The 121,896-nt window shown below is 43.2% G+C and overlaps 3 protein-coding genes across 8 annotated transcripts; 2 read left to right on the top strand and 1 right to left on the bottom strand.

Moving 5' to 3' along the window:
* The first annotated feature begins 16,263 nt into the window (after window positions 1-16,263).
* GPR155 (G protein-coupled receptor 155) lies at window positions 16,264-59,491 on the top strand. 4 transcript variants are annotated; one of them, XM_069982959.1, is made up of 16 exons: window positions 16,264-16,365; window positions 31,383-31,911; window positions 34,222-34,621; window positions 38,706-38,871; window positions 40,582-40,737; window positions 40,982-41,065; window positions 43,996-44,116; window positions 44,282-44,366; window positions 44,466-44,556; window positions 45,278-45,482; window positions 46,814-46,909; window positions 48,040-48,176; window positions 48,356-48,451; window positions 49,199-49,263; window positions 51,938-52,078; window positions 55,766-59,491. In XM_069982959.1, exons 2-16 carry the CDS (start codon window positions 31,458-31,460, stop codon window positions 55,986-55,988), a joined length of 2,520 nt encoding a protein of 839 aa, XP_069839060.1. In that variant the 5' UTR covers window positions 16,264-16,365; window positions 31,383-31,457; the 3' UTR covers window positions 55,989-59,491. The 4 variants fall into 4 exon arrangements, with proteins under 4 accessions (XP_069839060.1, XP_069839064.1, XP_069839063.1 ...); XM_069982963.1 differs by having other exon boundaries at window positions 55,713-55,858; XM_069982962.1 differs by lacking the exon at window positions 55,766-59,491 and adding an exon at window positions 54,287-54,363.
* Window positions 59,492-62,282: 2,791 nt separating this feature from the next.
* Window positions 62,283-75,844, bottom strand: SCRN3 (secernin 3). Of its 3 annotated transcripts, none has more exons than XM_069982967.1 (8): window positions 75,630-75,844; window positions 69,815-69,984; window positions 66,974-67,155; window positions 66,694-66,893; window positions 66,368-66,580; window positions 65,307-65,469; window positions 63,547-63,727; window positions 62,283-62,598 (listed from the first exon to the last, which is right to left on the bottom strand). In XM_069982967.1, the coding sequence occupies exons 2-8, from the start codon at window positions 69,968-69,970 to the stop codon at window positions 62,452-62,454; spliced, it is 1,242 nt and encodes a 413-aa protein (XP_069839068.1). In that variant the 5' UTR covers window positions 69,971-69,984; window positions 75,630-75,844; the 3' UTR covers window positions 62,283-62,451. The 3 variants fall into 3 exon arrangements, with proteins under 3 accessions (XP_069839068.1, XP_069839066.1, XP_069839067.1); XM_069982965.1 differs by lacking the exon at window positions 75,630-75,844 and adding an exon at window positions 75,474-75,576; XM_069982966.1 differs by lacking the exon at window positions 75,630-75,844 and adding an exon at window positions 75,505-75,573.
* On the top strand, window positions 75,647-105,723 carry CIR1 (corepressor interacting with RBPJ, CIR1). The gene is made up of 10 exons (XM_069982964.1): window positions 75,647-75,893; window positions 78,633-78,727; window positions 79,999-80,072; window positions 82,691-82,701; window positions 85,508-85,563; window positions 85,992-86,040; window positions 87,518-87,635; window positions 97,087-97,193; window positions 99,984-100,078; window positions 104,878-105,723. The coding sequence occupies exons 1-10, from the start codon at window positions 75,822-75,824 to the stop codon at window positions 105,488-105,490; spliced, it is 1,290 nt and encodes a 429-aa protein (XP_069839065.1). The 5' UTR covers window positions 75,647-75,821; the 3' UTR covers window positions 105,491-105,723.
* Window positions 105,724-121,896: the final 16,173 nt, after the last annotated feature.

The raw sequence follows: 121,896 nt of genomic DNA, 5'->3' as shown, positions 1-121,896 counted from the left end.
CTGTATATTACCACACACACCATGCTGGGAGATGTAGTCCTGTATATTACCACACAGCATGCTGGGAGATGTAGTCCTGTATATTACCACACAGCATGCTGGGAAATGTAGTCCTGTATATTACCACACACCATGCTGGGAGATGTAGTCCTGCATATTACCACACACCATGCTGGGAGATGTAGTCCTGTATATTACCACACACCATGCTGGGAGATGTAGTCCTGTATATTACCACACACACACACACCATGCTGGGAGATGTAGTCCTGTATATTACCACACACCATGCTGGGAGATGTAGTCCTGCATATTACCACACACCATGCTGGGAGATGTAGTCCTGTATATTACCACACACCATGCTGGGAGATGTAGCTGCTTGGGACATTGCATGGAAGGTGGGTGCCGCAGGGAATGCTTTACAGGGGTGGGGGCCACATGGGACGCCGTAGAGGAGGTGGGAGGCACTGTAGAGGAGGTGAAGGGCTGCAGGGCACGCTGTACGGGAGGTGGGGGGCTGCAGGGGACACACGGGAGGCCGCAGCAGATGCTGTACAGGGGGCGGGGACGCACGGGAGATGGGGGGGAGGGAGGGGACTCTGTACGGGAGCCGCTGGGGACACTAGATGATCGGCAGGGCCTGGAGACGTTGGCTCCTGACCCTGTCAATCACGGCCCTGCATTTAGCTGTGAGCGCTATACCAGGAGCGCTCACAGTGACAATCCCCCATGTTCGGCTGGGCATTTGCAGCACCCGGGAGGGCCCATCAGCTGGGTGCTGCAAGTGTCTGCTCAGGGGGCCTGGTCCATTTCAGGATCCAGCACCGGGCCCCCTGATGCGGAGGGGCCCATAGTAGCCGCTATGGCTGCTATGTCGGTAGTTCCACCACTGAAACGACCCGACGAGTTGATGGCCCAGTGCCTTTCAGTCATTAGTTGATTGCTGGGTCTAATGGTGTGTTTACACAGAGAGATGTATCCCACAGATTTTTGAAGACAAAGCCAGGAATGGATTTGAAAAAAAGGAGAAATCTCAGTCTTTCCTTTATGACCTGTTCTCTTTATATAGTCTGTTCCTGGCTTTGGCTTCAAAGATCTGTAAAATAAATCTCTCTGTGTAAACACACCATAATAGACTTTGTTTACACTTGCCATATGTGAACATGTGAGATTATTGCTTAAAAATTCGCTATAACAATTGAAAATGAGCCATTATCTGGCTGTGTAATAACACCCAGAGATCAAACGATCAACGAAAAATCGTTCATTTTTGTCTTACAATGCGTTAAAAAAATTATCGTTGGTAATTCACAAATCGTTCGCATATCTGTTCGTGAAATAAGTTATTCGCCGATGTTCGCCGTGTGGGTCGTCCTGAGCAACCAAAAGCGATTGTAATCAGTGAATGCAATAACCTCAGAATCGTTCACTACAAAGTCACTAGCTATTGATTGTTATAGCGAATGTTTAAACGATAATCACTATGGGCCACATGTATCATCCGGCGAACGGATGATTTTCGGCGGAAAGTGCCGATTTGCGTATTTTTTTATACGCAAATGGCCGATCTGCAAATAAAATATTCGCAAATCGGCACTTTCCGCCGAGTACGCCAGGGGGGCGGAAAGGGCGCGTGTAGTGGGCGGAACGGAGGGCGCGGACTCAGAGTCCGCGCGATTTACCATCCGTTCCGCACAAATGTACGCCGAAAACCTACTTCAGTCCTCAGCTGGCGTAGGTTTTCGGCGCTGCGCACCGGCGCGCACGGGATTTATGTAGAGGCAGTCCGCCTCTACATAAATCCCCGTAGCGCCGGAGCTGCGGGGGCATTTATAAGTCCGGCGTAAAAAACGCCGGACTTAATAAATGCCCCCCTATGTGTAATACGTCCTGTACTCAGGGCGCTGACTGCTTGTTTAGCCAATAATGGCTCCGTGAAATAGGGCCCTTAGGGTGCTCCTGCACTCCTAATAGAGATTTCAGTTGTACTGAATATGTTCCTAGTTGTTTGTTCAACTTCAGTAGTTGCTTCTCCCATATGCAGCTAGATGCTTCAGTAGTCTAATTCTGACATAGTAAAAGAAGGTATAGGTCCTCAAGACAAGTCAGAGAATGGTTGGAAATAATGTGGTATGGTAATTGTAATAGTAATTGGTAAACAAGAGATGGTCCGAGAGGAAAATGAAGTAAAAAACACTTTACTTGATAAGTAGAAAATAATGAGTTAAAAATTATGGTACCATAACCGGTCAGTTTAGATAATCAAACAATCAGATATAAAATCATATATAAAAAACATATATAAGAAAACAAGTCATTTGACCCTAATACTCCAAAATAAGAATTGACAGATGTTACCAGTATGAAATAACAAAAATATATACAGATATAAAATGTAAGTAAAATTGGGTAATAATATGCAAATCCGAGCAAGAAATGAACACTAATACGCAGTAATAGAAAATAATAAGTAATAATGAGCAAACGAGCAATATGCAAAGTCTGAGTTAATCATAGCTAGATGGCTTATGGTGCGTTTACACAGGCAGATTTATCTGACCAATTTTTGAAGCCAAAGTCAGGAATGGACTTAAAAAGACAGTGATTCTCAGTCTTTCCTTTACGACCTGCACCCTGTTCATAGTCTGTTCCTGGCTTTGGCTTCAAAAATCTGTCAGATAAATTTCTCTGTGTAAACGCACCATTAGCCGTAGCTGCTATGTATTGGTTAGATCGGCAATTATATATCAAAGTTCATCAATTTGTAGAAATGAGGTATATTATCGGACTGTATACACTGCAGCTGCCTGTATAAATTGTATCATGGCCAGATGGTTTAGACGTAGCTGCGGTGTATTTGTTCAATCAGCAAAGTTCATCCATATAAAAAATTTTTGGATATCGATGATCCGTGCTACTGTGGCTAGCTGTGGGAATTAGCCGACAATATGTATAATTCTTTGCGGCAAGTAGACAGGATCGGGTTTTAGCAGTTTAGCTGTCACGCTTGTGAAGTTAGCGTGCATGCAAGTGGTAGTGTGATATAAGTTTGTATGGTTTATGTGACACCTCTCACCCGTCCTGCGAGCTGGGGATTATCGGAGCGGTGGTCCCTTGTGCGGTATGATGCTCCTGCCGCTGGAAGCGTGTGCTGCGCTCAGCCCTGGTTCAAATGCAGATCGGAGCTCCGGTCATGCGCAATGGTTGATGTTGCCCGCGGGACCTCGTGTCAGAATTGGCGCCAAATCTGAGTTTGAATGGCTTGTAATATAGTTAGCCAATTTAAAAGTTTTTTTTAAAGTTTTTAAAAGTTGTAGCATGCTAAATATGAATGAATGAGAATATTCTTTACAGCTATAAAGAATATTCTCATTCATTCATATTTAGCATGCTACAACTTTTAAAAACTTTAAAAAAAACTTTTAAATTGGCTAACTATATTACAAGCCATTCAAACTCAGATTTGGCGCCAATTCTGACACAAGGTCCCGCGGGCAACATCAACCATTGCGCATGACCGGAGCTCCAATCTGTATTTGAACCAGGGCTGAGCGCAGCACACGCTTCCAGCGGCAGGAGCATCATACCGCACAAGGGACCACCGCTCCGATAATCCCCAGCTCGCAGGACGGGTGAGAGGTGTCACATACACCATACAAACTTATATCACACTACCACTTGCATGCACGCTAACTTCACAAGCGTGACAGCTAAACTGCTAAAACCCGATCCTGTCTACTTGCCGCAAAGAATTATACATATTGTCGGCTAATTCCCACAGCTAGCCACAGTAGCACGGATCATCGATATCCAAAAATTTTTTATATGGATGAACTTTGCTGATTGAACAAATACACCGCAGCTATGTCTAAACCATCTGGTCATGATACAATTTATACAGGCAGCTGCAGTGTATACAGTCCGATAATATACCTCATTTCTACAAATTGATGAACTTTGATATATAATTGCCGATCTAACCAATACATAGCAGCTACGGCTAAGCCATCTATCTATGATTAACTCAGACTTTGCATATTGCTCGTTTGCTCATTATTACTTATTATTTTCTATTACTGCGTATTAGTGTTCATTTCTTGCTCGGATTTGCATATTATTACCCAATTTTACTTACATTTGGGTATATCTGTATATATTTTTGTTATTTCATACTGGTAACATCTGTCAATTCTTATTTTGGAGTATTAGGGTCAAATGACTTGTTTTCTTATATATGTTTTTTATATATGATTTTATATCTGATTATTTGATTATCTAAACTGACCGGTTATGGTACCATAATTTTTAACTCATTATTTTCTACTTATCAAGTAAAGTGTTTTTTACTTCATTTTCCTCTCGGACCATCTCTTGTTTACCAATTACTATTACAATTACCATACCACATTATTTCCAACCATTCTCTGACTTGTCTTAAAGACCTATACCTTCTTTTACTTCTCATTTATATTTTAGTCTGTAGGGTACAGACACTCCATAGGTTAACCTCGGCAAGCCACTAGCAGTTGAACTCACACTTACCTCATCCTCTAATTCTGACATAGCATGTGATCCTGTCGTCTGTCAGGGACAACTTGTGACTCGAGTTCCCTGGGTGCAACATGATAGTCAACTGTGATGCCATTGGATTTGTGAGCTGCAAAAACGTGAGATGAGTGAACCTAATGCTGCGTTTACACCGAGCAATAATTCGCCCAATCGAACGATTAACAATTTCGAAATAACGATGTTTTTTTTTTTTAATAACGATCAGCGTTTAGACAAAACGATATATAGTTTGGAAAATTCGTTATTGCAATCGTTCTAAGATCGCTTAAACCCATCTCACACGTAGGGTAAATCGGTGAAAGACTGTTTACACGAAGCAATCTGGGAATTTTTTGCGAATGACCAACGACAATTTGAGAACTTGTTGAAAAATCGTGATGAACTATTTCTCGCTCGTCGCTTGATCGTTCGATGCATTTACACGAGCTGATTATTGCTCAAATGCGATCGTTACTGCGAAAATTTGAACGATAGTCGTTCCGTGTAAAGGCAGCATAAGCGTGCTCAAGGTTTTCTCATCTCTAATAGCTTCCTTCTCCCACCACACCTGTCCTTAGGCGGTGTTTGGAATTAAACCTTGGCTCCATGCACTTCAATGAGCTGCAATACCACACACAAACTGAGGGGCAAGAGTGGTGCTGTTTTTGGAAGAAAGCAGCTATGTTTTTCTAATCCTGAATACCCCCTTTAATGTTGTCTGATCTGCAGGTAGCATGTTATATAGCAGGGGAAGCTTAGCAGAATAATGAAAATGATTCTGGAGTGAATTGAAACGTTGTATCCTGCACCTTATTGATGGAATAAACCACTCTTCACTATTTGCTGGTGTGCTGCGGACTCTTGTTGCTATATATATATATATATATATATATATATATATATATATATATATTGCTTTGTGGGAAAAGTTCCAGCATAACTTGTCATTCATTCACATAAACATATGCTCATTTTGGGCCAAGAAGTGGGTGGTCCTTCTTAGTGATTGACATCTCTCTACAAACACACAGATAGCACAACCCACACAACTCACAAGAGTGAGCAGCAGTTTCCTATTCTAAACCACCAGGGCCAGACTGGTAATAAAATTCAGCCCTGGCATTGGAGAGCAGAGTCCCACTTGCTGTCTGGTTTATGTTAAACATGTTTAACCTCTTAAGGTCAAAGCTAGAGATGAGCGAACCGGGTTCGGGTTCGAGTCCATCCGAACCCGATCGTTCGGCATTTGATTAGCGGTGGCTGCTGAACTTGGATAAAGCTCTAAGGTTGTCTGGAAAACATGGATACAGCCAATGACTATATCCATGTTTTCCACATAGCCTTAGGGCTTTATCCAACTTCAGCAGCCACCGCTAATCAAATGCCGAAAGTTCGGGTTCGGATCGACTGGAGCATGCTCGAGGTTCGCTCATCTCTAGTCAAAGCCAATTTTCATTTTCACACTTTTGCTTTTTCCTCTTTATGTTTAAAAGACCATAGCGCTTGCATTTTTTCCACCTACAGACCTACATGAGCCCTTATTTTTTGGACACCAATTGTACTGTGCAAGGATAGACTTACTTTTCCCATAAAACAAGCTGTGAAACTGGAAAAAAAATCATTTGCACTGTTAATGTAAAAAAAAAAAAAATTTGTTTTTATTTCAGGGAGTTTCGTGTTTAATCAGTTCGTCCCATGGTAAAACTGACATATTTTCTATGTTCCTCACATCAGTACAATTACAACTTGTATGACTTTTATTTTATCTGTCAGCTTTTAAAAAACTAAAACCTTTTTAAAAAAAAAAACTAAAACTAAATGTGTTTAAAGTTGCTCTATGACCATGCTTATAAAGCTTTTATTTTTTGGGCTATGGGGCTGTGTGAGGTATAATTTTTTACGCCATAATCTGTACTTTCTATCGGTAACTATCAGTACATTTAGAAATACAAAGTGATCTTGCGCTGTATAGAGCAAGATCACTGTGTACTGATGGAAAAAAAATTTTTTTTTTTAAGAGACGACGCAAGGCACTAAAGAAAATGTAAATAAATAATAAAGGCAGCCACAAAATTAATTAGATTTAGAAATAGTAATTAAATATAAGTTCCAATTAAATGGATATTTTTTTTTTTAAATCATCCGTGATTGGTTCTGTTTAAAAAGAAAGAAAAAAAAAGTAGGGCCCTCCTCTTTTCCATAACCAGCCAGGTAGAAAGCAAACCGCAGCAACCTAGTAATAAAAAGTATTAAAAAAAAACTTCTGAAAAAACCCTCACAGTGACAAGCCACCCTCATACACACCACACCCACAATAAGCCACACCCCTCATTGTCGAAGCTGAAGTGTTCTTAAAAAAATGTAAAATCCTGGCTATATATTTAGAGTTGATCGAACCTCGGAAAATCCTAGGTTCGATCGAACTCGAACATTCACGAACCTTCTGCATTAGATTGCTGATGTCTTTACAGTCCATGGGGAAGGAGGAGCGTACACGGGAACCGCCTGGAATTCAGGGATTCACCCGTCATGGAGGAGCGTGGCCAACGGCGGTGCTGTGGGCGGGGCTAAGTGGCGATTTTGCCGTGAAGCCCTGTCACTTAGCACAATCTGCAGTTGACAAAAGATGACTTTTTACTGGAACAAGCACCTTCATACCTTAGGCCCCGTTCCCACTGAGGAAAGGTAGCGGAATTCCGCGTTGGAATTGTCCGCCGCGGAATGGCGTTAGCCTCCCGCTCATAATGGGAGTCTATGTTCATTCTTCAGCGCGGACAGGGCAGGAGCGCGCGCCTCCCATAGACTCCCATTATGAGCGGGAGGCTAACGGCATTCCGCGGCGGACAATTCCGTCGCGGAATTCCGCTACCTTTCCTCAGTGGGAACGGGGCCTAAGGTATGAAAAATGGTAAATTTACCCTTTACACCTGTGTAGAGAAGTCAGAATACAAAAAGGAGGTGACAGTGTCACTTTAAAGGCAATTTAGCTCTATTCAGGTCAATGGAACTAAGTTGGAAAAACCAACACCCAAACTGGACATTTGTTGTTATTTTTCTGGAAGAAAGCGTCCAGGTTTGTTTTTTGTTAGTTTTTTCCAAGCCGGGTTAACCCCTTTAATATGAGACATGTGGTTGGTGTGGATGTGCTGACTGCCTCGTATCTCGAGTGATTGAGATGACTGGGGCCATGCGGGCAGCACAAAGAACAGCTTGACAGAAGTCATCTGGGATTATGAATAGTAGGCCTCTTTTTTAAACTCATGAAAGAGATTTTAATGTTAAAAATATGGATTCAATGGCACTTTAGAAATAAATAATAATAAATAATGATTAAATAATACTGCAGAACTGCTGACAGCCCTAAGGTTAGAGCATACATAACTGTGTTCTCGGCCATGAACTTTACATAACTGAGAGAATAGTGTTTTAAAGGGGTTATCTGGCGCTACAAAAACATGGCCAACTACTGTTGTCTCCAGTTTGGGTGGGGTTTTCAAACTTTGAAGTAAATGGAGCTTAATTGCAGACCGCACCTGAATTGGAGACTACGGTAGGGGGAAAAGTGGCCATGTTTTTGTAGACTGACAGCTCTAACTTTTTATTTTTATTTTAAATCATGAGTGACAGGGCCAAGGACCATCCCAGTACAGATCCCACCTTTCTGACTCTTTAATAGCTATGGCCTGAACCTAAACATTTTCATGCAAAAAGTATGAGTGAGAGTAAAGATTATGTATGATCTAACCTTCCCGGTGGTTATCTAGGGATTTCAGCAGTTTTGTTACTACCCTTTAAACCAACATCAAGAACTGACATAATTAAGATAAATTCTTGCAACCTATCAGATAAGCTTTGTTGCTTTCACATTGCACTGTATAGTGGCAGCACATTGATTGGCTGAGGGGGACGTGCACCCAGGAACCCCCACAGCAAGCCAGATCATGAAGCAGGTAATGTATATGCTCTGGCCGGCTGGGGGTTAACAGGGCGGTCTCCCGACATACTGGCAGTGGGATGTCCATCCCGCTGTGAGTATGTCTGCCCATTGAAATTTTGGCATGTGTTCCGTAGTGGGAACATACCTTTATTCTACAGTTCTGTGTTGATGTTGATATATTTATCCTGTAGGTAGATAAGGGTGTCTTCTTTAGGTCCCTTATACATGATCAGGGTCCAGGTGCAACTACTACATCTGCACCCTCACACTCCTAAAGTAAATTTTAATTGTTGTTTTGAACAACTTCCATCCATGTTTTTGCCCATAAGATTATTTACATCTCTGTAGATTACCTACACCAAAAATGATTCTTCCCCCCCCCCCCCCCCCCCCAACACACACACAGAAAAAAAAAACTCTCAAGTCTTAGCCAGACAGTATCTCAGTTCTCTGCAATCTGCTGCCCACCACCTGTTGTTAGGGAAAATCTGTCTCTAGTAACAGCTAGATCTGACAAAAGACAAAATACAAGAATAAAAGGAGGCAGGGTTTACCAGGTTCTGTGTATAGGAGAGAGGGAGAGAAAGCATGCACTGTGTACCTGCATTTTTTGTACAACCCAACAGAATCCCTAAAATGGGATGTGAATGTGGCCTGTGAGTGAGCAGTGCAGGAGGCAGAGGAGATTAAAGAAAGGAGTAGGGATGGTCTGAATCTGCCGAGGTTCGGGTTCGTATGAACCCGAACGCTCGGCATCAGATTCACGATGTCTGCCCGCTCCGTGCAGCGGGTAGATACAGCGGGAGGACAGCCTGGAAAACTGGGATACAGCCTATGGTTATGGCTGTATCCCAGTTTTCCAGGCAGTCCTCCCACTGTATGCACCCTCTCCACGGAGAGAGGCCAGACAGCGGGAATAATTTCCGAGGGTTCGGGTTCGTACGAAGCCGACCTGAACCAGGTTCGGACCATCCCTGGAAAGGAGCATTGTTCTGTAAAATATAGTGCAGTTTCTTACGTTTGCTTGCACTATTGATAGTTACACCTCCGATCATACCATGGAATCCTTCCACTTCCTCCTCGATGCTGTTAATAAATATTCCCACTAAACCTGAATCATTTGTCACTTCCTTATCCTGTTTCTTAGTACCTAGGGGAGATTTATTTATTAACTCCCCAATAATGTAAATCAATGGGAAACTGATTCTGTATGGCATCCTTTAAAGTGTCACTGTCGTTTAAATTTTTTATTTTTTTTGCAGAAATCAATAGTCCAGGCGATTTTAAGAAACTTTGTAATTTGTGTTTATGAGGCAAATATGCCATTATCTGCATTCAAAAAGACTTTCCCCAGATCCACTCCCTCCTCTCTCTCATTCACTGCTCATTATCAGGGAATCTCAACTCTTTTAAATCAGTCGAGCCCTGTGTAATCTATGGAGAGGGGAGGAGGGAGGAGTGCGGAGGGAGATTAGTCACCAGCAGAGAGCAGAGAACAAAAGATTACACAGCGTTAAGCTATGTGAAAGATGCTATTTAGAGGTCAGAGAGGTAAGTGCTGAAAGAGGAGATAGCTCAGTGATGTAGCTGTAAATTAACTCTTTGTTGTCCTGTTTTGGTGCCTCATCTCCCTCCACCCCTCCCCTTTCCATAGAAAACCATGAAGACAGGGGGAGAGCTTCAAACTGCTTTTTCATTATAAAAATACATTTTTCGGCTAATAAACCCAATTACAAAATTTCTTAAAATTGCCTGTACTATTGATTTCTGCAAAAAAAAAATGTAAACGACAGTGACACTTTAATGTATTCGTTTTTTCATCTTAAAGGGACACTCGGCTCAAACATGAGTTTTAATATGTTGTTGCCCATTGTGAGACTAAGGCTAGGTTTACATATATAGGTTGCATGCAGTTCAGTTTTTTTGGAAGAAACTTACCACAACATCAGTTGTCATTTGGTTTTCTATCCTTTTTTTACAAAACCCATCGGTTACAATCAGTTGTGATCATTTTTTTCCTATACATACAGGGGCTATCTATTTTAGGGGGCAGCAGTACAGGTGTACATGGCCCCCGGTGAGGTATACCCTTAAATAGATGGACTTGAACAAGAACATAAGTATATATAGGTCTTTGAATAAAGAACAATAAGGCTATGTTTACACATGGTGGATACACTGCAGATTTGTTGCAGATTTTTCTGATTAACTTCAATAGGGAAGTCAAACTCTGCAGCAAATCCTACCCTTAGCATACCCTAACATAGAAAGATAGTGCATATGGTTACTTGCACATGGCTTAGGTCTACTGTAGGCATAAAAATTTGCATCAAAGTGAAAACACAAAATTGTGATTTCAATTTTTTTTTTCTTTTACTATGGCCCACTGATCTCACACTGGCAACAGAGAGGAATGCTCCACATCACACCCAAAAGAATCCAACCAAAGTGGCTCTGTTTGTAAAAACTGGCATCAAAGTGGGCTGACGGACAATTTTGCCTAATTTGAATAAGTAACTGTTAGTACCTGGTGTTTTCAAAGGGTTAAATAAGTTTGGGCCACTGATTTTACAAAGATAATACACAGAGAGGGATCACACACCCGCATCACAGTCAGTTGAGTCCAGCCTGGCCCAAAGTCATTCTGGGTATATAAACTGGCATCAAAGTGGGCATATAGAGCAGGTTGGAGGACGGCACTGTGTAGGCTGGAAGGCTCTGGTGGGTGCACGAACTCAGGTAGCCAGACCCAGGCTTCCAAATCCACAACACGTCGAAAGAGGCGGCACTCCAGTATAAAGTGAAGAAAAGTGACTTTATTCACCCATCAATGTGCAACATTTCCATCTCTCATTGAGATCTTTTTCAAGCAACAGTATCAGTGTAACAATGGCTGGTATTTAACATAGAAACCCCTCCCATCATACAAAACATCATTGGTGACGTCATCATGATTATAATAAATAAACAGTGCATAATTCCATATATTGCTGTGCATCAGTTGTATGTGAAACATCAATTCATATATATACATCATGATACAAGTGTACTATATGTGGCTATTGGAATAAAGTCCATCATACATAAAATATAATAAATGATCATTCCATGATACAGTTCAATCACATCCCGGTTAGGGGTTAAATATGGACTTTTCACTGAGAGCGTTTATGTAAGACCTTGCCCTATGCCTTCTAGACTGTTACCACATTATCCGTAGTAATAGGTTTCAGATTTTCCCTATTGGCTTGTATATAGTATGATTTATATTGTATGACACTTCACATATATCTCAACATTGCGACTATCCTCTGTGTATCTGTATCACTAATTACTAATTTTGCTTTGTTTATGTTATAGATATCGGTTGCGGAGGGAGGCCACTACACTCACTTTTAGTACTTTGATTCTGTTTTTTTATGGATGGTCCCGCAGACGTCTGGATGGAATAACGCATTGACACCGCACTACCCATATGGACGATCCCATGGAATCGGTACTAGCGGTCGTGATGTCTGAGGTGTGCACAATATGGTGGAGTTAATTACAGATGTTGGAAGACCCTAAGGGCCGGATGCAGGTGTCTGCGTCTACAACAGGACCAGGTGTCAACCAGTCCAACTGTACCCTGAGAGACACCGTGCAGGTGCTGGGATATACAGCAGGACACCTTTATCCATGTCTGCCACATTCAAGTGACAGTCGGAACATGTTGGTGATGCTTGCGATACCGGAGCGTTACCGGTGCAGCCTCTAATTCACTTCCGCAAGTAAGGGCATACTGTACCTGTTCCAAGATGGTGTCCGTGGGCTTCAACCTTCAGTGTGGGATTTCCTCTGCTGAAATGAATCTGATGACGTAGTCCGGACCGTCCCACAGTTACTGCGTTCACTTGACGCATGCGTGGTCATACTGTGTACAAACACTTACGTCATGAAGTGACCACGGGGTGAACAGCTGATATCATGGAATGATGTATGATGGACTTTATTATACAGATCAGGAGGATCGGCCACATACTGTATAGTACACTTGTATCATGATGTATATATATGAATTGATGTTTCACATACAACTGATGCACAGCAATATATGGAATTATGCACTGTTTATATATTATAATGATGATGACGTCACCAATGATGGGATGTATGATGGGAGGGGTTTCTATGTTAAATACCAGCCATTGTTACACTGATACTGTTGCTTGAAAAAGATCTCAATGAGAGATCAAAACATTGCACATTGATGGGTGAATAAAGTCACTTTTCTTCACTTTATACTGGAGTGCCGCCTCTTTCGAAGTAAAGTGGGCATATAGGTATTTTTTATTCTAATTTCAATAAGTTACTGGCTTTTTCAAAGGATTAAATGAGTTTGGGCAGTTGATCTCACACTGATAATACAGCCTGCCCAAAGTGGTTCCAGGTGTAAAAATTGGCATTAAAAAGGAAAGACCATAATTTTTTCCTGATTTCAATAAATGGGTTTTAGGCTATGTTCCCACACAGTATATTTGCTCAGTATTTTGCATTTAATGGCAAATAATGGCTGTTGTTTTGAAATAATGACTGATATTTGTCATTAAATGACGGCCATCCACTCACTTTCAACAGTGTGTGAACACAGCCTTTCTTTGTTTTTTTTTTTTTTTTAATCCACTCCTGGTTTTGGTTGCAAAATACAGAGCAAAAATACTGTGTGTGGGAACATAGCCTTAGGGTATGTTCACACGTACTAACTCGCAGCGGAAGCCTCGCTGCGAGTTCCGCTACGAGTCAAGGTCCTGGCAGGTGTCTGAAAGACTGCTGCGAGTATGTAATGCAGTCGCCCCCTTAACCCCTTTGGCTGCCACTCGGCTCCCCCGCTGTCTGTATACATTACCTGTCTCCTTGCTGCACGGGGTCCCGGCATCCTGCTCTCCCGCCCAGCCAATCAGTGGCTGCGGCTGGGCAGGAGAGCAGGACGCCGAGACCCCGTGCAGCAAGGAGAGAGTTACTGTATATACAGAGAGCGGGGGAGCCAAGCAGCAGCCGAAGGGGTTAAGGGGGCGGCTGCATTACATACTCGTATGTACTGACAGACACCTGCCAGGATCTTCACTCCTAGCGGATCTCGCTGCAAAACTTGCAGCGAGATTTCCGCTGCGAGTCGGTACGTGTGAACGCACCCCCCCCTTAGACTATGTAAAAATAAGTTCAAAACAACAGCGGTTATTAATGATTAATAAAGGCCTTTGGTTAAGCAACAGAACCAACAGATATTATTTGCCCTTTTTTTATATTGTGGGGAAAATAGCCTCAAACACATTTATTCAAATCAGGAAAAAATGCCCGTCTGCCCCTTTTAATGCCAGTCTTTAACCCAGAACCACTTTGGGTCAGGCTGGAGTCTTCTGGGAGTGACACGGGGCCCCTCTCTGTGTATTATCAGTGTGATACGGTGTATCCCTCTCTGTGTATTATCAGTATGACACGGGGTATCCCTCTCTGTGTATTATCAGTATGACACGGGGTATCTCTCTCTGTGTATTATCAGTATGACACGGGGCCCCTCTCTGTGTATTATCAGTATGACACGGGGTATCCCTCTCTGTGTATTATCAGTATGACACGGGGTATCCCTCTCTGTGTATTATCAGTATGACACGGGGTATCCCTCTCTGTGTATTATCAGTATGACACGGGGTATCCCTCTCTGTGTATTATCAGTATGACACGGGGCCCCTCTCTGTGTATTATCAGTATGACACGGGGTATCCCTCTCTGTGTATTATCAGTATGACACGGGGTGTCCCTCTCTGTGTATTATCAGTATGACACGGGGTATCCCTGTGTATTATCAGTATGACACGGGGTATCCCTCTCTGTGTATTATCAGTATGACACGGGGCCCCTCTCTGTGTATTATCAGTATGACACGGGGTATCCCTCTCTGTGTATTATCAGTATGACACGGGGTATCCCTCTCTGTGTATTATCAGTATGACACGGGGTATCCCTCTCTGTGTATTATCAGTATGACACGGGGTATCCCTCTCTGTGTATTATCAGTATGACACGGGGTGTCCCTCTCTGTGTATTATCAGTATGACACGGGGTATCCCTCTCTGTGTATTATCAGTATGACACGGGGTATCCCTGTGTATTATCAGTATGACACGGGGTATCCCTGTGTATTATCAGTGTGACACGGGGTATCCCTCTCTGTGTATTATCAGTATGACACGGGCCCCTCTCTGTGTATTATCAGTATGACACGGGGTATCCCTCTCTGTGTATTATCAGTATGACACGGGGTATCCCTCTCTGTGTATTATCAGTATGACACGGGGTATCCCTGTGTATTATCAGTATGACACGGGGTATCCCTGTGTATTATCAGTATGACACGGGGTGTCCCTCTCTGTGTATTATCAGTATGACACGGGCCCCTCTCTGTGTATTATCAGTATGACACGGGGTATCCCTCTCTGTGTATTATCAGTATGACACGGGGTATCCCTCTCTGTGTATTATCAGTATGACACGGGGTATCCCTGTGTATTATCAGTATGACACGGGGTATCCCTGTGTATTATCAGTATGACACGGGGTGTCCCTCTCTGTGTATTATCAGTGTGACACGGGGTATCCCTCTCTGTGTATTATCAGTATGACACGGGCCCCTCTCTGTGTATTATCAGTATGACACGGGGTATCCCTCTCTGTGTATTATCAGTATGACACGGGGTGTCCCTCTCTGTGTATTATCAGTGTGACACGGGGCCCCTCTCTATGTATTATCAGTATGACATGGGGTATCCCTCTCTGTGTATATCCCGCCTCTGTTACTGACAGGCTGAGTAGACTTGAAATGTCACGTCTCCAGCCTGCATCAGACACCAGGAAGCGGCCGGGCAGCGGGGACCGGAGCACCGCCATACGGGACCCGCCGCTGGAACCGGAGAGGTGAGTGGATGTTGTTGCCCTCAGCCACCTCCTCCCCGGCCATATAAAATAAGCCCCCAGGCCGGAGTACCCCTTTAACTCCATTCACCTCAGGGCTCCTCACTTAGGGTGGGTTCATACTGAGGAATTCTCGTGGATAATATCCGCGGAATTCCGTCGGCCGTGCGCCTTTCCGCTGGCTCCATAGACACCATTCTATGGGCCGGCATATTCCGCTATCCACCGAAGGAATTGACAAGTCAGTTCTTTCGGCGGATAGCGGAATACGCTGGCCCATAGAATGGTGTCTATGGAGCCAGCGGAAAGGCGCGCGGCAATGCGCGCGAACAGACAGCGGAATTCCGTGGATATTATCCACGGGAATTCCTCAGTATGAACCCACCCTTACGGGTAAATTATGAGTAATATAAATTTTCAGTAAGAAAAATGGTTAAAATTTTTTTTATTTAAATCCTGTGATTGAGAAATCAACTTCAGCATCCCTCTGCATATTACAGAGGTATATAGCTGCTGTGATATACACAGTACACATGCTGCCTGCTGTATGAATAGAGCTCTGCTGTGTGCAGGTTACATAGAGAGCCAGCATACACACTCAGCTCTGCTATGTGTATTGCACTATCCCGCAGTCCTGCCTGCACATTGTACACACACAGCTCTGCTGCCCCCACACACAGCAGTCCTCCGCGCCCCCGTATATCACAGCGCACACAGCACCGGATCTCTCCGCTCTTTTACAGTCTTCGTAACTAAACACTTTGAAGATCACGCGCCGCCCCCGTCTCCTCCCCCAGCCGTAACTGGTCACGTGCTCGTTACGTCACCCGCGCTGCTGTAGTCCAGTACAATCGGCATCTGCTGTGGCCTCTGGCTGCTGCAGATAGTAAGCGGCATGGAGCAGGTGACCGAGCCTCCGTGGTAGTCAGGTGAGAGGGGAGCTGCGGGTCCGGTACCGTGTGTGAGGGTCTCCTGATGCGGCAGGTGCGTCACAGGAGAGCAATGTGCGACAGGGGGTGTACACACAGGAGCGGAGCTGTTATCTGGGTATATGTGTTATATTCAGTGCCCATCTACCTACACCATGCAGTGCCCCTCCTGTGCCCCTCTACCTACACCATGCAGTGCCCCTCCTGTGCCCATCTACCTACACCATGCAGTGCCCCCTCCTGTGCCCCTCTACCTACACCATGCAGTGCCCCCTCCTGTGCCCCTCTACCTACACCATGCAGTGCCCATCTACCTACACCATGCAGTGCCCCCTCCTGTGCCCCTCTACCTACACCATGCAGTGCCCCCTCCTGTGCCCCTCTACCTACACCATGCAGTGCCCATCTACCTACACCATGCAGTGCCCCCTCCTGTGCCCATCTACCTACACCATGCAGTGCCCCTCCTGTGCCCCTCTACCTACACCATGCAGTGCCCCCTCCTGTGCCCCTCTACCTACACCATGCAGTGCCCCTCCTGTGCCCCTCTACCTACACCATGCAGTGCCCCTCCTGTGCCCCTCTACCTACACCATGCAGTGCCCCCTCCTGTGCCCATCTACTAATGACATGCAGTGCCCCCTCCTGTGCCCTTCTACCTACACCATGCAGTGCCCCTCCTGTGCCCATCTACTAATAACATGCAGTGCCCCCTCCTGTGCCCTTCTACCTACACCATGCAGTGCCCCTCCTGTGCCCATCTACTAATAACATGCAGTGCCCCCTCCTGAGCCCTTCTACCTACACCATGCAGTGCCCCCTCCTGTGCCCCTCTACCTACACCATGCAGTGCCCCCTCCTGTGCCCCTCTACCTACACCATGCAGTGCCCCCTCCTGTGCCCCTCTACCTACACCATGCAGTGCCCCTCCTGTGCCCCTCTACCTACACCATGCAGTGCCCCCTCCTGTGCCCCTCTACTAATAACATGCAGTGCCCCCTCCTGTGCCCCTCTACTAATAACATGCAGTGCCCCCTCCTGTGCCCCTCTACCTACACCATGCAGTGCCCCTCCTGTGCCCCTCTACCTACACCATGCAGTGCCCCTCCTGTGCCCCTCTACCTACACCATGCAGTGCCCCTCCTGTGCCCCTCTACCTACACCATGCAGTGCCCCTCTACCTACACCATGCAGTGCCCCCTCCTGTGCCCCTCTACAATAACATGCAGTGCCCCCTCCTGTGCCCCTCTACCTACACCATGCAGTGCCCCTCCTGTGCCCCTCTACCTACACCATGCAGTGCCCCTCCTGTGCCCCTCTACCTACACCATGCAGTGCCCCCTCCTGTGCCCCTCTACAATAACATGCAGTGCCCCCTCCTGTGCCCCTCTACCTACACCATGCAGTGCCCCTCCTGTGCCCCTCTACCTACACCATGCAGTGCCCCTCCTGTGCCCCTCTACCTACACCATGCAGTGCCCCTCCTGTGCCCATCTACTAATAACATGCAGTGCCCCCTCCTGTGCCCTTCTACCTACACCATGCAGTGCCCCCACCTGTGCCCCTCTACAATAACATGCATTGCCTCTCCTGTGCCCCTCTACTAATAACATGCAGTGCCCCTCCTGTGCCCCTCTACCTACACCATGCAGTGCCCTCACCTGTGCCCCTCTACCTACACCATGCAGTGCCCCTCCTGTGCCCCTCTACCTACACCATGCAGTGCCCCCACCTGTGCCCCTCTACAATAACATGCAGTGCCTCTCCTGTGCCCCTCTACTAATAACATGCAGTGCCCCTCCTGTGCCCCTCTACCTACACCATGCAGTGCCCTCAACTGTGCCCCTCTACCTACACCATGCAGTGCCCCTCCTGTGCCCCTCTACTAATAACATGCAGTGCCCCCTCCTGTGCCCCTCTACCTACACCATGCAGTGCCCCCTCCTGTGCCCCTCTACCTACACCATGCAGTGCCCCCTCCTGTGCCCCTCTACCTACACCATGCAGTGCCCCCTCCTGTGCCCCTCTACCTACACCATGCAGTGCCCCCTCCTGTGCCCCTCTACCTACACCATGCAGTGCCCCCTCCTGTGCCCCTCTACCTACACCATGCAGTGCCCCCTCCTGTGCCCCTCTACCTACACCATGCAGTGCCCCCTCCTGTGCCCCTCTACCTACACCATGCAGTGCCCCTCCTGTGCCCCTCTACCTACAATAACATGCAGTGCCCCCTCCTGTGCCCCTCTACTAATAACATGCAGTGCCCCCTCCTGTGCCCCTCTACCTACACCATGCAGTGCCCCCTCCTGTGCCCCTCTACTAACATGCTGTGCCCCCTCCTGTGCCCCTCTACTAATAACATGCAGTGCCTCCTCCTGTGCCCCTCTATATACACCATGCAGTGCCCCCTCCTGTGCCCCTCTATATACACCATGCAGTGCCCCTCCTGTGCCCCTCTACCTACACCATGCAGTGCCCCCTCCTGTGCCCATCTACAATAACATGCAGTGCCCCCTCCTGTGCCCCTCTACCTACACCATGCAGTGCCCCTCCTGTGCCCCTCTACCTACACCATGCAGTGCCCCCTCCTGTGCCCCTCTACCTACACCATGCAGTGCCCCCTCCTGTGCCCCTCTACCTACACCATGCTGTGCCCCTCTACCTACACCATGCAGTGCCCCCTCCTGTGCCTCTCTACCTACACCATGCAGTGCCCCCTCCTGTGCCCCTATACTAACATGCAGTGCCCCCTCCTGTGCCCCTCTACCTACACCATGCAGTGCCCCTCTACCTACACCATGCAGTGCCCCTCTACCTACACCATGCAGTGCCCCTCTACCTACACCATGCTGTGCCCCTCTACCTACACCATGCTGTGCCCCTCTACCTACACCATGCAGTGCCCCCTCCTGTGCCCCTCTACCTACAATAACATGCAGTGCCCCCTCCTGTGCCCCTCTACCTACAATAACATGCAGTGCCCCTCCTGTGCCCCTCTACCTACAATAACATGCAGTGCCCCTCCTGTGCCCCTCTACCTACAATAACATGCAGTGCCCCTCCTGTGCCCCTCTACCTACAATAACATGCAGTGCCCCTCTACCTACAATAACATGCAGTGCCCCTCCTGTGCCCCTCTACCTACAATAACATGCAGTGCCCCTCCTGTGCCCCTCTACCTACAATAACATGCAGTGCCCCTCCTGTGCCCCTCTACCTACAATAACATGCAGTGCCCCTCCTGTGCCCCTCTAGGCGGGCGGGCGGACGGCTGTCTTCCCTCTAGGCGGGCGGCTGTCTTCCCTCTAGGCGGGCGGGCGGGCAGCTGGCTGTCTTCCCTCTAGGCGGGCGGGCGGGCGGCTGGCTGTCTTCCCTCTAGGCGGGCGGGCGGGCGGCTGGCTGTCTTCCCTCTAGGCGGGCGGGCGGGCGGCTGTCTTCCCTCTAGGCGGCCGGATGGCTGTCTTCCCTCTAGGCGGCCGGATGGCTGTCTTCCCTCTAGGCGGCCGGATGCAGTTTAACAACTTTCAAAACTTTTGAAAAGTTGTAAACCAGCACCATGGATGTCCCAACAATTAGATACATATATACAAGACTAGTCAGTCCTACATGGCAGGGTCCTGGCAGTCTTGATTTATTTGTTTTCACACTGGAGTCTTGGTTACATTGTTATATTTTTCTTCTTGTTATTGATAAATATTGCATCCAGTATCAGATTCTCTTCTCCCCTATCTGTTGTATTATTATTTATATCCTATTCCCTTCTCCCGTATCTGTTGTATTATTATTTGTATCCTATTCCCTTCTCCCATATCTGTTGTATTCCAGTATTTGCAGGGTTCCTGCCACCTGTATTATCTAATTTGGTCTTCCTATGTGATGAGGAGAATTGTGGTGCGTTTACACAGGCAGATTTATCTGACAGATTTTGGAAGCCAAAACCAGGAATGGATTTGAAAAAAGGAGAAATATCAGTCTTTCCTTTATGACCCGTTCCCTGTTTATGGTCTGTGCCTGGCTTTGGCTTTAAAAATCTGTCAGATAAATCTGCCTGTGTAAACGCACCATTTGACTATATTAACACAAGTGTATTTACAGAGGAACTTGAGAAGTCACTTCTCTGAGCGGAGAGTGGCAGCAAAGGGGCGCGCGCTCTCCCATAGACAGGCTATGGGACACTGAGACAGGAAGGATTTATACCAACACCTTCTCCCTCCCCCTCCCATACCAGATCCCACTTGTGACTCAGCTTCCAGGTGTCAGTCAAGCAGGGAGGGGTTTCCTAAGAGATGCTATACTAATGTATGACAATAAAGATAAACCTATAATGCGATATCCACATGAGTTTATGATGAATCAGTCCTGTCGCTGCTAGAGCCACTGTCAGTGAGCAATGATGGTAATATTTTCTGATGTGTTAAACATATAACAGAAAAGAGTTAATAGCGGTCAGCTCACCTCTAAGCTGGGTCAATACGGATCCTTGTGTGTTGAAAGAGGGTGCACGGGTCCGGCTTCGGCCAACTGCCAATTCGTGGGAAGATATCAAAAGGTGATGGTCCCAGCACTCCCAAGTTAAAAATATGCAAAATCTTTATTTCATACCAAAAAGTAAAAACAGCTCATGCATGGTATACAGGAGGAACCTACGCGTTTCGCGCGCATGCGCGCTTAATCATGGTCTGATTAAGCGCGCATGATTAAGCGCGCATGCGCGCGAAACGCGTAGGTTCCTCCTGTATACCATGCATGAGCTGTTTTTACTTTTTGGTATGAAATAAAGATTTTGCATATTTTTAACTTGGAGTGCTGGGACCATCACCTTTTAATATTTTCTGATCACTGTGCTTCCTCCTGTGTATATTCTATACAGTACATATGGGGGGGGGGGGCAGGATCAGTGACGCTGTGCTGGATCCAGAGCAGGGGAGTCAGGACCAGGGCTTGGACAGCCCTGCACCTCCTGTCACGAACATTGGTGGCAGCAGGAAGCCGGCAACCATGATCAGTAGTGAAATCCATGTGGTAGCTAGAAGTTCGATTATCAATGAACAAGGCGGGAGTCGGTGACCCCCATTTTGCTCCTATTGTGCACACTACCATCTCTGTGTGCTCCAGAAAAAGACAAAATTTCTTTGGAGTACCCCTTTTAAAGGTTTCGATCATGTCCCCCACCCGTCAGCACAAGTCAGGTCCCCATCACTTAGTGACAGTAGCTTGTTCTGTCACTGAGTGCCTTAAATGCTGCACTCGCTATAGATCACAGCGTTTAAGGGGTTAATGGCAAGAAGCTGCAGGATCGCAGCTGCCTTTCATTACCTCTGGCCCCGGACACATTGATGTGTGCGGGACCGCTCTCACAGCAGCGATCCCGCACACATCTACAGCCCCTTCAGTCAGGGACGTATATATATAATTCTACTGCATGGGGTATGTGCAGAAGGAACATATACAGTGGTGCCTTGGATTACGAGCATAATTCGTTTCGGGGCCGTGCTTGTAATCCAAATCCACTCTTAGACCAAAGCAAATTTTCCCATAAGAAATCATAGAAATGCAGACAATTGGTTCCACACCCCAAAAATAATGATTTATTATTCTGAGTAGCATGTAAAACAGATGAAACAAACATTCAGAAACAGCAGAATATGTGATGATATAAGTTACTGTACAGTAATGGAGAAGATGGGAAACACAAGGGCTGACAGAGACTGCAGGGAGCATGAAGGAATGAGCAGGGCAGATGTGGGCACAGTATAGCAGCACTCTCTGTCCGGGGAGAGAGGGGTTACAGCTATGGAGAGATTACCTCCACAGTCCTGTCCCCTGATGTAAGCCCCAGCCTGACGTGGATCTGCTATGATTTGGAAGGTAAGGGAGACTTCTTGGGTCAGAGTACAGTGCTGTAGACCCTGCAATGCAGACCGTGCCCCTCCCCCATTCTCGCTCCCACCCAGTACAGGGAGCTCTTAAACCAAAGCAATGCTCTTAAACAAAGTCACAATTTTGAAAAACTGTGAGCTCTTAAACCAAAACGCTCTTAACCCTTTAAGGACCGGGCCAATTTTCGTTTTTGCGTTTTCGTTTTTTCCTCCTTGTGTTTAAAAGGCCATAGCACTTGCATATTTCCACGTAGAAACCCATATGAGCCCTTATTTTTTGCGTCACTAATTGTACTTTGCAATGACAGGCTGAATTTTGCATAAAGTACACTGCAAAACCAGAAAAAAATTCAAAGTGTGGTGAAATTGAAAATTTTATTTGGGGGGTATTTGGATTTACGTCATTCGCCCTGGGGTAAAACTGACTTGTTTTGCATGTTCCTCAAGTCGTTACGATTAAAACAATATATAACATGTATAACTTTTCTTTTATCTGATGACCTGTAAAAAATTCAAACCATTGTTTACAAATATACGTACCTTAAAATCGCTCTATTCCCATGCTTATAGCGCTTTTATCCTTTGGTCTATGGGGCTGTGTGATGTGTAATTTTTTGCGCCATGATGTGTTCTTTCTATCGGTACCTTGATTCCGGTAATCGGAGGCAGCTGTCAACTTTGGCAGCTGCCTCAGATTATCTAATTAGCGGGCACGACGATCGGACCGTGCCCGCTAATAGCCGCGGTCCTGGGCTACATGCGGCACCCGAGATCGCGGCAGCTCAGAGCGGGGTCGCCGCGCGGCCCCGCTCTGAACACCTCCTGGGGACATATTACGTACGGGGTACATCATATGTCCTTAAAAGGTTAAACCAAGTTACTCTTAAGCCAAGGTACCATTGTATATATGGATTGCTGACGTGAAGGGGTTAGAGGGGTAGTGTGGCGTTTTTCTTTTTCTGCTGTCTGGCCCGTGCTTTCTAAGGCTATATTCACACGTCCGTTGCTTTGTCCACAATTGTGGGCACGCATTTGCGGACAGAACATAAAACCAATGTTATTCAATGGCCCCATTCACACGTCTGTACATGTATAGTGGGCTGTGATTTGTCCCGCAAAAAAAAGACATGTTGTAATGCGGACCATTTTTTGTGGCACAGATCGCTAGTGAAATGATGTATTAATGTAGTGCTCCGTGGAGCACTACGGATGCACATTCATAGTCCGGGCCGGGGTCGCAGGCTGCACTACGGATGTGTGAATATTAGAGATGAGCAAATTTGCCGAAGTTTGGGTTCGTATGAACCTGAACTATCGGCTTTTGATTCCTGCTGTCTGCAGCCTCCGTGAACAGGGTGGATACAGCGTACGGACTGCCTGGAAAACTGGGATACAGCCTATGCCAATGTCTGTATCCCAGTTTTCCGGGCGGTCCGTAAGGCTGTATCCACCCTGTTCACGGAGGCTGCAGACAGCGGGAATCAGAAGCCGATAGTTCAGGTTCATACGAACCCGAACTTCGGCAAATAGTTTCAGAACATCACAGGTTCCTAGATTTTGGAGAAGGATCATTCATTGATCTGGAGAATTAATCTGAATGACGGATTTGGAGCCAGGATGGAATTTTTCTCCATAAAATGAAGAATATTGGCCCCTACCCCATGTCTTTGCTTTGGATCCACACTGCAGGGTAACAGACTGAACTGGATGGACCTGTCTCTGTGGCTTTTCGTTACTATGTGCAGGTCTTCAGCCTCTGTATGTTGAGGCTGATAGCTAACAGATCTGTGGAGGAATTGAAAGAAGACATTGCATAACTTTTATTACATAATGATGTAGTTGTGGACGTACGAGCAGAAAACCACACAAGTCTGAAGCCAACCAGGGGTAATGTTAGGATAACTTGTGGAATTTTTAAAATTTTTTACTGTTCCCTTTTTCTATTGTTCAGATTATATAGAGGTCATCCGAATTATTCAAGAAAGTGTTTACAGTCTTCTATAGCTTACTATGAAACTACCCTATACTTATCTGTGGTATTCTCTCTACATCCTGTCACTCTGGTCCTCTCTGCCACCAGCCATTCTGGAGAGACGCGGCCATATGCAACCATAGGACACGGTGGGTTCGGGCCACAATGTCCTGTTCAGTTCTCTGGGTGTTGTGTAGTTTCCGCTCTACCGCCAGCATGGACCTGCATCTCTCTGTGGCAGATTATTGTTACATGTGCAATTTAATGTGTTCCTACGGCTGTTAAACTGTCAAAAGTTTTAATCGGTTGGGGTCTCAGTGCTAAGTACTGGTAAGTAAATAGAGAAAAGCTGGTTCCATAAACCTCTAAGGCCTTATTAGACAGCCTGATATTTCCAAGTAAGTGAGTGCCGATCTGCTAGATTGGTACTTACTTAGCTCATACACGGCTCGATATTCAGGCAGCAAGTGGTGTGTAGAGATATATATATTATATATACACACACACACACATATCTCGTTAGCAATGCCAAGCAACCCTTGCCTTTTACATAAAAAAACCAAAAAACATTCATACATACTTACTATACATACTATTCTCCCCCGGTGTCTTGCTGCCTTTCCCCTGTGTTCTTTGATCACCGACGTTTCTGGCCCGGTCTCTACAGTGACTGGCCACTCAGCCGAGATGGCCAGTGATTGGCTTAGCGGCCTTTTACTGAAGAGACTGAGCCAGAAACGTTAGCGGAGAGCAGGGAACACAGGAGAAAGGCTGCAGGACACTGGGGGAGCATAAGTATAAACTTTATTATTTTTACACTATCACCTAGCATTGTGCAGCTAGTGGCGTTTTTTTTTTTTTTGCTAGTTTAAATGACAATGCTTAGCCAATGACCAGCTCTTTGGCTGATCTTTGCCTTTATTACATGGCGTGATAATCTCATGCGGCAGATTATGGCGCCGTATAATAGGGCCCTAAAGCCTGTCCTGTCTTGTATCTAACCATATGCACACGACCTGATCATTCCCATAGCATTTTACCACACAATAATTCCATTGCCGTCTATGGTGTATGTCAGGATAGAGGATAAAGGCCTGCTATTGTTTATATAAGCTGTGGCCGGGTGTGACATAGGGCTTTATTGACTTCATATTCCCCTAATGACTCTTTCCCTTTAGGTGTTGCTATTTTCTGCTGTGTCAGCTGGTGGGGTATGGTTTTATCTTGTCTCTGTAGATTGTTGCATTGTCTGTCGGAGGGTGATAGTCTCACTACAGATCATATCGACTTCCTACAGATCACAGACATTGTTGTGTCCATTGGCGGCAGCCCAGTACTTGTCCTCTATCACATGAGATTAGGAGATTCAGCACAAACGCTTTTCTGTGTAATAGATGTTCTGTCTTTAATTTGCAGGGGTTGGCCGGCTTGTATCAAAGAGCTGAAATACCCCATTAAATAACGTTATGAGGCCAGTGACACAGATAGCTATATGAGCTGCAGGACAGGGGGGCAGCAATGGGCCATGTCCATAGTATTTTTTATGCTTGCACATGGGCGAATATATAGAGGCTAATTCTATAGATCTTACAATATCATGCGATAAACACATTTGCTTAGAGGGTTTTCATTTTTTATTTTTTGGAATAGTGTTGAAGCTTAGCAATAAATGTGATATTATTGTGTGTGGACCCCAGCAAACAGCACTGTGCATCCGAGTTTAGGGTGATAAATGAATGGAAACGGACAGAAAATGTTTTTTTTTTCAGCCAAGGTGTTTTTGAGAGGACTCGTTTCCTCTGGTTAAAGCTTTGTGTATTTACCAACTTAGTACTTTTAGGGTATGTTCACACTGAGTAAAATAGGCCTATTTTACTCAGTTTAAACATACCCTCATCTTGCAAATAGGTTCCACCTTTATGGTAGGTTCACCCTACGGAACAAAAGCGGAGAATTTCCGATGGATTCCGTAGTTCGTATGCATTCACGGCCGCACGCCTTTCCGCAAGCTCTATAGACACCATTCTATGGGCGGCTCGATTCCACTGTCTGCCGAAAGAAATTGACTTGTTAATTCTTTCAGTGGAATGTGGAATTCGGCCGTGCATAGAATGGTGTCTATGGCATGGGTGGAAAGGCACGCGGACGTGAATGGGTACGAGCTACGGAATCCGTCGAAAATTCCCAGCTCTGGTTCCGTAGTGTAAACCTACTCTTTGGGTACAAACACACACAACTGATGCGCTGCAAATCCCTGGCTTGTAATCTCTATGGGCAGACATACTCGTAGCAGGATTGACACCCTGCTGCGAGTATGTTGGGAGACCTGTTAACCCCCAGCTGGCCTGAGCATATACATTACCTGCTCTGCAATCCGGCATGCTTCGGCCGTTCCCGGCTACACGTCCCGCTCAGCCAATCAGTAATCACCCGAACAATCTAGTGATCACCCGGGTAGCTCTCCGCGGCCCACCGGCCCTCACCCACTCGCTGGCTACATGTGTTATAGCGGCGGCAGCGTGTATGTATATCAATATATACTGTATTTATGGGGATGCATTAGTATATTGTATACATGGAGATTCATTAACTGTACAGATCAGGCCCTCTGCAGGGAAGCAAACTCCACAGTGGGGCCCGGCTGTCCAGAGCCCTCAATGCCCCTTAGTGTGAAATCTCCCGCTGCCATAGTCGCCCAAGACCCTGATAGCAAATTCCCCTAGCTGCATGGAGGTGGATCAGACGGACAGGAGCCGTATTTCCATAACATCCTGCGTCTCACTCCTGGGAAACTGGGGTAGAGATACGCGGAATTGGTAGTCAGAGCTGGTTAGAGAAGCCATGCTTTGTCTCCAAACCTTCTAGGGGCCCGGCCACATCCAGTGGTACCAGAACCACCTTCCTATGACCCAGTGTTGTAGAGTTATGACTCCTTTTTGGATTGTATGGGTTTTGGCTTTCAGCCTGGGGGAAGGGGGGCTCGGACCGTCCCACACATGGGAGTGGTGTGTGCCTGGCAGGGGTATATGTACTGGAGCCTTGGCATCGAGCAGTGTTTTTTGTCAAGGGGACGTCATGTCTACATGTTGGACGAGTTCCTGAAACCACTCAGCAGCACTCGCCTCCTATGTATTCACTTTACAACCAAGACCCACATCATATGGTAATGGACTTTTGCTAACCCTGTTTGTATCACTGCCTGTATTTTGCATCTGATCATTGTATATATCCTCTAACATGTATATAGTGTTTTGTTAGTGTGCCCTTAAGGCAATTCCATTCCATTTAATCTGGGGCTGTTTTTGTATCTCGATTCACAAATCCACACACCATGTTCTCAAGCTAACACTACATGCTACAGGGCTGGCTTCTGGCCCAATATAATATGATTATATCTAAACGAGAGATGGTGGCTGCCTTACCAGCCTTCCTGGGCCTGTGTAGAAAGGAGTTCTGGGGTGACTCTATACCCAGCTAACCTCCCCGTACTCTTGGTGGAGTGCGGGACGTCACACTCACCTTTATGGCAATGTGTTTAGCCATTACAACATTTACCTGCATATGGGAAATAGTCACTGTTGCAGTGCTTTCTTGTAGCTCCATCTTGGCTGGAGTTCCAGTTGTCGTGGACATTCGTTCAGGGCCGTATTTGCCACTAGGCACCCGTGGTCCGGTGCCTAGGGCGGCGCCCTGCAGGGGGCTGCACTTACAGGGATCAAAATATATTTTTTTTAATAAAAAAAATATTTTTAACCCCCGCCGCCCTAGTACCGGACCGCGGGTGCCTTGTCCGCGGCCGGGGGGGAGGGTGCGAAACGGGGCATCCGGGGTGAGCTCCTTCCGGCACACGCTGCTTCTATCTCAGGCCGGCAGCTCACCCCTGCAGCCCCGCGGTGCCCGAACTTCTTCCTGCTCGGCGCGATGACGTCACGAGCGCTGCAGCAGGAAGAAGTTCGGGCACTGCGGGGCTGCAGGGGTGAGCTGCCGGCCTGAGATAGAAGCAGCGTGTGCCGGAAGGAGCTCACCCCGGACGCCACGAAGCTGCTTTGGGGGGACCTGACCGGTCTGCCTCTGCCCCCGGCTGTTCCCTCTTCCCCCCCCACAGCTCCTCCCCCTGCCCCCATCTGCTCCCCCTGCCTGTGCCCCCCATCTGCCCCCTTTGCCTGTGCCCCCCCATCTGCTCCCCCTGCCCCCATCTGCTCCCCCTGCCTGTGCCCCCCATCTGCTCCCCCTGCCCCCATCTGCTCCCCCTGCCTGTGCCCCCCATCTGCCCCCCCTGCCCTCATCTGCCCCCTTTGCCTGTGCCCCCCATCTGCTCCCCCTGCCTGTGCCCCAGCTGCTCCTCTGCTTCCCAGTTGCTCCCTCTTCTCCCCTTGTCCCCCCAGCTTCTCCCCTGCCACCCCAGCTGCCCCCATCCTCTCCCTGCCACCCCAGATGCTCCCCCTGCCTCCCCAGATTCTCGCCCTGCCCCTGCCACCCCCAGCTGCTCCCCCCCTGTCACCCCAGCTCTTCCCCCCTGTCTCCCCCAGCTGCCTCCCTTCCCCAGTCCCCCCCAGCTGCCTCCCTTCCCCAGTCCCCCCCCCAGCTGCCTCCCTTCCTCAGCCCCCCCAGCTGCCTCCCTTCCTCAGCCCCCCCCAGCTGCCTCCCTTCCTCAGCCCCCCCCAGCTGCCTCCCTTCCCCTGTCACCCCCAGCTGCCTCCCTTCCTCAGCCCCCCCAGCTGCCTCCCTTCCTCAGCCCCCCCAGCTGCCTCCCTTCCCCAGTCCCCCCCCAGCTGCCTTCCTTCCTCAGCCCCCCCCCAGCTGCCTCCCTTCCCCTGTCACCCCCAGCTGCCTCCCTTCCTCAGCCCCCCCCCAGCTGCCTCCCTTCCCCTGTCACCCCCAGCTGCCTCCCTTCCCCAGTCACCCCCAGCTGCCTCCCTTCCCCTGTCACCCCCAGCTGCCTCCCTTCCCCAGTCACCCCCAGCTGCCTCCCTTCCCCAGTCACCCCCAGCTGCCTCCCTTCCCCAGTCACCCCCAGCTGCCTCCCTTCCCCAGTCACCCCCAGCTGCCTCCCTTCCCCAGTCACCCCCAGCTGCCTCCCTTCCCCAGTCACCCCCAGCTGCCTCCCTTCCCCAGTCACCCCCAGCTGCCTCCCTTCCCCAGTCACCCCCAGCTGCCTCCCTTCCCCAGTCACCCCCAGCTGCCTCCCTTCCCCAGTCACCCCCAGCTGCCTCCCTTCCCCAGTCACCCCCAGCTGCCTCCCTTCCCCAGTCACCCCCAGCTGCCTCCCTTCCCCAGTCACCCCCAGCTGCCCCCCTTCCCCAGTCACCCCCAGCTGCCCCCCTTCCCCAGTCACCCCCAGCTGCCCCCCTTCCCCAGTCACCCCCAGCTGCCCGCCTGCAGATGAGTTGTGGTCAGAGAAGTCTTCATGATGGTTGCGCCAGATGGAGAAGAAAGCAAAAAGTGAGCAACGGCAATGGGAGAAGACGTCACCTGTGAGTCATTAGTAACTGCACTGTAAACACTTCTATAGTGTGCAGAGCCTGTGTACTATTGGGGTCTAAATGGGTCAGTGTATGGTTTGCGGTAGTGTACTGACACAGCCCCGCGTACACTACAGTACACTAGCACAAACTTTTAAACTAGAATCAAACTACAACAGCTGCAGGCACTACAACTCCCAGCATATGCTGAGGGCTGCAGACTGTCGGTACATGCTGGGAGTTGTAGTGCCTGCAGCTGTTGTAGTTGGGCCCTAGGTGGCATATAAGAATATATAGATCAGTGGGGGCTCAGTGCAGGGAAGTGACCCCAGAACATCACTAATAGGGGATAGAACAAAAACATCTCCCCCTACCATATTAGTGATATTCTGGGGTCACTTCCCTGCACTGAGCCCCCACAGATCTCTGTATTATTATATGCCACACAGCATCCAGTGTATAATGCACCTAGGACCCAACTACAACAGCTGCAGGCACTACAACTCCCAGCATGTACCGACAGTCTGCAGCCCTCAGCATATGCTGGGAGTTGTAGTGCCTGCAGCTGTTGTAGTTGGGTCCTATACACTGGATGCTTTGTGGCATATAAGAATACATAGATCTGTGGGGGTTCAGTGCAGGGAAGTGACCCCAGAACATCACTAATAGGGGATAGAACAAAAACATCTCCCCCTACCATATTAGTGATATTCTGGGGTCACTTCCCTGCACTGAGCCCCCACAGATCTCTGTATTCTGATCTCCCACAAAGCTTCCAGTGTATGATGCACCTAGGACCCAACTACAACAGCTACAGGAACTAGAACTCCCAGCATGTACTGACAGTCTTCAGCCCTCAGGATATGCTGGGAGTTGTAGTACAGCGTAGACAGATGTATTGCTGGACCTTCAGGGCTGATGGTTGTCACCCACAGATTGCAGCCTCCAGGAGTCTCGGCACACAGTGATTTATTACAGGGTTGTCCTCTCAGAGACTACAACTCCCAGCCTAGCCGGAGAGCTGTATAAATGTAGGGATTTGTCACAGATACAGATGAATTCAGGAAAGGAGCGGGTCAGCATGTCGTGTCTCACTGGTTCTATATTGGTGGGCCCCAGGTGCCCCAGTCCCACACTGGACAGAAGCTGTCCCCAAACTAAGACGTCCCCGGCCTCCTTCCTTCCTCCATCACGTCTGTTTGATGAGAACAGCGGGCATCAAGCAGAGCGACACCCAAGTGCCAGGGTATATACCATGCATGTAACCAGCCAGTGCCGGGGGGGGGGGGCGCCTCAGCAAGCAAGGTGCCTAGGGCAGCATGAACTCTAAATACAGGCCTGCATTCGTTGGAGTATTCTTTGCAGGCAGAGATGATGGATTATCATCGCTTCATCAACTTGAGTGAATATTTTCCTTTGTTGGATAAAGTCCCAATAATACATTTTGGAATCATGTTATATGATGAAGGGGGATCATGAATTATTTTTGTACTCTTATTCACAAAAATAGGGAATATTCACTCAAGTTGCAGTACCACTGTATCCATAACATAGCTAATAATAATGTATTGTTGTAGTGTATTAGAAAGGAGGGGGGTCTCCGATATAGAAGGCTAAGTGTTGTAGTCTTCACAGGAACATAAAGCTTTCTTTTTTCACTACTTTAACACTTTCCTACTCATTTTTTGTCCATCTTCCCATTAGCACACCATGAATCCCCATGGAGAAATTTGGCATAAAGCTGAAACTTGCCTAAAGTCAGACAACTAGAGGAAGAACATGGCCAGCATCTCTGAGCATCTCTGGAAGAACCTGTCTGCCACTGTCAGTATGACGGAGTCACTAGGTGATCTAGCAAACGTCACTAATGGCAGCCCCACCATGTCTATAAACAGACTGTTCCCCGCACTATTGGAGTGTTTTGGTATCATCCTATGTGGCTACATCGCGGGTAGAGCCAATATTATAACGCCCACACAGGCAAAAGGACTTGGCAACTATGTTTCCCGTTTTGCACTTCCTGCACTTTTGTTCAAAAACATGGTTGTCCTGGACTTCTCTGGCGTCAGCTGGTCATTCCTGTACAGCATCCTCATCGCCAAAGCGTCCGTGTTCCTTGTCGTCTGCGTGCTGACTCTATTGGTGGCAAGCCCTGAAGGCCGCTTCAGCAAAGCTGGACTCTTCCCTATATTTGCAACTCAAAGCAATGACTTTGCACTTGGCTATCCCATAGGTAAGATCTTGTGTTTGACCAGAGAAGGGTTCACTCGTAAGCTTCACTGGATGGAACCCAATTTCAAGAAACCCTAAAAGTAAAATGGGAATAAAATGTGGCTTATGTTAGTGTTGTACAGTGCACATGGTCTTTTATTTAGTAAAATGTAATGACTAGAGATGAGCGAACCTGGTTCGAGTCGATCCGAACCCGAACGTTCGGTATTTGATTAGCTGGGGCTGCTGAACTTGGATAAAGCTCTAAGGTTGTCTGGAAAACATGGATACAGCCAATGACTATATCCATGATTTCCACATAGCCTTAGGGCTTTATCCAAGTTCAGCAGCGACCGCTAATCAAATGCCGAAAGTTTGGGTTCGGATGGACTTGAGCATGCTCGAGGTTCGCTCATCTCTAGTAATGACATCTGTTTCTGAGACCGTAGGATATACAATGTAACAAAAGCTAAAGATACTAAATATATGTACAGTATAGGAAAAGTATGGAGGGTTAGTCTGAAACAACGAGACATAGAAAAACTTGTAAAAGGAAGACATTGGGTCACTCAGTAAAGACTTCCAAGAAAAAAGGTGTAGATGCAGCGCCAAGCAGCCGCCTAGAAGTGTTACAGGAGACTCCAGGAACCAGGAATAAGGGTATGTCCACACTACGGAAACCACGTGGAGAACTTCCAGCGATTAGGTTCATTCTTCTGGTAGACAGCGGAATCCGCCTGACCATAGAATAAAGTCTATGGGACTTGCAGAATCTAAAACGGGAGTGGGGGGGGGGGGGTTGAGCGACAGAATCCAGGGGGAGTTCTCTGTTTGATTTCCGTAGTGTGGACATATACCCTAGAAGTAAAGATAGCTGACTCCTGAGAAGAGAGCCAGAGGGGACAGAATTGTATAGGAGGTATGGAATCCTGAAATGCTAAATATAAGGCCGCCATGTGTGACATTAAAGCGACTCTGTACCCACAATCTGTCCCCCCCCCCCAAACCACTTTTACCTTCGGATAGCTGCTTTTAATCCAAGATCTGTCCTGGGGTCCGTTCGGCAGGTGATGCAGTTATTCTCCTAAAAACAACTTTTAATCCCGTAGCGCTGTGTCTAACGGCCGGGGCTTACATTTGTATATGCATTAGGCTGGCACAACCTCTCCGTCCTTCCTCCCCACCCTCCTCATCATTAGGAAAAATCCAGGAACATTTATTGCTGTTTGAGCTTTGCACAGGTGTATTAACGATCCAGCCCATGTTCATTATACACACAGGTGGGGAATAGGAAGCAATCCGCCTGGAGCATTCCTAATGATGAGGAGGGACAGAGAGGTTGTGCCAGCCTAATGCATATACAAATGTAAGCCCCGGCCGTTAGACACAGCGCTGCAGGATTAAAAGTTGTTTTTAGGACAATAACTGCATCACCTGCCAAACGGACCCCAGGACAGATCTTGGCTTAAAAGCAGCTATATGAAGGTCCAAGTGGTTTGGGGAGGGGGGGGGGTCAGATTGTGGATACAGAGTCGCTTTAAAGGGTTTCTATTATACTCTTTGGCGGCAGGATACAGATTCAAACTCCATAGCCCACTGCTAAAGCGAGCGATATACAGAATTGCCAGAAGGCCCATAGGATTGCATAGCTATGTAAGTCTATGAGACTCTAAACATTCCCATATAAGGGTCACTTTAGCAGTGCGCTATGGAGTTCCTGGGAAATTTTAATGCATATCCTGCAGCCACAACAGGATGGTAGAAACCTTTTAAGTACCAAAATCCTACTGGAAATGGCAACAGGGTTACTAAGAGGGCATTTTAAGAAATATTTCTGAACACCAGTTATTTTCAGGTTTACATTCAGTTATTGTAGATTTACCAACCCCATCTGCTGGAAGTTTGTTCCAAGCATCTACTACTTTCTAGTAGATGCTTGGACCTGTATTTGGCCTTTTGACTATCCCCTCCCATCCCTAGATGGTAAATATACGGGAAAATGTGGATCGCTAATGGACGCCATATCCGTGTATATTATTGGTCTGATAGCTCTGCTTTTTTTTTTTTTTCTTCTTAAAGTTCTTTATTTAGGTGTAAATCAGGCACAAACGGTTGGGGCAACACCCCAGATAAAATAACAGCCGAAAATAATCAATCTGGCGTATAGAAAGAGAAACAAACAATCTATATCAGTACAGACAATAAAAGATATGACTTCTTGTATCATTTGAGCAGCACAGGCCACAGCCATTATTAAATATAGAGATCTTAGGTATAAAAACCAGTCTACATCTATTCTGCTATTCTAATCTTTCTTGTTATTATTCCCTAGTTGATGCCTTGTACCAATCCACCTATCCCAAATACCTCCAGTACATATACCTGGTGGCACCTGTATCGCTCATGATGTTAAACCCTCTGGGGTTTGTTCTCTGCGAGATCCAGAAATGGAGGGAAAATCCAAACGCTTCACAAGGCAAGATGAAGATCTTGGGACTCGCCCTTCTCCGTGTCTTCCAGAACCCCATAGTATTTATGGTATTTATAGGCATCGCCTTTAATTTTGCACTTGGTCAGAAGATTCCTGTCTACTTGGAGAATTTTCTGGATGGTCTGGCCAGATCCTTCTCTGGCTCAGCTTTATTTTATCTGGGTCTCACAATGGTCGGGCAGACCAGTAAGCTAAAGAAATCATCTTTTCTTGCCTTGCTGCTACTGATCACCGCAAAGCTGTAAGTATGGTTTATGGTTAAGCGAGGTGATAGAGAACTTTTATTACTATGTTGTAAAAGGTTGATCTGTTTGACAAGGTGATAAGCTGTGTTAGTGAAAGGCTTGTCCCTTCCCGTTCTGCTGATGGAAAACTCAGCACATTCCTTCTCATTTACACTTCAAGCAAAATGAGTTACTTGTCCATTACACGAGATCAGATTAAATGAAGGCTAAAGGTGGCCATACACCTTCAAGAACTAATGGCCGAATGATCATCAGTTATCTCCTGTCCTCTCTCCATACACAGCAACATTCAGCATGGCCTAGCATTCCTGTATTCTCTATGAGGAGGGTTAAGTCACAGCCAGAGAGCTCTGGCTGCAGCTTATCTTTTCCAGAACAAAGGGGTCAGGCAGTGATTTTCCATCACGCCCAATCCCTATCTCCACCAACATAATCTGTCTGATCACAACTTTTGGACATGTCTCCTTGATATGCTTGCTAAAGACCCATATGACTCAAAATGTAGCATGTACATACCTGTGCAGCCAATGACTATTTTAAGATTTTGCACTACCTTGGATGCTGAAGCACTCTTGTGTCTTGTGTTATTTAAAAGTGATAGTGAAGTTTTAGGATCAGAGCTTTGCATTGCTAAAGATTAGTTCTGTAGAGATAAAGGAGCAGGCAGGGACACAATTCAAAGCAAGACATCTCTTGTTCTTTATTTGCTCAAAACATAAAATAGAGCCTTATTCACACAGGCAAAATAAACTAACCCTGCTCATCGGAGCCCTAGTTAAACATCAGCGTTCCCTGACTACCAGCCTACTTACCGTTCTATAAAAAAAAACAGGACTAACTAAAGACCCGAGCGGTGAGATGTGCATTACTGGAGTCTCCTAGACATAGGGAGGAAGCTTGGGGAAACCGTGATCCATGACCACTATTTCTTTCACCGTCTTAGGCCATGTTTACACACTGTATGAGACCGGCTAGATGATCTCTAGCGCCGCAGAGTTCTGATGTTGGCGCATCCGTGTGTGCCCACATCAGAACTCCCCACTGCACACTATGGAGCGAGCGGCCGCGATTCCATAGAAGGCAAAGTAACATTTTCGTATTAAGCACGGCCATTGTTGCAATTGGCAACAACGGCCGTACTTCTACGAAAATATACGTGTGAGCATAGTCACACTGTATATGGAACCTGTGTGTGTTCATAAGATATTGTTAGGGAGTTGCAAAAGCAGATGAGAGAGACAAGTGTTGGGCTCAGAGACTACTTTCTTTGTCATATATTGGCCCAGTCTTACTAAACAGAAGGGTTTTTGTTTTGCTTTTTTTTTATTACACAGAGTGTATATGGGTAGATGTTCAATAGCATATTGTGAAGAATGGGTTAATGCTGCGTGCGTCAGTAAGTACCAGTTCTTACATGATGTGATGTGTTATGGTTTGTAATGTTGTTGTCTGGAATGCACATGTCCCTTTGGAGGAAACATTTACACGTCTTTTATACAAAATCTTTATTTTTTGGGTTCTGTGTGCCCAGTTTCATATCCTCTGTGCTTGGGGAAGCTCTAGTTTCTGCAGAATGCCTTCCCTATGTATAGACTTATACTTAACCTTGAATGCAGCCTTCTTTGTTTCGCTGGTCTCTTCGCTAGATGGGGTCTCTGGTATAAAAAAAAAAAAAAAAGAAAAGGTAAACAATCAGCAAGATTGTGCTGCTATAGTTCCCAGCAGCACAGTATATATCTACTGTGCAGCTCGAGGAGCAAAACCGCTGCGGCGGTAGCTTTACTAAAGGGGAAAAAAGAGGGGCGGCAACTAGTCGTGGCACTCTACCTCTCAGCATGTAGTGTGGTGATAATTGACAGACATTGTGGCTAATGGGTCTCTCTACCTGTCAATCATCTGCGCACTGACAGGCAGAGAGCATTGGCTAGTCACAGACGGCTCCCTGCCCAGATGACTAGTTGCCACCCCTCTCCCAGCCTTGTGTGGCGTAATAAAACGTATTTTACTCCTTTGTTAAGCTACTGCAGCAGCCACAGCTAGTATGCTCTGCATACTGCACAGTAGATCTATACTGTGCTGCTGTGAACCATATCAGCACAATCATGCTAGTTGGTTCCCTATAACTGTCGAGAGCAGTAGCGAATCCCCATAGAAAACTTCTCCTGCTATGGACAGTTCCTGTTATGGACAGAGGTGTCCGCAGAGAGCACTGTGTCAGACTGGAAAAAAAACACCACTTCCTGCATTACATAAAGCAGCTTATAAGTACTGGAAGACTTGAGTAAATTATAAATCCATATAACTTTGACACCAGTTGACTTGAAAGAAATAAAACATTTTGCTGGAGTTCCCCTTTAAATACCCTGTTTTTCTTGTTCCATTCTCTACTGATGAGAAAGTCATTTCGGAGGGCTGGGTACATCTATGCTTTACATCTGCAGCCCATTGATTTCAGTAGGACCTGTATAATTCAGTGCTCTTTGGTGTCTGTGTAGAGGATTCCAGCACTTGCTGCATTCCACAGAGTATTATAACCATATAACACTCCTCAGAATATTATAACTGTAGAACACTTCTCAGAATATTTTATATAACCCTATAACACTCCTCAGAATATTATAACTGTAGAACACTTCTCAGAATATTTTATATAACCCTATAACACTCCTCAGAATATTATAACTGTAGAACACTTCTCAGAATATTTTATATAACCCTATAACACTCCTCAGAATATTATAACTGTAGAACACTTCTCAGAATATTTTATATAACCCTATAATACTCCACAGAGTATTATAACCATTTAACACTCCTCAGAATATTATAACCGTATAACACTCCTCAGAATATTATATAACCGTATAACACTCCTCAGAATATTAAAATCGTATAACACTCTTCAGAATATTATATAACCGTATAACACTCCTCAGAATATTATAACCGTATAACACTCCTCAGAATATTATAACCGTATAACACTCCTCAGAATATTATAACCGTATAACACTCCTCAGAATATTATATAACCGTATAACACTCCTCAGAATATTATATAACCGTATAACATTCCTCAGAATATTATATAACTGTATAACACTTCTCAGAATATTTTATATAACCCTATAACACTCCACAGAGTATTATAACCATTTAACACTCCTCAGAATATTATATAACCGTATAACACTCCTCAGAATATTATATAACCGTATAACACTCCTCAGAATATTATAATTGTGTAACACTCCTCAGGATATTATATAACCGTATAACACTCCTCAGAATATTATATAACCGTATAACACTCCTCAGAATATTATAATTGTGTAACACTCCTCAGGATATTATATAACCGTATAACACTCCTCAGAATATTATATAACCGTATAACACTCCTCAGAATATTATATTACCGTATAACACTCCTCAGAATATTATAATCGTATAACACTCCTTAGAATATTATATAACCGTATAACACTCCTCAGAATATTATATAATCATATAACACTCCTCAGAATATTATATAACCGTATAACACTCCTCAGAATATTATATAACCGTATAACACTCCGCAGAATATTATATAACCGTATAACACTCCTCAGAATATTATATAACCGTATAACACTCCTCAGAATATTATATAACCTTATAACACTCCTCAGAATATTATATAACCGTATAACACTCCGCAGAATATTATATAACCGTATAACACTCCTCAGAATATTATATAACCGTATAACACTCCTCAGAATATTATATAACCGTATAACACTCCTCAGAATATTATATAACCGTATAACACTCCTCAGAATATTATATAACCGTATAACACTCCTCAGAATATTATGTAACCGTATAACACTCCTCAGAATATTATGTAACCGTATAACACTCCTCAGGATATTATATAACCGTATAACACTCCTCAGGATATTATATAACCGTATAACACTCCTCAGGATATTATATAACCGTATAACACTCCTCATGATGTAACTCTATAGTCACCCATGTTTGTAAGTTTTCTATCCACCTCCCTAATTCTCTATATTTCTTGTCTTCCAGGCTGGTCTTGCCGCTTATCTGCAGGGAAATGGTGGAGCTGTTGGATCAGAACGATTCTACAGTCAACCACACCAGTTTATCGAACTATGCATTTCTGTACGGAGTCTTCCCAGTCGCCCCAGGAGTTGCTATATTTGCAAACCAGTTCAACATGGAAGTGGAGATTGTATGTGTTAGAATTATGTTTCTATACAGCTAGAAGTGTGGTTCTTTGGATTCTATGTGTTAAGACAATTACTCCACCACCAAAGCGTACCTTTCTTGAAGTACGTTGACCCGATCAGCATGAAACCCATTCTGCAGCTAGAAGTTTAGATATTCGTGTATATGACCACGCCAAGTCGGAACTGGGGTGCAAGCCCCATTCTGATCCAATTGGGCTCATGCACGGAACTGACCATGTGTGTTTGATCCCACAAATACCCTAAATTCTGGCTGCAGAATGGATTTTATGCTGATCAGGTCGGCACACTTCAGGGTAGGTACTCGTTAACCGATTTAGGAAGAGACAGAACAACATCTGATGAGACCCATAAAACTTCTTGCCATATATGCTATATTATACACTGCCCAACTGTACTGCTGAGTGAGGTACACTGCTACTAGACTCAGTGTTAAAAAATAATAATAATGATGATTCTAATGAAAGAACAGGTCCAGACATGGAGGCTTACAGCAGATTTGCAATGCCTTACACGGTTCATCTTTTCCAATACTTTTGGTGATATTCTGTGATTCAACCAGATCTGTGATGTAATCCATATGCAAATCCTGCAGCAGGAATTATCTGCCACGTCTGGACTTCCCCTTTAAGGAATTATTTACCTTATAGAAAATATATCTAGAATAAAAGAGCATTAGCTGTAGTGTTACTACACAGACACTTTTTAGGCATAATACAGGCTGAAGGCTAGAAAACGGTATCAGCAGTTTGGGGTGGGTGGTGGCTGGTACAGATTCGCTTTAAACTATATCCGTGTCCCCTAAACTGTAGCTTTGTTAAAGCTGGAGAGCCATGATTCCCAGCATGCCCTGATGGCAAATAGTAAAGTGATGCAAGGATGAGGACAAATGAGCAATGAAGAGGCTGTGTCAGCGATTTGCAATGGTGAGATACCCACAATCTAACATTGACAGCCTATCCGGATAGCCCCTTTAAAGGCAACATGTCATTACTTTCATGCTGGTCCTGATTGATAAATCTGTCTAAAACATATTAGGGTAGCTTCACACGTACCGGATCCTCAGCGGATTTCACACTCCGAATTTGCATGGAAATCCGCTGTGGATCCTGATAGTGTAAAGGTCTATGGGGGGTTATATATCCGTAGCGGAATTCTCATTCCACTACGGATATGCAAGCCGACCCCTTTAGCCCCCCCCCACCCCCCCACCCCCGTAGCCCGCAGCCCTCGGCCCGGAGCATACATTACCTGCTTGACGCCGCAGCTGTGTGTGAGGCTCCCGACTCCCCTCGCTCCTCATCAGCCAATCAGTGCTCGGCGCTGCGGCTGTGTGTGAGGCTCCTCATCAGCCAATCAGTGCTGCCGTGCACTGATTGACTGATGGGTAGCCGGGAGCCTCACACACAGCCGCGGAGCCAAGCAGGTAATGTATGCTGCGGGGGATTAAAGGGGCCGGGTCACATACTGGCAGAGGAATGAAAATTCCGCTGCGGGTTATGTGACCCTTTCAACTTCACACCCATAACCCATGGAAGAACTGTCAACTCCTCCAGTTACTGCGAAGGTTGTTTGTGTGGCACAGCGGTGATCTATGTTATAGTGCAAACAGGATGGTATAATTATTTTATACGGCAATATGGTATAATGGTATAATTACGGTGTAATGTAATCCTTACTCTGTTTGCTTTCAGATCACGTCAGGAATGGTGATCAGCACCTTCGTGTCTGCTCCAATCATGTATGTCTCGGCCTGGCTGTTGACTATTCCTACAATGGATCCTAAGCCTCTAGTTTGGGCTCTGCAAAACGTCAGCTTTGACATCAGCATTGTGAGCCTGGTCTCCCTGGTGAGTGTACACATTGGATGTAGAGGAACGCTTCATATTGATTGGATTTCAGAAACCAATTTTCTGTTTACATTTTGCTCATTACTGAGCTTTGTTGTAGGTTGTTAACATGTCCGGGCCTTCAATTATATTGTAACATTGTCTCCAGTTGTACCCTGTAACTCATTGTACAGTTCTATGGGAAATGTAACACAATGCCTGTGTGTGTCTGAGGTGATCATTTTAAAATCTTTTATGTTCACAGATCTGGTCTCTGGCTGTTTTACTTCTGAGCAAAAAATATAGGAAGCTTCCTCATATGCTTACTGCAAATCTACTTCTTGCTCAGGTTAGTGTCTGTGTTGCATCTCAACTCTTTACTCCTAAAGAGACTCTATTCTTAAACTAACTTGCCCCCTATCCACAGGATAGGGGTCAAGTTTGAGATCTCGGGGGGACCGACCAACGTACCCCCTGGTGATCTTCAGATCTGCTGCAGATACAGCATGTGACCTGCGGCTTTATTGATTCTCTATGGAGCCAGCGGAGAGAACCAAGTACAGCACTCTGCTCTTTACGGCAGCTCCATAGAGAATTAATAGAGCCATGGATCACGTGCCGTACCTACAACTTTGTTCTAAATAAAGATGCCAAGAGGGCAATCTGGGGATTTCCAGGGGTATGTTGGTCGGACCCCCTGTGATCTCTTACTTGTCCCCTATCCTGTGGCTAGGGGGCAAATTCATTTAAGGTGGAGAACTACTTTAAAGGGTTTGTCCCCTAAAACAAAGAATCGCCCTTACTGCATCTCGATACGCAAAGTTAGTTTTCAAAGGTTGGTTCCCTAGCAGATTATATTTGATATTGGGGCTCCTCAGAATAAAAACCATGTGGTCAGAAATGGTATGGGGAACTAGAAAAGTTAAAGCACATAACCATGTTTTTTGTTTTTTTACATTTCCCGAAACGTTCATGTTTATTGAATATAAACATACAACCTACAATGCGATATACATTAGATGCAGAAAGGGAAGACACAATTACAAAGAGAAGAAATAAAGACTGGTCAAACAGAACAAAATCGTGTCATGTCCTAAATACGAAGGCAACAAACATAAGGCGCATACACTAGGGAAGTGGCAGGCACGTATTCACAGATGTCATTTCCAGAATTAGAAAGGAGGAAGTGTGAGTTCTAAGACAGCATATCCGTATGGATATAAGCAAGAATACCGCAATGCAAGACTGCAAAGCTAAGGCACAGTAGATATTGTCAGTATATCAGTATGTGACATTTAGAGAAACTACACCAACAAACATATGATAGCCATACAGCCTAGTATAATCACTAAAGGTCGGGTAGAGCCAGGACTTCAACCTCCCACAATGTTTGCTATCATATATTTTTTGGAGTCTGTTGTGGGCCTGTCATCTGTAAATAATACTTATTAAAGGCCATTTTTAAAATCCAGCCGGGGGGATTTGATAACAAGTACGAACCTACCTCTCTCCGTGCCGGCGGTGAGAGGTGGAATTGGCTTTGGGGCCCCAACTGGGCTTCAGGATCTCCGGCGCTCCACACGTCACAACCCAGCTGATGGATCGGCCGCTCAGCCAATCAGTGACTGGGGCAAGAAGTCATTTCAGTCACTCATTGGCTAAGCGGCCAGTCTATCATCCAGGTCGTGACATGTACACCGGGCTCCCGAGGCCGGTAAATTCGTACTCGTTATTAAATTTCCCTGCTGCCGGATTTTAAAAATGGCCAGACTTCTCCTTTAACATGGATCTGTCAGCTGCATATGTAGCAGTAATCAGGGATGTGGAGTCGAAAGCCGCAGCTCCGACTTCAACTCCGTTTCTTGAGTTTTATCAGGACCAACTCAGACTCCTGCTCGTTCATAAATGGCCGGTCATATACCAGGGGAGTTATTTATCACACTGGCTCAGCAGCCCTAATGTCCTACATGATTCCGGAGCGACTACTGAGGGAATGAGCAAAGATATAAAGCAGCTTCTCCTGTGTGTGCAGTGGATGCAGCCAGTCTCCAGCCCCAGCCTCCATGTCCTGAACTATTCACAACTAGACTAGATGGAGCAGGTGGTCTTTTCCTGCTGACAATCGTCTATGTTTCTAACTAAATATTCACCATGCACACAGAAACACTGCTAACAATGCCAGAACCCTGTAATATAAAGGTCAGCCATAGTGATATACAGGGGGTCACACATAGTGATATAGAGAAGTCACACATAGTGATATAGAGGGGTCACTGTGGGTGTTGGGGCATGCCATAGCACGCGCGCGCACACACACACACACACACACACACACACACACACACACACACACACACACACACAGCTGTAGCCATAGCGCGCACACACACACACACACACACACACACACACACTGCTGTAGCCATAGCGCGCACACACACACACACACACACACACACACACACACACACTGCTGTAGCCATAGCGCGCACACACACACACAGCTGCAGTCATAGAACACTGAAGAAAAACACCACATTGAGGACAGAGTTTACTGCTACACTACTTATGTCTTCTTCTCCTCCTCCTCTATATTACACAGGATATATCTATATTACACTGCTGCTCATATACAGTCATCCAGCATCCAGAAAGAGAACAGCACAGATCTCCCCCCCACACAATGGACTCTTCCAGCTCAGAAACAAACTGCCAAATAGTGGCCGACAACCTTTCCCCGACCATCCCCTTCTAATAGGGCCAGTGCTGTATTACCGATATATTCCCCGACCACCCTTATCTAATAGGGCCAGTGTCCTATTACTGATATATTCCCCGACCATCCTTATCTAATAGGGCCAGTGTCCTATTAGAATGTTGCTCATAATATATATTGATGAGCAAAACTTTTTTTTAAAGCTGGAGTGAGTACATTTTTTCCGACTCCAGCCAAAACTAGTTCCGGCTCCGACTCCACAGCCCTGGCAGTAATATCTGCTCCTTTATAGAGCAGCTGAAATATCATCTTAAAAAATATCCAGTGAATTTGAAGTTTGAAACTTGAAACGTTTCTTCAGCCAAGTAAAATCTCATTCTCCTATTTCCTTCTGGATCGGGGTAAAGTCTGTGATGTTGAATGAAAATTTCAGCTTGGTAAATACTCTGTGTAATATCTGTAGATCTGTCGTTCTTGTTATTTTCTGCTTTCTTCTACATGGAGGGGTTGTATATATCCAGCAAAAATCCTGCAGCACTCTCTGAAAGTTTCTCTCTCTTCAGCTCATTGTCTGCATTGGGATGGTGTTATGGTACTTCATCATAAAAGAGAGGAACATTGTGGGGCAGATCCTGGTGTTTGTCATCCTTTACAGCGCCCTCTACAGTACTTATCTGTGGACAGGTATGTTAATATGGATGTTCGAATAAAGCGCAGTTTTGATAAATAAGATTATTAGTATAGCTCTGATGGTTGAAAAGGAATATGTAAGGTTCATTTTGGGGAGAAAACACTAATAAACACTTATTATATTCTGATTTATAACCTCAAAATGTTCTTTACTCCTAGGTTTGATCTCTTTATGTTTGTTTTTACTGACAAAGAGAGAAGTTGGGAATATTCCGACGGTGGTAATAGCCCTGGCTGGATGGGGGTAAGTGAGTGACTTGCGGATGTCTATATCATTGATAATCTAGGATTATTCATGATAGACTAACGTCTGTATCATGTTATATTGTGTTTACCCCCATAGCATTCCTGTGATGATAGTGTGTGTTCTTGTCAGTGTCGGGGAACGCGATGTGGATAGCATTGACTCTGCTTTCTTCTATGGGAAGGCTCAGGTAAGTCTGGGATTTATCTATGGGCAGTATCAAGTACTAGACAGACATATTATGAATGCATTCTGCTTAGAATTATTTTTATTCAAAGAGGTTAGAAAAACATGAAAACAGCCTCATAGAGCGACTCTTGTTCAGGGAGGGCCACACTAATGATCACTGGATTGCTCTTCTTTCCTGCGTTCATCAGCCATACATCCCCTATTAGATAGAGTTGTGCACCATACAAACAGTGGCTTTTAAGCTATTGAAAAGGAAGCGAGCGGCTGACAAAAACATTAATTAGTCTGTCAGCGAATCTCTGGCTATTACGCAACCCCCGTTCGGATGATACTATGTGTAATAGGGCACTAGCTGCTAAACCTGGATGAGATTTCTCCATGCCTAACAAACTAGTTCACAGATTAGTTTATGTGATAGCCAAAATTTCTTAACCCCATTGATAAACTTCATCAGCAGGTAGTATATACCACAAAAGGCTGTATACATCATGGTGACTGTATAGACAGCTGTGATTAACCCCTTCATCATCTCAATCAATATTGATCGCTCTACTGACAGAGAGGACTCACTTTATCATGTCTCCAGCAGTTGCCACAACCGTCCTTTTTATATTGACAACCAGAGTCTTAATAGTACAATTCTATTGCAGCATGTGAATACAGTCTACTTGTGGTGACATCCTGCACATAAATCTGTATGTCTTTCTTCTACTTTACTATAGATTATCAGCACCACAATAGTGCTGTGTGTCACCATAATGCTATCAGGCATTTCTCTTATGTGCATGAGTCGAAATGGACAAGATGGCAACTACCAAGTACTGAACCAGTCTTCCCAGAGCAGTAGTACCCGGACTGCAGATACTACCACAGAATCCAAGCAGGAGAGTCCCATCAGAGCTAGTACACCATCAAATACTCCAGCAGGTAAGAATAAAGCTATGTGTGTTCGAAAGATATCTGCTGTTTTGTTGTAATACAACCATAAATCAGTGGTCCTTGAAGGAGTCCTATTAAAGTGATACTGTCACGTGTGACGTTCTTAGCAGCTGCTGAAACAGCAGTGCTATGTATTACAACACCGGACCGAGGTGGGGAGAGGAGACTCCACGGCAGAACCCCCCTCCGTCGCTAACACGGTCAATGGCACCAAGGATTAAAACCATTTTCCTTTAAAAAGACACATACTACACTAAGAAAAATGACTGGACAGCAGCCGCTGAGATAACATGAGTGACAGTACAACTTTAAAAATCAATGGAGAACCAGCAGCACTAGACGGTCCCTCTAAATAGGCACGATATGTGGATGCACGTTGCTGTTGGACTTTCTTGTTATTTCTGCTAGTACAACTTTAAAAGTCTGCATCTTGGTCTCTTGGATGATGCACTATAGCAAAGTCTCAGGACAGGTGAGAAAGTTCTTCAGCAAGGACTGCATTGAAGCAAATCCTCAGCTGTGAGAAACCTTTTGTAATGCTGCTGTATAATTCCTGACAGTGAGCCAGTATGGTGACTGATCAGTATAAACCTGCCTTGGCAGCGAGTGGTGAGACTTTGTAATGTGAATCTAATAATTCCCTGTAATCTTGCTTTGTTAAAGAGGACCTGTGGCCCCATAGTTTTAGTGCCCGATATACTAATGAGAGTAGGTAGCCAAGGGGCCGGTCACTACTGCTCTTCCGATGAGAAATAAGCAGCGGTGACTGCCCCCTTGGATACCTCTTTAATATATCTGGCACCAAAACTAATGGCATCAATAGCTAACAAACAGCAGGGCCTAGAAAAAGTAATAGGCGGTCAGAATGGTGCAAGGGTGTATATTTGATCACCGGTGGCTGCAAAAGTTGGATACGGTCCTAGGGAGTCCTGGGAAACATGGATATATCCTATTGCTGTATCCGTGTTTTCCAGGCAGCCTTCGGGCCGCATCCAACTACCTCCGCCACCGGTTATCAAATGCCGAGCATGCTCGAGTTTCACTCATCCCTAGTAAAAATGGGTTAAATAGGTTGTCCTATCTGGCTTTAAAAAAAAAAGTTAATATTGCCATGCACTAGATTATTACGATAAATTATTGCTAAATAAAAAAATTAAGGTGATAACATTGCCAAGAAGTTACATTTCCAAGAAGGAATATGAATAACTTATGTAATTCCCTGAAAAAATGTTCCTCAGACAGTTAGAAAACAAGTCGGCCGTCTTTCTAGCTCATTGGCGGCAGCACAGTAATAACATTGTGGTGTCTCCCACATACAGAGATCTGTGCGTGTGGACAGGAAAACGGAGACGTGTGTCAACCTGTGGACTCTCCAAATATGCTGAATATAAATGAGGCCCCCAGCATCGAGGACGGTACAGTATGCAGAGTGTTAGCATTATACTGGGATGCCTTGCTGACCTACATGAAGATTTCTGTGCACTGTATAGTCATGATGTCCTATATCAGGTCACTCATATGAAACAGTCTCATGTATATTAGACTACATATAATGAGTGTCATGTTCCCATAACTTGTCAGTGTTATAACTTTTTATATATATATATATATATATATATATATATATATATATATATATATATATATATATATATATATATATATATATATAATATACAGTTGTCCCTCAACTTACAATGGCCTCATGATACAATATTTTCAACCTACAATTTTCTTTTTTGGACCATGTTTTTTTTTCTCCCAGAAATTCTTACTATTTAACATAATTCTTTTTTTTTTTTAACATGTAATGCATTGTGAAACAAGCTATCGTTAAACAGAAAATAAACTCAATTTTATCGGGTTTTCCATTTTATGGCATTAAAAAAAAAACATGTTGACTTTATTCTGTTGGTCAGTAGGATGTGCTGTGTTGAGGGTTTAATTTTGGTATAATTTTTGGGTACATCTTTAAAATGCATGTCATTTTTGAGATGAGGTGCCCCAATAGCATTTCTGGCACCTGTGCATATACACATATATGTATTTTTTATCACTTTGTTAATCTTGTACAATAGACCATAACAATAATGTGTTGCAGCATTAGTACAAACATTGGCAGGGTGTATAGGGGCCTTTACCAGTCCCTTGGCTGCCAGCTTAACCATTTAATGAGAGGACACCTGCACCTGCTGTTTATGGGCCCTATTGCACATGGCCAAACAGGTATCCCCTTCCTGTAATAGGGCTGGCCATCAGTAAACAGATGAGGGGAACGATTAGGCAATGCTTACCTGCCGAGCCATGTGGAGGTTCCGTAAACGCCCATCGATCACCAAGATTGGTGCTCATGTGGGTGCTGCTGTTATACACAGTGTTCTTATAAACATGATTTTACAAGATAAAGGGCAGTAGAGATCAGGCACTATTATCTGTTGAAGCCAGTTTGCATGATATGAGAAAAGTAAGAGACTAGATCGATCACAGGAAAGTCTGTGGTGTAGTACTGGAGAATCTCACATTGTATTTTTTTTCCCTCTAAAAGCACATGAATGCCTAAGTCGCTGCAATTCCCAGAGATGCGCCCTGTCCCAGGAAGAACAGCATCATCTCCACATTGGGGACAGACAGATAGCGAGACACGTCCTGCTCTGCCTGCTGCTCGTCGTGGGGCTCTTTGCAGTAAGTGGATCTGAAGAGAGGAGTGATTGCTTCTGTATATATCATGTACACACAATGCAGTTCTTCCTAAAGAGTGAAAATTGTTCTCACCTCAGATCTATTCAACCCATTTTAATAATCTCACTTTAAAGCTGGTGTGGTCTGCTACTATAATATAAGTGTGCTCCTTCCTTTTCCAGAACGTGTCCAGTTGTTTCTGGTGGCTTTTTAATCCAGAACCCGGAAGACTTTATGTGGAACTTCAGTTTTTTTGCGCAGTCTTTAACTTTGGTCAGGTAGGTTAACTGCAATGTATATTATGGCCTAAAATCATGTGCAAGCCTATGAATTTTTTTCAGTCAACAATAGCTGCTTTTAATCCAAGATCTGCAGGTGATGCAGTTATTGTCCTAAAAAACAACTTTTAAACTTGCAGCCCTGTGTCAAACTGCCGTGGCCTAGAGTTTCTGTGCCCTAACTTTGCACCACCCCTCCATCCCTCCTCCCCACCCTCTTCATCATTAGGAACGCCACTGGCAGGATTTTTGCTATTCCTCTGCAGTGAACACTGCACAGGTGCGTAAATGATCCAGCCCATGTGCAGTATTCACACAGCTGATGAATAGGGGAATATCTGCCTGGGGCATTCCTAATGATGAAGAGGGCGGGTAGGAGGGACAGAGAGATGCAAGCCTAGGCCATAGTCACTCTAGGCCACGGCAGTTTGGCACACGGCTGCTTTAAGCCAACAAAGGGAGTGGAACCAATAAAGATAATGAAGCAGCTATTATACATAATGTAGTCACTCAGGCCTTGAGGGTGGACTGACCATAGTGTCATTCTGCTTGTTTTCTGAGCAGAAAGTTCTCCCAGTTCCCCCCCCCCCCTTCGCATTTGAGTTTTCGTATCCCCCACGATATTTTGCTTGTATATATTTATTTTTTTTACGGAATACTTTTTTTTTTTTTACTTTAAGTATATAGTAATAGGACAAGTCTGAGCATACTGTTAAAAGTAACCTCTGATTTTTAAAATTTTCACAGGGTTTTCTGTCATTTGCCATTTTTGGGTTAGACAAACACTTGATTATACTTCCATGTAAGAAAAGGTAAGTGTAACATTTCTAACATTTATTACAGAGCTCCAGATTCTCATCATACATGTAGATTTAATATATATATATATATATATATATATATAAATATATATATATATATATATATATATATATATATATATATATATATATATATATATATATATTATGTATGTATGTATGTATGTATGTGCTGACTATGCAGCTTCCACTAGAAAGGGCAATGGAGTCTTATTACACAGTTTATACTATTATGTTCCTTGCACCCTCTGGTGGTAGCTGCATGCAGTTACAATCTTATGTTTTACATTTATGTTAATCTCGCTGCATTTAAGAATGCATTTCTGCACAGATGGCACTATAAAAGATATGAAATAAATTAAGTCTTCTTAAAGGGGGTGGTCAACTTTTAACATTAAAAAATGCACTGCTGTGGGTATTACTTACTGGTATAATAGGTTTCCTTCTCTGCAGCCCTGTTCTGTCTAGCAGTGCCGCTCCACCCCTGATGGTTCCCCTTCCTTACATATAGGTGGATGGTTCATCTGTCCATACATGCCTTCCAGCAAAGCTGCATATGACTAAATACAAGTCAAGAAAGGATCACAGGCACAGTGACTGGTATTGTGATATGTATGGGCGGATTAACTGTCTGGTTGTGTGCAGGGACAAACCCCTAAAGTGTCACTGTCGTTTAAATTTATTTAGCAGAAATCAATTTTACAGGCGATTTTACGGAACTTTGTAATTGGGTTTATTAGTCAAAAAATGCATTTTTATAATAAAAAAGTTTGAAGCTCCTCCCCCCTGTCTTCATGGTTCCCTTATGGAGAGGGGAGAGGTTGAGGGAGATGAGGCACCAAAAATCAGGACAAAAAAAAGAGTTAATTTACAGCTACATCACAGGGCTATCTCCTCTGACAGTCAGCATTGACCTCTGAATACTGGCTTTTTCACAGCTCCCACTGTGTAATCCTTTGTTCTCTGCTGCCGACTAATTTCCCTCCTCTCCTCCCCCCTCCATAGGTTGCACAGGGCCCGAATGTGTAAAAGAGTCAAGATTTCCTGATAATGGGCAGTGGATGAGTGAGAGGAGGGGGGGGACCTGGGGAAAGTCTTTTTGAATGCAGATAATGGCATATTTGCCTAATAAACCCAATTACAAAGTTTCTTAAAATCACCTGGACTATTGATTTCTGCAAAAACAAAACAAACAAAAAAAAACAAAAGGACAGTGACACTTTAACCTCATTTGTCGGCATATGCCCGCAAGAGGAGTTCAAAGGGGGGCCGCGCCGCGACCCTGCTCTGAACTGCTGCGATCCCGACTGCTATCTGCAGCATGGGACCACGACTATTAGCGGGAGCAAGCCGATCGCCGTTCCCGCTAATTAACACTGTTAGATGCAGCCGTCAAACATGACAGCTGCATCTAACAGTGTTAAATGCAGCCCCTCCCTGGTGTCTAGTGGTGGGATCCCAGCCCCCCCGAGATGCGATGCAGAGGGGGATTCCTTGGTCTTACCGAGCCGGGCCTCAGCAACGTAAAGACGCTGATCCCGGCTCGGTATTCTATTGCAATGGTCTGCAGCAGACCATAGCAATAGAGCACCGATCTGATTATGGGAGATCAGTGTAGCTGTATTAGAAGTCCCCCAGAGTGAATAACCCTAACACCAGGAAGACTTCAAATTAATGTGAAAGTATAAAAAAAAGGTTTCTTATAAATACAAAACCACCTCCCCTAATAAAAGTCTGAATCACCCCCCTTTTCCCATTTTATAAATAAAAATATGTTTGGTATCGCCGCGTGTGTAATTGCGCAAACTATTAATTTATCACATTCCTGATCTCACACGGTAAACGGTGTAAGCGCAAATACCCGCCAAAGTGCAAAAATTGCGCATTTTTGGTCGCATCAAATCCAGAAACATTGTAATGAAAAGCGACCAAAAAGTCGCATATACGCAATCAAGGTACCAATAGAAAGAACACATCATGGCGCAAAAAATGACACCTCACACAGCCCCATAGACCAAAGGATAAAAGCGCTATAAGCCTGGGAATGGAGTGATTTTAGGGAACGTTTTTTTTGCTGTAGAAGGTTTTATTTTTTTTAAAAGCTATCAAATAATATAAAAGTTATGCAAATTGCATATCGTTTTAATCGTACCGACCTGAGGAACATATATAACATGTCAGTTTCAATTTCACCGCGCATATCATTTTTTTTCTGGTTTTGCAGCATATTTTATGCAAAAAAAAATAAGTCTCCTATTGCAAAGTACAATTAGTGGCGCCAAAAATAAGGGCTCATGTGGGTTTCTAGGTGAAAAAATGCAAGTGCCATTGCCTTTTAAACACAAGGAGGAAAAAACGAAAACGCAAAAACGAAAATTGGCCCGGTCCTTAAGAGGTTAAGCCTTCAGCATTTAGATCCTATTTTGCAGTACAGTTCCCGCCCACCTGACGACTAAGTGAAAAGTACAGACATTCAACCAAATAGTACAACCCTTCTATTTCAAGAGCAAAGGGCTCGTAGCAAGAAAGTAAAAAAACACCTTTGGAATCAGGACACCTGGGGCTATAAAATAGATATAAATGAAGAATACTAAATTCTTTTGCACTGACAATTGGTTCTCTTCAGGATCTTTTATTCAGCAGTTTGCTAATATATATTGCTTAGACTACAGTTCCTCTGGAGTGGCAGAGAACCCAATGTGGAGGCTGCGGAGACCCGGCTGCCTGAGGAGATCCGACTGACTTGCCATCAATTTGTCCACTACCACAGAGACCTGTGCATCAAGAACGTTGTCAGGGAAAGAAGGTATTGCCATATTACATTAGCCAGAATGGGGAGGAGACATTGTTGTGATCTACAAGGCCTTCTTAGTCATGTATGTTATTTACTGGCGATTAGCAATAGCACATAATGCAGAGATAAATGACATCATATATAATGTAGGCGTCCCCAGATCAACCCTCCATCTCACAGTGAGATAATTCTCAGAACAGTCTCCCGCTGTGTTAGAACCACATTTTTTCATTCCGTGTGATCATCATCATCTTCGTCAGTGTTTACACGTGTCGGTGTTGCATTATAAGTGTTTGTATCTGTATATAGTGCTTTAGGCTGCAACATGTTGCACATATACATACAAAGTAATTTTCACATATATTACTGACTGCACGCCCTATCCAGGGTCAGAGCATTACATTTGCAGTTGGTCAGAAGTGTTGCACTACTATAAAGACAGGAGATGTGTTAGCTCTATGAGAAAAGTATGTTAAAGGGGTATACCAGCGGGAAAAAAAAGGAAAATTGTGTGTGTATATAATTATTATTTATTTTTTTACACTTAGTGGCAGCAATAAGGAGTGACACAGCCCCTCTGCCAGTGGCTTTGTCGGGAACTGCAAGGCTGCTCAAGCCATGCAGTTTCCAAAACAGCCATGGGTGGCAACAGAGGGCCCATGTTCCCCTTTACTGCTGCCACTCAGTGTAAAAATGAATGGAATGTAAAATATATAGATAGATATAATTCCCCCCACTGGAGCACTCCTTTAAATTCTCGAGGGCTAACCTGACGTCCCGTTAATTTGTTAGGCTAGGTTCACACTACGTTTTTGCAATCTGCTTTTTGTAAAAAAATAAAAAAACGGATGAAAAAAAAAAAGGAATGCATTTGTGTGTATCTGTTTCAATCCATTTTCCACTGACTTCCATTATAAAAAAAAAATATATAGATCAAAACTGATCCCTTTTTTTTTTTTTTAAATGGAAACAAAAGATGAGGTCGACTTTTTTTTGTTCGTTAAAAAATCAGTTTTTATCTTTATAATGGAAGTCAGAAAAACGGATCAAAACAGATGCACACAAATGCATCCGTTTTTTTTTTTCCATCTGTTTTTTGTAAAAGAAACGGATTGCAAAAACGTAGTGTGAACCCAGCCTTAGCACTTAGATTAGGTTGTAATACAGTGGTATATACGCTCAGTTTTTTCACAGTGTCAGACTGAGCCAACACCTCCAGCAACACATAGGTCAATGACTGATCTGTTGGGGTCCTCTGCTCCATACATATCTCTAAAGGCCCTATTGCACGAAACTATTATCGGCCGTATTCGGCCAATATCAGTCGTTACGGATGATACTCTTCTCATGTAATAGGAGAGAAAGATCGGCTGATCATTTTCTTTTGTCTTTCAACATGTTGAAAGACAAACAACCTAGATAGCAGCCATATGCTGCCGTCACTCTGAGGAATAGGAGCGGGAGCAGCAGACTGCTGCTATCTTCTATGGACTGCCCAGAAGATCGATCAATCTCCCGGGCAGCCCCCTTGCAGCTTCCCGCGGCCCCCCCTGCACTCACCTGCTCGCTGCTGACGTGCGTAATAGCGGCGGCAGCAGCGATCGGGGAATGAGGAACAAGCAAGCACTGATGGCGCTCATTTGCTCCTCTTTATAGCCCGTGTAATAAGGGCTTAAGGCTCTGTTCACACCACTATTGGAGCCTTCCTGTCTAAGCAATAAACACCACAGTGAAGCCTGACGGACTCTGTTGTAAGTCAGGGAAGTCTTTCAGGCACAGTTGTTGTCTGTCACTTAAGGGGTCCACCACTGCTTTGCTCGGTTTCCATTGTAATAGAAGCAGTGATGGTGTGGCGGTGTGAACAGAGCTTATTGCCATCTCCTTTTGGCAGGTATTTATTAGGTGTTAGACTAGGAAATATTTGTCATAAAATATTTTCTCTTTAGCTAATTTCCAGCTCTAGGTATTACATGACAATAAACATTAACAGATTATCTGATTTATTAATAAATGTGATAGTGACCAGCTCTTTGTGTAACCACGTTGTGTGTTTTGCTTGCAATGCTCTCACCAGCCTCATTGATCTGCATAGAGGGGGTCCTCTTGTAGATGTTTGCCGATAGCGTCTGTCTTCTTCTGTCTTTCAGTCTATGCTTGCTTCATCCCTTTTCCTTTGCGTCACATTGTCACCATACATGATTTCATTTGCATTGTCCTTAGAAGCCCGTCTTGTCCTGTTTTTCCTCCCATCCATGTGAACCCCAAGAGTGCACGGCTTTAAGGGATAATAAAGAAGCAATCCAGCTGATGAGGTGACCCATAGCACCATTAGCTTGGGATTTGTAAGGAATGATGATGTATATTTGAATATAGTACAAAAACAAATACTTGAGACTTGATCCCTTATAGGAATCTAGAGCTGTTATAATAGACTCTATTTGTAAACTATATGGCACTGTAATTCTGGTGCATTTTTGCAATAGCACATCCACACCACTGCCCCATTTCAAAGGAGAAGTCCACCAGGAAGGGGTGGGGTGGGGGGACATAATAAAGTATGCTTACCGGACCTTGTACCTGTGCTGCGCCACATCACTGGTCTCCCGTACCCTGCCAGCTGTCATTTTCTCCCAAAGTATGTCACAAAAGGGTCAGATTTAGCCAACTCAGCCTATCGGGGACTGCAATGGTGTCCTGCCCCAGTCACTGACTGGCTGAGCAGGGCATCCATCTGCAGGGTCTTGACATAGCAGGAGGGGAGATATAAAGACTGTCAGAGAGGGTCCAGGAGCGGGATGCGGCGCTGCATGGGAACCAGGACAGGTAAATGTACGCCCTTTGTTATATTCCTCCACCCGCTTGACTTCTCCTGTAGGAACTGTGTAATAATCAGTTCTGGGACTAGTCACTTTAATGGATACAGTTGTAACCAGTTATTAAGTATTATTGGAGCATATCAAAAGTAGAGATGAGCAAATTTACAGTAGGAACAAAGCCAATCGCCTGGTTTCCCAGGACTGGATCCATCTTTTTCCAACACCTGGGGAGGAGTGGCAGGGAGCCGAGCAGACCTCAAAGCCCACAGCCTGATGAGCAGAATGCTGATAGGGACAGAGCGCTTCACTTTGTTCCTACAGTAAATCCACACAGATTTTAATTTTTTATTTTTTTGCAAAAAATGCTCCACCCCTGTCCTCAGGTTGTGTTAGGGCTTGCCTCCTTTCATTGCATTGGAACTGAGTTGCAGAACCATGCCCAAACTGTTTCTGTAAGAAAGAAGCCATGTTTTTCTAAGCCTGGATCACCCCTTTAAGTTCCATTGTGCACCTAGGTTCCTATTGATTGTATAGCCCAAGTCAGTCACTCGACACTACATAGTCGTCACTTCATGTTGTATCTCAGTGTAGTAGATCATTGGCCTCAATTGGTGACTGTTCAGCTGAAGAGCCACAAGTTGGAGGCCTCTGTCCTAAACACAGCTCCTACCAACAGTACATTTTGCTATTTCCACTTTGCTAGCATAGTATTTTGCTAGAATGACCCCCCATATAATAATCTCTAACCCAATGGTGAGCTCTCCTAACATGCTTATATCATGCTGTCCTGTTTCCTTCCTGTTTCCCTCTACCTGCTGACAAATACACAGCGCTGGTACAAGGCTTACAGAGCATATGGGTGAATCATTCCTTTGACATACAGGTGTGGTCCCAGGGCTTCAGGAGCCATCTTCTTGGGCTCAGATTTGGTGAGCTGGCTTGTTGAGGTTGGACTGACATCAGACCGCGGGGAAGCAGTAAGATACGGAGAGAGACTGCTGAAAGGAGGGGTCATCCAACATATCACTGATGAGTTTGAGTTTCGAGATGAAAACCTTTACTACCGCATGTTGAAGACAAAGCAACTTCCTTCCTACCACCGATGACCCATTCATGATTTTGCTCCCATCATCCTAAAGAAGATACCACCTTCCTTGCATCTATAAAGCCATATATATAAAACTCAGCAGCTTCTAAGAGTTGCCTATGCAATGCTGCAAAGTCTGGGTGGGCTACAGAATGGAAAGTTATCCCATGACCTCGAGTTAGTGAGTCGCTACCATCCCGCAGTAAGAAGCTATTCTATATTGAGTTGATATGCACAGACTTCATCTTGTTTTCTTGCTCAGGACCAAACCCAACATTTTACCATAATTTATTATTTTTATTTCTCACAGGCTGACATTTGTATTTTGCATGCTGATTTAAGACCTGGTATGTTGTCGAACATTGTATTATAACAAATCCTAATCTCTGCTAATGCCATCAGGGAAAGTGCAATGTAAAAGCTCATGTATTTTTTTTTCCCCATATGGCGTCATATGGATGTGCATCTATGTACAATATTTATTAACGTTTTGCTGTATTTAGTTTTTAAATGGGGCCTTGCGACTCTCAACCGAGGCAGGACTCCGCTACTGCCACTGACTGGCTGAGCGAGGCTTTGGTTCCCTGCACAGAATAGGAAGGGGCCGGTTTCGGAGCAGAGGATAGGGGCCGGGGAGGTAGGTGCATGTTATGTTCAACCACCCCCTCTCCGTCCCTTTTGAAAAAAAAAAGAAAAAAAGTCTGAGCCCAGACTTCTCTCACAAACCTCACATACAGCATGAACTCTCACTCGGTGAAGGGGGCTAAATCTGTTCTTTGTGGAAGTATTTTGCAAGAAGCTAGCCATAGAATGATCTCTATGGAGACTGCCCAAAATATGTTATAGATACCTTGATATCAGTATTAAAAAATATGGCTTACAATAAAGCAACATGACATCTACAGTATTTAGGTGTTAGTGCCAATTCCCTGATGAAAGGAGTATAGGTCTGTAGTTTTCTCTGCATTGGATGTATTCTACCCAGGATGCAACACTGCTGTTGGTAAAATGAGATGTGTACCACATGCGTATATGTAAAGGAGGGCACGTGGTATTTTAAGTAAAGTAATTTACATCACTGTACTTTCTGCTCCATGGATCTAATCCCTTCCTTGTTACTTTAATATATTTAATTTAACTTAATGCATCAATTTAAACCAAGTTTTCTAAATGGCACAACTCTTTGTGTCAAGTTTAATTTCTGTCAAATAGCAAGCGGATCAGAATCAATGTGTACTGAAATCTTTTTGAGAAAGTCGCCCCCATCTAAACCTGTTCTGTTACAAAACGAAGTGCATACTTAATAAGTGCCATTCTTTATTTATGACAATGTCTGGAGGTTACACAGAGTTCCATTGTAACTTACCAGTACATGACCCATAGCCCTAATATCTGTATATATAGAAATAGAAGATAATGAAATATTTATTGTAATGCAATTCTCAGAAGGAAGTAGAGATACAACCCCTGGATATCCTTATATTTATTACACTGGGAATATAAACTGTTGTTAAATGAAGAAAAAAGAAAAAACCTTTTTAGTTTGCTAGGGTCTGATTGTTCAGACCGCGAACGATCAGAAGAGCGAGGTGGCAAAAAGTCCATGCGACGCATGTTCACTCCCAACTCTGTCCTTTTCCAGCTTGGTTAGTTCCATAGATTTACATTATGTGGCCATCCAGCTCACATAAAACAAAGCCAGGAGAGAACATGCTGAGGACGCAAGAGTCAATGGGAGGAAAATAAACTTTTTTTTTTTATTATTATTTGTTGTGTTTTCCCCTAGATGAATGCACAGCTTATATTTTTGATTATTTGTTGCAGTTCTTCTTTGTGTTTTAAAGCTTCAATGCCTTTACTAATCAGTTTACACGCTGTCATGATGTGACAAGAGGCCCAAGCCAGCATTCTGATGTCACATTAAAACATCATTTAAAAAAAAAAAACCTTCAGTATGTTACGCATCTATGTCAAAAGTTCAGAGGGCTGAGTTCTCAGTGCCGAGACCCCCCCCTCCCCCCCCCCCCCAGTGATCTCTAGATGTAGTCAGGATACATATGTTTTACTTCTCAGCCCTCTATATGTCTTATTATAGGAGCCTGGCTCTTATAATGTGACAGATTGATCACTAAGCTGGGACCCAACACACTCTGTGCTTCTCGTGGCTATGGCTAGAGATCGGGGGGGGGGGGGTGTCTCAGATAATCCTTCATATACATGCTCTATAGAGGTATATAAAGGTCCTAAAGCTGGTCTATTACCTTGGAACTCACCTTTTCCTGACAAGCCAAAATAAAGCTAAATTGTAATCCTATTGATGGATCATTACTTTATAGCAGTGCTTCTCAAACTTTTTCTACTGGAGCCTCACCCAACAGACCTAGGCAATGCCTGGGCCTCACCAGACTGACCAAGAGGGTGCCTGGGCCTCACTATCTGTAGTGAAAGTTTATTTAAAAGCTGAAAATAATGCTAGGGCTACCTTTCCCAAGTTCTAGATTCTAATAAAGCAAGTAATAATGTTGCTAAAATGTAGATAGTTGCAAACAGCAAAAGGACTGTGCAGATCACAGTAACTTTTGTGAAAACTGCCTCCCCAGCTGGGCCTCACCAACAACTAGGCCCGCCTCACAGTTTGAGAAGCACTGCTTTATAGGATAGAAGTATACCTTTAAAATTGTCACAACGAACAGAAAAGTCATCGATTGGACACCATTCCACTAGACACACATGAGATGATGGTGCTGTGCCACCAATCCTATAGTGACTTTGAAAACCAACTTATAGATTAGTTACAAATACCATTTCACAGCTGGTCAGAGTGGCGTATACTGCAACTTATACCTAGTAACTATACTAAACAGCCATTAAATTGACTTTGTGTGCATCACAATCTACTTAGATGTTGTCAAATGAAGCTACACCTCCACGGCCAAAGGTCAATATACAAAAACTGACATTTTTTTTCTGTCCATAATGCTGTCATCTCCGCTCAGTCACTTTTATTTGCATAAGTACCTGGAAAAGACTATGCTCTGTGTTTATTAGAGCAGACAATGTATAGTACACATCATAACAATGATTCCATTTACCGATCCTTTAAAAATAACTTGTGTTTTGGTATAGCATGTCAGAGGTTCGGGTCAGTCCAGGTTGTGGGAGTCACCACCTTGTAGTATCCATCATATGTAGATTCCTATAGACTCTGCTCAGTCACTTTTGACTCCCATGTTTTAAAAAAATATTTATATTCATGTAACATACATTACTATATTTTCATCACAGAGCGGGAACCTACCGATAAATGATACTAATGCTATGAGTCTCAAATTGTAAACACTGGGATTATTTAGCAGAGTGTACAATGTTACTATGACTTCTGTAACTGGGATAACAACTGGCCCCAGTGACATGGGACAAATTCATGTGTTCATTAATCTGGCTTGTGATTCATGTTAACATGGAGTAATTCATTGGATTTTATTTGCATTTTCTAGTAAATAAAATTCATGTGTCACATAATTGTCTGGTTTTGATTCAACTATTTGCTATGGGTTTTTACTGCCAGAATGAATCCGCTTTGGTAACTAAAAAACCAATACACTTAGAAAGGTTTGGGAGAAAAGCAACATTTCACCAAGATTTGGGGCATTAAAAAAAAAAAGTCAATGTAAATATTTTGCAGTGTGTAATGAGTGGATCTATAGTAAAATTCACCTTTCCAAAATCTAATGAATCAGCTGTCCATTCTTTTATTTAAAGGGAACCTGTCAGCCTGGCTGCCGCCCTGGTATTAACCCCTTCCTGGAAGTCCCGCTCCCAGCGCTGAGTAATTGCCAACCAAAGCAGTGCGCGGACATTATGCTAATCACTAGAGTTGAGTCCGACGTCCATAGAAAATGACTGCTCCAGTCATTTTCTATGGACATTAGACTCCTCTCTAGTGATTAGCATAACGCCCACGGGTGGCAATTTCTCCGCGACGGGAGCAGGTCCAGGAGCAGGATTCCAGGAAGGGAAGTATCCGGGGCTCCACCGGGGGGATAAGTCCTCTTTAAGTCCAGAATGAGACTGTTGTACTGTCTCGCAGTAGATTTCTCAGGGGGAACAGAAAACTGAGGCTATATTCACGTGTCTTTTTTTAGGTAAAATACCAGTCATTGTTTGATAATAACTGCCGTAAATGTACCTTACCGACGGTCGTCATTGTAAAATAATGGCTATCATATTTCATAAAAAGACTGTGTGAACATAGCCTTAGACTATAAACAAATGAATAGTAGAAACTGCTGCTAAGTGACAGCAAAAGGCAAACAAGTATATTGTTGGTTTAATACCTTCTGCTTTAAAGGGGAACTCCAGGTAGAGGTTTAAAAAAATGAAACTTCTGCAGAAGCATAACGCATTATTTATCTATTGCAGTTTTGAAACTACCAAAAATCCATTTGTTTTGTTTTTTTTTGGGGGGGGGGGGAGGGGGGGTTGTTTTGTTTTGTGTTTCTGCACTTCCTGGTTGAGCAGTTGTACACAGGACTACAGGTTCCAGAATGCAAAGCTTTCCCTCAGCTGTTCATCACAGTCCCCCACCCTGCACATTCCCCACCAAAAATCTATTGCAGAACATCTAGGTTGTGTTCACACATTGCAGTTTTATTGCGTTACTGAATTATTTGCAGTACTTTATCATTTCATTGTTGTCCCACCCACACAGCACCCTGTATTCTCTACCTGTAACCCCACACTGTATTCTCTACATGTAACACTACATAGCACGCTGTATTCTCTACCTGTAATGCTAATATTGGAATAAAGTAAAGAAGTTTTTTTTTCACGCACATATTAAGATCAAGCATCTTTTATCTTTGAAGTTGAGCCCCACAATAAGGCTTTGATTTTCTCTGCTGTTTAGCATCATTTACTTGTGTTACTACATCATTTGTGAATACGCTGCAGTACTGCAATGACACTCCAACATGTGTGAACATAGCCCTAATTTCACAGCACAATCAGGGAAATCAGTGCAACACCTGCTTCTGGCCGGTCAGAGATGGTGAATCGCTCAGGGGATTGGGGGATCCAGCCAAGCCTCCTGGGACATCACGCCCTGCCCCGTCTGCATCATCAGCCTGTCCTCAGCAAACACACACAATGTGAGGCGGAGGCCTGGAATATTTGTCTCCTAAGGGGGGAGAGCAGTGGGAGCAGGAGACAATGTGAATTGGCACAGAGGCCATTTTTCTTCACTTCCTGGATTTCTATCAGCTACCAGTGTGCCAGAACCGTACAGATACGGTAATACATTGTATAGACACATCTGTATAACTTTTAATGTACTTTTAAAAAAAAACAAGTTTTCCTTATCCGGAGTTTCCCTTTAACATAGACAAAATCCTGAGTGATTCTGGGACATGTAGTTGGATGATCACAATTCAGGTTATTAGTTTAGTAATCAAGTATAAATATATAAGGGGGCAAAACAGCGATCTCCACCATGATTTATGCTCAGCAAAGCATCTGTAATACGGCGCCGTCCAAATAGTTGTCTACATTATCCATGTGACATTATAGAACTCTGCCAGAGCAAACTGGCATGGTGTATTACAAGAGTTCATAAGGAGTTTGGGTGCATTGTTACTGTACACTGCAAGTAATGATCATAACTGGTATGGTGCCCAACTTACTGGGATTGCTGTTCATAGAAGGCGAACACTTAAAGGCCCATTTGATGTCTATGAGCAGCAGCTATATTGGCTAGGCTAGTAATCCATCAGAAGTTATCTACCAAAATCCTAAAAGTATAATATTTGACTAAGTCTGCTGTATCAATATTAAAAAAAAAAAAAAAGTATTTTGTTTAAGTCTGTCATTTGCACCCTTATAACCAGGTACTAAAGAGTTTTAGTCCTTAGGGCTCAATACAGTTTTCTGGAAGTGTCCCTTAAATCTGATGAAAATCTTTGCAAAATAAAGGTTTTCGAGTCGTCTTTCCAGGATTTAGATATCTTTTAATCACAACAAACATTTGGTAGAAGGTTTGATTATTGTAACACTGAAAAAAACTGGACTAAGGGGGTCACCAATAGAGATGATTGGTCAGAAAATCTTAGGTTCTATAGAACTCGAACCTTGTTGGGCCTGCATTTGATTCCTGATGCCTTCCCGATCCATGGGGAAGGAGGAGACAGCCCAGGTACCGCCTGGAATTCTGGGATTCAGCCTATTACCTAGGCTGAATCTCAGAATTCCAGGTGGTACCCGGGCTGTCTCCTCCTTCCCCACGGACCGGGAAGGCATCAGGAATCAAATGCTGCAGGTTCAACAAGGTTTGAGTTCTATAGAATCTAAGATTTTCCACTGTTCAATCATCTCTAGTCACCAATGACATCTCCAAAAGTTCATTACGGAAACATTTTTCCTGGCCAAGCAAAAACTGGAAGGTGGATGTTAGTGAAATGCCACAATACAACACTGGCTTATAAATTCTACTCATAAAGGTTCAGTTCCTCCTCAACGCAGCTGGAAAAGAGCATGGCCAGTCCTGAGCGGTCAATACTGCCATCTTTTAGGAAATGTTCTACCTCCTCAAGTTTCTTCTTTTCCAAATTCTTCATCTTTTTAAGAATTTCATTCTATAAAAAAAAAACAAAAAAAAACACACCCTCAGATTTCAAATGCATTGTACAATTTTGCTGCCCCCCCCCAAAAAAAATAAATAAAAAGTTTCAAGGTCAATTCACTAATTTTATTTTTTTTTTCCTTCAAATCAACTGGTGCCAAAGATTTGTAATTTACTTCAATTAAAAATATCTTAAGTTTTCTGGTACTTATCAGCTGCTGTATATCCTGCAGGAAGTGCTGTATTCTCTCCAGTCTGACACATTGCTCTCTGCTGCCGCCTCTGTACATGTCAGGAACTGTTCATAGCAGCAGCAAATTCCATGCTGAATGTATATTACCACAATTTTATATCTATATAATATACCGAATGTTATTCCTGTTGTTTCTAAACGTTATACTGTTGGCACTAAAGTCAGTGCTTATAGATTTTCTCTTTTGTAATTTGTTCTTAAAAAACCTAATAAAAACATTGAACCAGAAATCCTCTCCTGCTCTGGACAGTTCCTGACATGGACAGAGGTGGCAGCAGAGAGCACTGTGTCAGACTGGAAAGAATACTTCCTGCTGGACAGCTGATAAGTACTGAAAATAAGTATTGAAATCTATATAACTTTCTGACACCAGTTGGGTTTTAAAAACAATAAATGCCTTTAAGAAAATCTCTCCTGATCTCCAGACTGGAAAGAATACACCACCTCCTTCAGGACATAAAGCAGCTGATAAGTACTGAAAGACTGGAGATTTTTTAATAGAAGTGTCTCCGGCACTTTTTGCCACCAGTTTTATTTGAAGGAAAAAAAAAAGTGAACAACCCGTTTAAGCTTATTTCTGTAGGCTAAATTAAGATAAATGAGATAGTTGCTAAAATGTTTGCAACAAATCTGCCATGAGAATTCACCCTTGCAACACATCAATGTACCTACGTTTTTACTCGACCTAGATGTAATATTACTTTGTACCTGTGATGTCTCCATAGACATTAGGGCGTCTTCATGTTTCTTATATAGCTCATGTCTCCTGTCAGGCTTCGTTTGGAATCTTGGCTTCAATCTGACGGGATCTTCAGCACCAAGTGAGGGCGAAGCTGTTCTTACAAAGGGTTCAATCTCAGGCACAAAGATGAACGGCTTGAAAACAGATCTAGGAAAAATAAAATAGTTATATTGTAAGTAAAGATTGAGAAGTTTAGCTAAGTATATTTAAGTTGAGGGATCTGGTAAAGGGATATTCCCATCCCATAAAGTGAAGTCATATGATCCCCACCCTTTTAGAGAACTGAGGGGGGCACAGAGATGGTATAGCACTGTGCTGTCTTCTGCATTTTTTTCCTGCACAGCAGCATTGTCTGGCCACCCAACTGTGCGGATTACTACAGCCAGATCCATTCACTTTCCTATTCCTAGCTAGCGCAGCTAGGAAAAGGAGAGTTAATGGAGCTGGCTGTATTTCCCTGTAGTTGGGCACCACCGAACAGGGGACGTTGGTTAAGAAGGCCCAGTTCTAAACCATATTTATTCTCACAATCAGTAGCCAGTGATGATATATGCCATAACTTTCCTAAATGGAAACACTTCTATAAACATATAGATAGGAATTTTTACTGTAAAAGCAGTACCATTAAATGTTGTAGTTATTTTCAAAAAGGTTTTCCAAAGGTTTTATAAAGATGCAGAGTACTGATGTTATAATGAAAAGTAATGTTGGGCAAACGTGATGAAATTTCAGGTTCAGCAATATTCATCTGAACCCAAACACAGCATTTGACTCCCAGGGTCTGGAGAAGCTGGATATAGCTTATGGCTGTATTCATGTTTTCTAGGACTCCCTAGGGGGCATCCAACGTCTTCAGTTTGGGTTCAGATGAACGTTGCTGAACCTGAACTTTCAGCAAGTTTCTTCAACACTAATAAGTTTTACAAGTTACTTATATGTCTTACCTTCAAGAACTCTGCTTGGAGGCAGCGAGTTGATATAATTTACATGTAAAAACTAAAAAGTATATGAAGAAAAATGTATAAAGCATTTAGGCATAAATCAGTTTATTGGACCCTTACTGAAAGTATAGGATATTTTAGTGTGTTATTCTTGAGACCGTTTTACACAGATAGTTGCACTTGTATTCGTCTTTTTTACATTGTACTGCATCAAAAAAGTAAATGACTGACTGTTATTATTGGACAAGATTTTCCACTTTTTTTTCTTATAGAAGGAAAAGTCACACACATCATTTAAAGGAAATCTGTCAGCTGCAATTTACATTTCAAACTGCTAACTCTGTTAGATATAAGAAAAGGTATGGAGATTTATCAAATATGGTATAAAGTGAAACTGTCTCAGTTTCCCCTAACAACCAATCAGATTCCAGCTTTTATTTTCCAAAGAGTCTGTGAGGAATGAAAGGTGGAATCTGATTGGTTGCTAGGGGCAACTGAGCCAGTTTCACTTTACACCATCATGTTTGATAAATATCCCCCTATGTGTCTTCCTGATCTGTCTGTGGTTCTAGGATATAGTAAAATCAAACAGAGGAGGTATTCCAGGTTGCAGCTATTCTGTGCTTGGAAAAGCCTCTTTGACTCCTTGGAAAAAAAAAAAAAAAGAAATTGCTACATCATGGAAGCACAGCTGATGTAACAGCTATCTAACAGGGTCTGCAGATTGGAACATGAACTGCAGCTGACAGATTACTTTTAATTTCAGCTACCTACCGATGGCCTACCTGGCAGGGTCTGGAGTACCGGTGAAGAAGTGGCAGCATGGCTGGTTTGGATCCTGTGGAAGAATAGAGACCATGCTTCCAGTTGTCATAAATCCACCCTCCATGTTAATCCCACTTGGCTTGTCTGAGAGAATGTCCATCATAGTTTCAGCTGTCATGTTTCCTAAAAGATAAATCTGCTGAAGCTGCGAGTTCTCTCTTAGGGTCCATTTACACAGAAAGATTATCTGTCAAAAATTTGAAGCCAAAGCCAGAAAGAGACTATAAACAGTTCAGGTCATAAAGGAAAGCCTGAGATTTCTCCGTTCAAATTCATTCCTGGCTTTGGCTTCAAATCTATGGCAAATCTTTCTGTAAACGCACCCTTACACTCATCTCCAGTCTCCTGTATGCATACTGTTATACCAGAATTTACATCTGTAATGATATCAGCCTGTATAACATCAGTGCTGCACATAACATACCATTAAAGGAGAAGTCTAGCAAAATTTTTTATTAAAGTATTGTCCCCCGAAAGTTATACAAATCCACAATATGCACTTATTACGGGAAATGCTTATTAACTGCTTTTTCCCTGCACTTACTACTGCATCAAGGCTTCACTTCCTGAATAGAATGGTGATGTCACGACCCGACTCCCAGAGCTGTGCAGGCTGTGGCTGCGGGAGAGGATGATGGCAGAGGGATGCTCAGTGTCCCTCCAGTGCCCTATGTCCCTTAGTGTCCTCCTGCCATCATCCTCTCCAGCAGCCACAGCCCGCACAGCTCTGGGAGTCGGGTCACACCATCACCATTTTATCCAGGAAGTGAAGCCTTGATGCAGTAAGTGAAGGGGGAAAAAAGCACTTTATAAGCATTTCCTGTAATAAGTGTATATTGGCGATTTGTATAACTTTTGGGGGGCAATACAATACTTTAATAAAAACTTTAAATCAGACTTTTCCTTTAAGAACAGCTCTACATTGAGTAAGATGGAAAATGTATACACATTTTACCTACCAGAAATAGTAGCGTAACACACTGCTAAAAGTATCCCGACAAGACACTAGCCTGTAACTTGCCTTTATGTTTCCGGAGCAGTTTGTATCCTTCACAGAACCTGTCCCCGGATGATGAAGATCTCGATGGGTTGAAGTAGGAATACACAGCTGCAAAATTAAATTCTTTTCTTCCGTCCCACCAGCCTTTAGTCTTGGCATATTCTCTCATGGCAGGGTGTTCTCGATCAATCTTGGTGGTGATGGATAGGTTGTTGGATATATTCTTCATACCTTCTATTTAAAAAAAAATTAAAAAGGAAAAAAAAAAAAAAAAGTGTGTCAGGAAGAGTTCAACCTGACCTTGTATAGGTGGTTCACATACAGTCACCCATTAAATATAAGATTACCATCTACTTTCTCTGCAGCCCAGTACTGTCCAGCTGTCTCCAGTATCCAGGCTTCTTTCCTGTCCGCTATAAGGAAGCTGTTGTGATACGTAAAGGACATCGGACTCTCCATGCAGTTGCCCCCTTGACCATATTTTTCTAACAAACCAATGATCACATCCATTGCGCCTTCAGCTGTGTCTGCCCTCTCCAATCCTAACCTAGAGGGAACACAGATTCTTCAATAAAATCTTTATCCAGTCACGTAGTTATCAGCAGTAAGTTATTTTCTTTCCCCAACCTGACAAGATCCATGCCCAGAAGTGCCTCTCTATCATCGATTTCTTCTTTCCCCCAAACGGCTTCATTTCCGATACATACACCAAATTCATTGGCTCCCATTTCGGCTCCCCATAGCCAAGACGGGCGACTTAGAACTACTGCGTGGGTCTTCTCTGCTTGTTCAATTTCAATGTAAGTGCACTAGAAGAAAAATGAGTGAGAGGTGTAAATAATAGCTATTGCACAGAATGAATACAGCGGCAACCCTCTTCTATTCCAGGGGTAGGGAACCTTGGCTCTCCAGCTTTACTGGCAAGTAGTGAGGAGTAAACTTGCCCAAAGTTCGGCAGTGTTCACCCAAAAGCTTTTCATTTCACTCCCATGTCTGGAAAAGTTTGGAAACAGGCTGCTCCCATGTTTTCCTGGCAACCCTAGGACTGCATCCAACTTCTCCAGCTGCCAGGCATCAAATGCCCAGCCTTTGGGTGAACACTGACAAATTTTTGGCAAGTTTGCTCATAACTACTGGCTGCTGAATTCATTCTCTGCAATAGCTATACTCGAATGGACTTGAGCACCATCGTATTATATCAGATGCACCACAGTCATTTGTTGGTCACTGTTCACCCCATCAGGACCATCCAGAGTGCCCCTTTCAGAACATAATAATTGCTTAAGGGCCCTATTCCACAGGAACGATAATCGCTCGGTGGAATAGAATAGTGTCATCGGCTGATTGTTCATTTAGGGCCAGACCTAAAATCCTCGTTCCCCCATCGCGCATCGCTACGGTGGAATAGCGGTGTGCGGCGGGCGAGCGACGATTTGAGAAGCACAATACATTACCTGCAGGGCTTCTCCTCCGCTCTGTCTTCCTCCCCGGGTCCCACGCGCTCTAGCTTCAGAATGGCCCTCAATCATCGGGCCGTGGAATAGGCCCAGTAAACGAGCGGCGATCTAGCAGATCTGCGCTAGTTTACATCGTTGATCGGGCCCTGCTCGGCCCGTGGAATAGGGCCCTATGGCTGGGTTCACACTGCATTTTTGCAGTTTGTTTAATCCGTGTGTGTACACTAAAGAAAAAAAAATAATCAGTTTTTATCCATTTTTATATAATGGAGGTCAAGGGAAAAACAGATCCAAACGCGTGCACTCAATTGCATCTATTTTTTCTTCCCAATAAACAAACTGCAAAAATACAGTGTGAACCCAGCCTAAGGGCCCTATTCCACCGGGCGATTATCGTTAGCATAATCTTTAACGATCTCAAACGACCGCTATTGCGAAAGACCTGAAAATGTTCACTCATTTCCATGGAACGATAATCGTTACTTATGATCGTATTTCCGATCGTTTTTTCTTCGCTATTGCGTTCGTATCTACTGCGAACGACGTCTTATTCAATGCGAACAATTTGCGAACAAGCAACAATAAAAATAGGTCCAGGTCTTATAAAGCAATCAACGATTTCTCATTCGGTCGTTAATCATAGAGATGAGCGAACCAGGTTTGGGTTAGAGTCGATCCGAACACGAACGTTCGGTATTTGATTAGCGGGGGCTGCTGAACTTGGATAAAGCTCTAAGGTTGTCTGGAAAACATGGATACAGCCAATGACTATATCCATGATTTCCACATAGCCTTAGGGCTTTATCCAACTTCAGCAGCCACCGCTAATCAAATGCCGAAAGTTCAGGTTCGGATGGACTCGAGCATGCTCCAGGTTCGCTCATCTCTAGTTAATCGTTAACTGCATTTCAACCAAACGATTATCGTTTAGATTCGAACGATTTAACGACAATCGTCTGGTGGAATAGGGCCCTAAGGCTAGAGATGGCAACAGATCGCAATTATATCACACAAACAAAATATTTGTGCAGTCGGAGCCATGACAAGCACACACTATATACATTGAGGTAAGTTGTGAGCAACTTGCAACTAAAAGTCTGATTTTGGGCAACTATGACAAAGCTTGAAAGTCAGCACGCATAAGCTTAGTTTCCCCAACATGTACTGATGGGACAATGCCTGCCCACACATATTAGGCCGTTAGCTTTTCATCCAAAACATTTATGCTTAAAGGGAATCTGTACCGGCATGTAGCCGCCCCCAAACCGCTGGTACCACGTTGTAGAGGTCTTCAAACTTTGTCTGCTTCAGGGGTCAGCCTTTCTCCCGGTGCCCATATTTTGAAGAAAGACTACTTTAATTGCTGGAGCTGGGCGGGGAGTCAATCTACAGCACCTCTCTCCCCGCCTCTATCCAACCCAGGGGAGATTGAATCCCTGCACCGCAGCAATAAAAGTAGTTTTTCTTTAAAATACCAGCACCAGGAGAAAGGCTGACCCCCGAACCAGACACAGCGTTAGGACCTCTACAATGTGGTACTGACAGTTTGGGGGCAGCTACATGCCGGTACAGATTCACTTTAAAGCTTTCTTGCCTGTGTATCTGCATTATCTCCTTATAGCACTTGCATTTAAAAATCTGAACTCATTCAGTACTTATCAGCTGCTGTATGTCCTGCAAGAATTGGTGTATTCTTTCCTGTCTGACACAGTGCTCTCTGCTGCCGCCTCTGGACAGTTCCTGACATGGACAGAGCAGTAGAGTTTTTCTAGGGATTTGTTACTACTCTGGACAATTCCTGTCATGAACTGAGGTGGCAGCCGGGACCATTGTGTCAAACAGGAGAGAATACACCGCTTCCTGCAGGACATACGGCAGCTGATAAGTACTGGAAAAGTGGAGGTTTTTAAACAGAAGTAAATTACAGATCTATATAACTTTCTGACACCTGTTGATCTAAAAGAAAAAAAAGAATGTCCCTTTAAAACGAATAGGCAAAGTTTTGCTCTACCTCTAGTTTTTCTCCTGGTTCATAAGATCGGCCTTGAAAATACACAACCTCCTGGACTTCATCACTTGGTCTGTCTGAGTTTTTCCCAAAAATAATTCTGTTGCCAACAGTTGCAGGTGGAAGAGCAACAAAGGTGTCGCAGGAGCAGGGTTCCATGCCGGAGCTGAGGTCTGAGGGTAGAAATACTATATATCAGTACTGTATTGCTTAAGATCCTGCTCCTAGAGTCTGTTCACAGTTTTTTTTTTCATGCTGTTTTTGAATAGATGCCATGAATAAAGACTGACTGTTCTCTCTCTTAAAGTGTCACTGTCGTGTATACATATATATTATTATTTTTTTTACAGAAATCAATAGTACAGGTGATTTTAAGAAACTTTGTAATTGGGTTTATTAGGCAAAAAGACTTTCCCCAGCCCCCCCCCCTCTCTCTCTCTCTCTCTCTCTCTCTCTCTCTCTCTCTCATCCACTGCTCATTATCAGGAAATGTCGACTCTTTTACATCAGACACGTCCTGTGTAATCTATGGAGAGGGGAGATAAGTCGCCAGCAGAGAGCAGAGAACAAAGGATTACACAGCGGGAACTGTGTGAAAACCTGTATTCAGAGGTCAGATAGGTCAGTGCTGACTGCAGGAGGAGACACCCCGGTGATGTAGCTGTAAATTAACTCTTTGTTGTCCTGTTTTTGTGCCTCATCTCCCTCAACCCCTCCCCTCTCCATAAGAGAACCATGAAGACCGGGGGGAGAGCTTCAAACTGCTTTTTCACGATAAAAAAAACCCCAAACCCTAATAAACCCAATTACAAAGTTTCTTTAAATCTCCTGTACTTTTGATTTCTGCAAAAAAAAATATATATATATATATTAAATGAAAGTGACACTTTAAACCCAGTTTGGGATAGAAACCTTAACACGTGAACACACCCCTATTCATGTTCCTTTTTTTTTTTTTTTTTTTTTTTTTTACAGCCAACCCGCAGTCCATCAAAGCTCAGCATATATATATTTCAGCATCAGTCTTCTGCATTGTTTTCCAGAATCATAAAGCTTAGGCTCCCATGACTTTTTGTAAATACATTAATGCTAATGAGACAAGATGAAAGGCCTAATAGTATACAAGTCTACACTAGCTGTAAGCAGCAAATAGGTGGCACATTGTAGCAGGGTAGGCTTTGTAAAGATTGAATTAAACTTTCATTGGTCTCTCCTGCCATCTGCTGGTGAATTGTAACACTGCAGTTTCACTAAATAGAAGTCTGTACTAACCTTTTTTTTATTTAATGCCCCCCCCCCCCCCTCCACACACACACAAACAATGCTATATACATTGAGGCTGGGTTCACACTACGTATAGTTCAGTCAGTATTGTGGTCCTCATATTGCAACCAAAACCAGGAGTGGATAAAAACACAGAAAGGATCTGTTCACACAATGATGAAATTGAGTGGATGGCCGCCATTTAATTCCAAATATTTGCTGTTATTTTAAAACAACGGCTGTTATATTGAAATAATGGCCGTTATTTACTGTTATATGGCGGCCATCCACTCAATTTCAACATTGTGTGAACAGATCCTTTCTGTGTTTTTAATCCACTCCTGGTTTTGGTTGCAATATGAGGACCACAATACTAACTGAAATATAGGTAGTGTGAACCCAGCCTCAAAATGTATAGTTCTCCTATATGCACATGTTACATTCTCTAGTACAGTGTACCCAAACCTGTGGCTGTTTCAGAAATACAGGTTGGAGAGCACTGCACTGCTGCATGAGTGATACAGCTGTATACATGCACAGCTCTGCTGCTTAATAGAAATATACACCGCTCTTTGGTATGAAGTACAGGCAGCATTACTCTCCTAAACACATTATATACTCTTCTATATACACATACACACACACACACACACACAATTCCACCACAGACATTACATACTCTGCTGTGTAAATATTACATACACAGCTCTGCTACATACACTAATACTCTGCTGTATACACACATTACATACACATCTTATATACTCTGCTGTATACACATAACATACACAGCCCTGCTGCACACATTACATACACAGCCCTGCTGCACAGTATATACTCTGCTATATACACACACATTACATACACAGCCCTGCTGCACACATTACATACACAGCCCTGCTGCACACATTACATACACAGCCCTGCTGCACACATTACATACACAGCCCTGCTGCACACATTACATACACAGCCCTGCTGCACACATTACATACACAGCCCTGCTGCACACATTACATACACAGCCCTGCTGCACACATTACATACACAGCCCTGCTGCACACATTACATACACAGCCCTGCTGCACACATTACATACACAGCCCTGCTGCACACATTACATACACAGCCCTGCTGCACACATTACATACACAGCCCTGCTGCACATTATATACACAGCCCTGCTGCACATTATATACTCTGCAGCAGGGCTGTGTCTGTAATGTGTATATAGCAGAGTATATACTGTGCAGCAGGGCTGTGTCTGTAATGTGTATATAGCAGAGTATATACTGTGCAGCAGGGCTGTGTCTGTAATGTGTATATAGCAGAGTATATACTGTGCAGCAGGGCTGTGTCTGTAATGTGTATATAGCAGAGTATATAATGTGCAGCAGGGCTGTGTATGTAATGTGTGTATATAGCAGAGTATATACTGTGCAGCAGGGCTGTGTCTGTAATGTGTATATAGCAGAGTATATAATGTGCAGCAGGGCTGTGTATGTAATGTGTGCAGCAGGGCTGTGTATGTAATGTGTGTGTATATAGCAGAGTATATACTGTGCAGCAAGGCTGTGTATGTAATGTGTATATAGCAGAGTATATAGTGTGCAGCAGGGCTGTGTATGTAATGTGTGCAGCAGGGCTGTGTATGTAATGTGTGTATATAGCAGAGTATATACTGTGCAGCAGGGCTGTGTCTGTAATGTGTATATAGCACAGTATATACTCTGCTATATACACACATTACATACACAGCCCTGCTGCACACATTACATACACAGCCCTGCTGCACACATTACATACACAGCCCTGCTGCACAGTATATACTGTGCTATATACACACATTACATACACAGCCCTGATACACACATTACATACACAGCCCTGCTGCACATTATATACTCTGCTATATACACACATTACATACACAGTCCTGCTGCACACAATATATACTCTGCTATATACACACATTACATACACAGCCCTGCTGCACACATTACATACACAGCCCTGCTGCACACATTACACACACAGCCCTGCTGCACAGTATATACTCTGCTATATACACACACATTACATACACAGCCCTACTGCACACATTACATACACAGCCCTGCTGCACACATTACATACACAGCCCTGCTGCACACATTACATACACAGCCCTGCTGCACACATTACATACACAGCCCTGCTGCACACATTACATACACAGCCCTGCTACACACATTACATACACAGCCCTGCTACACACATTACATACACAGCCCTGCTACACACATTACATACACAGCCCTGCTACACACATTACATACACAGCCCTGCTACACACATTACATACACAGCCCTGCTACACACATTACATACACAGCCCTGCTACACACATTACATAAACAGCCCTGCTGCACACATTACACACACAGCCCTGCTGCACATTATATACTCTGCTATATACACACATTACATACACAGTCCTGCTGCACACAATATATACTCTGCTATATACACACACATTACATACACAGCCCTGCTGCACACATTACATACACAGCCCTGCTGCACACATTACATACACAGCCCTGCTACACACATTACATACACAGCCCTGCTACACACATTACATACACAGCCCTGCTACACACATTACATACACAGCCCTGCTGCACACATTACATACACAGCCCTGCTGCACACATTACATAAACAGCCCTGCTACACACATTACATACACAGCCCTGCTACACACATTACATACACAGCCCTGCTGCACACATTACATACACAGCCCTGCTACACACATTACATACACAGCCCTGCTACACACATTATATACACAGCCCTGCTGCACACATTACATAAACAGCCCTGCTACACACATTACATACACAGCCCTGCTACACAGTATATACTCTGCTATATACACACACATTACATACACAGCCCTGCTGCACATTACATAAACAGCCCTGCTGCACATTATATACTCTGCTATATACACACATTACATACACAGCCCTGCTGCACACATTACATACACAGCCCTGCTGCACACATTACATACACAGCCCTGCTGCACACATTACATACACAGCCCTGCTGCACACATTACATACACAGCCCTGCTGCACACATTACATACACAGCCCTGCTGCACACATTACATACACAGCCCTGCTGCACACATTACATACACAGCCCTGCTACACACATTACATACACAGCCCTGCTACACACATTACATACACAGCCCTGCTACACACATTACATACACAGCCCTGCTACACACATTACATACACAGCCCTGCTACACACATTACATACACAGCCCTGCTACACACATTATATACACAGCCCTGCTGCACACATTACATAAACAGCCCTGCTACACACATTACATACACAGCCCTGCTACACACATTATATACACAGCCCTGCTGCACACATTACATACACAGCCCTGCTGCACATTATATACTCTGCTATATACACATTACATACACAGCCCTGCTGCACATTATATACTCTGCTATATACACATTACATACACAGCCCTGCTGCACATTATATACTCTGCTATATACACATTACATACACAGCCCTGCTGCACATTATATACTCTGCTATATACACATTACATACACAGCCCTGCTGCACATTACATAAACAGCCCTGCTGCACATTATATACTCTGCTATATACACACATTACATACACAGCCCTGCTGCACACATTACATACACAGCCCTGCTGCACACATTACATACACAGCCCTGCTGCACACATTACATACACAGCCCTGCTGCACACATTACATACACAGCCCTGCTGCACACATTACATACACAGCCCTGCTGCACACATTACATACACAGCCCTGCTGCACACATTACATACACAGCCCTGCTACACACATTACATACACAGCCCTGCTACACACATTACATACACAGCCCTGCTACACACATTATATACACAGCCCTGCTGCACACATTACATAAACAGCCCTGCTACACACATTACATACACAGCCCTGCTACACACATTATATACACAGCCCTGCTGCACACATTACATACACAGCCCTGCTGCACATTATATACTCTGCTATATACACATTACATACACAGCCCTGCTGCACATTATATACTCTGCTATATACACATTACATACACAGCCCTGCTGCACACATTACATACACAGCCCTGCTGCACAGTATATACTCTGCTATATACACATTACATACACAGCCCTGCTACACATTATCTTTGCAGCTTTTGGCAAACTACAAGGCGCAGCATATCAGAACATTCTGCAGCGTGCTGGGGCTTGTAGTTTCACAACAATAGTGCTCTCCAGCCTGGCCCCCCTGCCCATCCCTGCTGTCAGCCATTCCTACGCATCATGAAGTACAGGACTCCTCCGCTCACGCTCTGACACTTCACATAATCAAGGAGAGCCCAGGACTCGTCTCCTCCCTCGCATGTGACCAGTCACGTGATCTGGACCATCAAAGGTCCTTCAGAAGCTCGCAGTAACTAAAATAAAAAAAAACCTGACTCCGCCTCCTCCCCTGATCACGTGGCCGCGACGTCAACAAAGGTCCTTCAGCGGATTAGACTCTGGCTGTTCCCTCGAAGTGATGGAGTTGGTGTGTTATTAGCGCAGGTAGCGAGGCCAGAAGAGATCGTGCTCGTCCCATCTGTGTGTGCTGTGGACTGTCCTCCTCCGGGGAGAGCGTCTAACCATGGGGAAGTCATTTGCTAACTTCATGTGTAAGAAGGATTTCCATCCTGCCTCCAAATCCAACATAAAGAAGGTGAGAGTATGTGGGAGTCACACACTGCGGGTGTCAGGACTGTGGTGGGTGCGAACTGTAGCGTTATTTGTCATATGGAATACTCCTCTAATAAACAGACCCCGAGGCTGAAAACTAAGCACTTCCGGGTTATGTGGGATCACGTGACCTTTTTTTCCCGTCAGCTTCGAAATGGGTCATGTGATGTCTACATTCTATGACCACACAAACCAAGTGGCTGAGAGGGGGTCATGTGATACATCATGTGACTCATCTGGGCTCTTGGACATGGAAGGCTTGGGTATTGTCATTGTATTCCTAGATACATTGACCCCCCCCACCTGTGACTCTTCAGCTGCTGCAAAACTACAACTCCTGGGCATGATTGGAGTTGTAGTTTTGCAGCAGTTGTAGCCTATTCAGAACCAAAGAACCTATGCGCACTTGGTTGCATGTATATAGGGAGGCCCGGAGGAATAGCGGTCTAATCAAGGAGCTTGGAAGAGGTTTTAGAACCTTAAATTGCCACTGTTGTGTAATTTATTTTTATATTTTTTTTGCAGAAATCAATAGTACAGGCGATTTTAAGAAACTTTGTAATTGGGTTTATTAGGCGAAAAATTAGTTTTTATCATGAAAAAGCAGCTTGAAGCTCTCCCCCCTGTCTTCATGATTTTCTATGGAGAGGGGAGGGACTAACACAGGACAACAAAGAGTTAATCTACAGCTACATCGCCGGGCTATCTCCTCTGAAGTCAGCACTGAGCGCTCTGACCTATGAATACCAGCTTTCACACAGGTCCCGCTGTGTAATCCTTTGTTCTCTGCTCTGTGCTGGTGACTAATCTCCCTCCTCCCCCCTCCCCTCTCAATAGGTTAGACAGGGCTGGACTGATGTAAAAGAGTCTAGATTTCCTGATAATGAGCAGTGAAGGAGAGGGGAGGGGGAACCTGGGGAAAGTCTTTTTGAATGCAGATAATGGCATATTTGCCTAATAAACCAAGTACAAAGTTTCTTAAAATCCTGTGTACTATTTATTTCTGCAAAAAATAAAATATATATAAAAAATAAAACCAACAGTGACACTTTAAAAGGGGTTTTCCAGGTTTCCAACTATATATCTCAACTTTGACCCTAGTGCTGCAGCTGTCATATCTTTAGGTTGTCACTCCTGTGCTGTCCTGCTCAGCCAATCACCCAGGACGTCATTAGAAGAAAAAAGCAGCTGCATTGGTTAACACAAAGAAGGTGTGGACCATGCACAGCAAATACATTGTCCAGCCAATGACATAAGAGACTACATTGCACATGGAAAAAGACAACAAGATATGTCCCATGTAGTAACCGGCACACCATAGTAAATGCCTCATTGTAATGAATTGAAAATACACACAGACTCCTAAAATCAGTGAGAAATGCATAACAGTCCATGGGGGCCATTAAAAGGAGAAGTCTGGCAAAATTTTTATTAAAGTATTGTATTGCCCCCCAAAAGTTATCCAAATCACCAATATACACTTATTATGGGAAATGCTTAAGTGCTTTTTTCCCTGCACTTACTACTGCATCAAGGCTTCACTTCCTGGATAACATGGTGATGTCACTTCCTGCATAACATGGTGATGTCACTTTCTGGATAACTTGGTGATGTCACAACCCGACAACAAAGGAAGATGCTCAGTGTTCCCCCAGTGCCCTGTGTCCCTCAGTGTCCCTCTGCTATCATCCTCTCTAGCAGCCACAGCCCACACAGCTCTGGGAGTCGGGTCGGGACATCCCTGTGTTATCCAGGAGGTGACATCACCATGTTATCCAGGAAGTGAAGCCTTGATGCAGTATAAGTGCAGGGAAAAAACACTTTATAAGCATTTCCCGTAATAAGTGTCTACTACTCTTCTGGCCGGCCCGGGCCTCAGCGTCGCAATAGCGCTGATCCCGTCTCAGCAGGCCAAAGCAATCTATAACCGATCTAATGGATCTTTGCTGTGTATATACAAGTTCCCCAGGGGGGCTTCTGGTTCATGTAAAAAAGTGTCTTTATTAATAAAAAATCCCCTCCCCTAATAAAAGTCCAAATCACCCCCCTTTTCCCATTTTATAAATATAAATTAATAAATAAATAAACATATTTGGTATCGCCGCGTGCGTAATCGCCCGAACTATTAAGTTATCACATTCCCGATCTCGCACGGTAAACGGCATTAGCGCCAAAAAATTCCCAAGTGCAAAATTGCGCATTTTTGGTCGCATCAAATCCAGAAAAATTTTTATAAAAAGTGATCAAAAAGTCACATATGCGCAATCAATGTACCGATAAAAAGAACACATCATGGCGCAAAAAATGACACCTCACACAGCCCCATAGACCAAAGGATAAAAGCGCTATAAGCCTGGGAATGGAGCGATTTTAAGGAACATATATTTGTTAACAATGGTTTGAATTTTTTAAAAGCCTTCAGATACAAGAAAAGTCATACATGTTATATATCATTGTAATCATAACGACTTGAACATGCATAGCATAACATAACAATTTCGAGCAGAATTTAAGCCCCATTGACTTCTATAGGACTCCTCTAGCGTAATCCGCCCAAAGAATTTACATGTCAATTATTTGGGTGGAACGCGGATTCTGCACGGAAACTTTCGCTGTAGTCCATATTGCTCAGTATTAAATACGGATATGCAGCACAGTAGACAGAATAACGAATGCTTTTCCTCTTTTACAATGCTAAGTAACGTCCATGTGTCATCTCCAGGTATGGATGGCCGAGCAGAAAATATCATATGATAAGAAGAAACAGGAAGATTTAATGCAACAGTACTTAAAAGAACAAGAGTCATATGACAACCGGTGAGTGGTGGTCTCGGAGAAGATGGACAGTTCACATAATCTGTAGTGGAACCAAAAATTGGGCATGGGGAATTTGGTCTGGACAAAGGGTGGTCTATCTATCTATCTATCTATCTATCTATCTATCTATCTATCTATCTATCTATCTATCTATCTATCTATCTTATACAATTTCTTCTTCATCCTGAGATGGTGCCCAGGGGCCTTATATTACTGTTGCTGCTCTCAGTGGTATTTCTTTTTGGTTACCAAGACAATATTACAGTTTCGTCACTTACAGTACCTGCATGAAGCAACCTAACAAGTGGGCAGAAGTGCTGTAAAGGGGGTTGTCCACAGACGACGATCATTCTTTTTCCTCTGTACTTGATTATCTTAACTAAGGCCATAGAGTTGAATGGAGTGACAGTACCCATGTCTGACCACAGCTCTATTTAAAGGACAATTTAGGGATCTGAGTTCTTTTTCCAAAGAGCCGGTGACTGCCTGGGTGCCTGGGTGAAAAGGGGATATTTCCTGTAACTGCTGTAACATGTTATACTAATAGATCCACATTATATCCTTATCAGTTGTATTTATATATTTATAAATTTAAAAAATACATGACCTCCCTCTTGATTTGTGTATGTGTGGGGTTTTTTTTGTTTGTTTGTTTAGTATATAATTGTGTTTCCCATCATACACCAATTCTGGAGAAACTTTTCCCATAATTCTGCAGCTCTCCTATAATTCCTCATGAGTGTTTTTAAATAAATTATCAACTGGTATTTACCACCCCCTTTTAAAGTATACCTGTCATTTGGGAAAACTTTTGACTTTCAAAACCTCTGATCGGTCCAGGGTCTTGGTGTTCAGACCCATACCGATCGGCGCATTCTCTCCCTGCTCTGTGTTAGAAAAAAAGAGTCTGTCTCATGACGTAAGTCTATGGAGCGCGACTTTTTGTTTTTGTGGGTTTTTTTACACAAAGCGTGGAGAGGATGTGTTCCAGCGCGGTCTGCTCCCGGCTCGTTCTCCTGATCGGTAGGGGTCTGAACATTCGGACCCAGACCAATCGGAGGTTTTGACATGTCTCTATGTTCCAAACAACAGTGACACTTTAAAAGGCGTGTCCCCTACACAGCCTGACTGTGTTATTACTGAAGGGACAGTGTGAAATTTTAAAGGGAAATAACTCAAATACTGTAGAATTTTTTAGGCCTTCATGTATTGTGCTATTTCATAGGAATTCTTATACCATAACTTTCCTCCTTCTTTGTTCATATTATCAGATTACTACTGGGTGATGAAAAAGTGAAAAATGGCCTCAACTTCATGTATGAAGCACCACCGGGGGCCGAGAAAGGTACGCCGTCTGCTCACTGTTTTCTTGTCTCTGTTTTGTTGTAGCTTTTCTGATGCTGAATGGGGGGAATAAATGGATCTATTTTCGGTACATTTCCCAGGTCTTGTACCATTTTTGTTAGGCCGCTTAACTTTGCGCTAAAGTTTGCACCAAAAAAAAAAAAAACTGAAAACCAGGGGACCCAACAAAATTGCCTTATCTGGGGATTTTTAAAATTAGTGCTGGAGTTTCTTTGCGCAAAAGTGACGCACGCATAAGTGACTTCGAATAACAAAAGCATTCTCACGGGCCGATTCACGGGAATCTTGGAAGTGCCAATCTTGGCCTGTTTTTTTATTTTTGCCTGAAAACCCATTTGGTGGCAGATACAATGCAGAAGTTGCATGGGATGCGGCTTTGCAAAATCCTGTCATATCAGTTTGCCGCTATAGATAAAAGGATTAAATGAAGCTGTATAGACAAACTTACACAATTTCCGAAATGTGAACCTAATGACCGCTACCCATATGGCCTAGCCAGTGTTTTCATTGACTTAAAGCGACTTTGTACCCACAATCTGTCCCCCCCAAACCGCTTGTACCGTCAGATAGCTGCTTTTAATCCAAGATCTGTCCTGGGGTCCGTTCGACAGGGGATGCAGTTATTGTCCTAAAAACAACTTTTAATCTGGCAGCGCTGTATCTAACGGACGGGGCTTACATTTGTATATGCATTAGGCTGGCACACCCTCTCTGTCCCTCCTTTCCACCCTCCTCAACATTTACTGCTGTTTGAGCTTTGCACAGGTGTATTAACGATCCAGCCCATGTTCATTATACAAACAGGTGAGGAATAGGGAGCAATCTGCCTGGAGCATTCCTAATGGTGGTTTTACACGGAGCGATAATTTGCCCGATCGCACAATTAACGTTTTGGAAAGAACGATTTTTTTTTAATAACGATCAGCGTTTAGACGGAATGATACATCGTACGGAAAAATCGTTTTGCGATCAAGCCTATCTCATACATAGGTGAAATCGTTGAAAGACTGTTTACATGGAACGATCTGCGAGTTTTTTGCAAACGATCAACAACGATTTGAGAAGTTTTTGAAAGATCAAAATGACCGATTTCTCGCTCGTCGCTTAATCGTTCGCTGCGTTTACACGTACGATTATCGTTCGAATTCGACCGTTATCGTGCAAATTCGAACTATAAATCATTCCGTGTAAAACACCATAATACTGAGGAGGGTGGGGAGGAGGGACAGAGAGAGTGTGCCAGCCTAATGCATATACAAATGTAAGCTCTGCCGTTAGACACAGCACTGCTGGATTAAAAGTTATTTTTATGACAATAACTGCATCCCCTGCTGAACTGACCCCAGGACAGATCTTGGATTAAAAGCAGCTATCCGAAGGTACAAGTGGTTTGGGGGGGTCAGATTGTGGGTACAGAGTCGCTTTAAAGGGGTAGTCTAGTCGGGACACCTTTATTGGCAATGCCTGGGGAGAGAGAAAACAATGACATCCACCTTCCTCCCTGACTACAGTGCTCCCGCCTGCGTTCCATCGCTCTTGTCCCCCAGTGTCCTGCCGCTTTCCTGGTCTTAAAGTGTCACTGTCATTGTATTTTTATTTTTTTGCAGAAATCAATAGTCCAGGCGATTTTAGGAAACTTTGTAATTGGGTTTATTAGGCAAATATGCCATTATCTGCATTCAAAAAGACTTTCCCTAGTCCCCCCCCCCTCCTCTCTCTCATTCACTGCTCATTATCAGGAAATCTCGACTTTTACATCAGTCGGGCCCTATAACCTATGGAGAGGGGAGAGGGGAGGAGGGAGATTAGTCACCAGCAGAGAGTAGAGAACAAAGGATTACACAGCGGGGAGCTCTGTTAGGGTACAAACCCACACACCGTATACACAGCAGATACGCAACAAATACGCAGCAAATACGCAGCAGATTTGTTGGTACAGATTTGATGCTGTGTTCAGTTATTTAGATATAATCTGCTGCGTTTTTGCTGCGTGTTTGCTGCGTATTTGCTGCGTATCGCAGCAGTAAATACGCTGCTTATACGGTGTGTGGGTTTATACCCTTAAAGCCGGTATTCAGAGGTCAGAGAGGTCAGTGCTTTCCTCAGAGGAGATAGCCCTGTGATGTAGCTGTAAATTAACTCTTTTTTTTGTCCTGTTTTGGTGCCTCATCTCCCTCAACCCCTCCCCTCTTCATAGACAATCATGAAGACAGGGGGGAGAGCTTTAAACTGCTTTTTCATAATAAAAATGCATTTTTTGGCTAATAAACCCAATTACAAAGTTTCTTAAAATCGACAGTACTATTGATTTCTGCAAAAAAATTTAAAGGACAGGCAGCTGGAAGCCGAGCATGAAGCAGAGACAGGTATGGGAGGGGAAGCGAGGAGGCATTACAGCTCTCAGTATGTAAGGAGCTTGGGAACATCTCTTTGACATTATAAACTAGAAAATAAATGGTACAGTGTGTCTCCCTGACAGCTACCTAACAGTATGCAGTTGCAATTCCGATTCCATTTAAATGTTACTACTGGCTTCTGTCTGTACTATTAATTTTATACTTTTTTTTTTTTTCTTCCACACGTGACTTCTCAATCAAGAAACAAAAGAGGTAAATATTATAAAAAGTGTCAACCTGCTCCCCATATTCGTTTACACTGATGTGATCTACCCCCCCATTGCAAAATTGTTGGATTTAATTCCGTTATTTACACCCTCCGTGATCCACCCTCCTCCCGCTTTATAGACCATGTCTGTTTTCTTCTGTAACTACACTGTGATGCTATACAACCTGTGTGATCTGACCTTCCTGATGACTTGGGTACTTTCTTCCTGACAAAACATACTGATCTACTGTCTACAACCCCTTCCCTCTTCTGATGGTACTTACACTAGGCTACTGTGAGAGGTGGGAGGGAAATACCAGAAACAACCAACCAGGCCTGGAGCAGTGTTCTGTCCTATCGGTCACAAGCTTCAGCACATCTTACTATGTACAGGAGTTGCACAGACTCTACAGCAAGCAATAAAAAATATTTAGAACATTTTGCAATGAATGAAATGAACCAAAAAAGGGGTTGTCCAGAATTAGATAAACATGTCCGCTTTCTTCCACAAACATCGCTCTCCTGTCCTCAGTTTGGTTGTGGTTTTACAGCTCAGTGTCATTGAAGTGAATGGAGCTACATTGTAATACCACACACAGCCTGTGGACAGGGATGGTGCTGTTTTTGCAAGAAAGTAGCTGTGCTTTTTCTAATTCTGGATAACCCCTTTAAGCCCCTATAATAAATAACAAGGTTTATGGGCTACAATTGGTATCATCTGATGTTGTATCCCTGTATAGTGGATTATATACTGTATAATAACTTGTACCACCTGTTACCTCTTGATGTCACTGTTGTATTACTGTGTATATGGCTTCTTCTAAGGCAAAGGGGGAAACAAAACATATATTTTTATTTTATAAAGCAATTATAATGGCATTTCTGATAAATTTAATGTTATGCAGTGGGATCCTATGCATGGCAAAGACTGCAGCTTGTAGTATGGAGGGATATAGTCGATCCCTTGTGGATGCATTTTTGTATGCATCTTGCTTTCTTAGAACATTTTGCATTATCTATATTATGGATGTACATGTACATGAATCCAATAGATGAATAGATCTGGATTATCAGATTATATAAAGCTGCGTTCACACTACGTTTTTGCAATCCGTTTTTCATTTTTTTTTTTTTTTTTTTTTTTTTTTTTGAAAAAACGAATGCATGTTTGTGCATCCGTTTTGATCCATTTTTCCATTGAATTCATTAAAAAAAAAAAGCATCCTTTTTTTTTTTTTTTTTTTTTAGGACACAAAAATAAGGTCGACTACGTTTTTGTGTACGTTAAAAAAACTGATCCGTTTTGATCCCTTTTTTTTGTAATGGATTTCAATGGAAAAACGGATGCACACACATGCATCCGTTTTTTATCCTTTTTTTTTTTTTGCAAAAAATGGATGAAAAAAACGGATTGCAAAAACGTAGTGTGAACCTAGCCTAAGAGAACGAAACGCAGAAATTTCACTATGACTAGCTTTCTTTCACTACCTACCCTTTTAATGTATGTATAAAAGACACTGATATCACACTCCTCATTTATTGTGTTATAAAAGGAAGCTTTCCTCAGTGGCCTCCATCCTGTCACTCTCCAGCCCGCTGTCAGGGCATACTAGAAGCTGTTGTTGTACAATAGATAGACAGCCACAGGTTGTAGACTATTGTCCTGTATTGTTTCTTATATATGTACGTGCCCATCAGGAAACCTACTGTAACTCATTCTCATGTCTGCCTGCTGAAACCCCTGACAGTGTGCTCTGTACTATTGCAGGGAAATGTAGTATTACACAACGGATAACAGGGTGACCAGGCCAGGCCAAATCCTGCAGAGCAGCAGCACAGCGCACTCTCTAAAATAATAGAGAAGGGACACTGCAGGGGTGTCATACCTGCATACCTGCAGCCCTCCAGCTGTATGAAAACTACAACTCCCATAATGCCGGAACAGTCAGAGCATTGGCTTTTGCTTTTTGGGCATGATGGAAATGATAGTTTTAGAGCCCCAGGTTTGACACCTGTGAGATATGGGGTCCCTCATTTACAATGTCCATATGCTCTGTGGAATGGACAAAGGTTTATCCCATGGCACTGCCCCTTTAAGTCGTTCTTGGGTGCATCTTTTCCCTCTAATTTCAGTAGACGTTAGTTAGACACTGATGGATTATTTCCATTGGACATTATTTTACCAGTTTGCAGAACTTGAGTTGTCTCATCAGGTAGCCCCCTTTAAAAGCGTAATCTGGCAAAAAGAATCTTTAAAATCATCTAATTTCAGAAAGTAATATAAATTTGTAGTTTACTTCTCAAAAGTATTCCAGTACTTATCAGTTGCTGTAAGTCCTGCAGGCAGTGGTGTTTTCTTTCGAATCTGACACAGTGCTCTCTGCTGCCACCTCTGTCTGTTTTCTATTTCTATGGGACTTTGTTCCTGCTTTGGACTTTTCCTGACATGGACAGAGGTGGCAGCAGAGAGCACTGTGTCAGGTTGGAAAGAATACACCACTTCCTCCAGGACATACAGCAGCTGATAAGTACTGGAAGACTTAAATAAAGGTAAATCACAAATCTATATAACTTTCTGAAACCAGTTGATTTGAAAGGAAAAAAATGCTGCCGGCATACCCCTTAAATCTCAAAACTGTCTCAGGTTCACTATACCTAATAGGACATATGGACATCATAGATGTTGGGATCACTCTAATGGCATCTTTCATGTCTAGTTCCTTCTTTAGCTTCTATATCCACAAATATTGTTTTATCAGTGTTAACGAAAGAAAAAAATCATGGTGCCTAATTTTTTTTTTTCCCTTTTAGACTGAGGGGGAGACTGATTACAAATTTGAGTGGCAGAAGATGGCTCCTCGAGAAAAGTAAGGAAATGTTCTGGTAACCTTGAGGCTTCTCAGCATGTAACACATGTCATATGCAACTTCATAGCCTTTTCACATAAATGGCTGTAATAACGTCCTTTGTGGAAAAGGTTGACATTCACAAATCGCAGGAAGCCAGAGCTGTAGCCTTAGAATCTGAAATTACAGCACAGTTACAGCTTCTGGTACTGTTCTAGTGTTACTCTGTTGTATATAGTGGGCTCTGTGCCCAGCACAAGTAAGCAGGAGTGCTGCTGAAAGGAACATATGCTGTAAATGCATGCAAATCCAAATATTAATGGTAGAATGTACCCTCTGGGCATGGTCACAAGGCTTTTAACCTGGAGGAAGGGGGGGGGGGGTCCCGATTTCAGGACTATCACTCATGTGGGGTCATTAACATTTTGTCTTTACTTGATACTTTACAGATATGCTAAGGATGACATGAATATCCGAGATCAGCCCTTTGGTATTCAGGTATTTGGATTTTTGTTTTCCTCCGCCAGATTATTTAAATGAAACATATCTATTTTAAGAATTTTTGTTCATTTTCATTTCCACTTTGCCTCCTATTTTTCCTGAAATGTTGCTGTTGCCATTCTGGCCACTAAGCCTAATAATAAGCTGACACTTCTCCGGAGTCTCCTTACTATTATCATAGCCAGGATTACAATGATAGCAAATGCCAGTATATAGGTAACAAATAATGATGGCCACAGCTCCCCTCTTCCCCCTCCCTGCACACTAACTCCTTCACTGGTCACAGAGCATGCCTAGAAAACTCTACCAAAGAAGACAATAGGGGAATTTACTTAGACTGTGCGACCCTAGATGGACAGAGCTCAAATGCACCAGATTTATCATGAGGATTAGGCACTATGTCCTGTTGCATCTGTATACTGTGTCATCTTAAGTTTGTGTTTCAGTTTACAGCAACTATTTGTTGGCCTCCTTCAGCCTCAGTAGTAATGCGCAACATTTTGGCATGATATTTTTACATGTAGCGCTAAATTATAAGTCACGCCCTTTCAACCTAATAAATGTGTCTCCACAAGGCATAGCAGATGTGGGCCCAATGGGTCATAGACACTGTAAGCCAGGGAGACTGCATTGCCGTAAAGCATACATCTTGAGGCTGGGTTCACACTACGTATATTTCAGTCAGTATTGTGGTCCTCGTATTGCAACCAAAACCAGGAGTGGATTAAAAACACAGGATCTGTTCACACAATGTTGAAATTGAGTGAATGGCCGTCATTTAATGGCAACTATTTGCTGTTATTTTAAAACAACGGCTGTTATATTGAAATAATGGCCGTTATTTACTGTTATATGGCGGCCATCCACTCAATTTCAACATTGTGTGAACAGAGCCTTTCTGTGTTATTAATCCACTCCTGGTTTTGGTTGCAATATGAGGACCACAATACTCACTGAAATATACGTAGTGTGAACCCAGCTTAAAGCTGTTGAAAAGCATCTTAAGTTAGAAGGCTGCCCTCCATAATCGTGTGCAGGGAATAGAATATAGGAATTAAAAACAAGAAGAAGAAAAGAACATGATCTTAATTACTAAAAAAAAATACATGATACATCCCTTTATATGTGAACGTGTGACTTGCAACTGGGACACAAACAAATAACATGGCTGAACACCTTACAGTGTATCTGTAATTGTGATCTCTGGCCTCCTCTTCAGATGAGGTGGGGGGAGACGCATGAGCACACCAGGTGATACACAGGATCTGTTTATTTGCAATGGACCTGTGCACGCACTCGCTGGCCACTATATGGCTACCTTGGCTAGTGTATCATCTAGCGTGGACCTGCGTCCAGTTAGTGAGAGAGCAGCGGTACAGGTGCACTGTAATATACGTGGCTTGTAGTATGTCCTGGTGTATTTCACAGGCTTTATTTTACTGACCATACTTAATTAATATTTTTTTTTTTAAAGGTTCGCAATGTGAGATGCATAAAATGTCACAAGTGGGGTCATGTGAACACAGACAGAGAATGCCCATTATTTGGCCTTTCCGGGATCAACGCCAGCTCAGTCACTGCTGAGGGATCAGGTAAAGCCTGATTTATTGGATCTGTGTGGTAGACCTGTTGTATTACTGCTATGGACCACACTTCTGAGGCATCTTACCACTGTAAGGTTAAACATTGCTGCCCCTTCACCTTGGATACTGGATTCCAGTGTATATAAGTTGGTGCAATCTAGGGCAGTGCATTTCACTGTTAAATGTAATTTTCAAGTTATTGTTTGGTTGTGTAACCCTTTAAAATCGCTGTGTGACCAACTACACACTTTACGGCAAGGATGGGGAACCTTTGGCCCTCCAGCTGTTGCAAAACTACAATTCCCATCATGCCTGGAAGCTAAAGCTTCGGCTGTCCAGGCATGATGGGAATTGTAGTTTTGCAACAGCTGTAGGGCCAGAGCTTTAGGGCTATGTTCACAAAATGTACTTTTTATAATAAGTACTTTTTATATTGCAGTGATGTGCACTCAAGTCAATGCAACAACGGCCATTGTTTTCACACAGTGCATTGAACAACGGCTGTTGTTTGGCACTTAAAACAACGGTCGTTGTTCAATACATTGTGTGAAACAAACGTCCGTTGTTGCATTGTCTGTTTAATGGAAAAATGAAAAGAACAGCCGTTTTTTTCCAAAAAAAGTATGTTGTGTGAACGTAGCCTAGTAGATACTAAATATCATTAAGGGTCACTGCATCTATTATCTCTAACCTATTCTGTAGCACTGCACACAGCGATGTCAGCTTAGCCCGTTCCTCAGTGGGACTCTCATCTGAACTATATGTTGTTTTTTTAAAAAAAAAAATATATAAAATATAAAGGCAGGAACGTGGCTTTATACAAAAGGCAGCTTAAAGAGGTACTCCAGAGAAAAAAATCTTTTAAATCAACTGATGTCAGATATTATGGCGTACCCCTTATACCAAAATATATTGTATGCAGCCCTGTATGTGTTTTTCTGTTACAATCCTCTTTGATGTCTCCAGCTGACTCCACTACACTATTCCCAGTTAGAAACCATTCCTTATAATCGCTATAATAAAGCAAGACATAATATATCATACTTTATTAGTCTATGTTCCCACTCAGTATTTTGGTCAGTATTTTGCAACCAAAACCAGAAGAGAGAGTTAAAAAAAAACACAGAAAGGCTAGGTCCACGCACTCTTTAATTTACTGGATGGCCACCATTTAATGGCTAATAACGGCCGTTGTTTTCAAATTAACTGCAATTATTTGCCAGTAAATGGCGGCCACCCAATATTTCAACAGTGAGTGAACATAGCCTTTCTGTGTTTTCAATCCTCTCCTGGTTTTGGTTGCAAAATACTGAGCAAAAATACTGTGTGGGAACATAGCCTTAGTTGCATTAGGGCAATAAAGCTATTTGCAAAGGTGGACATAGTAGCTATTAATAAATTAACGTATACAATTTCAGGGTCAACAACGGTATAGATGTTCATGTAGCCTTTTACATAACAGATCTCAGAATGATGCCTATGGGGGACCTATCCTCCCAGAAGGGAAGGCTGCAATGCAGATGTTATTACATAATGCCAGTGTTTGCACTTACAAAACTGTATGCTGATGTTCCCCTGCCGTGTCCAAGTGGATCAAACAGAGTCTACTAGTTGGTGCGTTCAGTTAATTTTCAAGTGCATAAAGTGTATGGTATATACAGTGGTTTGCAATAAATACGAATATCAACAAAAATATTTAGTTTTTTTTTGTTTTTTGTTTCAGTAATTCATTTCAAAAAGTGACCTCATATATTCTATAGTGTCATTACATACAGAGTGAACTTTTTCAAGCGTTTATTTCTGTTAAAGATTATGGATGACAGCCAAGAAAAACCCAAAAGTCAGTAATTTAGAAAATTAGAATATTATATGGAACCAACAAAATGTTTTTAACACAGAAATGTCGACCCAATGAAAAATCTGTACAGTAAATGCCTTGGTCGGGGCACCTTTTGCATGAATGACGGCATCAATGTGGCATGGAGGCGATCAGCTGATGGCACTGCAGAGGTGTTATTGAAACCCAGGTTCCTTTGATGGCGGCCTTCAGCTCGTCTGCATTGTTGGCTCTGGTGTCTTTCATCTTCCTCTTGACAATACCCCATAAATTCTATATGGGGTTAAGGTCTGGCGAGTTTGCTGGCCAATCAAGCCCAGTGATGCTGTGGTTAGTCAACCAGGTATTGTAAAAATCTTTTAAGCACAGGGAAGCATGAAGTGCTCTAAAATGTCCTGGTAGACGGCAGTGTTGACTTTGGTATTGATGAAACACAGTAAACCTACACCAGCAGATGACATGACTCCCCAAACCATCACTGATTGTGGAAACTTCACACTAGACCTCAAGCAGCTTGGATTGTGTACAGCATCTCCCCTCTTCCTCCAGATTCTGGGACCTTGATTTCCAAATGAAATGCAAAATTTACTTTCATCTGAAATCAGCACCTTGGACCACTGATCAACAGTCCAGTTCTTTTTTTACTTGGCCCAGATAAGACGCTTCTGGCGTTGTTTATTGGTCAGGAGTGGCTTGACACATGGGATGCAACACTTGTAGCCCATGTCCTGCAGACGTCTGGATGTGGTGGCTTTTGAAGCAATGACTCCAGCAGCAGTCCACTTATTGTGAATCTGTCCCAAATTTTCGAATGGCATTTTCGTTCCAATCCTGTTAAGACTGCGTTTCTCCCGGTTGCTTGTGCACCTTTTTCTACCACACTTTTTCCTTCCACTCAACTTTCCATTAATATGCTTTGGTACAGCACTCTGAGAACAGCCCGCTTCTTTAGCAATGAACTTTTGTGGCTTACCTTCCTTGTGGAGTGTGTAAATGACTGCCTTCTGGACATCTGTCAAGTCACCAGTCTTCCCCATGATTGTGTTGCATACTGAACCAGACTAAGGGACCTTTTATAACACTTAGGAAGCCACTGCAGGTGTTTTGGGTTAATTATTCTAATTTTCTGAAATACTGAACTTTTGGGTTTTTCTTGGCTGTAATCCATAATCATCAAGTTCACTCTGTATGTAATGACTCTATAGAATTTATGAGGTCACTTTTTGAATTGAATTACTGGGGAAAAAAATTGTTAATATTCAAATTTATTGCAAACCACTGTAATGTACTGTTCCACCACTGTGCCACCATGTGGCTAGAACATGCGATAGTGACCAGATGTGACCATAGCCTTAATTGTAGGACATGAGGAGAATAGGAAGGTAATGTTATGTGGCAATATATTTTACCTATAATTTCCTTCTGCTACACCTGGCAAATACCTAACTAAAGCAAATGCGGATCTTGGGAAGAAAGGATATACATTGAGAGATCTTGGTTCCCAATTCCTACATAATGTTGAATACTTTTTCTGTAGCCATTTGCGTTTTTTATTCTTCTAATTGTAGCAGCCAGGTGATAATGTTATGTGCATGCCATGTAAAGCCTTTGTTCACACTCAGACATTTGAATGGGATATTTCTTTCTTTCTGACCATCTGAAACCTCACACCTCTCCCGAATGGTTCTTTTTGATAACACATAATAGCACAAAAAAAAGCAAAGTTAGGAAAACACTAGGGTAGGTCTAAAAATACACCTGGTTATGGTGAAGGTCGCAACCCGACAGCATGAGAAGCCAGAGGAGAGTCCCTCTTGATGAAACCCAATGTGATGTCTACAAGACTCAGAAATCAGAGGTTTCCAATGATGAAAAAGATGTGTGAGGCATCGCTACATGGTGGCTTGGTCTTGGAAAAAAAAGTTCAAAAACATCAGACAGGACCTGGCTTCCAATCTTCTTGAAGGGCAGGATCATTTATTGGTTTTCTGTTCTCCTTCATGCATTATAGATGTCTGGTGATCCTATTGAGAAAGGCACAACGTGGATATAAAGAGAGGGCAACAGCCGGCAGCAAGCTCCAGGCAACTCTTGTAGGCTTTTCAAATAAGTGCTGGCCCTTCACCTGACCGGCGCTGTCTGCTCATCACGGATCATCCTAATGGGCAAAATTGTCTTTTTGCTATGGAATAACTATAGCGTGTGCCCGGCTGGAGTTATACCAAAATCATGCTATTTATTTAATTGGTGTGTTCTAGTAATGAAGGCTTTATACCCATCTCTTGTACGTATTTTGAATTTAAGGGGATTGTCTCGTGGATTTAACCTGGCAATCAACATATCCGACTTCAGAAGCCCCTAGTGATCCTACAGGAGGCTATAGGGTCGGGAATGGATAACCATGGACAATATGGATAAGTCCACATTAGCCACACTAGATCATACGTAGTTCGTAATCTTGGTACATTTACACAACTTAATTTGATTTATGTGTCCAGAAAACAATCCATTCGTTTTTAATGTTAACCATATTTAACCTCTTCAGGACCAAAGGTGCACCTATGTCCAGGTCACACTGAAGCTGTGCTCTGCTCCTCACCTTCTAAGAGACATTCAGGGCATATTTTTTTGCAACATGATCTATAGTTTTTTATTGGTGTAGATGGGAATTGTTGATTGGGTTTTATACATTTTTTCTGATATATTACGTGACAAGAAATTGGCAATCCTGGAGGTTGTTTTTTTCCCTCTATTCCTTTACGTTGTTCACCCTGCGTAAACCATATGATTGTAGGTTGATCATTTTGACTGATTCTGTATGCTATGATACCAAATATATATGTTTTTTATTTTTCTACAATTTTATATGTAAGTGGGAACAAGGGTGTGATTTCAACTTTTATTGTTGGAGGTGCTTTGTAGTAATTTTATATACATTTATAAGCAATTATTAGATTTAAATTGGCCAATGCTGTGCTATTGCATAGCAGTGATCAGTTTGATTAATGCTTTGCTACTAGAGTCTGCCTGAGGCAGAGTGTAGAAGCAGATCACCAATTGGACACCACAGTCAGTCAGTGATAGGAGACGCTGCTGCTGTTGCTGCTGTTGTGGTGAGGAGAGCAGCAGCTCAGTCAATATGGTTGCCCTCTTAGGGCGGATTCAGACTACGGAACCACACAGAAAATATCCTGTAGATTCCACTGCTCGCTCCCGCTCGCATCTCCGCCCATCCCATAGGCTCCATTTTATGGTTAGCACGGTGGCTCAGTGGTTAGCACTGTAGCCTTGCAGCTCTGGGGTCCTGGGTTCAAATCCCACCAAGGGCAACATCTGCAAAGCGTTTGTATGTTCTCTCTGTGTTTGCGTGGGTTTCCTCCCACATTCAAAACATTGTGAGCCCTATTGGGGACAGGGAGCAATAATTGGCAAAACTATGTAAAGTCCTGCGGAATCTGTGTGCGCTATACAATTAAAAGCATTATTATTATTATTTATGGTCAGGGGAATTCTACCCTCTGCCCAAAGAACTGACCTGTCAAGTCTTTGGGTAGACAGCGGAATTCGCCTGACCATAGAATAGAGTCTATGGGACAGATGTAGATGCGCGCGGGGTCGAGCTGTGGAATCCGCAGGCTATGTTCACGCAATGTAAGTTCCGTGGGAATCCCGGCCGTTGTTACTTGCGTAGTGCTGCCTTCTAAAGGGAATCCCAGCTGAAGTGTATACACATGGTATACACTCTGGCCAGGATCCCTAGCGGTGCCGTAGAAAACTGACATGCCAATTTTCTGCCACCGCTAAAAACCCTGTCAGTGCACACTATGGAGCGAACGGCTCCGGCCGCACGCCTCTTTGTGTGCTGTGGGGAGTTCTGATGCGGGCGCGCACTGATGCGGCTGCATCAGAACTAAACGGCGCTAAAGATCATCCGGCTGCGATGATCTTTTCAGAGACCAGCCGTTCCTGGCCGGGTCACTGAACAGCCGGTCTATTACACGGTGTCAACATAGCCTTAATGTAGAAAAAGAAAAACATGCTTTACTCTGTAGGTGTATTAGGTGTTTTTTTTTTTTTTTTTAATGCAAGTGACTCATTCCCTTTAAGACCTACGTCTCTGTGTCTGCTACCTGTTGCACCCTCCTTCAGTTGCTATAATAATATTTTCTACCTTCTTGGCTTCCCAGAGACTTCTTGAAATCGACACAAAAGAAAATAACTTTTCGTTTCCCTCACAACCTGTGGAGCTTACAGCGGGGTAGTATTCAGCATTGACATTAGTAAAAGCCTGGCGGTAGTAACTCAGACAGCAGCGCAGCATTCACATACAGCATGAGTGAAGGTGCTGACAAAATGTTCCCGATTTACCTCTGGAAGTCCTCTCCCCCTGCACGACCGGCTACGATATGTAATGTTCATTGCTGTGGAACAGAGATCTCCGTCCTAAACCGCAGCCGGGATTAGAAATTACTATATTACCTTTGTACTTGAGCACTTGGACCTCTTTTCTTTTATGCATATAAAGGAAGTAAAAGATAAAAAAAATTAGCTCCTACAGTGATTTAACTAGTTCCCACGCTCTGCAGTGCTTCCCCAATCCCTGCTGTTCATATGCATGTAAAAGTAGAGCTATAAAGGAAGCACTTTATTATAAAGCCCTGTGGAGTCTGGTGTGCACGCACATTGTGGCTGCTACATGCACATAGAGCTCTACCCTGATGTTGCCCGTATTACCTAGAAAATTGTGCAACCATTGGCCGTGTTAGCATGGCTTCATCCGCGGGCATTGATTCTAGTCTAATTGATTAACGATTTATTTCCTTTCCCATCTGTTTTATCAGCGTCAATATTTCCTATTGCTTAAACTACATAGCGCTGACATATTCTGCTGCATTGTATTGTCCCCACTTTCAGTATGCAAAGTAGCTCATTTCCAGAAGGAAGAGAACTTTCTTTACAGTGCCACCTACAGGAGGTAGCATCCCCTCAATTAGGAAAAGCACCATCAAATTTTTTTTTTTTTTTTGCAAAAACAGCAACACACCTGTCCCCAGGGTGTATGTGGTTCTTAATTAAAGGGGTTGTCCAGCGAAAAATGTTTTTTCTTTCAAATCAACTGGTATCAGAAAGTTAAATAGATTTGTCATTTACTTCTATTAATCTAAAAATCTCAAGTCTTCCCATACTTATCAGCTACTATATGTCATGCAGGAAGTGCTGTTTTATTTACGTTCAGACACAGTGCTCTCTGCTGACATCTCTGTCCGAGACAGGAATGGTCCTGAGCAGGAGAAGTTTTCTATGGCAATTTGCTGCTGCCCTGGACAGTTTCCGTCTCTGCCAAAGATGGCAGCAGAGAGCACTGTTTCTGAATGTATATAAAACAACATTCACTGCAGGACGAACAGCAGCTTATAAGTATGGGAAGATTTAAGATTTTGAAATAGAAGTAAATTAGAAATCTATTTAACTTTCTGACACCAGTTCATTTGAAAGAAAAAAGTTTTCGCTGGACAACCCCTTTAAGCTCCAATCACTTTAGTGAAAACCTCATTCAAACTAAAGACAAGAATCATGCAGTTTCTGGAAGAAAATTGCTGTGTTTTTCTAAGCCTGGATAACCCCTTTTAAAGCTATGTTCCCACACTATTTTTGCTCAGTATTTTACAACGAAAACCAGGAGTGGAAACACAGGCTATGGTTACACACTGATAAAATTGAGTGGATGGCCATGATTTAATGGCAAATAACTGCCGTTGTTTTAAAACAATGGTCGTTGTCTTGAAATAATGGCCAATATTTGCCATTAAGTAACATCCATCCACTCAATTTCAACAGTGGGTGAACATAGCCTATCTGTGTTTTTGGTTTTGGTTGCAAAATACTGTGGGAACATAGTCTTAAGCCGCACTTGACTCCATCCATCTGGTCTAACCACAATGCAGCAGGAGCTGATAAACTTCCCCCAGTTTCCCAGGACCAGATCCATCTTTTCCCAGCACCTGGGGAGGAGTGGCACAGAGTGGAGCAGACTTCAAAGCCCACAGCCTGATAAGCAGAATGCAGATAGGAAGAAAGGGATTTGCTTCCTTCCTACTGTAAATGTGCTTTTCTCTAGTTTTCACACTTGTTAAAAGGAACCTATCACTCCGGAGAGCCAAACAACCCATCCCACCCCTGGACAACGCCCCGCATACATACCGGCCCTCCTGTGTGTCCCGCTTCCGGTCCTGCTGCCGTCAGGTCATCTACGCACTCAATATGCAAATGAACGGAGATGAGTCCGATGGCCATAGGAAATGACTATAGCAGTTATTTCCTGTGGCCATTGGACTCGTCTCCACTCACTTGCATATTGAGCGCACAGATGAGCCGACGGCTAGATCTCCGCAGCAGGACCGGAAGCAGGACACACAGGAGCAGGGGTATGGATGCGGGGCCCTGTCCGGGGGGGGGGGGGCTGTCCGGGGTCACAGGTTCATACAGCTTGTGCTGCCCTAGGGGCTTTCACTTGACATACCTGAATGCTACCCCCTCAACATTGCCACCTTAGGCACATGCCCTCTGGTGCCTACTTGTAAATACATGTAAATGCCCCTTGATGGCTTCCAGTTATTTAGGCATGATGGGAGTTGTAGTTTTGCAACAGCTAAAGAGCCACGGTTTCTTACTTCTGCTCTACATAAAATAAATTCCCTAAAGCAGCAGCAGCAAAAAAAAAAAAAATTCCTTCATTTTTCTCTTGAAATCCTGGCATATTAATGACGGAAAGGCAAAAAAAACAGCGACCGATCAGTATAAGAGGTTGACTATCCCCATTAATGTATCAATCAGAGGTCTATTTGTGCCTCTGTGTTTGACTATTCTTATTCCGCGTGTTATTTTACAACTCCTTCGGTCTGATACTGAAGCCAAGCTGCCAGGGTCCTTGCCTTTTTAAACCTATTGTAATTATTTCAATAAGCAGAAAATGTTTCCCGTTCGCCTCATAATGGCTGTCTCCGCAGGAATAACAAGTATGAAATGAGCGTTTTTAAAGGCCATTTTTGTGTGCCACAAATTTACATCTCCGCAAACGTGAAGCGAGCTGTAGGTGCCTGCCTTTAAGTGGAATAATGATCGCTCACATAAGCTGGATTTTTAAGTACAAGTAACACTTCACCACTGTATTACACTGTGATATTTTTTGTGTGTTTTTTTTTGTTGTTTTTTTTTTTTGTATAGCTTTTAGATAGCGTCACATATTTGCCTTGTAGGGGAGTCTGTACTAGGTGGTAGACTACAAGAGGTCCTCGCCTTAATCTAGGTAACCCCTGGATAGCTGTATAATAAGAGACGCCCTGACTAACCACGTCCACCCGGTGTTTAGTTTTAAGTATTACATAAGAGGAGAATCCGGCTCTTCGCTTAAACACAAATGCAATTATTCTGTATCCCGAATCCCCCCCCCCCCCCAGTCGCTGTTTTTAGAAAATCATATCCAATGCTCTTCCCAGCAGAAGATTATTGAGTTGATTTAGCACCGATTTTACTTAACAAAGCTTCAAACGCATTCCTACGGCGGAGTCAGAATAAAGGTAGGGAGATATCAATGATGCATTCACACCAAATTCCTCCTTTCAGGGCCATCAATGCACCCCTCGGAGTTAATGGCGGAGATGAGAAACAGTGGGTTCGCACTGAAACAAAATGTACTGGGAAGAAACCTGACCGTAAATGATCTATCACAGGTAATGATTTGATTTTATTATTATTTTTTTTTTTCTATCCGTAAGCTGAAAATATCTGTAAATTTTCTAAAATTGACTACTTATCATTTGCCAATATGCATATCCATAGGGTAGAGAGAGTGGCACTTAAATGGATCATGATTGCATTTATGTTTACTATTTACAGTACAAGAAGAAGAAAAAAATCACTTTTTTTAATTTTTTATTTTGTTCTATGTTGTTTTTTTACATAAACCTCCCCCCCCCCCTTCCTGAGTGTGAACCTGAGTAATAACCATTATATCCTACCACATTGTCTGCTCAGTGCTACCTGCTGGCTGATCCCGGGGAGCTTTGAAAAAGGAAGAATAGAGAGGAATTTGTCTCTAGATGGACATAGTCGCAGATGGCAGCACTCCGCATTGCTGGGATAAAAACTGGGTGCATTAGATTGTATCATCCCGGCACGCAGAGATTGCTGTAATTGAATATTCATAATAAAAGGCCGACATCTCCACAGCAACAACACACCTAAGTGTAACGCCGCTGCCTGATGGCCACTCCATAAAGCCGCTTTTTTTTTTTTTTTTTTTCCTACCAGCAATCTGTTCCCGGGCACTTTCAGTGATGGATTTGTCAAGAGCTTTTGAATCCAGACAAAGCTGCGTATAGGTGCAAACGGCAACACATTAGAACAGTTTGTAAAGGACATGGATATTAAACTTGGCACAGTGTATTACTGTCTCTCATAGTCCTGCTTTGTGCCTTGTCCCTTTTTATTGTATGTGTTCTCCCTGCACATTACATTGTCTGCACAACGTATACTACTGCTTTTATAGCAGTCACCAGAAATACAGCTTATACGCACAACTGAGTTGTTAATAGCCCATAAACAAAGAGCTATTTTTTTTTTTTTTTACATTTCTTAGAATAGAACACAAAATTACTATAAATTTATTCACGCTGACACATGGCACATTTGTCTGTATAGCAATAGTGGCTTTATATGGTAGTATAAAGACCTATATGATTTGTACTGTAATTACATTATAAGCTTTGATACACTAACCTTTTTATACCTATAGATACTTTTATAGATTTTTTTTTTTTTTTTAATGATTATTGACCTGTCAATAATACTAAATTGGTGTTCTTGGTGGTCTTCTACCTCTTCTTGATGATGGTGTTTTTCTCCTTTTATTATTAATCCTTTCTTTTTTTTACATGGATAAACGAGACAGGGCCTCACAAGGAGCCATATCAACATAATAATAGTTAGGATATTGTTAGAAAAAAAAGTAATCCTGCCAACCATAAAATTAAAGGAGAACTCTGAGGAAATGTAAAAATCGAGGGCCAGCAGAGGTTGGGGGTAAAATATTAAAGAAGCTTTAGTTACCCGTCCCCATGGCCCCACCGCAACGTCACCAGCTCACTCTGACAGCTGCCAGTCTCTTGTTTCTCCTGGCTTCCTGCATCACATCCGGCAGGGAATACCCACTTAGCCAGATGCTGAAAACGCAGTGTGAACCTAGCCTAAGTAGGCATTTTTGAGCCGAAGGGGAAAGTATGAGTGGTGACACTGCGCTGCAGGGGGAGTGGAAAGTATAGCTTCTTTATTATGCCCTCACCACCACCCCCTGCTGAACAAATTATTTTTACATTTCCCCAGAGTTTGCATTTAAGGCTGTGTTTACACTGTCTATATGCAACACTACCAGCGACATGTCTGCTTAGTTGGGCAAAGTCAGTATCAAGCACTCTAGGAAACTATCGCTATCTACATGTTTCAGAGCTCAGAAACATGTACACCGCCATCATTGCATCCATTACAACAGAAACCATGACTGCAAGGCCTGTTGAATGATAAACATTTGTTCCTGAAGCACCCCACTGATCTATAATGGGATCCATGAGGTTTAGTCATGGTGTCCCTCATTTCGACAGGAAGAATAGGTCAGTAATTTTGCTTTTGATTCCTTCTAACCCTGACTGCACTCCAGCTTCCTCTAAACTTGATATGAACAGGACCTAAGTGGGAACCTGAACAAAAATATGATCCTGTGTTCAGTGACCTCTCTCTAGTGGCAGCTGTAGTCAGCCAAATTATCAAGGACCTGTCTACTTTTTTTTTTTTTTTTTTTTCTTTGGTGCATGAATAGTAATGGCATTACAGCTGTTTTCAAGTCTGTTATACAACCCACATCAATCTTCTGGGCCACGTTCATATGTAGTTCATATACGTTCATATTTTAAGCCAAAACCAGAAGTACAACCGTGTCCATAATTTAAAATGTTGCTGTCATGACTTTGGACTTGTCTGACCCCTCAAACCCACTGCAATCCGGAGATACAGTTGTGGAGAGAGTGCGGCACTGTGCTTCAACTCCCTGGCTGGCTAAACAACCACTCTTTTGCTTCATAGACTATAATAAAGCAAAAGAGTTGGATCTGATTGACAGTCGGGGAGAGATGCTTTTTCTGTGTTTTGGACCCACTCCTAGTTTTGGTTAAAAATACTGACAGATCCGAACCCAGCACTTTATTTGGGTTAGGCTGAGTTCACACTACATTGCATCTGTTTTTCATTTGGCTTTTGCAAAAACAGATGAAAAAGAACAGTGTGTACTCAGCACTACTGATGACTAGACCGCTATCCTTTTATGGAGATAAAGAACAGAATTAATTTGCCCCAAATTTTTAGCTTTTTCTTTAAAGTGAATTTGTGTAAGTTTTCATAAGAATGCAGGAGGTATATTGTTTTCACGTTTACAGGGTACACAATCTGACTTTTTTTCCTCTCTTCCCCAGGGATATGTTGTCAGTGAACCCGAGGAGGAAGACGATGATCCAGAAGTTGAATTTTTAAAATCCCTATCTACAAAGCAAAAGCAGAAACTTTTGAGGTAATTCACAATTCGACCTTGAACTACATACGTGGGTGGGGCTTAGGACTATGGTTGAAGGGGTTGTGCACTGACCAGAAGACAACTCAAGTCTTCTGCTCCCTGGTGCCTGTGTCCTGCACTTCCACGTCTCAGAAGGTATAGATGTGAGGGCGGTTGTATTCCATTTATCACCAGATTTGATGACCAATAGTTGCACAATGTCGCCTCTTATGCTCCCTGCACAACCCCTTTAAAGCGACTCTGTACCCACAATCTGACCCCCCAAACCACTTGTACCTTCGGATAGCTGCTTTTAATCCAAGATCTGTCCTAGGGTCCGTTCGGCAGGTGATGCAGTTATTGTCATAAAAACAACTTTTAATCCGGCAGTGCTGTGTCTAACGGCCGGGGCTTACATTTGTATATGCATTAGGCTGGCACAACCTCTCTGTCCCTCCTCCCCACCCTCCTCATCATTAGGAATGCTCCAGGCAGATTGTCTCCTATTCCCCACCTGTGTGTATAATAAACATGGGCTGGATCGTTAATACACCTGTGCAAAGCTCAAACAGCAGTAAATGTTCCTGGATCATTCCTAATGATGAGGAGGGTGGGGAGGAAGGACTGAGAGGTGGTGCCATCCTAATGCATATACAAATGTAAGCCCTGGATTAAAAGCAGCTATCCGAAGGTACAAGTGGTTTGGGGGGACAAATTGTGGGTACAGAGTTGCTTTAAAGTGCAGGAGCTGATCTGAACATGGTGCACATGAGTGTGGCCAAATCTGCAGCTGTCAGGGCATGTTGTGAGTTGTACTTTTACCTCAGGCTAGAGAGTCAGCTGTAGATTATCTTCTAGTCAGTGTCAGCAGCATACAGTGTCCTTATATACAAGTTCTCAGTAAGCCACCATTGGCAAAAGGCCAAGAGAGTTAGTTTATTTTATTTTTGCAACCAAAGTAGAGTGATCGCCACTACAGGTTGCAGGGAGGGCAGAATGTCCGTACAATACGGGGTATCCTGTGGTGCTCACTAAATCTGTATTTCCATAGAGGTGATAATGAAATGATAAAGAAAAAGCAGTGGCACTCACCAATGTGAATATTTGTGCAGATTCCTTTAGTCAAAAATGCATGGACATGATCAGGACGGATGAAAGACAGGTGCAGGTACCTGCACCTTTCTGGTGTCTGCCATGGTCATGTCCATGCGGTTTTGAATAAAGGAATCTGCACAAATATTCACAATGGTGAGTGCCACTGCTTTTTCTTTACAGTTTTTTCTTTTTGCTATTACAAGTGCTGCTTTATTTATTTATTTTACTCTTTCTCTCTTCCTTAATAGTGAAGTCCTAGGAAAACTTGTGGAACATAATCTGTTTTTGAGTACCTATGATTTACTAACCAGTATACTAGTACTAACGCCATTGTCATCTGGTCATGCCCAAGGAGCACTATGCCGGTAGACCACCAAGCTTAATTCATTCAAGCAATTGATAACCAATACCTATCTAAATTCATTATTTGAGTAGGTAATATCTGTGCTACCTATATGATAAGAATTTCTTCCATAGTACAAGTCAGAGGGGGGTAGATTTTACAGTTTACTGTTCTCATGCATCACTTGCCTTGGGACCATAAAACACCATGCATTCATTCTTCTGTTGTGTAAAACTATACCAACCTCTTACGGAATGTGACCCCGTTCCACGTAGGGTGTTCTTATTAAGTCAATTCATGTCCCGGTTCTTTATTGTTGTGGACAAGTATAAAGTCTGATTTCACAGCAGGATCCAGTTGTTTGTAAAGTGGCAATGTATACTGTAATTGGTGCGTCCATTGAGAGAAAATATTCAACCGTGCATAGAGTAAGGAGAATTATAGGATTTAGAGCTTAGAGTTGTTGAATAGTCTGTCTATTGGTTGGCATTGCTTTGACAGCAGGGATGCCTGGATTACACAAAACAATAGTGGGTGTTGCATAAATTACACATACGTACACTTAGTAGCATGTAAAGCTATTGCAAATAGCACAACATTGGTTATGTGTGACAATTCCCCCCCCCCCCCCCTTTTCTCCAGTGTTGTGGGAGAATATTAATAATGTGGAGAACATTTCAAATGTAGAGAACACATTAACACATTCCAGTTATAACAAATGGATTTATTGATTAGGTGATTACACATGAGGACAATTCCTTATGTGCCCCCGTAGAGCACATTTGTGCATCTGATGGCAAAAATCCAAGACGAACCCTTGTGTTTTGGCTTCAGATGTGTAGTTTACATCACTGGAAATCAACATAACTATCTCCCCATTTTGCAAGCCAGTCCTTGCAAAAATGGCAAACATTTGCAGGTGGATTGTCATGTGATTTGATGAAAGCTAATCCACTGGGAAATAAAAAGTTTTGATGGCAACCATGGCATGTTAAAAAAAAAAAAAAAAAAAAAGTGAAGCAAACCCCTGTTTCCCCATAACAGCCATTTGCCCTAAGGCTGTTAGATGTTTTTTGTCGGTTTATGTTTCTTAGAGCAAATAATAGGGGTCTACATTAAAGTTACAGGGTACCGTTAATGGTGCGCACCACCTCTCCTAGCAAATATTTAAAGAAGCAGCAGGAGAGCAGGGATGTGGTTAATACTGGAAGACTTTAATATAAAGGAGCTTTGCAGAAAAGATTTTCAACACTGTATGGATAACTAGGCAGTCGCCTGCCCCACTGGTTGCCTCTTGTGCAGTCATCACTTTAAATCTGTCAGCACTAGAGATGAGCGAACCTGGAGCATGCTCGAGTCGATCCGAACTTTCGGCATTTGGTTAGCGGTGGCTGCTGAACTTTGATAAAGCCCTAAGGCTATGTGGAAAACATGGATATAGTCATTGGCTGTATCCGTGTTTTCCAGACAACCTTAGAGCTTTATCCAAGTTCTGCAGCCTCACTAATCAAATATCGAACGTTCGGGTTCGGATCGACTCAAGCCCGAACCTGGTTCGCTCATCTCTAGTCAGCACCTATGCTGATGTCAGCAGATGGTATGCTGATGTTTGTATTCCCCTAGTGGTAATTTGTTTGTAGTGGGGAATTATGCACAATTTTAGGTCTCCTACTATAATGACGAGTCAAAGAGGAATTGTGGCTCGGTGTTTGTGCCACACTCTGACACACCTCACCCCTCCTTCCTTCTCCCTCTTCTTTATGAATAATCTCTACTGCCTGACCTCCTGCTCGCTCACACGCAGCCAGTGTCTCTGATTGTTTGTTGCACACAATAACTGCCTTTGACACTTCATTACAGTAGGATTGTGTGCAATATCCACTGCACTGACAAATTGACAAAAGGTTACATGCTTACTAGGGGACTGACTGCTACAGAGCACCTCGGATAGGGCCCAGGTGCTGACAGATTCCCATTAAAACTTTTCCAAACCACAAATCATTGAGTTGGTCCCAGATTTCTTCTCCCTGCCCCATCAGCCTTAAAGGGGTTATTCAGCGTGGGGGCTATTTTTAGATGTGGCCGGGGAGGAGGTGGCTGAAAGAAAAGACGTCCACTCACCTCCCCGGCCACATCTAAAAATAGCCCCCACGCTGGATAACCCCTTTAATTGGCTATAGGGTTTGGGTCCATTTACACAGAAAGATTATGTGCCAAAGATTTGAAGCCAAAGCCAGGAGCAAACTATAAACAGATCCGGTCATTAAGGAAAACCTGAGATTATTCCTCTTTTCAAATCCATTCCTGGCTTTGGCTTCAAATCTTTGGCAAATAATCTGTCAGATAATTTTTCTGTGTGAATGGACACTAAGATCTATCATTCAAGGCTGGTGTGGCAGGGAGATACTTCTGGGGACCACCCTGATGACTCTTGGCTACATCATTGGAGGTAGCCTTTATAAGCCTCTGTCATGTTGATATGTGATGAAATCTCTGAACAGACACCTTACAGAAAGCCTTTGAATCCTACTGCAAAACCGTGGTATCTGTTGTACACTGAATGAGTGGAAGTCAAATGTGAATATAACCTTTAATGAAAGATTTCCTTTCGTTTCTGTTTGACTGAAGTGTCACTTTTAACCTCCTAGGGAAAGGTGGGTCACTTCTATCATAGTAATGCTTCATGGATTACTTCTTTTTATCACATCTTGTGGCCTTTAAATGTTCATGTTAAAAATATCTTTATTTTAAATTATGTATTACCCCTCCTCCCCCATTTACTCTTCTATATTTACATTTTACTCATTGACATAGGAGAAAATAAAACATTTGCTCCACAGCACTAGAAAAGTTAACTATAGACCTCGCTTTAAAGCAACTCTGTACCCACAATCTGATCAGAGGGGTCCAACTGCTGAAAGTCTATTCATGATTTTCAGAATGGGGTCTCAAGTCTCCTGTTGGAATTGAGTGGTGGTTACCCATTCATACCACCTCTATTTATTGTCTTTAGGAGCTGTTGGAGATATCCTAGCGCTGTACCCAACAGGGAGACTAAGGACTCTAGTCTGGAGATCAAAGGGCATCTTAGCACTGTTAGCATTTTGACCTCCTGTGATCTTACACTCCTCCCTTATCGTGTTGTTTAAGTATTAGGGCCCGTTCACACTATGGAATGGGTGCAGAAATTCCGCTTGGAACCACTGCCTGTGGACTGTGCACCGAATCCCGGGTTTCGAGTGGAATTTCTGCGCTGATTCCGTAGTGTGAACAGACCTTTAATGTGGCCATCCAGCATGTGTCTTCTGTAGACGTAAGACCTACAGGAATCACTGTTCTGACTTACATGCCTTATTTTCTCTTCTATTTTAAATTTTAGGAAGCTGGATCGTCTTGAAAAGAAAAAGAAGAAGAAAGAGAAGAAAAAGAAGGCACAGAAGAAAAAAAGCAAAACAAAGCACAAGAAACGCAAAAGCAGCAGTTCCTCCAGTGGCTCCTCTTCTGATAGCGATAGTGACTCTAGCAGCGAAGAGGAGGAGAGGAAACGTAAGAAGAAGTCCAAGAATAAGAAGTCAGCTAAAGACTCTGGAGATAGTAGCAGTGACAGTGAAGAGCAGTCTCGGTCAAGGAAAGGCAAATCTTTAGATGAGCCTTCCACAAGCCGCAAAAAGGGTGAAGGTGGACAGGAAGATTGTAGGAGCAGTAGAGATCTCCAGAGGGAACATCGCAGAACACAGGAAGACAACAGTCATCAGAGGGAGGAGAGAGCAGACAAGAGTAATAGGCCTGAGAAATCCAGATCTCACAGAAGCCCAAGCAATGAACGATCCAGAAGCCACCGGCATAGAAGCAGGAGTTCAAGCAGAAGTAACTACAGACATAGGAGAGAATATGAAGATGGAAAAGACAAAGGGAAGAGCAGAGATCAAAGGAGCCGAAGTCGAGACAGGGGGAGAAGTAGAAGCCGAGAGAGAGATCACAGAAGAAGATAGGAGAGGTGTACATAACTTCACTGCTTCACGGCTTCTTTACATGTGACTTAACATATGTTTCCTCTTATATTAAACTGTTTAGTTCTTAAGAAAAACCAAGTTGTATTTTTAGATGCCTCATAGCATGCTGTCCTCTTATTCCGCAGAATTGATATTTATGTTGCAATTTTTGAACATTTCTTGACGTCCTGCCTTCAACTTGAACGGGAGCAATAAAATTTAATCTGACTCCATTTATATGATGCCAACTATTTCATGTCTTAAGCTGCTAAATAATTATTTGATTTATTACCCATTGTTATGTGATGCCATTTAGAACTATATTGACTTGTCAGTGTAGGGGAAAGCAGAGTACTTACTTTACTCTGCCAATGCCGTGGTGCTACACACATAGACCAGTAGTCAACCGCTAGAAGGAGGCAGCACTGCTCTGAAAACTCGCCTTGGTAGATTAAAAAAAAAAAAAAATTCAGGTGATAAATTGTTTACAATATTACAAAGTTTTTATTTATGTTGGCCATAAAAACTGCAATGCTTCCATGCAGGACCAGTTTTTAATTTTTGAGCATTGACATGACTGCTACAGGCCTTACTAGTGGTCCTGGCAGCATAAAAGCGGTGTTTCTCCAAAAATAAGCCCTAGCTTAATTTTTCAGGATTTTGAAGCCCTACTCCAAAAATAAGCCCTAATTATGGTTATCGCCTCCAGCGCTAGGTTATGTCACTGACATCATAGAGACTATAGGCATGCTTTAGATACTAACCATCCTGGAAAGGGCCTCCCGTCACGGCAAGGCAAAATCATCTCACCCACTTCTGCGTCCCACCTCCTGCCTCCCGAATCTGCAAATTCAGGCCAAATTTGTGAATAGATTCGCTCATCTGTTTACTGTAGAGGTAATGGTACATTTTTACCAACATGAGTTCAAAAAGAAAAAAGGTTATTCCGTGGAGTATGCTGGGGTGTATAGCTAGAGGTAGAACCAGTAGGAAGAGGGAGATTGTGATCCCGCTGTATAGAGCTCTGGTGAGGCCACATCTGGAATACTGTGTCCAGTTCTGGAGACCTCATCTAAAAAAGGATATTGATAAAATAGAACGGGTCCAAAGACGGGCTACAAAAATGGTGGAGGGTGTAAGGCATAAACCATATCAGGAAAGACTTAAAGATTTGAATCTGTATAGTCTGGAGGAAAGACGGGAAAGGGGGGACATGATTGAAACCTTTAAGTATGTTATAGGACTAAATAAGGTTCAAGAGGGGAGTGTTTTTAGTAAAAAACTGAGCTCAAGACCAAGAGGACACAGTGAGAGGTTAGTTGGGGAAAAGATCAGAAGCAATGTGAGAAAATATTATTTTACTGAAAGAGTAGTAGATACTTGGAACAAACTTCCAGCAGAGGTGGTTGGTAAATCTACAATAACGGAATTTAAACCTTCCTGGGGTAAACCTCTATCTATCCTAAGATAATAGGAAAGAAAATACTAAAAGACCCAGTGGTCTTTTTCTGCCGACAATCTTCTATGTTTCTATGAGTACAAGAAAGCAATTCTTGTTCATGGGGAAAAAAATAAGATCTACCTGAAAATAAGCCCTAGCCTTTTTTTTTCGGATAAAAAAAAATGATATAAGATTCTCTCTCTCATTTTTGAAGAAACACGTTAATGTTCAGCAAAAATCACACAATTTGACCAGTCTGTAGATACATAGCCCCATGTACTATGTATTGCCTCACTTCTATCATACTGAGCAGTGATCTGTGGTACTATAGGTCTGTAAGATCAGACTAGATAGGCTAGTCTATGCTATCCACGTGCATCAGTCTTGGGCATCTATGACTCTGCTTTTGGTTTATCTGTTGTCCTCAATAACTCTAGGTGCTTATCAGACACACCCCACAAGGCCTGCTGTTTTGAAGATGCTCTGACCCAGTTATACAACCATCACCATCTGGCTCTTGTATCAGATCCTTATTCTTACGTTTTCCTGCTTTCAAGAACTGACTTTTCACTTGCTGCCACTCCTTGAGAAGAGCTAAATTTAGGGGATAATGAATGTTATTGACTTTACCTGACAGTGGTTTTAATGTTACCAGTGATTGGATCACAAACAAATAATGGCCATTATTTCATAAGGACACTGGTGATTGTACAAATAGCGTCCGTTATTATGAAAGCCACCTATATCCATCCATTACCCTAGACTTCAATTGAAAATTTGAGTAGATGTTTCATTTCGGTTTGTCTTTTTTTTGAACAGCTAAAGAAAGTTTGTGCCATGTTTATTTTTAACCGTTCAAAAGCTGGAAAAAAGGGGATGGATTCAAACTGAAATTAATTTATACAAAAACTGACCCAATAAAATCAATGAGATCAGATTGTGATCAAACAGAAAGTAGGCGGAGAAGACAAATGCAGGTGTGAACCCAGCCTAAAACATGTTGTAAAACCACAATGTTTTTGTGTTTACTAACTGCCCTTGGGTTTGTCTTTAATTCAAAAGTCCATTGAATGTAATAGTAAAAACGGTGAAAAAAGGAAAACTGTGAACAACAAAAAAAATAATGTCTGCTGTTTACAATAGACATCTGAAAATAATTAACATTATTGTTATTTTGACGTCCGTGCAGACAATGTTTGTTATTTTATACACTGTGTGCATTAGAAGTCTGTCATTCCATTGACTTCAATGAATTGCATTGAAGTCAATAAAATTGTGGCAATAATGGACTTTTTTTTTAAGTAGAAAAGTTGGACACTTTTTGGGTGTGGGTGTGTGTGGGTGTGAACATGGCCATAGAGGGAAAAAAGTATTTGGCCCCAATCTTCCACTACTTGAAGTGGGAGGGAAACAGGAAAAAAAAGAAAAAAAACATACTTACCTAGCCCTGGTCTGCCCCAGTCTTCTCTCACCTTTCCTGTTTCCCAGGTGTCCAAGTGCTGGAAGACACACCACTGCAGCCAGTGAATCAGATGGTTCTGCTGCTGAGCAGTTATCTTGGAAGCAGAAAGAAGAGAGAAGACTAGGAAACTGGATATAGAGGCAAAAGGGACCAGGGCTAGGTAAGTATGTTTCTTTTTTGTATCCCTTCCATCCTAACAGTATATTAATCTATACACTAAGGCTAGAATACCCCCTCTAACACCTTTTTCCCAAACATTTGCATACTTTTGTCTATACAATTTATTTGCCAAAGTGCCCCTTGAGTATGCCTTTTCTTTTGGAGTTGTTTCTATGTAATAAACTCCTCCCCTTCCCCCATATGAACACGTACAATTCTACAAGCTCCCATTATACTGTAAGAATTCTCCAGTCACTTTACATTCACTGTTACAGGATTGAAACATAAGCAATTTTTCATTACATAAATTATTAGTCATTTTAGGAATAAATATGTCACTATCCCATCTTGCTGCAAACACTTGTGGTTAAATTATTTTCTTAACTGGTCGCTGCTTTCAAGGTTTTTATCCTAAGGTAAATGGGACACATTAAAGTGTATTTTCAGCTATCTGTTTACACTTTCTGCTAGAAATGAGCCACGGGGTGCACTAATAAATGACTATTTTTTTTATTTAGAAATTGCATGTTTATGTATATACTTGTAGGCATTTACATCCTAGCTGTGCCTTGTAATAAAAAGGAATGGACACGCCATAAGAATTACCAGCTCTGGATTATATGCGGCAGCTTCCTGTATCAATGTAAGATCGCCGTCCAACAGTGTAAAAAAAAAAAAAAAGTTGCAAGAGTTTAACTAGAAGGGAGAACACCATTTTAAAGGTGCCCACACACCCAAACATTCCTTTGGCCATCATCCAGGGGCATAGGTAGGATTCATGGGGCACCATAGCAAGAAATTGTATGGGGCCTCATGAATGCTGCAGCTGGGAGAATGAACACCGGGTCAGGTGAGTATGTGTATTGGGTAGGAGTACCTCTTGTGGCTGGAGGTGAAAGTGTGCCTCCAGCTACAAGAGAGATTGACAGGGCAGGGAGCCCTGCCAGTGGTGGTGGATGTGGGTGCTGTGAGCCATGCCATGGAGGAAGACCTTGCCTTGCCAGGGGGGAAACAGGCCCTGTAGCTGTTGCATGGTCTGCCTTCATGGTAGCTGTGACATTGTCATCAGCTACCATTCACCCCTTACACATGAACATACATGAGTACAGAGAAGATATCTGGCAGCGGTCCATCTTCCTAAAAATTTAAGTCAGGCAGTTGAAATCCAACAAGCCTAATCATTCTTTCTCCAACATCAAAAGTTGAGGAGGATCCAGGGGCCTCCATACATTTGAGGTTCACTTGTTGCTGCCAAAATTGTGAAAACGTGCAGGCTACAGAAGAGAAACTCTGCGTGGAAACTGCATCACAGCCCCATTGAGGTCAATAGACTACCTGTGGCTGGGGAGCCGCTGTGCAGAAAAAACACTAAACTAGAACACTAAATAGATGACACATATCCTAGAGATATATCTACAACAAGAAGAACACAGCCTGGGAGGACATGAAACACACATCTCTAGTATGAATAATATACATGAGTTTTCTACAAATCAGAACCATATAATTGGGACCAATGAATGTGGCCCCTCCTGCAATCCCTTCCTCAAAGGGCATCACAATGTCTTAGCACCATGCCCATAAATGAGTGTGTTACCAAACTGAAGGGAGGGGGGGGACGCAAACAGTCCTGAACCTGCCCATACCCCATGCATCCCATCAGTCAAATACTAACTTCTTCAGGGGGTGTTTGAACCCAATTATATTCGTTTATTGATTGAAATCTCCTATCTTTAATGCATAGGAGCCCAGTGGGTAGTCCTATCAATGACTGACACCACCCACTGGACTCCTAAGAACAGTAAGGACAGAGATTGTAATCAGTAAGTTACACTGAATTTTTTCCAATAAAGATATATATATCAATCTGCTCTGCTCTTCCTGCTCTGAAACAATATGCTGATAGATTAGATAAAAAATTCATGGTGAATAGTCCTTCAGAGCTAGAGAAATCCATTTAGCATGACACATGGACAGGAATTTTTAAAATGTTATTTAAAAAAAAAAAAAACATTTTCTCATATTAATTTACAACTATATTGGCGATTATTATATCTAAAGATGAACGAATCACTGATCTTAATAAAGTGAAGAGCTTTGTTTGATCAGCGCTCGGCTCATCAAGCCCGCAGCCTTTCAGCGCTGCTTCGCTCCCTGCCACTTTTCCCAGGATGCCAGGAAAAGCTGGATCCAATCCTGAGAAACTGGGTATAGTTTTCTAGGATTGGATCCAGCTTTTCCTTGGCACCTGGGGTGGAGCAGCAGGGAGAAGAGTATTGCTGAAAGGCTGCATTTAAATGTATTATTTGCGATCGCAGAGGGGAGATCCCTTCTGCTTACCAGTCCGGGGATCAGCGTCGCACTGACGCTGATCCCGGTTTGGTTATCCATTCATCTGGTCTGCGGCAGACCAAAGCAATACAGCAATGACCTGATCTACTAAAAGTTAATGTATACTGTAAAAAAGTGTTTTTATTAATAAAAAAAAATCCCCTCCCCTAATAAAAGTTTGAATCACCTCCCTTTTCCAATTTTGTAAATAAAAATAAATTAATAAACAAACATATTTGGTATTGCCGCGTGCGCAATCACCCGAACTATGAAATTATTACATTCTGGATCTCGCGCAGTAAACGGCGTAAGCACAAAACCCACCAAAGTGCTAAATTGCGCATATTTTGTCACATCAAATCTAGAAAAATTGTAATAAAAAGTGATCAAAAAGTCGCATATATGAAAGTAAGGTACCAATAGAAAATACAGATCATGGCACAAAAAAAATACACCTCACTTAGCCCCATAGCCCAAAGGATAAAAGCGTTATAAGGCTGGGAATAGAGCGATTTTAAACACACTTTTTTTTAAAAAGGTTTTAATTTTTTAAAAGCTGACAGATAAAAGAAAAGTGATATAAATTACATATGATTGAGGAACATATATAATATTTTAGTTTTACTATCAAACTTATGGCGTACACACAAAACCCTTCCAAAATGAAAACAAATTCCTTCTTTTTTTTTCAATTTCACTGCACAAATAATTTTTTTTCCGATTTCACGGCATACTTTATGGAAAAATTAAGTCTGCCGTTGCAAAGTACAATTAGTGGTCCAAAAAATAAGGGCTCATGTGGGTCTGTAGGTGAAAAAAAAAATTTAAACACGTGGAGGAAAAAATGAAAACGCAAAAACGAAAATTAGCCCGGTTTTGAAGGGGTTAAAAAATGAGTCTTGAGCATGACCACAATGGTTACTCCTCCTCTAATGCAACATCTGTAAGATGTCAGCTCACTACACAGTGACAGTGAATATAAAATTATGTACAATAATAGTCTATATGAATATGGATGTCAAATCCCATGATTTTCCCTTTAACACCATACATTCTTCTAAGCATTGTCTATTTATAGTCTGTTACTTTACATTTTTGCCTTTTTTTTTGTTGATTCTTTGACAAAGCCCGGCTTAGCGATGACATCTAGCGCCGGAATAACTGGACCTTGTGGGAGAACTTCACTTGATAATCCGCTGCCGGGCTACAATCCCCATCTTTGTAATATTCACCATTGGCTGTACTGATCGGAGGAAAGCTGCAAACCTGTTCATTATGTTGTCATAGAGCCAATTAACACCAAGCAGAAATAGCAACATGTTTTAAAGCCTCAACCTTCTTTTTCTCTGTCTGGAAAACATATATAATTTTACAAATTGCCTTTTACTTTTTATCCTGATCACAAGCTTTGTTCAAAGCCCCTGGTTGTCACTTCTTTTCAGCAGAAAAAAAAAATATATAAAATATTTTCAGGACTCATTAACAATGTAACTATTTGGTTTCCAACATCCATACAAAGGAGGCAGTATTAAGTGAGAAGCTCTGGGATCTTTTCATTAAAAGCGACAAAAATATACCATTAACAATTGTTAACAATACAGTCATAATGTGCCATGGGCTCAATAAACCACCTAATGTGCTGATTTTAATGTCAATTTCCTTAGTTTTAATACCAGCGAGATTGGCGGGCCAGCAAAGTCTCTCAGATTTTTTTTTTTTCCATACAAATTGACTTGAATTATAATAACAGACCGTATCTTCACCATTGCTTCAGGACATACAGCTATAACAATATATAACCCATATATATATATATATATATATATATATATATATATATATATATAGATATATATATATATAATTTACAGGGCTAATTTAGAGGATAAAAATTAATTTTCAAGTCAACTGGTGCTACAGATTTGTAGATTACGTTGATTAAGGGTACGTTCACACTTACCGGATCCGCAGCTGATTTTCTGCTGCGGATCCGCAGCAGATTCCACTTAAATAACTGAACACAGCATCAAATCTGCACCATCAAATCTGCTGCAGATCTGCTGCTGATCCTGTAGGTGTGAACGCACCCTAAAAAAGAAATTCAAGTCTTCCGGTGCTTACCAGCTGCTGTATGTCCTGCAGAAAGTCATGTCGTCTTTCCAATCCAACATGGTGCTCTCTGCTGCCACCTCTGCCCATGTCAGACACTGTCCACAGGGGCTTCATTCCCACTCTGGGTGGGCAGCATACACAGTTCTTCCCTCCCCCATCCCTTTCTGCTCTGCATGATGAATGTTTAGTGCTGGAAGCCAAGCAAGGAGAAGTGAAGGAAGGAGGAGGAACTGCAGCTGCACACTACCTCTGTGACACCTGAGCTTAGAAGGCAAATATGATTTTATTACTTTGCAAACAGCCATCAGCTAAGAGACAGGTACTGTTTGTTTTGTCAGCTCCTTACATGTCTGTGGCCCAAAGCATGATATATAGATGAAGATATCCTTTAAGGGGGAACTATGAGCAGGTTAGACAAAACTAACGGCTTACCGGGCACAGGATTTCACAACTAACAGCCCAGGGTTGGCGCGGAGGATGAAGGTAACAGACATCGCTTCATCCTCAGTGTTCCGTGCTCACTAGGGAGCTATAAATTCGGCTAACCTGCTGATAGTTCCCCTTTAAGTCAAATTAAACAAAAGGGTCTAATTTATTGTAATCTAACCAAATTTACCATGTGCAGAGTACCCTACACCAGCACATGTATATGCATTAGATTGCTCTAAGGGTGCGTTCACAATACGGAATCCACGCAGATAACATACAATGGATTTCGCCGCTCGTCCCACTTGACTCTCTTCCCGTGCGATTCTATGCTCGGGCAGATTCCGCCAACTGCCCAAAGAATTGACATGTCAATTCTTGGGCGGATGGCAAAATCTGTTTGAGCATAAAATGGAGTCTATGGCAAGTGGGGGCGAGCGGCGGAATCCGTGGGATGTTATCGGCACAGATTCCGTAGTGTAAGCGCACTTTTATTCTACCTATCTAGATTGACATGAACTTTATCATGAATTATAGTGTCACTGCTGCTTTGATGTATACCTAGCAGGGTATAGGTTGGATGCACATCCCTGTTAAAATGTCATTTTTTTTGTCAAGTAAAAACAATCAGACCAAGACAAATCATTTCAGATTTATTTCCACCATCAATGTGACCTATAATCTCAAAAACAAGAGTAAAGATAACAAAAGTAACATAATGTGGTTGTATGAGTGTGAACAGCCTCTTATAATTGGGGATGTGGTTGTGTTTAGAATTAACTTATCATAGTCACACGTACATGACAGCCATAATTTAAAGTGATTCTGATTAACTTCCTACAAACGCCTTTCAAGGATATACCTCTTCCTCAGGTCCAGGTCCTCAAGTCCTGTTTGGGTACTGCATGTGACAGTACAAGTGACAGTATATGTCTGAGTTGTGGGATAGAGTGATAAAATTTAATTTTTTATTTTTTTTTCAAAAAAAAAAAAACATTTAAGCTCAGCTCAGCTAAGAAAATGTATTGTGGGTGATGAGACAAGGAGGGACTTTTTGCCCTAATTCCAATAGCTATATTTGGTGCAAATCCAACGCTGCAGATCACCAAAAGCATGGGCGTAGCTAGGATTCATGGGGCACCATTGCAAAAAACTGTAGGGGCCCCATGAATCCAGGCCAGGTGAGTATGAGTATGCTCGTCCAGGGCGAGTACAATAGAGGCAGACCCAGCTTCTCTGGGCTCCCCTGCTGCAAGGGCCCCATAGCAGTTGTGTGGTCTGCCAGGAAAACATGGATATAGCCTATGGCTGCATCCAGGACTCCCTAGGGCTGCATCAATTTTCAAAAGTCAAATGCGGAATCTTTGGTAAGTTCGCTCATTACTAATCACCATAAGTGAAGCACAGGGCAGGCAGCATTTTGCTCCAGGGCTGTTTTTCTGCAGCTGGAACTGGGACTTTAGTCAAGGTGGAGAGAATTGTACAGTTCCAAATATCAGTCATTACTGGCACAAAACCTTCAAGCCTGACATATCTTAGCATCAACAAAGGAATAGCTTTGCCTAAAAAAAATACCAAAGTTTTGGAACCTAATTGAAAATCTACGGTTTGACCTGAAGAGGGCGCTGTACATAGGAGATGGCCTCACAATCTGACAGATTTGGAGCATTTTTGCAAGGAAAAATCCAAATCCAGATGCTAATAGACTCCTACCCAAAAAGACTGAATGCTCTTATAGAGTCATAGGCTACGTCAGCAAAGTACTGGTGTATGGGTATACAGGGAGAGAAATAAAGACTGGAGAGGGCACATAGTGTAGTATCCCAGGAATCTAGTAGGCTGCATAGTAGTAAATGCCAGTGACTTTTAGATGCAGATAATACAGACTGCTGCCTTCCACTGGTCTAGGTATGACATCAGCAGGTAGTAGACGCCAAATCCAATCGGTGATCCTGGATGAACTTGTTGAGTTGCTGTGTGGCAAAGAGAAGTACAAACATGTCAGCTATAGGACATGTAAAATAGATTTATTAATAAGGAAAGCAGACAATACGTTTCGAAGATACTGCTCTTTGTAAGATCTGATGCCCTATATTCCAGCATCTTTACCTCCTATGTAACCACATAATTTCACTTTTTTTTCCACCATTGGGCCATGTTCACATGGCGTGAGACACCGGCCGTTCTGTGACCCGGCCAGTGTCAGAGATTATCTCTATTTCTGATGAAGCGCCCTCATCCCATTTCACTGCTGCACATAATGGAGCGTGCAGCCGTTGCCGCACACTCCATTGTGTGAACTGACAATGTCTGCGCGGCCGCTATTCAATGAATAGCGGTCACAGAAAGCTGACATGTCAGTTTTTCGTGCGGCTGGATGGAATCCCGGCCGGAGGATATATTATGTGTATACGCTCCAGCCGGGATTCCATTCATTAAAATGCAACGTATGTTTGGCATAAATCGCAGTCGTTGTTGCCGATTTTGCTGTGGAACTCACAGGGTGAAATCTGCTGCGATGTGGTACGTGTTAGGCCACCCTAAAACATTGGATTGTACGGGTTATAGGTGACATTAAAGGTGGGAAAAGTTCTGAAATGATTCTTCTCAACCTGAATTTTATACATGAAGAAAACAATGGCATTTTAACAGGGGTATTAGACTTTTTATATTCACTGTATATATCCCTAACAGTGCTAGGGTCCACACCTGCTGTGGATGCCACCATGTGACTGGTAGAGCTGAGCCTTAGGGTGCGTTTACACAAACAGATTTATCTGTAAGATTTTTTAAGCCGAAACCAGGAACAGACTATAAACAGAGAACACGTCACAAAGGAAAGACTAAGATTTCTTCTGTTTTCAAATCCATTTCTGGCTTTGGCTTTAAAAATCTGTCAGATAAATCTGCCTGTGTAAACGCCATTACACTGGACCAACATATGGGGCAGCAGTGATGATGTCTATACCATATGTAATTCCCGACTGTTTCTATCACTATAGTGTCATCTGGTACACCTGGAATCCCCAGTGTAGCATTGTATGACTGTCTACTGTCATTCTGATCAGACATGATTGGTTACATAGGTCTCAGACCACCATTTCTAAGCTTTATACACAGCATTGTGTCCATTACTGCATCAGTTCACCTACATTGTATATAGACATTCATTTAAGATTTATAATGTAAATTAGCAGGTGTTAGATGGCATCTATACACTGTAATCTTCATCATCCTAAAATATTTTAACCCTTCATGATTATTTGTCTTGGTCCCCTGTATTGAGTTTGTTTCTACATCATTTGTAATATTTCACAATAGTTCCTCCAGTTCCCCAGCAGGGGGTGCTGTTGCTTTACCAATGCATGCATACAGATGACAGTTTGTAATAAGTGACATGTAATCAATAGTTAGTGGTAAAATCCCTTTAAAGTAGGACACATACTCGATAAATCACTAATATGATGGAATTCCAGTAGAAACGGATTTCATTTGGGCAGTGTATATCACATTTCAGGACACCGTTTGTGAGTCTAACAGGAAATATGATGACATATAGCAACATATATTTATACTGACAACACATCAGACTGGGAAAGGCCTCATTTACGCTCACGTCTTTGAGATCTGCATTCGTTCTGTACAGAATAGGTTCGGAATAAGCCATTGTTATTCTTTGGAGTTATTTGTGCACCCTTATGGATCGGGTTGCATTACGTTCTCCAATATCCCGCATGCTCCATTTGGATTTATTAGTTCCGTTATGTCAAATAAGCAATGCCATGTCTGTGTATGGCTTCTTGCACTTGGTCATGTTCAGAATCTTATTAAATAGATCGCATGTAGATACAGACATAAAAATATAGGGAAAGATTTATCAAACATGGTGAAACAGGCTCAGTTGCCCCTAGCAACCAATCAGATTCCACCTTTCATTCCTCACAGACTCTTTGGCAAATGAAAGGTGGAATCTGATTGGTTGCTAGGGGCAACTGAGACGGTTTCACTTTACGCCTTGTTTGTAAATCTCCCCCATAATGCCTATAGAAATCCTACATCCACAGTATAGGGAATTATTTTATGATCATGGGACAGGGATGGGGAATCTTTAGCTCTTCAGCTGTTGCAAGACTACAATTCCCATCATTCCTGGACAGCCAAAGCTTTAGGGGGACAAAGGTTCCCCATTCTTGTGGTACGGGGCCCAACTGCTGAGACCACCCATGATCTCAGAAGCAAGACTTACATAGCTTCCTATGTGAATAGAGCATGACTGTGCATACTCATGTTGCTCAATGCATTGTTTATAGGAGTGCTTAAAGGGGTTATCCAGCACTACAAACACATGGCCACTTTTTTTTTTTTTTTTAAACAAATTTGTATTGTGGAAAAGATAAGAATAACATGGCCACTTTCTTCCAGAGACAGCACCACTCTTGTCTCCAACTTGGGCGGGGTTTTGAAGTGAATGGAGCTTAATTGCAAACCGCACCTGAACTGGAGACAATAGCGTTGCTGTCTCTGAAAGAAAGTGGCCATGTTTTTGTAGCACTGGATAACCCCTTTAATATAGCCCTGTACAGAACTCGACTATATTCAACATTTCTATCCCAAGAATGGGACTGCCTGAATGGAGCAGCAGTGTGCATACTCGACCATTGCTCCATTCATTGTTTATAGAGGTGCAGAAGGCTATCTTCCACACAATGAATAGAGCTGTGGTCAAGTATGTGTACTGCTGCTCCATTCAGGGAGTCCCATTCTCAAGATTGTGAGGGGCCCAGCAGTGAAACACCCCTGCGATAGGGAATAAGTCTTCATGGTGGCAAAAACCCTTTTATACAACAAGATGAGAAGAAGTAGGCCGAACCAACCAGGGCCTGAACAATTGTTCACACAAGGTGTATACAAAGAAACTTTGACTTGAAGCGAAAGCTACCTCCCAAAGGTGGCGCAAAAGAGCGGCTTTACAAATGCTTCTTCCCAAAATTCTCAGTGGACCATGAATGGCCTGTTAGGGTCCTATTCCACAGGCCGATGGGGACCCGATCAATAATGTAAATGAGTGCCGATCTGCTAGATTGGCGCTTGTTTACTGGGCCTATTACACGGTCCAATAATCGTTTAGTGAGGGCTGCAGGGACATTGTTACCGGTGTCCTTGCAGCTCTTGTTTAAACACCATACTTTACCTAAGCATGTTGCAGGTCTTTTCCTGCGCTCCTTCTTCCTCCGGGTCCCACGCACAGCAGCAGCTTCGGAGCGGCCTGTCTGAGCTGACAGACGGTCCTGGCCAGTGATTGGCTGAGACAGGCTGCACTGAAGCTGCTGCCACTGCGCGCGGGACGGGGAGGAAGAAGGAGCGCAGGAGAAGACCTGCAATATGCTTAGGTAAAGCATGGTGCTTGCGAAATCGTTGGTTGCCCGCCGCACATCGCTATTCCACGCAGCGATGCACGGTCGGTGCCCGAGGATTTTAGGTTTAAACCTAAATACACGATCAGCTGATGACACGATCATTGGCTGATCGTTGTCTCTATTCCACGGAGCGATAATTGCCCGAATCGGGCCGATTCATCGCTGGAATCGGGCCAATTCGGGTGATTATCACTCTGTGGAATAGGACCCTTATTCCCCACATGTGTTTATGTGCTCCCCTCAAAGAGAAACGTTACCTCTTTGGTCCCCCAACATAGGCCTCTCTCCAGCCACACAGCACCCAGTTCTGTACTGAGAAGGGGCAATAACCCTTAAACATCTGTCTACAGATAACTCACTTCTGGGGAGGTTCAGGCTTGGCTTATTAAATTCCAATGAATATGAGCAGTTTCGAACTGGCCCACTAGAGGAGGGGAGAATCCTCTGCTGGGCCCCCAGCTTTAGAACCTGCACAAACACTGACTGACATGTAATTTCTCGCTGGTTCTTCATTGGTGGGCCCCCAGGATCAGTTCCTCTGGTGGGCCTAGATACCCCAGTCCGACACTGAATATGAGACCTATGGCTGTATCTCTGTTTTCTGAGCAGTCCTAGGCCTGCATCCATCTTCTCCAGCCACCAGGAGGCAAATGCGCATAGTTCAGGTTCATGTGAACCCAAGTTCACTCATCTCTAATAATACCATACAAGAGTTCTAGTGGAAATCCATCAAAAACTGCTGTTTATGGCAGCTTGTAGTTATTATAGATGAATGGCTAAATAATATGAGAAAATTATTAATTATGTACTCTTCTAATGTATTCTTATACGTAAACCTACATGTTAATTACGGCTTGTTTTGGGTTTTTTTTTAGTATATATTTAACATTTCTCCATAGTAACATATCCCATCCGCCATAGTTATGTTAGGACAAGGATATCTACTTGATTAGAAGGAATATGTGAGATGGTGTCACTAGACATAAGTGGGTTCGCTGTCTTTGATGATTTCTTAGATCTGATGTTACATCTGCTTGGGGCTGAAGCAAACATATTTTCCAGGAGAGTGGCAGCAGCAATTTAGGAATCAGCAATCTCATCATTTCTTCAGCCTCTACGAAGTAGACTTAAATACAACGCAACTTGTAAGTGCAGGTGAGTTACCGGCAGCTGGGATATACTGTGCATATGTTTACAGGGAATGGGAAATCTAAAAGAACTGATGCTTTTGCAGTCTTATAAGCACTGATCCCAGGGCATGGCCATAGCAGGTGCCCTGGCACCTGATAGGGGCCCAGGAGCTGTAAGGTATTCTACCCTGATCTGCTCCACCTAATGCTGCATTCACTTTATTTGTGAACAATTAGAACTTTTTTTAACAAATACATATTATCATATCCATGAATTCTGGTGGAACATAGTCAGCAGTCCTATATACGGGACCTGTAGGCAGGGGCGGATCAACTTAACCATGGACCCTGGGCTTTTCACCAAGCTTGGGCCCCTAACCCCACTGTAACTATGACGGCACTAGCTTTAGGGCCCTATGCCACAGTCCGTGCAAAGATGGAAACGAGCGCCGATCTGCTAAATTGGCGCTCGTTTACTGGGCCTATTCCACGGCCTCGATGATTGTGAAACAAGGGCTGCAAGGACATCGTTACCGATGACCTTGCAGCCCTTGTTTCATACATTACCTGTCCGGGCTGCAGGTCTTCTTCTCCCGGTCCGCAGCAGCTTCGGAGTGGAGCTGTCTGAACTGACAGACCGCTCAGCCAATCACTGGCCGCGGCGTTTCCGGCCAGTGATTAGCTGAGCGGTCTGTAAGTTCAGACAGCTCTGCTCCAAAGCCGATGCTGCCGCGCGGGACCGGGAGAAGAAGACCTGCGGCCCGGACAGGTAATGTATGGTTCTGTTGAAATTGACGGTCGCCGCCGCGCACCGCTATTCAACTGTAGCGATGCGCTGGCTGCGAACAACGATTTTATGTCTGAACCTAAATGAACGATCAGCTGATGACACGATCATCGGCTGATCGTTCTATCTATTCCACGGATCGAAAATTGGCCGAATTGGGCCGAATGGGGCTGATTCGGCCGATTATCGCTCCTGTGGAATAGGGCCCTTAGTCTTTTTCCTTCGTAATGTAGCCTGTAAAGGACCTGTGGTGACATCATTGTCACAAGATAAGGTCCTTCAGTATGTTCTCTAATGTTACTGCATTGTCTCATGGTTGCAGTTTTACCCTGATTTGTGCAAAATTGTAAAAAGCAGTGATTGTTATGCAAATCACGGCAGAACTGTAGCCTAGAAATAATACACCACTAAAAGTCTGTTTGGGGGGCCATGGGCCCCCCAGGAGCTCAGGGCCCCGGCCTACTGCCCGAAAGAGACCTACTATAATCCGCTACTGCCTGTATGCACTCAATGTGCCGCCATATGCTTCCTCTGTACTTCACCATATTGTCCACCAGGAGCTATGTTTCTAGTTTAGGATAAATATTTATATGCAATCTGTGAGACGTGCAAATAAATACACCAAACTGTGTTGTGCGAGCCCGACCATAGATCAGTCCATATTGAAGCCAAATCATTTCACCGATTTGCTCCCAGTGGTTTATAGGTGTTTAAACCCAACCAGAGGTCCACAAAAGTTTTGGATGTTAAGAGGCACTGGAATGTTTTTTTCTCAGGCTAGCAGAAGTGACGCTGGGCATCTACTCTGGTCACAAAAGATTCATCACTCAGGCCAGAGCTGGTACTCAAGGGTTCTTGCCTCCCAAGAACCAGATGTGTCCTTGAGTGGGCTTTAATAATAAAATGTTGACCAAACCCGCTGCTGGCAGTATAAGGTATACAAGGACCTCCTGAGTCTCCACTGACATATGATGGATTTTCACTGCCTGACAGTTTTCTTCTTGGAAAGATAAGCCACCGCCAGGGCTGTCTGGCTGCAGCTTGTGGCAGTGGTATCCATGTGGAAGTCTCTTAATATACCCCCACTAAACACCAAAAAATACCATATAAAATACATGATTTCTACATGGCGTGTTAGCGA

The sequence above is a fragment of the Dendropsophus ebraccatus genome, chromosome 9, assembly GCF_027789765.1.
Source record: "Dendropsophus ebraccatus isolate aDenEbr1 chromosome 9, aDenEbr1.pat, whole genome shotgun sequence".
NCBI lineage: Eukaryota > Metazoa > Chordata > Amphibia > Anura > Hylidae > Dendropsophus > Dendropsophus ebraccatus.
The sequence above is the reverse complement of the archived record's forward strand: the minus strand, read 5'-3'. Positions and strand labels throughout refer to the sequence as shown.

Excerpts from the sequence above, each read along its gene's own strand:
- GPR155 (XM_069982959.1), top strand. The coding sequence starts at position 31,458 with ATGGCCAGCATCTCTGAGCATCTCTGGAAGAACCTGTCTGCCACTGTC. Across the intron at positions 31,912-34,221 it reads TGCACTTGGCTATCCCATAG|TTGATGCCTTGTACCAATCC; the intron begins GTAAGATCTTGT and ends ATTATTCCCTAG. Across the intron at positions 38,872-40,581 it reads TCAACATGGAAGTGGAGATT|ATCACGTCAGGAATGGTGAT; the intron begins GTATGTGTTAGA and ends GTTTGCTTTCAG.
- CIR1 (XM_069982964.1), top strand. The coding sequence starts at position 75,822 with ATGGGGAAGTCATTTGCTAACTTCATGTGTAAGAAGGATTTCCATCCT. Across the intron at positions 75,894-78,632 it reads CCAAATCCAACATAAAGAAG|GTATGGATGGCCGAGCAGAA; the intron begins GTGAGAGTATGT and ends TGTCATCTCCAG. Across the intron at positions 97,194-99,983 it reads CCGTAAATGATCTATCACAG|GGATATGTTGTCAGTGAACC; the intron begins GTAATGATTTGA and ends TCTCTTCCCCAG.
- SCRN3 (XM_069982965.1), bottom strand. Across the intron at positions 66,581-66,693 it reads GGCTGCAGAGAAAGTAGATG|AAGGTATGAAGAATATATCC; the intron begins GTAATCTTATAT and ends TTTTTTAAATAG. Across the intron at positions 65,470-66,367 it reads ACTGCTCCGGAAACATAAAG|GAAACATGACAGCTGAAACT; the intron begins GCAAGTTACAGG and ends TTTATCTTTTAG.